At 44.7% G+C, this 132,040-nt stretch overlaps 1 protein-coding gene across 1 annotated transcript; it reads right to left on the bottom strand.

Moving 5' to 3' along the window:
* Positions 1 to 24,246: 24,246 nt before the first annotated feature.
* ADRA1D (adrenoceptor alpha 1D) lies at positions 24,247 to 73,062 on the bottom strand. The gene is made up of 2 exons (XM_065633094.1): positions 71,946 to 73,062; positions 24,247 to 28,607 (listed from the first exon to the last, which is right to left on the bottom strand). Exons 1-2 carry the CDS (start codon positions 72,910 to 72,912, stop codon positions 28,039 to 28,041), a joined length of 1,536 nt encoding a protein of 511 aa, XP_065489166.1. The 5' UTR covers positions 72,913 to 73,062; the 3' UTR covers positions 24,247 to 28,038.
* Between the last annotated feature and the right edge of the window lie 58,978 nt (positions 73,063 to 132,040).

The raw sequence follows: 132,040 nt of genomic DNA, 5'->3' as shown, positions 1-132,040 counted from the left end.
TACGTTTGGTCTCGAACAGTATCTTGGTTTTGAGAGAAGTGTCCCAGTCATTCCCACTTCTCAAAATTTGATTTGATTCTCAAAATGGTTTTGATGCGACCAAATTAGGCTTCTCGATAATGAAATTAAAGCAGGAGCATCTCTCCAGGAGCTGCCCAGGTATGGTGCAGCATGTAAAGGGAACGTCAAAGTTTAACCTATCACTTGTCCTTCAAAAGTTCTTGAACAACATTGTGGAAGGAGCTTTCATGCTTGTGCACCAGACTAAAGTGCAAAGTAGAACTCTGAAACTATCTTGGTAATGCAGATAGAGCTCGCGTTTAGAGCTGTAACTGAGGCAGCTAGTCCCAGTGGAAAAAACATGCGGACTTATGTAGGAGTGTAGGCAAGAAGGAGAATGGTGGGAAGCAGCATTTTTTAACTACTCTGTGATGAAACTCCATCTTTGGTTGGACATCAGTATCCAAAACAGGTGAGGGTTTCACCCCCTAACCCCAGAAAAAAAGGCCCCAAAGTCTGAATGACAACATTGATGTTGGAGAGTTTTCTCAGGGAGGTCAAGGCCGTTCCCTCCAGCTTGGCTCAGTCATGTTACATCTGGATTAAAAAGGTATTTTCTGTGGAGTCCACGTGTATTATAGTACCTGACATGGGCTTCAATTAAAACTTGTTAAATGCAATTATCCCAGATTTATGCTTAGTCCAAATAAAAGCTGGGCAGCCTTGGGTCATCTCTGAAGAGCTGAGACCGTAGGATACAGCTTGGAAAGCTGAATTTTCCCTGCGGGGATGCTGTGTCTTACACTAAAATGATTTTTTCTTTTTCTGAGAGGAGGTGGCACCTCAGCGCCTCTGATGCAGCATGAGTATCCCCATGTCCCTTCATGTACAGATCGTGCCCAGTTGTGTATAAATGTGTTTGGTTTATCAGCAAGATTCACTCTTGCGTTAAACTATTTCTGCAGTAAAACAAAAGACACTGTTTTAGGGGACTGCCAGCCAGGGTTTGAAGGTGGATTGAATAGGTGTCCATCCTTCTTTTCCTTCAGTGGAAGCGTTTTTTTCCCTCACTTTTTGGGCAGAGAGGGCGATGCTGATGAACCAGGAGAAGACTCAACACCAGTGCCAAGGGTAAGGAACGCTGGCAGTGACACCTCTTGCAGTGATGGGGTAGAACCGCTTAGAAATTCATTCAAATGTGCTTGAAAAAAGAAAATGGATACAAATTAAAATGGTGAAAACGGGGAAGTTAACAAGAAAAAGCTTTGAAGATCAACTTGGAGTGAGTGAATAAAGAAAATGCAACAAGCTTGTCCTAAGGTACACCACACAAACCTTTGGGCAGGCGTCCAAGATTAAACTTTCCTTCTGGGTAGAGACAAACTGGTTCTCAGTGGAGCTGTGAGGTAATTGCCTATAGATGTCCGTGTGGAAATCAGGGATTCTGATAGCGCACTGTCAGAAATACGTCCCATAAATGGTGTTTATATGGAAGAATCAGAACTGGGGTTTTCCTTTTCAGGAGTGTAATCTGGAGTGAAGTGGTGTGGTAGCGTGGAGCTGACAGGACTGTGGTAAGTAGGACAAGGGGAGATGGTTTTGAACTGAAGGAAGGGAGATTCAGGGTGGACATGGGGAAGAAATTGTTGGCCCTGAGGGTGGTGAGAGCCTGGCCCAGGTTGGCCAGAGAGGTGGTGGCTGAACCATCCCTGGAGACATCCCAGGCCAGGCTGGACGGGGCTCTGAGCAACCTGAGCTGGTGCAGATGTCCCTGCTCATGGCAGGGGGGCACTGGATGGGCTTGGAGGGTCCCTTCCCACCCAAACTCTTCTGTGATTCTAAGTGAAGAACCATCTGCGTGCTGTGTTCAAGCTGCCCCTTGGTTTAGTGAGAGGATTCTCTGTTGACCCAAAGAGGCTTCCTGCTAAAAAACTTATTTTTAAAACGGATTCTAGTTTTAATCACTGAAGTGTATGTGTGTGTTTTTGTGTGCGTGCTTTGTTTCCTTCGGAGAATTCTCTTCTTGTGTAGGCAAGTATTTGCTCGGACATATGTTTCTTTGATCAACCATAAGCCCAAGGGCAGCAATGCCAACTTCCAGTATGTCCTGACGAGCAGTTGGGTGCAGTCAGGAAGCTTGGAGACTTCACAGATCATTGGGGTTTGTGATCCCTGGAACCGTGTGGGTGTAGGATTCTCACTTGAATCCTCAGAGGATATTTTCTTGCTGGGAGGCTTCGTAGCATGAGGGTCTGAAGCTCAGCTTTTTGCTTTTGGAGCGTACTTCAGGCTGTCCTCGCTGCCGGGGTCAGTGTTTAACCGGTGTAATGTTTCTTCCCCGGGTTAACAGCTTCCATGAGGACTTGTACACAGCGTACCCCTCTGTTAATTACTCCATTTCATAGAATCTTAGAATAGTTTGGGTTGAAGGGCCCTTCCCAGCTCCCCCAGTGCCCCCCTGCCATGAGCAGGGACATCTGCACCAGCTCAGGTTGCTCAGAGCCCCGTCCAGCCTGGCCTGGGATGTCTCCAGGGATGGTTCAGCCACCACCTCTCTGGCCAACCTGGGCCAGGCTCTCACCACCCTTTTTGCCAAATAGGGACCTATGTCAGTGCTCACTCAATTGATACGTCTCAAGGCATGTTCGGAATTGAATGTCCCAGGACCCCAGCTTTTAGTAAAGGGTCTTCTCTCCACAGCTCGTTTCTCTGTGTGCCTTGGGTCCTGGTGTTCACCCCACAAGCAAGGGGCGTTGTGCTGCTCTTACAGTTCCACAGACTTGCCTTTGCCTGGAGAGGTTGAGCATTTCTCGGCGAAACCCGAAGTGTTCCTCCTGTCGGCGCAACATGCTGCGGTGTTGCAATCTCTTGTGCAATCCAAGAGTGGACACAAACAGCTGGACATGCAAACAGGCACCTCCTGATGAAGAGGAGTGTGCAGGCAGAAGTTTGGGAGCCCTCCAAGGCATGGGAAGGGATGGTCATGCTGCAAGTTGGGGCACGATTCCCCTTTTTGCTGGGGTTTTGCTTTGCCTGTGAACTGCAAACCTGTGCGTGGGCTGGTGGGTGAAGGAGGAGAGGTGAGGAGCAGCAATGATGGATGGATTGAGTCATAGAATCATTTTGGTTGGAAAAGACCCTCAAGATCATCGAGTCCAACCATTACGCCACCCCTGGCACTGCCCCATGTCCTGAGAACCTCATCTCCATCTGTCCAACCCCTGCAGGGATGGTGACTCCAGCACTGTCCTGGGCAGCCTGTTCCAATGCCCCACAGCCCTTTGGGGAAGAAATTGTTCCCCAGATCCAACCTCAGCCTCCCCTGGCGCAACTTGAGGCCGTTTCCTCTGGTCCTGGCGCTTGTTCCTGGGGAGCAGAGCCCGACCCCCCCTGGCTCCAAGCTCCTTTCAGGCAGGTCAGAGATCAGAAGGTCTCCCCTCAGCTCCTGTTCTCCAGCTGAACCCCCAGCTCCCTCAGCCGCTCCCATCACACTTGTGCTCCAGCCCCTCACCAGCTCCGTTCCCTTCTCTGAACTTGCTTCTTGGTGGTGGTTTTCATCCTCCCTTCCTGTGGGGGCTTGAAGTTCACGTCTCTCCCACCAGAACAACCTTGCAGGACAGTCCCACTTCAGCCCTTCACTCCTCTGTGTCTGTCACCAGCAATCCAGCCTTTCACACAAGGCTCATGTTGCTCTCAGACGCACTAAATTTAGCAATTGTATACTTAGAAGTGCTTAAAATTAGCAGCCTCCACAGCAGCAAAGGCCACCCTGAGCATGTGATGAGGCGAGGTGGCCCTGGCATCACCACGGAGCTCTGTGGCCGCCTGTGTGACCCCCCAACCCTGTTCTCCCTTCTCCAAAACCTCAATGTCCTCACTCCTGCTGTGTCCACTGTGCGCTCATGGGTGGGACGAAGGTTGGTCGAAAGTGGACACGGCTGATGTAATGGTAAGAGGCACCCAATTACCCAGAAGTAATTAGACAGAGCATCTCCTGGCTGGCTGGGTTGGGAAATCGGTGGGTGGGGAAGACAGGGTGCTGGCACGGGTGGGTCTCCAAAGCTCCATGTGTGATGGTGCCACGGGGACACCATGCACGTCTGACTCTGGCTGCCTCGTTCCTGGCTGATCCTTGAACTCAGTGGCAAGAAATGGTTTAAAAATGGGGTGATTTGAACAAGTTGGGAGTGCTCGAAGCTTCTCTGGCACCAGGAGCATGGTGGTATTGCAGGCCAGGTCCCAGCTTTTAGCTTCACATCCCTCCTTGCACAAATTGTTATGGACTTGCGGGGAGTAGAGAACCCCTTCAGTGTCACCCTGTGGTTAAGCCTGAGCTGGTGGCACTAGGTGGTCACTGCATGACCCAGAGACAGAGGGGACCATCCGGTCTGCATCTGCATCAGGCTGAGAGAGTTGGGGGGTTCAGCTGGAGAAGAGAAGCTCCAGAGAGACCTTATTGCAGCCTTTCTGGACTTAAAAGGGGTCGATAAGAAAGATGGGGACAGACTTTTCAGCAGGGCCTGTTGTGATAGGACAAGGGGTGATGGTTTTAAACTAAAGGAGGGAGATTCAGGCTGGACATGAGGAAGGAATTGTTGGCCCTGAGGGTGGTGAGAGCCTGGCCCAGGTTGGCCAGAGAGGTGGTGGCTGAACCATCCCTGGAGACATCCCAGGCCAGGCTGGACGGGGCTCTGAGCAACCTGAGCTGGTGCAGATGTCCCTGCGCATGGCAGGGGGGGCACTGGGGGAGCTGGGAAGGTCCTTTCCAACCCGAACTGTTCTGTGATTCTGTGATTCTGTGTTTAATGCTCCAAGCACGATTTTTTGGCACAGGGCTGTGGATATTTGCAGCATTTACCTGTTTCCCCCTTGCCCTGCGGGAACAGTCCAGGACCCACACTGGTTTCTAATCTGTACTAGTGGGCACAAGCCAGGCTCTACCAGGGAATGCTCATTATGCACCACTGCAGATGGAGTTTGGTGCCCAGGAAATTTCCCTGGAGCTGATTTATTTGCCACGGCGAACACGGAAAAGTGGAAAAGGAGACTGTGATCCTCTGGGAGACACCAAGGACACGGGGAATTAGGAGAGGGGACAGGAGGGAACAGCAGCAGCGTGCGCTGAACCTCTGTGTCTGCCCATGTAATATCATGGCCTTGGCTTGTGCATATTCCTCTGATTTTACTGCTGCTCAGAGCTCCCTGCAGCCTTCGTCTCCTCGTTCTCAGCCCAAACATCCCCTCTTACATGGCTTTTTCTTGTGTGGAGATACAAAGCTGGGAAAAAAAAAAAGAAGAAAAATATAGCTCAGTGCTGTCAGGTGAAGCAAGAGGCTCCAGGTGTCCGAACCAGGCTTAGAGTCACCTTGGAGTTATTAGATGAGTGTCTGAAAGATGGACCAACTCAGCAAAACAAAAGTGCTTGCAACGGGTGGATGTTGAAACCGTGCATGGTTAAGCGATGGGAAAAGTGGATCCTGGCTCTGCACTTGGTGGGGTTGGATTTTTTGTCCTCCTGTGGTCACCCTTGGGGTGAGACCACTGAATTCTTTCATGTAACAGAGTCTGGGGAACCTTGTGCAAAAGCAACACAAACCCGGGAATGGTGATTTTATGCTGCCATCTTGTGGCATAAAAAATCTTGCCTAGAAATACTAAAAATGATGTGCTCTAAGAAATCTGTGCATACACACACACACGTGTGAGTGATGTAAAAGAGGTGGGAGCCCAGAGGGGTGCGTGCAGATACGGTCCAGGGAGCTGGTGGTTTGTCGGTGGGTTTTATTTCTAGTCAATGGGGTCGAAGAGCTCAGTAACCTGAGATGTCCTGGGCTGTCTGGGACCTTATTGTGGCTTTTCTGTACTTAAAATGGGACTATAAGAAGGACGAGGACAGACTTTTTAGCAGGGCCCATTGTGACAGGACAAGGGGTGATGGTTTTAAACTCAAGGAGGGAGATTCAGGCTGGACATGAAGAAGGAATTGTTGGCCCTGAGGGTGGTGAGAGCCTGGCCCAGGTTGGCCAGAGAGGTGGTGGCTGAACCATCCCTGGAGACATCCCAGGCCAGGCTGGACGGGGCTCTGAGCAACCTGAGCTGGTGCAGATGTCCCTGCTCGTGGCAGGGGGGGCACTGGGGGAGCTGGGAAGGTTCCTTCAACCCAAATTCTTCTGTGATTCTGTGATTTCCTGACCCCTGTTACCCTGGTGGCTTCATGATAGAGTGGTTTGCTTTGCCTGTCTGTAAGATAAGTGATTTGAGTGTGAGAGCAGCAATAAAATGAGCAATTATGTTCGGAGGAGAAGTGACTGTCAGTTTTCTCACAGGCAGCATGGCCCTGACCAGTGCGTCTGCCAGAGGGTGATTTGCAAGATTTTTGGCAAATGAGCATCACCTAATGGAAAGGCAACATCACAGACAGTGATTCAGGGGCCGGAGAAGTCAATTTATAAGAGGAGACATCTTAAAAAAGTAAATTAGCAGAGCAAAATATGTGTTTGGCTGGGCAGGGGGCGAGGGCTGAGCTGGTGGGATGCCAGGAACATGGGAGGGTTTGGCGGAGGCTCAGGGGAGGATTTTGTGGCCGTCATGGGTGACATGGTTGGGTGCAGGGGGTGACAGCAGAGCAAGGAGAGAGGGCACGAAACCATCCTGCCCATGGGAACGTGGGTGTGCTGGTGTTGGCAGTGGTGCTGTGCTAAGACTCGCCGCCTGAGGGCCTTAAATCTCCAGGAAACTTGGGAACAGGGACATCGGTGCAAACCCTTCCCCGTCCTGCCTCGCTTCTTTCAAAACTAAGGTGGAAACTGTAAATTTATCTGCTTACAGGTAAGCAAGATTCAAAGGCCAAACTGCTATTTTTCCCTGACCTGGTGATTTTCAAACCATCTTGATAACACTTGAACTTGTTTGTGCTCATAAATATGCCCAGAAATTATTGCTTATTTCTGGTCGTACTGCTGTTTTCTGGAAGAATTGATTGAATTTTTACCCACTTTTGCAACAACAACTATTCAGCTTCTGTGCGATAAGAAGAGACGAGACTTCCACAAGCCAGGACAGTTATAGAATCACAGAAGGGTTTGGGTTGAAGGGCCCTTCCCAGCTCCCCCAGTGCCCCCCCTGCCATGAGCAGGGACATCTGCACCAGCTCAGGTTGCTCAGAGCCCCGTCCAGCCTGGCCTGGGATGTCTCCAGGGATGGTTCAGCCACCACCTCTCTGGCCAACCTGGGCCAGGCTCTCACCACCCTCAGGGCCAACAATTTCTTCCTCATGTCTAGTCTGAATCTCCCCTCCTTTACTTTAAAACCATCACCCCTTGTCCTATCGCAACAGGCCCTGCTCAAAAGTCTGTCCCCATCTTTCTTATTGGCCCCTTTATAGTCCGGAAAGGCCACACTAAGGTCTCCCCGGAGCTTCTCTTCTCCAGCTGAACACCCAACTCTCTCAGCCTGTCCCCCCAGCAGAGCTGTTCCAGCCTCGGGTCAGCCCTCTCACCTGTCTCCTGTCCCGGCCCACCCCTCTTCCCTCTCTGATCTGGACCTGTCTGCTCCTTGCTAACCTGAGCCTATATGAACCTTTCAGCAGCCACAGAGGGACATCTCCTAGTTGAGTCAGTGACCTTGTGGTGCCTCGCTTGTGTTTCTGGACACTGCCGAGCTCAAGGGCAATATAGCAGCTGACCCTCACAGCTGTCGTGTAGGATCATACAAGGGGTGTTTTGGCCTCACAGCAGAGATATGGCTGCACTGGATCTTGATTCAATTTGCAGTCAGGAAAAGAACCTTGAGCAAGGACCTTGTTTTGAACTGACCTCCTTCTTTATTGCTGGTTTCCATCCGTTTGTTGGGTGCCAGCACTCATGACTGAGCAGGAGAATCCACTTCATCCTGGGATCTCTCGTCCTGGATCACGTTCTGCTCTCAGCGGAGTTTCTGCTGAGCGCCTGTGGTCCAGGAGTTTGTTTCTTAGCTTGGCAGTGAATTTCTATTGATGCGTCCCCAAGATGGTCTATGGATCCTTGGATTGTTCTGCAGGCAGAGACAGAGTCTGAACTGGACCTGTTGGTGTAAGGACGGACCCAGGCCTCTGTTCTGAGGATGTCCATTTTGGGGTGGCCACCCCAGAGGCTGATTTTGGCCTGTCAGAGCAATTACCTGGTGCACACCTCATTCCCTGGCACCATCTCTCCTGAGGACCCTCCAGTGTATAGAGGGAAGGAGCTGTAGCCTACAGGAGTTGTACTCAGGGCATCTTTTAGAAATGTCCCATCACCTGTCTGCATGTGACACGTGGCTGTCATTGTCACAAGCTGGACACATGCTCATGCATGTTGGTCCCTGTGCATGAGGCTGGAGCATCCTGCTCGTCCATCACACTTTGGGTCTCTGTTGGATCCTGATACCTTCCTTCTTTGATCAAGATTAGGGAAAACCTGCTGGAAAGGTTCAGGTCTGTTGTGTTTTGAAAAGAAACCTACCACTGCACCCTTTTTTGTCTCATTTCATCTGAAAAATGCAACAGCTCCTCTGCCGAGGGTGTATTTGTCCATCATCTTCACTACGGGAGGACTCTGGGACTCATCTGTACACAAACAAGAATATTTGGTGCACCGCCTCCCCACGTCCCAAGCAGAGCATCCCTTTTGGATCTTAAAAATGTCCCCCTGTCCCGGCATCAAACTAAGGTTTGATCCTCTAATTTCTGCTGCCCTTTCAATTAAAACACCAATTTAATTCCCATGTAGCAGCCTTCTGATGGCACTGCTGGGAAGGGCTGGGTGATTTTCCACGGCCATTTCTGAAAGCACAGAAACCATTCTGCTATGACTTTTAAACAGCAAAAAAACCTACCTATCCCTAAAGAATAAGAATATCAAGCTGCCTGCTGACACAATCGGCTCTAAATGGGCCAGGCTTTCAGCACAATCAGGGTGGAGGAACGACAGCTTTTTACTGTAATGGATTTACAAGGATTAGTTTTAGGCTGACCTGTCTGCTGCCTGAATCAGGTCTGGAGACGATGCAGCTGATCTATTGTGTGTGTCCTTCTTTGCAAGGCACGGCTCTTCTGGCAAAGCCCACTTCTGTCCTGCACCTCGTAGGACCACATTTTCAGATGGAAAAGCTGTATCTGAAATATTGCATAAAGCCTCACTTCATTAAAAGAAGTGCTAAGGTATCTCCGTTGTCAGATAACTTGTCCCCTCAGAAAATCTCCACACAAATGAGAAGCAGCGGGGTAGGGAAAGAGCCAGAATAGATAGTAATGGGTCAGAGGTGGGTGGAAAGGGTGAATTTGGATAAAACGCCCTTTAAATTATCAGGACCTGTATGCAGTTGTCACTGCAGCTGAGTCATGGTTTTATTTACTTGAACTGAAAACTCTTGGTAAACATATATGTGTATTAAAAATTTATATATTTTAAAATATGTTTATATTTTTAAATATTTATTTATTTAGGTATAAAATTGCAACGACCCTCAGTCCCAGAGCTCTCCTAAGTGGAGGCTGCCCATGCCGTGGACTTCATAAAGTGTCTGCATGACCTTGAACTCATCAGACGAACTCTGAACTTGTTTTCCAGCAGGATCCCTTTCCAAAACCAGCTCCAACCCTGCACCCTCCACCCTCCTCCCTGTTCCCTTCAGCCTCTGCACAGTGTCATGTCCTTGCTATGCAGTAGCATCACTGCGGCCACGCCTGTTGCTCCAGGACAAATATTTCCACTGGGAAATGCAAAAGTGGGAGAGAAGGAGCTTTGCTGAGCCAAGCAAGGCTCATCACCACTCATTCCTGCTCTTTGGGCAGCTGAAACACATTCTTCTCGACCTAAACTAATCCTGGGTTGGAGTAGGTTTCTTTTTGCTGGAGGACTTGGGTCAGGATGGATGTGGCCAATCCATTGACTAGTCCTTCCAAGGGACACAGAAACAAGCCCCTCAGCAGGTAAAAAGAGCTAATAAAAATCTAGTTGAAGATGTTCCTGTTCATGGCAGGGGGTTGGACTAGATGACCTTGGAAGGTCCCTTCCAACCCAAACTATTCTACGATTCTGCGACTCTAACAAGATAATATAGAGAGAAAGGGGAAAAGATGTGATTTTGGAATAGAGATCTCCAAGAGACAGGTGGTTGGAAGACAGTGCCAAGCACGCTAGTTCATAGAATGTCCCAAGTTGTAAGGGACCCACAAGGATCATCGAGTCCAACTCCTGTCCCTGCACAGGACAACCCCACAGGTCACACCGTGTGTCCGAGGGTGTTGTCCAGTCTCTTTTTGAACACTGTGTGTGCTGGAGGTGGGGGAGGTATCAAACTACCAGGGACTGTGACTCCTCTGTCCCTCCCTGGGCTTCAGTAGAGAGGGAGGAGGCTGAGAAGGAAGATGACTCAAAATGGTGCCCACAGGCTCGTTTTGATCTCCCTTTGAGACATTATTAGCCAAAGCATCACCTCGTACTAATATTTTAGCATGGTTTCCAGACATAAGCTGGCTCACACTCGGGTCTCTCTGCTTGATAGACCTTTCATCAGAGAGAAACTCAACCATGAACCTCAAAGGTCCCACAGCTCGTCTCAGGAGGCCTTTCCTGTGGGTCCAGATTGTCTGGGCAGGCATTTTTTAAGCAATTTAAATAGGACTTGATAGACTTACTAAGGAAAAGAAGCAATGACTGGGATGTAGAGAAGGTTACGTTTGTGTTTGAAAAGCCTTAAAGTGAGATTGGGGGAATTACAAGTCATCCCTCCTTATGTGTGTCCTGGGGAAATAAGTTTGAAATGATATTTAAAAGCAGGATAATGATAACTCATAAAGAGAGGGCATGGACCCAGCAGCTTGAGGAGAAGAAAGGTCTCACAGAGGGATTGCAACTCAATGACCATGTCAGGGAAACGGTGGATGAAGTAGACTTGGTAGACATGGTGCATTTGGGTACTCAGAAGGTCTTTAACAAGGTCAGACTAAAAATCCTCCTGAGGGAGCTCAGGGGTCAAAGGATGAGTGGGAAACTACTGTTGCGGGTCTGCAGGTGTCCTAGGAGAAAACAAAGAGGAGGATTAAATGGTCAATTATGGCAGAAGGTCACAGCTCGGTGCTTAGTCCCAGGCGTGCCGTGCTGGTTAATGTGCTGATACATGACTTGGAAATAGAGGCAGATGAAGCCACTGATGACACAGAACTAATTCAGGTACTCAAAAGCAGGAAGGAACTTCAGAGGCATCTAAACAAGCCAAGGGAATTAGCATCACCATAGCAGAGGAAGTTAAGTACCAGTAAAATGCAAAGTAACACAGAAGAGAGGAGAAATGAAGCAAATCATGAGCTGGAGAGGATTTTCGGATAACCTGTGCCTGGTCGAGAGTGACACCTTTGTATCAGGACAGACAGTTCAATACAAACCTCTTTTCACTCTACAATTGCATTCAAGAAAGCAAACAAAACACAATGTTTTATAAATACAGAGATGCTGACTAATACTGATGGCACTTTCACATAAAAATGAATGTGAAGTCCTCAAAAAATAATGGCAAAGTCACTCAGACGGTGGAAACTGGGATCCAGGACCAAGAGAGAACTGTGTCCCTGGGATAGACTAGAAAACATTTGCATTATTTGCAACACAAGTAAGGAGGTTATTTTGCAAAACCGTATGAAATAATACATTGAATACATTAAATAATTGGATGTCACGGGATGCAGAAAACCACAGGTGTGCTGGGACTTGCTGTCCTGCAGATTCAAAATGAAAACAACTCCTGGGGCTGGGTTATCTGGCCAGTTCTCCGTCCAGAGAAGGCTAATGAGCATCAACAAGGACCATCAGTACAGCACCTCACTGGGCCATGGCATGGCAGGACTTGCTCCCACTATCAAGAAGTATCAAAAAGAGTATTTTTTTTTTTTTTAGTGTCACGTCCTTTCCCCTCAGCACCTGTCATCTGAAAATGGACATTGACGGTGGCAGCCCCTCCGGAGACCCGTGTCTCTCTGGTGCAGACTGTTTGCTTCTGAGAGCTGCAAAGCCATTGAAGTGTTGCTGCTCTGACCAAATGCAATTTTCAAATGCTTGATTGCAAGCACTGGCCCTTTTCCAGAAAGTCAAAACCTCTGGTAGCAACAGCCATATGAAAAAATTGACAGCTTCTCTGCATATTTTGAGTCATTCGCGGAGGGGCAAAGCCACACGTTGCTGGCTCTTTTTTTTTCTGATGTGGGCAGTTACTGGTGGATCTGCTGTCCATTTCGGCCCTTCATGTATGATTATTTAACCCTCTTCATTGATGAGTTTGGGCAGGGAGTTGGACTTGATGATCCTTATGGGTCCTTTCACCTTGAGATACTCTGTGATTCTGTGATTCTATGATTCCACATGGGTACAATCAAAATGTTGAAACCCCTCTCATGCTTGGCAGAGAACTCAACCCACTGGTTGAGTTCTCTGGCTTAATCTGGTGGACTTTTGTGTTGTCCGTGTCACATCAGGTCTTCAGCAGGTACTGTGCCTGTCCAGTAGAGACAAAAGACATCTTTCCAGATTCTGGCACTGCTTTATCCTCTGGCCTCATCCCATCTCTGTGTCAGGGAGCTCTGTCACCTTCGCTCTTGAGCTGGAGAAAAATGTAGTGTGGAGATGATGAGGAGCAAGGACCGGGGATCACATCATCAAGATCAATGCCCATGTTATGAAAGTCCCTAATTAGGCAGGAGGGCTCACTGGCCTCACCAGTCCCGGTGTGATCACGCCCACCAGGATGTCACACACCCCTCTTGTGATTTGGTAGGGTGGTTGTCTCCACGCTTGCTCACTCTAGTTTTCCATGGGTTGTTGCTTGGGCTGTGGTGCAAGGAGACTCTAAATCTTGCAAAACTTGAAGAATCCAAGGTCATTAATGTGGGTATGATGAAGGAATGGTGGCTTGGAGCAGACGTCCTTGCTATGGTGGAGGTGAGGGTTAAATTGCGTGCTGGGGTGGAGGGGCTGGGAATGGGGAGGTTTTCTCAATCCCTGTATGAGTGAAGAGTATTCTGATCATGATCGAGATGCTTAAAGATGGTAGAGAGAGGAGAAGAGATGCTGATGTGGTTCATAACACATCTGGTTAAAAGAGATCTGAGCCAGCCACAACTGAGAGATGCAAGTCAATAGGAGAGATCAGCTGCAAGATCTGTGGAATTTAATAGGGGAATGCCTGCAGGCATTTTTTTGAACTACAACTATTTTAGATTAGAGCAACAGCCTTTCAGGAATTGCAACGATTCTCTTCTTCTTATCTCAGAGTCATTAGAGGGAGGATGAAGAGAAGGTGAAGGCCATGAGAAATGAAGCTGTGCACCTCAGCAGCCAGAGGCAATCGGTGTCACACCAGTCGCAGGTGACCAGGGATGAAGAAGATGGAGGTGAGGTACCCAAGTGAGCCAACCTCTGCCTTCATACAGCTGAGCAGATATCTCTGCTTCCTTTGCTTGAAAGCAACACTTCCCAAAGAGAAAAGAATGGGGGGAGCTATGGAGAATGAAAAAAGGAGAGAAAAATATGTTTTTCTGACTAGCTGTGTACATGAACAGAGAATATGAAAGCGCTTTTATCATAAACTTAAATTACAATAAATAGACCATTTTACATATTCACTGGGGAGGTCTGATGAAGACATATTAGCATAAAAGTGACTCAGTCTCTCTACTTCTAGATTCTTCTGAGTATATCCCATTTATTTTCCACTTTTAATGACAAATTTCACTTTCAGTCATCAGCAATTTTTTTTCTAGATGATGGCTTCTACACGCCTTTTGTTTCAGAATGAGTTGAGAAAAATCCAAGCGAGACTGGCATTCTTGGTTAACCTTCTGCATTATCTGGGCAAATGCTGCTTGTGCCCCAAAACGACTCCCAGACCCTGCTGAGCTTGGAAACACGAGCTCTGGGAGATGTTGGTTGTCACCCATGTGGGGTGTCCTGCAGAAATGGGTCACAACCAGCTCCTGCTGTGCAGCGCTGACTCCTCTCCTCTCTCCTGGTACCCACCTTGATGACACTCGGACAGTAAATATTGGGGTGTCAGGCTGGGAAGGTCTGTCCCTTGGAAGTACATCACTTGACCTCGATGCTCTTTTTGTCACCGACCCTTCTGATGACAGGACAGATGTAATGAAGAGCTATAATCAGTCAGAACAAAGTTGAGTGATGAAAACTTAGGTCATTAATGATTTATGAACAACGACAGGGTGCAGGGTGTGCCGACCTTAAGAGCACATCTAAAATGAAACAACAGGGACTGTGTTTTCCCCTTGATATAAACAAATCAAAACCAGCGGGGAAGAAGAGCATTTTTACTTTTTATTATTATTATTATTATGTTTTTAATGTTCTGGACAGCAGCCAATGTTTCTCTATGAAGTGTCTTTTAAAAAATGTGTCCAGCCAACTCCGTGGCTGTTTGAGGACGTGTGACTCTGCAGGCTGAAAAAAGCTGTTTCTTCTAAAACTATTCAGAGCCTCTAACCATGTCCTTCTGTTGCTTCTCTCCAGAACAAAATGACCTCTCTAAAACTCTGTGCTTTGCATGTCATGGAAAAAAAAGGATGGCATTTCTCATTGCATCCTCAGAGGAATTTAGCCCGACACAAATGGTAGCCTACAAAAAAAAACATCTAAAGGGATGAGCTGGAAGCCTTATACATGTGATCTATTTTCCACATAACTGTAGGCTTGAGGAATAAACGAGGCTGTAAGTCTCTATTTCAGACCCTTGCTCAATATTGGGCCAACCTCAAGGTTGCTCAGAGTCTTGTTCGGTCTAGTTTCAAGTATCTCCAAGGATGGAGGCTGCACAACCTTTCTTGGATGCCTGGTCCAGGGCTGTACTGTACTCAGAGGAAATATTTTTTTCTTTGTATCTAAGAGGAGTTTCCCTTGTTGAATGTTGAGGCCATCACCTCCGAGGAGAGCCCGGCTCTGTCTTCTGTGAAACCTCATTAGAGCAGATGCCCACCTAAACCCTTCCAACCCTTCCAACCATCAACCAGATGCTGACCTGAAACCTTATTTTCTCTAGGCCGTATGAACCCAGCTCCCTCGGCATCTCCTTGTGTGCGTGCTCGAAACTCCTGACCACCACTGTGGCCTTCTCTGGGCTCACTTGTCCATGTCCCTTTGCATGGCAGCCCGGTCTTCCAGCATATCGACAACCACCCCCAAGCCTGTGAATCCCAGGGGCATTGCCTAAAGATCTACCGATGCATCAGGACCGATGCCCAGATGTCTCCTCTAGATAGGGAAGCAGAATACTTGTTTAACTTTTCCTTGGTTAATTATTTATGGCCTATGCAAATGCAAAGGTCAATTTTTAAAAATTTTTTTTCCTTTCTTTTCAACTAATGCTGATATTCTGGCTGGTCTGTTTGATCTAAGACTCTCAAAGCAGCCAGCTCCTGTTTCAGCCTCTCTCAAAGTGAGCTGCTGGCAGGAACCGTTTTCCTCCTTTGTTCTGCACTCAGCTGAGAGATTCCAATTTCATTTGAAGATATTTCCAACTCCTTTCTCAGTTATTTTTGTATCTGATCCCTCTGTTAGGTATTACGTCTTGAAGAGCTCTAAGGGTTGGAATATTTTTAAGCTATGCTAGGTATTTCTAACCTAGTGCAATTATGGATTTTATTTTTTCATGCTTACCTAAATTATTGATGGGAACAAGCTAATTCTTGCAAAGCCTGAGCTCTACCTGTTCCCTTCCCATTACTTTTTTTTTTTTTCCTGTGCTGCTAACAGTATCTTTAGGTATACATTGACACAAGCACCATTTTCTTGTTTGAAATAAATACATGGCCCTTTTGCTTTGCAGTTGCCTGTCACATTGACTTTTGCTGTTGTATTTGATCTACTGAAGTTGGCATGTGACACATCCTGTACACAGTATCGATACATTAGCAGACTTTGCAAATTCCTCTCAAGTGATATCATCCATTACTCTTCCTCTTCTCTTTCCCATATAATCAATATTGCCTTTTATGAAGGTTTCATAGTGTTTACAGTCTTGTGTGTAATATTAATCTTTCTATCCTGAAACACTTCCTAGCTCTCTCTAAGCTATCATGGGACAAATCAAAAGGTCTTCTGGTTTAATAACTGGCGGAACAGAGAAGAAGCAAAAAAGTGTGATTTAACAGTCATTTCTCACAGTGGAGGAAGACTGTTAGAAATTTTCCTAAGGCAGTTCTGGGTCCCATAATATTCAGTGTATTCCAAAAAGATCTGGGACAAGATGTAAGTAGGTTGGTGACAGTTTGCTGACAATCCTTCATTATTCAGGGTAGTCAACGCTAATGCTAAATGTGAATATTTGTGGAAGAGATGTCATGATGTTGGATTAGCAGGTGGTGGATTTAATACTGATGAATGCAAAATAATGTAGATGAGGAAAAAACTATGCATAGGTGGTTGTGCACTCAAAACTAGTCATTAACATTCAGGAAAGAGATGCTGAATCTTTTCAAATAGCTGAAATGGGAACCTCAGCTCTTTGCTCAACGGTGGCAGAAAGGCCGATAAAATGTTGGGAATTACTAGGATAATAATGGAGAATAAAGAAAAGTATCATTATGCCATGTGCATGATGGTGTTGTTCAGTTGATGATATCCCTGGTGGAACCACAAATGAAACAGGTTAATTTTGGCCACATACTCACAAAAAGGATATAACAGACCTAGAAAAAGTCAAGGGACGGAGAGGAATTAAGAGGTCTGGGAAAACTTCATATTCAGATAGGCTAAACAGGATAGGACTCTTTCACTGGAAAGGAGATGGTGAGGGTGGACATGGTGGTCTATAAACTGTGAATTAATTATACCCATCTACAGATAACAGGGAACAGTTATTTATCTCATGTCAGAGTTCAAAAGGAGGAAGCACTGGGCAGATTATCTGCAACAGACAGGAGTTATTGCCACAGGGTAGACTGGAGGCTGAAAGTAGACGTGGGATGAAAAGGGATTAGAAAAATTCACCAATGAGGTCCATTGGTGACCAACCACTTCTTTACTTGCCCTGAGTGTCAAAAACCAATTCCTTGGCTTAAAGAGAGGGCAGAGGGAGACAGAGTCCTCTCAAGCTGTCAGTCAGATTCCTTTCTCTGCTGATAAATCCCTCCAAAATAAATACCTAAATGAAAAGAGTGAAAAAAAACCCCCAACTTGTATGGCCAGTTTCCACCAGCTAAAAATAGCTGCAGGGGCCCTCGATGAAAAAAATGTAATGCAAAGAAAATAGATGCTAAAAATAAAGTAAGAAAGAAACAAGTTACTGAGGGAGAGGAGAAGTTTTCACCCAAATTCCTTTGGGTCAGCAGCAGATGCCTCAGCACAGTGTATTTTCTCCTTTCAGCAAAACAGGTTCGATCTTTGGGCAATACTTTAAGCTCAGCAAGGCTTGCCAATTCACGCAGAAAACCACTTATTTTTAAGGTCAGCCAGCATATTTTGATAATTGGTAATACAGCTTGGCCTCCTGTATAAGCAGGGCAGGAGAACAAATTTTTACATCAAGCCCTTTACTTCTCCCTGAGCCAGAGCCTGAATTATAAAATAATTTTCTCTTTTCTTCTCTCCCAAGTTTTGCTTTTCAAGAACCTCTCACATTTTCAAGAAAATTTGCTTCAGTTGTTAATTACTCCCTGTGCTCGCTATGTTTTTAATCTTAATTTCCCTAACCTCAGCTGCCTGCCAGTGGATTTACTAGTATTTTGCTTGTTGAATGAAAGCATCTTGCTTATCCAGATCCCAAGGTCTCACTGCTGGAGATGTGGTCTGAAGAGAAGAGCTAGGCTAAAATGTGTGCGATTCTCAGGATTAACGCCATGCCAGACGAAGCATGGTCGTTTAGAGGCTAATAAAAGAAAGTGGTGACTGGAAAGAAAAGCTAAACCATGTCTACTGGTAAATAAATCAGCAGGGGGATGATTATTCCTTTTAACAGGCCGTTTGTTAGCGCGGTGCCTTGCTCAGTTTGAGGAGCTGGAGGTGGGGTTAATAACAATGGTGCGATCAGCAATAGGTGGCCAATTGACAAAACTTCATAAAACCCCTTTTTTCTATTTCCTCAAGGGTGGGTTAAGGGGGACAACATATGGAACAGAATAGAATATGGAATAATATAGCTTATAAGAACTCCAAAAGGCTTAGATTGCCCCATCACCTGCATCAGGACATGTCCTATCTAAAATGCTACTTAAGACAAATATTTGTTTGAACTCCAGTGATGGAGAATTCACATCCTTTCTGGGCAACTGATTTCGGTAATGGAATATTAGGAAAATCATTACTGATTTCTGTGTCACCCACATGGTGGTTCAGGAGCTGCGCTCAACATGATGACTTCTGGGTAGTACCTTCGGGCCTGGGTATGAAGTTGGCCACAGACAGACAAATCCTTTTGCCAAAAGAATATAAAAAAGTATTTGAAGGATAAAATCTACACATATTTATATAGGCATCTCTGCATATCTATGTAGACATATCTATTTATACACATATACTAATATATATATCTATATAAAAACATATTTATACACTGTCAAAACCCCCATACTCTAAAGCTTTGAGAAGCAACCTTTAAACTCAAAAGCTTAAAACAGGTTAGAAATGAAAGTGCCACAGAAATCAAAGTTAAATTGGATTTGTACTCTGAATCATCTGCTTAAAGACTGTAGTAATAAACATACATAAAACAAAGGCAGCTTGCTCACAGATTAGCATTAGGGCTGTCAGTAGCAAGCCTTTTAAACCCATACAACGTACCTTGCTGTGATAAAAACAGGGTTACTGTCACAGATGGGTGGAATTAATCTCACTCAAAAGAGAGAAGCAGCAATATGTTTTATTGAGGTAAAATAATAATTTGACAGAACTCAATTAATTCGATGGACTTTAACAAAGCTTAACAGGTGTTTACTAAGGTTCAGTAAGTTTGATGGCAAGGTTCTGCTTATTAATCACTTCATGGAAGAAGCATACAAAGGAAAAATGAGTTAGAATTATTCACACGTAGACTGGAGTTGCAAAAGGGTGAGGAAGAGTCTCCCATTGAGTCACAAGGTTCAGGGTGGACCTTTTTACTTTCTAACCTCCTTAGAGACATTGGTGTGGCTAGGTCCAAACTTAGTCCCAGACTTGGTCAATGGTTTATGTCTAATGGAATTATCTAGACAAAGTTTATAATAATTAATACTGAGTGGCTACGTGGACTGGTAATGTTTTGTTAGCACCAATTCAGCATGCAACCAAACTTACTAGGGCAAAATCAAAGTTACCATTCTACAAGGTTATGTGTGATATTGGTTGGTTACCAAAGATCTGCCATTGGTAAAAGATCTCTCTGCCTCGAGGAGCAACATTGAGAGGTGTCCCAACTCAAGTGGAGATCATTGCTATGGAGCCATGCTGCCCAGCAAGGAGAGCTCCAAGAAGGCTCACCCAGGCTCTCATATTTATGGAATGAAGTGGTTGGCTTGTCGTCAAATCACATGTAATGGAAAGGTGGGCATGAGACTCCTTGTACCTACAGTTTTCTTTGTTCCTTGACAAATGTGACTTCATCTTCTGACTGTGTCACCTGAAGCCTCCTGGCCACGGGCAGGGCTAGTCTTTGGGACCTTCTCTTTCCAAAAACACCCTCCTGCCACAATATAACTCAATTTTCTGATCCATGTGTTATTCTATCAGGCTTTACAGTAACCACAGATCTGCTAGGAGGCAGCAGTGGGATTTGAACAAGCAATGATGTATCTCTGAGTAGAGCTGCTGCTACATGATTATGGTCAGATTTCAATGAGATTTCAGAATCAACTATAGCCTTTAGGTAGATGTTTTTTCCCATCCAGAAAGCAGCAGTTGTGGAAGAGAGGAGAATAAATATTCACCACAGGAGCTGGAATGGGCCTTGACTTTTTGTGAAATAATGTATCCTAATGTATTCTCTAAGGTCTAAGTGAGATTGTAAGCGCTGGTCAGATGGACCTATCATAGGCAGAGTTCCTGCCTTGCTTCAGTATTTTGAAGGTAAAGAAGAGAAATGCAGGAAGTTCAGCAATTTCCAAACTATGTGAAATGTCCTACTTGAGCCTTTTTTGAAAATTAAATTGGAAAGCTGGGCATAATAAATGCAAAATAATCTTTCCAGAAAATGCATAAAAAATATTTTTGATGTCTGCACCCTACCCTCCAAACCCCAAGACATCTTTTATCCACCAATATTGCACATGGGAAAACCTTAAAGTTGGGTAAGTTCAGTTTATGGAACTGAACAGAACTAAACATTTTGTTATAAACCCGTCTTTTCTGGCCTCATGGGACTTCAAGATAGGTTACCATCTCTGACTACTTGTCCTTCCCACCCTCTTAGCAGGACTGTCTCCCAAGATGCCATAGGGACTGGGCGGTGGGGTCCATCCTGCGAATCAAGTGTTGATCTGCCTTTAGACGATACGTTAAACCACAGTAATTACTCTGTTCCCTGGGGAAAAACTGGGGACCATAACTTCAGTTTCTGCCTGTTCTTTACCCAACATTTACTTCTCCTCCCACTTTACCAATCAGGTTCTTCTGCCGTGTTCCTGAGTCAATTTTGCACAACATGCTTTTTGTCCTGTTTCCTGGCCATGTACAGATATCTTGGATAGCCTAGGATGCTTCAAATGGCATAAGCCACTTATATTCAGGCAACAATACTTTCTAGATCTCCATGATGGAGTTTAAACATCTGGCTCATACACGGACACCTGATTGGAGTGGAAATGTCTTAATGCGCGAGCTGAATCCCACCGAAGGTACCTAGGAAAAGCCAACCTACCTGTCAGTGGCCTCAATGACACTACGTATGATGTGTGTCTCCATGGAGGGACATTTGGAGGCCTGAGAGTGGAAAAAAAATTTAAACCTTTCCACAAGAAGGCTGAAGTTTCTTGGGAAATCTCCAGGCAACTCGCCACCCCAGCTACAAACCTGTCCTTTGTGGAAAGGTCTTAAAAGTCAGCCTATTCAGGAGATGGTTTTCAATTTCTGAGTGGTGCTCAGGGATGGAAACTTCCCTCTGGGAAGTGGCACACGGCAATGGCAAAATGGTGTGACCTTGTTGATCTAGTGTGCATTGGTGACTAACCTTGAGATTTCTGTATATTTTCTCATTTTTAGTCCACTGACAGAGGAATGAACGATATAACTGTGGCACTGATGGCTACCCAGCATCTTGATGAAAGGGACCTACAAATGGCTGGACCAGTTTGGAGCCTGGGTCTTTCTAGCTGAGCTCTCTGCTGATGGAAACTTTGGGAGGGATAGAGGGAAAAAGCCTACAGTGAAATATCCTTTGAAATGTTCTCCCAGATGACAACAATCTTTGCCTCAGGGGCTTAGCTCAGAGATTATATAAATGTTTCCAACAGCCCTTGATGGACTTTTCTGTCATGAAGTCACCTAATTGCTATTCTAACCCCTATAGACTTTTGGCAGATGCAATATCTCATGGTGATGAGCTCCACCATTTATGTATGTGCCATGTGAAGAATGACATCGCTTTGCTCATTTTCATAATTGGGTTTGATATCATTTAGTTATTGTATTATGAGAAGCAGTGAACAATCATCCACTATTTGTCTTCTCCCTGACACTCTATATTTTATAGACTTTCATTATGTTCTTTGTTGGTCTTCTCTATTTTCCATGAAAGGGCCCTTTGATTTAATTGTTCTTTGGATGAAAACTATCCCATATCTTCGGTCACCTTTGTCAGACTTTTCGGAACCCTTTCTAAGTCTATTCTATCCTTTCTGAGCTGAGCTAATCAGAGAAGCAGACAGCAGTCAAATTGCAGGTACATCATAGATTTATTCAGAGATGCAAAGACAATTTCAAGGTTATTCTCCATGTCTTCCATTCTTCATCTCTTTTCCAAAATTCCCTATCATGCAGTTTTCTTCTGTGACTGCTGTCAAGTATTGATCCAATGCTTTCATGTTATATCCCCTTTTGATTTTCCCTTTGCCTTTCCTGTCTCAGGTATCTATCACATATTTATGTCTCGCATATCTGAACATCTGATCCTCTACAAAGTCTCATTTTTGTTAAATTCTTGCAAGTTCTGTGCTGTCCCTGGCAGGTTTTCCAGGTGAAGTTCCCATCTTGCAAGGTGTCACTCTCAGGGTTTGCAGAAAGTCCCATGGGAGGGTGTTGGGACAGGACCACCTGGGTTTGACCAGCAGTGTGGCAACCCTGGGGTCAATGCTTCCTAGATGGGGTCAGGGCAACGGAGCTGTAGGACTTAAATAGGCAAAACAGCTGGGCAGGATAGAGAAAAGAAAGCACTGGCTTCATCCGGAGAGATGACTTGTTGACTGTGAGGTCAGCCAGGTCCAAAGAAAGCAACTGGAGAAAGCAAAGAGAGACTGAGATGAAGTGAGATAACATGACATGACATGATGTGACATGATGAGATGAGAAAGCAGAAGCTGCCTAGGAATTTCCAAACATCCCCCAAAATAGGGATGCAGAAACAGAATAATTGAATTTATACAGGTGCTACCGATGTCCTTTGCTTTCTAAAGGAGTGGTTGGTTTTTTGCTATGTCTCTGGGCTATCTTCTTTAGATACCAAAACAGCACTGGGAGTTGTACAGGTCACATACAATCTCCTCAGACACATGGTGTGAATTTTGGAATTGTCCTGTGCAGGGACATGAGTTGGACCCGATGATCCTTGTGGGTCCCTTCCAACTCAGGACATTCTATGATTCTATGATCTGTGTGAGGCTGCATTAGTAGATGTATCTGCTGTGAGATGAGATTGTTGAGTCAGACCAGCATCACCCCCAGCTCTGACAGATACCAGGGCTGTGTAGCCCTGGACCCTGACACTGTCTGCATAGCTCAGGCCACACAAAGTTCTCAGTGGGTTAAACTTGAGGCAAGGAAGGATGACAAAAGCAACATGCCCAGCCCTGCCTTGTGGCTCCAAAGGCTCATTCAGTCCTTGTGGCCATGGCAAGGGTCTTTCTTATCACACCCTCAGAGAAAGTCAACAGCAAAGCACCTAATACTTTCTTCCTGGCACCCGAGCAGGGCAGCACCCTGGTTTGACAGTCACACAGAAGGGAAACAAGTCCCTTTAAAAAAAAATATTAGCACTCTCAGTCAAGAGCATCCTTTGCTGTGGGTTCACCAGGGGACACAGCAACCGTCCCCCTTCCTCATCATCAGTCGGACTCAACCACACACGAGCATCAGCAAAACGCACAGTGAAGTCATGAAGTCATGACAGTCCTTCCCTGGAGCTGTTGAGTTGCATTTGGTAGATGCTCGCTTTGTCTCTGCCCGGAGCCATCCCTGAAGGACAGAGGGTCTTGGGCCGTGTTTGGTCATTTGCACTCATAGAATCATAGAATCTTAGAATCTGGAAGAAACCCTCTTCTTCTGGAAAAAATATTTCTGGAATACTTGTTGGAAGATTTCAGAGCTTTCTTTGTCCCATCACCACATTTCAGACTCTGCTATGTGATGTTGCTTTATCATCCTAGAAGTAGGGCAGATATTTTGTCCTTTTTTTGCTGTTTTCCTCTTTGGCGTCTCCAGCTCAGAGTCCTTCCCACGGCACCCAGCCCTGAGACACCAGTACCCAGTATCTAGAGGTGCCATCGTGCTGCATTTTGTGAAATGGAATACCTGAAGTTAGAGGAGAGCATAAGAAATGCTATTTCCACTTCACTACAGGTAGTGCTTTTGTGAGTGTCACTTGAATTTTAACTTCAGAGGAAAAACGAGAATTTTCCAGAGAAATCGTCAATAAGCTGAAATTTCAGTTTTTGTTAAAAATCCCTAATCTGATGGAAATTCTTCCACCAGACCTTGTTGCTAAACACCAACTACACAACATCCTTCCCTGCCCTGCCCTCCTCCACTCCCATGGATCATGGCTGCATTCAGATTCCTCTTGCTTCTTGAAGAAGACACAGCTGATGCAACCCCGTCATCCTTGCACGGCACAAAGCTGAGAGAGTTGTCTTCAGACTGGTTTTTGTCATAAATTCTTGCATGTGGGAGCAATTATCCTTGTGAAATTATGAAAAAGTATTTGGAAAAAAAACCAACAGTGGATAATTTGCAGGTTTTTTTCCTCCCTCCCTCATCCCTTACAACCCCTGTTTTAAAATCACACACAACTATTTACAGTGATGTTTTAGACAGGTTTGTGCATGTATTTGGTACAAACAAAAATATGTGCATTCTGTTTCATAGAGCTTACACCAATCCGACAGAACTTGAATCACAAAACAGAAATACTCCGGCTAATAAATACATCTGGGGATGAAAAATAAACATCTATACATAAAAAATTTCCATGTCTGCTAAAGAAAATGTACACTTATATACACACTGTAAACAATAGTAATGCAACCCAACTGTAGTCCAGCTCAGGCTGACAGGGACCTTCCTTCTCCCTTAAATAGGACTTGTGTGAGTCGACTGATGTCAAAGCTGCTGTTCACCATCCTGCACTGGGTTTGTGGAAGCAGCAAAGTCTGATGGTGCAATAGTGAAACGAAGCCAGTGCAAAGAGGTGAGAGCTGCTGCTTAACCAAGGTATGTGTGCTCTGGGGAATGGCCTGCTTGGCAAATTTGGAGAAAGGGGACCATACCCTTAGCTGGTCACACCATTGTGGGTCCAGAGAAGTCATGGGGATCAGACCAAATTTACCTCCTGAAGGTCTTGAGCCCATTTTTCCAGACTTGGGAGAGCTTGGAGATTAAAGGCATCAAAGAGAAATGCAAAGTTTTAGACACTCAGGTCATATTTCATACATTATCCTTCCTCCCCTGCTAGCAAAGGCAGCCCTGTCCACTCTAAATGATGCTCTACATGTAGGTCTTCAGAGACCAGGCTTGGCATTGCCTCTTCTGATGCAAGATGCTAAATGAAAGAGGGGCCTTCACTTAGGTGAGAAGCAAATATTTTGCCTGAATGCAGCACAGCAGAGCTCAAGACTTCCCTTCAGCCCCTTGTAGGGTATTTCTCAGGGCCTGATGAAACACAGGCACAGCTGCAATGGAGGAAAGTAAATGAGCCAGAATTCGCGAATTTCTCTGTATGCATATGCTTAATGCTTAAACAGACTTTATCCTAATTTTCTTCCCCACAGGTCTGTAAAGAATTGGGATAGAGAGGCAGTAAACCCCCAGATTAACCTTTTTTCCCCTTCTGGATTCTTTCAAGGGGCTGGAGGCTGCAAATATTTCAAAATTGGAATTAAGGTGGTGGGGCACAGGAACAGGTTGCCCAAAGAATTTGTGGATGCCCCATACCTGGAAGCGTTCAAGGCCAGGTTGGACAGGGCTTTGAGAAACCTGGTCTGGTGGAAGATGTTCCTGCCCATGGCAGGGAGTTGGAACTAGATGATCTTCAAGGTCCCTTCTATTCCAAACCATTCTATGATTCTGTGATCAGGGGAAAGTGTGAGCAATAATGTCTACTCATTCATGGAAATTAACTGCTTGCCAGTAATTGCTAAAAGCCCCTGCAAAGTCTCCATTTATAGAAGAATGTCTGCCATTTCGGAGAGGAAATTCATATAGATAAATGTAGTAAGATGTGTATTTGTGTCTGCATGGTCATGGATGCACACGTTACCATGTGTTATAAGCCTCTGGCTGTGGAGAGACATGAGATAAATCTGCTCCTGAGCACCAGCAAATATTTAATGGCAGATGTCCATCTTCTCCCTTGACTAGACTTTCACTTCTGATGATAAGCATACAAGCTCATCCCAAACTGTGTCCCCTAATTGCTTAAATTATGCGCTTGCATGTGTTAGACCTGCAAAGCAACGTCACCATAACAGGGGCCAAAAATGCAGAACTGGGTGCATTTACTCCCTTTGCCAGTGGCATGTGTGCACACTCATCCTGAGAGGTGGGTGGAAGGCAGGAGGAGTAATGCTTTCACCTTGACCTTCTGGACACTTTACTTCTTCAGTGACTGCCCTCTCCGTGATGCCTTCTCTGCTACGTCCCCAGTGCCATCAGTGTGCTCTCCCATTGGGATCCCAAAACCACCTAGGAAACCAGTGGCAGCTGCAGTCCTTAAAATGACTTTCTGTGTCACCCCATCATCACTGTAGGGTCTCACTTCCCTTCAAGGCCAAGAAATGGGGAAAAAAAAGGTGTATTTCCCCACAGAGATTCCCATGGGGTATTGGACCCTTGCTTTGGTAGGGATGAACTTCTCAGGCTGGCAATGTCTGGCTGATTTTGCAGACAGTAATGAGTCTGGGTTCAATGCAAGTGCAATGCTGCCCCTGTGCCTTGGTGGGGTTTGCTGCTGGTGGAAAAATATTTGGACAAAATCTGGAGGTCTTTGTGCAGTAATTCATCCAGTTCAGAGTCCTGCATTGAGTAAAGGGCAGAAGGGTCTTAAGCGTGTTGAGACAGGACAACTCCAGAAATCGTGTCTCAGTATGCACTGTACAAAAAAAGTAAAAAATAAAAGAAGTCCAACTTCTCCTCTGTTTTGATTTCCTTTCAAGCAAATGAACAGCAGAAAGAAAGGTGACATTTTCTTTGCTATGCCCAGGAGCCTTTAATCTCCTTTGATAGCCACCCTTTAGAGGACAAGTTGGATGTGCTGGAGGTACATTCATGAAAGGCTCCTAATGGGTTTGAGGGACAGTGCTAATGTGGATGAGTTTCCATCCAGCACATATTCAGTGTCATGTCTCCACCCCTCGATTTCATGTTCCTGTTCTTCACCCACCTGGCTTAAGATACTGCATCTGAGATCCAGACTTTGCCTCTATCGTTTACATGTGTCCTGGATCTGTCCGGTAACTGATCTAATGATATCTCTCTGTGTCTCATTCTCTGTCCGAAATTTGATAAACCAGTGTCTGAAAAACATGGCCAAGCAGAGCCCGGGTGACCATTTTTCTGAGTTGCAAAGCACAGTTTGTGTGATCCTGGCTGAGGTGGGCCTGTCATGGCTCCAACCTCCCTGCAGTCCCCAGAGGAGGCCACAGTGCCCTCCTGAGAGGAGCCCACATTCTGGGGCGGTGAGAAGTTGACTGCGAACCTGAGCAAAGCTCCTAGGATGCGTCTTTATTCCATGTCGTTTGAGAGAGACAACAAGAGCAAGAAGGGGACAGAAAAGGCTGGGGATCACTGACACCAAAAGGAGCTGCTTTCTCTATCATGGAGGGTTGCACACTAGAGCAAGGCGGGTTGTGACTGTTTCACTGGAAAGTGAAATGAGAAATGCATCACAGGTTGGAATTAAAGAAGAGAGACCTGCACACCCATTGGCATCAGCATATACATCTGGACTGCTTCTCTGGCCTAAAACTGGGTTATGTGGAAGGGGCAAAGCTGTGGTCACTGCAGACATGGTGGCTGAGAGCCAGGATCCCACCACCCTGCTTGAGAATACCGCAGTCGCTTGCCCTCCAAAGCAAAGGCCTCGTCTGGAGGTCCCAGCCAGCCCTGTGGACCTACAAGCTCCCAACCCATTATCTGAAGGATAAGCTGCCAGTTACTGCTCAGCAACATCCTTTCTGGGTGCTGCCTCTGGATGGAAACATGATCACATGGACTAAGGCAGGGTTGGCATCTTTTGGGGTTTGATCTTTCCATTAGATTTTGCGGTGGTGTTTTTAAGGCAAAGGAGACATGCTGGTTTCCCTTAATTGCACACATTTTTCCAAAGTCAAAGATAACCATCCACTGGAGGAAACAACTCTTTTCACTAGGCCATATCCACCCCACATCTTCCCCTCCTGCTGCAGCTCATTGAAGTGGGATACGCCATTGGCTCTTTTTTGAGGAACCCATGATCCCGGAGAAGGGGCTGACCTCTGCATGGAGGATGCTTGTATAACCTTTGGGCAACTGCATTTTATACCTGATTGCTGCTTCCAGTCTGCCTGACAGACCCACAGATAGTATCCCTTCATGTTTCTGCTAGATGATACCTCTAAAGAAACCATCAACAGCTGTCCCAATGGCTTCAAATATCTGTTTCTCGCAGCCCGCAGCAGTCTGTTAAGTCATGGGTTTGATAGTCAATGGTTTCCACGAAGTCATGAGGGATCCCGATAGAAACAGACTCCACCTCTGTTTTGTAGGTGGCTGTGGCCCCCGCTTTGCTGGAGCCACCCCGGATTTTATTAGAAAGGCTGTTCATCTTCTCCTTCAGCTGGGTGGATGCTGGTTTCTGAAAAGGAGTGAGCATTTTCCAGCCCTTGAAGCTGAGTGTTCGCCTCTTACTGGCCCTCTCCTGCAAGGAGGAGTTAAATATGAACGAGCTGTTCAGGGTGTTAATCCTGGGCCTCAGGTCTGTCTCAGAGTCTTGCATCGAGCTGTTCACGGAGGCCCCTCGCCAGTGGTGGTCGTAGACGCGCCAGATGGGCCGTCTTCTCCGGTGGCATTGGCACTTGAGCAGCCTGATGAAAGCTCGCTTGAACTCTTTGCTGGAGCATGGGTAGATGATGGGGTTCACGCAGCTGTTGAAGTATCCCAGCCAGAAGATGACCTTGAAGACCATTTCGGAGGGCTTCAGAGATGGGAAGAAAGAACCTTGGAAGAGATTAAAAGAAATATGGTTAGAGGAAGGGGAAGGGTATGGCAGCACAGGGTAGCAAGCGTGGTGGTCGGCTCAGTCTGGAAGAAGTGATACCTGCAGAAAGGTGTGATTCTTCTATCAGGTCCTCGGCTAGCAATGCCACTGCCACCAGAGTGAAGATCTGACCACTGCAGGACTGCAAGGCATCAACCCTAAAGTGATAACGATGGATAATACCATGTCTTTGGCAGGAACCTCATATTCCACTGCAAAAGGGCTCCCAGCACCCTCAAATGCAGCTGTGAGCCATCAAGTCAAGCCCTTACAGCTTGGAAGGAGGCTGTTAATTTTTGCAGCTGCTACACAAGCATGAGGGTTTGGGGGCTGGGGGATTTTTCTCACACGTGTCTCCAGACCACCATCCAGCTAAACCCCTGAAGTCCAGCATGCACTTCAGAGGAGAAAATCCTGGTGCAGGATCCAACAGCCATGTGGCCGAACCCGTTTCGCTCACTGTGGGTTCAGCCATCCTGCTCTGAATTGATGCAGGAGATTTGCACCCAAGAGTTATCTCCCACACCTGGGGACCTGGCTGCTTCCTGAGATCCTGTAGTGGGGTTGAGGGCATCATTTTGGGGAATAGGTTCAGTGGTCTCCATGCCTCCCTGGTTTATCAGCCAAGGCAGCCAGGCCCTGTTCCATTCCAGATCAGATGGAGAAAACTGTTGCTTGGATGTTCTGCAGGGATCGGTTCTTGGTGCCTGCCTCTTCCTACGTGTGGCACTGCACGTAAAAGGATGGATACAGCCCTGTCACCTGCACTGATGGAAGAGCAACATCCCTTCACCTCCTACACTCGTGTATTTTGGGTCATCAGTGTTACACACCCGCTGTTCAAATTTTGCGGTGATGTTAATGTGGACTCTTAAAGTGGGCTCAGATAATATCCACCACTCCAAGCTTGTATCTGCTACTTGAAAAAGCTCTTTTGTTCACCCCACCCCTATTTATGCTTTTATGCTGGAGATTCCCAGTGGTTTTCTTGGTGAAAAAGCTGGAGATTTTTTTTGCAGCCAGAAGATGTCAGTGTTGCACCCACATGGCCCTGTCACTTCTCGTTCCCCACTCAGATCCGAAATAACTTTCTGACTCAGCCTTAATTTCTTTTAATTTTAGCTCTGGATGACAAATGGTGCCACCATGTGACTGAGTGCTAATTTGTATTTTAGTAAATAACATTAGCTCTGGATATCATTATTATTTTCCCTGTGCTCAAAAGCCTGGTGTCAAAACAGTAAAACAGGTGCCAGGAGACAGAAATTTGGGACTGACAACACATAAAATCTCTGCAAGCTGTTTGCTGGAGAAAAAAGCCATCAGCCAGGAAACCCAGAACACTGGTTCCAGCAAAGCTTTCTTACACTCATCCCTAAAAAGTGCAGAAATCACAGCCAGACTCAGCGTTAGTTATGTGGGCTACTCCATCACAGGGACTTGGGAGAAGACAGATCTCAGCATTTTCTGATGGTTAGGCAGGGAAAGCAGAGATGAGGCCGTGCAACTTAAATCTGCCGAAGGCCAACACAAGTCTTAGGGCTGGAGTAAACATTGGCTGTCGATACGTGCTGAAGGAGTCATTGAATGGGGACAGTAAGGTCACTATGCTGGAAAGACCTGGGCCTTTCATGGAAATGAGTGGTATTTGCAGTTTAATGAGCAGCCACTGGTGTCATAGCCTGTGGTTTTGAACAGAGCAATAACACCGGGGTTGGGTTTTGTAGAAGCAATGACCCCTCCTTAGTTGTTTTTGATTAAAAGGGTGAGGCACTGGAACAGGCTGCCCAGAGAAGTTGTGGATGCCTCATCCCTGGAAGTGGTCAAGGCCAGGTTGGATGCGGCTTTGAGCAACCTGGTCTGGTGGAAGGTGTCCCTGCCCATTGCACGGGGGGTTGGAATTAGATGAACTTTAAAGTCCCTGTCAGCCCAAACCATTCTATAATCCTATGATTCTATGATTCCTTCTGGGACAGCGGTGAACTTCACAGGTTGCTTGTAGGCTGCTTGAATCACCACATTCAATTCTAACCACAGCAGAAACACCACCCCCAAGTGTTTAGCCAGGAGGTTCTAAACATCCCAGTGGTGCTGGGAGCCATCCCTCTTTGCACTGCATGTAGCATCTCCTCTGTTCTCCATCCGATGATGGCTTTGAGCCTTCCCCCTTCTCACACTGACCCCAACCCACCACCCTGGACTTACGGGCACCATCTGAATCTTTGGGCAATGTGGTCCAGCGGTAGCTTTCCAAGCCCAGCATCAATTTCTCTCCTTAGTATCAGGTTTTGGCAGTAGGGGGTGGGTCTGTGTTCCTGCCCAGGCTCCCCCTCTCTCCATCCTGCCTATGGACCAGCCTCTAACCACAGCCCTACCCTCTCAGCAAGGCAATCCCTGGCTTTCAGCCTAAAGACATTGCGTTGTCCCAGCTTGACCCTGCCATAGCTTAGTGTGAGTGTTTGGGGCCATGTAAGGTGAAGGACTTCATTAAGCATGTAATCTTGCTCATTCCCTTGTCAGGGAGACATGTCATGCCTCAGTTTCCCCTCTGAAGAAAGAGGCTAATTACCATAAACTCTTTCACAGCGTTGCTGTGAAACCTGTTTGTGGTGCGCACTGGGTTCTCAGAAGAGATTTATGTAGCATTTTTTTAACTTTGAGAGGAAAAGAAAATGAAAAGCTATGGTAACAAAGCAAATAAAAGAAGGGTCTCTTTAGAAATGAGACTCATAATTACGCTTGAGCCACGCTACTTAAGAGATTGGCACTTGCTTAAACAGCCTCGTGGCTGTTAAAATAATAACTTATATCTAGTATTTAGCAGTTCATTGCACAACACAGTTTCTGTACTATGTGCTTTGCCCTTTTCATCCAGATAAAAAAATACAAACTGAAAAGAAAATTAAAAAAGCTATAAATTCTCTGAATTTCAACTTTGGCTGTGTTTCATCTGCTAGAACCTTGTGTACATCTGAAGACAAGGGGCTCATTACCATGCAAATAAGAGTGCCCCTTGGAAGAGACGTGTACTGACTACACCCATAGTTTCCTCATTTGATCACACTGGGGTGAATAGAACTAGGCAGGGAGTCCTCAGAGCAGGTCTTTGGCTGGTAACTTTGTACATGCTGGACCATCAGATTCTCTTGATAGGCACTGGGAGGTTGCACATAAGGAAGAGTTGCAGGGTCTTATTTAGGGAATGAGTAAATAATGGAAGAAATTATCTCTCGCTTTCATACACGTAAAAATGCAACAACATTTTGAGAGAGGGAGGTTTTTTGCACTAGGCTTTCTAACAGTTACTATACAGTTATTATACAGTTACTACACTGTTACTATAGTCCTTTCAGTACTTAAAAGGGGCCGATAAAAAAGATGGGGACAGACTTTTCAGCAGGGCCTGTTGTGATAGGACAAGGGGTGATGGTTTTAAACTAAAGGAGGAGAGATTCAGGCTGGACATGAGGAAGGAATTGTTGTCCCTGAGGGTGGCGAGAGCCTGGCCCAGGTTGGCCAGAGAGGCGGTGGCTGAACCATCCCTGGAGACATCCCAGGCCAGGCTGGACGGGGCTCTGAGCAACCTGAGCTGGTGCAGATGTCTCTGCTCATGGCAGGGGGGGCACTGGAGGACCTGAGAAGGGCCCTTCCAACCCAAACTATCCTATGATTCTATGATTCTATGATTCTATGATTCTGTGATTCTGTGATTCTGTGACTCTATTCTACATAGGAGCATAGACGTTGTTAGGATGTGTGGAAGACAGTACTGAGTAACAGACACTTGAAGAGCTCAGGAAACACACTCAGATGTGTCCAATGTCCAGAAATAGAAAATGGGAATAAAACATCAGGTAAAACAACAGAGGATTATGCACCACCACCTTAGCCTGACATCGCAGTGTAAGAGCACTTTTTGATAATTTGCTCCCCAAAGCACCAAAGCCAGAACAGGGCAATATCAAGGAAAGAACAGGGAGGCCAAATGTTGTAATACTTGTGTCACAATACAAGTCTGTGAAACCTGGTCGTGTTTCAAAGCAGAGCTGCTCCTATTCACTCAAAATCAGCCTGCCGGACACCTCTATTGGGCATTCAGCTCAACGCATCATGGCAAAGTTTGCTGTAGTTTCCAAAGGAGGAGGTGCTGACACCCACCTTGGGGACATCCACCCACAGGGTGGTCTTGGTGTGGTGTGCAGTAACACTGTGTATGTCCTGGGATCCAAGAACCCCCTGTTGTGCTGGAGCATCTGAGACCTCAGAGCCCTCACAGGGAGAAAACAAAGGAGATTTGGCTTGCCCGTGGATGGAGGATCCTGGTTGTATCTCAGTGTAGGACGCTCCCAGCTAGGGTTGGATGTAGAGCCTCATCCTTCATATTTGCTACTGTCTTGTTGAGAAGGATCTATGTTGGCTTATAGAGATCCTGCTGAGGATTTCGTCTTCTCTTAATAAATAAAGATTTTATAATAATACTGCTGGAGGGCTTGAAATTCCTTTCAGGGCTTTATTGCTTTCAGCATTTTATAAAAGGTCATTCCACAGCTTGCAGAGTCTACATCCTAGTGATAGAGCACTGGGTCTGAGCAAGGACTGCAAGTCCTGTTTTAGCCATAGAGAATTATCTTCAGGATCAGAAATTAAGAAAACTGCAGGTGACATCAGGAAAAGCTACTGCCACCATGCAGAGTGACTGGACTCGGTCTAAACATGATGTGAAGGTTGAATTTCACTTTTTTTTGGTGTTGCAACATTGAGCCAATAAGATATGTGCTCTGCAGTAAAAGCAAAAGAGTAATTTATTTGGTGTTCTTACAGAATGTGTGTGTCTGTATTTGTGTGTGCAGGATATGCATGTGTGTTTGTATGCTGTGTGTGTGACTATATTTTTTCTTAGGTAATGTCACTCTGCTCATATCTGGGGAAAAAACGGCCAAGTACAAATCTCTCAAGCCATGGGCATGCTTGCCAACACTGTGACATGCTGCATTGGGTCGCTAGTGGATGCAATCTTCTCTTTACATATCCAAACACATATCCCATTTTTTTTTTAGGTTGTTTGAGCACAATCTCATGATCTTTCCTTGTCTGCACTTCTCCACCCTGCCCTCCCCATGACTCACTCGAAGGTGATATCACTGGATTGTTTGGAGAGCGGCTGGTCCCAGCACTCAGGGCTCAAAAAAATAAAGCAAAACAAGAAAAAAGACAAATGCAAAAATGAAAATGGACCCAGTCCAATCTAAATTCTGGCCCTGGCTCCCAGTATGCAGCCAGAATCTGTGAGCAGGTTTGCTTTCTGCCGCAGTTGGCAAGGGCATCTTTTTTTTAAAAGGTCCCCCCTTTACAGCATGTCCTGAATAGTCCACGGCACAAAAGTGCTGCAGATGTAATAGCAGGTGGGAAAAACAAAGTGCCAAAGTCGTGCCCCAATGCCATCCTGCCATGAATGGGAAATGTGAGCACCAGCAGGGTTGTTCACACTGACAAGGGGCCTCACAGTTGCTTGGTGTGAGCTTTGTAAGAAGAATGATCCTGGACCCAAATGGTTTATGAAGAATTGGACTTTGCGAGTGTTGGTGGAATGCCATGGGAAAACTAAATAGTGAGCTATTATTCACTGACTTTTCCACAACAAGGGATGTTACCGGAGATGGAGAATAGTGGGTGGTAGGTTAAAAACAAAGATGAGGAGATGGTTCACCTCACAGCATGTTGCTCAGCTGTGGATGTCCCCACAGCAGGAGATTGCATATACTAAAAAATGATTGGCCAAACTCATGGAATAGAAGAAGTCTATCAAGGTGCAAACCACTCTGTTCCTGAGTTAGAAAGCTCCAGAAATCCATATATAGGATTAGGTTATGGTGGGCACATGGGCCTGATCACGAGAGCTTCTCCTGAATGTGTCCTCACTGGTCAGGAGGGTTCTGAGGAGTCCCTCTGGATGTGTCAGAGCAGCAAGTCAAGAGAATCACAGAATCGTAGGATTGGGTTGGATCATTGGATTGGAAGGCACTTTCCAAGCTCATCCAGCCCAACTCCTGCCATGAGCAGGGACATCTGCACCAGCTCAGGTTGCTCAGAGCCCCGTCCAGCCTGGCCTGGGATGTCTCCAGGGATGGTTCATCCACCACCTCTCTGGCCAACCTGGGCCAGGCTCTCACCACCCTCAGGGGCAATAATTTCTTCCTTATGTCCAGCCTGAATCTCCTCTCCTTTAGTTTAAAACCATCACCCCTTGTCCTATCACAACAGGCCCTACTGAAAAGTCTGTCCCCATCTTTCTTATCAGCCCCTTTTAAATATGGAAAGGCCCTTCTTGGGCCCCCATGGTAGAAAACCTCCCTGGTGCAGCTGCCAAGCTCTGGGAGAACGAGCTACATATCAGCAAGGATTTCTGCCTCTGTGTGAGACTGGGAGCCTCAGCTTCTGATGAGTCTTTCTCGACCTTCTCTGCTATTTACCACTTCTGCTGGGCATCTGTAGGCATTTCAGGGTCCCTAGAGGGTTAACACCTCCTTGCAGCTGGTGGCGTATCTTAAAGTGATGGAGGAGTTCACTGCCCTTCTAGGACAGATCCAAGAGCTGCTTGGCGTAGGGAGGAGGACAACATGTTCACAGTGGCTCCAGCATTCTCCCTGGGGGACGATAGCATGGGGATATCAAGTGGAATTCCTCAGGCCTGTGAGCCTTCCAGTTGACCCCATAAACAACGTCACAGATAAGCGACAGCTTCCGTCACGCCAATGAAAGCCCCGACGAGCTGCCTGCATGTCTCTCTGCGCGTAGGTATGCCTGCTTGCTCCAACTTCTGCACCCTGATCCGGCTGAAAAGAAAAGCAGGAGAAGCCACTGCTCCCCTACCCATTTCTGACCTTCTAGGCAAATCTTGTCCCGAGTTGATGGCTGGAGAAGGCCTCTTGGAGGCTCTTTGGCCATGCCAAAGCCTATGGTGGGGTGTGCATATCTGACACGCGGTGTCCTTGTAGGAAGGGAGGGCAGCCTGCAGTGTGGTGGGGCTCAGGGAAGCATGGTGTAGGCTGGGGGTGGTGGGGAGGTTTCGAAGGTAGGAGAGATCAACTTGGGGGTCTCAGAGCTCTGAAAAACATGAATGCTCTCAAGCAGCATCTAAAATTTAAGCACTGAGTGTGGTTTGCCTGTCACCAAGAGAAGGATAATGCAGCAGACCCTTGTCTTGATAATTTGTCTAATTCACAGTGGCCAAGCCTGTCTCCTAATCTCTAGGCAGCATGGTCCTCATGATATCTCTGTAGATTTCCTCTAAATTGCAGGACTTTGACTGAAATTGCCCTCCATTCACTTCAAATCTCATATTGGTGTTTTTCTCAAAGCAACCCCATGATCTGGACTACTGATAGGAGTCATTGACATGAGGATGTTTCCAAGGCATCGAATTTCCCAAAAATTTTGGGTATCTGCTGTGAGTCATCTAACTGAATTTAGGTACCTGAGCAGGTCCCTAGACTCCTCTTAGAGTCAATGGTTTAGTCAGTAGACTCTGTGGAGAGGAGGGAGTGGTCCCTCTTGTCCTAAAGTAGGAGGCTGTACTGGGCAGACGGATCACACTAGTTCTCAGATATGGACCCAGACTCCTGGCTCATGGGCATCCACATCATAGACATCCAAGGTTACTCCTGATGGATTTCACCCTTAATGTCATCAGTATCTGGTGGTCTTCTCCTCTCTTGGGAGGTGTTGCCCAAACTTCCTATGCATCAATTTCTCTCCTGTGCAGGACAGGACTTCCATCACTGGAAGAATTTCACCAGTGAGCCTTCCACAGTGGTGAAGGATGACACAGTGAAGAGCCCCATGGGTACATCTACATTGTTACCTAACAGAAAGCTAACAAATAATTTCAAGTTTTGGGTTCTGCACAGTGCTAATTTGCTTAACATGGTCCAGCTAGACCTCTCCAGATAAATTTGGTCCAGGGAACAGTTCACTCCAGAGGCTGTTCCCAAAAGGCCATAAGGACTTGACTGTGCACTCCTCCAACATCGTCCCTGCAGGCTCTGCAGCCTTAATTACCTCCATATGCCCTCATGCCACATCACAGGGCATGCATCTGCCTCAGACTGAAGATCCACTCTGGTGGGCTTCCACACAACACTCTCTGCTTTTCCAGAGATTCACAGCTCCCACCAGAGAGTAATTATGTTGTAGGACCACTGGGGCACTGTGTGAGGCCCGAGAGGGCTTTTGGCCAGGTACCGTAAAGTACTTAGTGTGCTCTAGTCCACTCTACAGCCCTTGCTCTGTAGGCTTGCAACCATAATCTGGCTAAAAAATATAATAATTAAAAAATACATATATGTATTAGCAGTATAGCTGACCCCTAGTAGTTAGCTTGGCTCCTGAGCAAGTCGCAGCTAAACTTGTGATTTGCTGGGTACCCCTGGGAATGTGTGCAACGGGACCCAAAGAAAATTCAACGTGCCAAGTTACTTGGGAGGCCACTGACCCTTCATTTGGGGATAGACAGCTGAAAGCAGCAGCACAAATCCCCAGAAATTCATTGCATTCATTGCATTTTCCTTCCAAGATCCTGGACGTACCACAGTAACACCATGCACAAAGCTGCATTGCATAAACTGCTTTCTATCTTTCATTATGGATCTATAAAGAAGAAAGTATTGCCCGAGATAATAAAAGCAAAATCAATTTATCCCTAGGGATTGTGACCTGCCACTGCACAGAGGTTGATCTAAAGATGCGTAGAGCTCTGGGTCTGCAGAAGGGCCAAGAAGGGATTCTCTTGTTTTCCAACTCTGTAGCCCTGTGGCATGATGACAAAACCATCCTTTTGAAGTATATATGCCAGCAGGATGAGGACTGAGGTTTTTCCCTGCTTCTTGGTTATTAAGAGGAGCTCTGTAGACCCTACTCAGGAAGGACTAGGCAGAGAAAAGGAAGAGAGATTTTGAAATCATACCTAGACTTGGACACTGCAAGCAAAGCTCACTTTATAAAAAAGCTTTTAAAATGGTTAAGGCAATCCTTTCATGAGGGAATGAAGATCAGGACCAACTATCTCCTTTGCATGTTGTAGAAGGCAATGTTGGCCCATCGACTTTCTCATGCCTGTGACGAAGCCAGGACCTGGGTTCTGAGGACATTAATCCTGGGCCACCTGATGAGCTCATCGTCATGAGTGCTTTGCTTGCTCTGTGGTGAAGAGTGTGGATGGTTCAGTGTTGAAAAGGGACTGTACAGAGGGTAACCCCAAGCTTGATGTTAGACATTGTCCTCCCCATGCCCTGAAACCAAGCTGTCCCTTAACTCACCTCAACACTGCCCTGCCCAGGAGAATCCTTTTCAGCTTCTTGGTTGATCCTCCAAGAAGGGCTGGGTAACAGATTCAGGGACACAGACAGTGTTGAACATGGCAGGGTCAGCAGGAAGATGGACTTTGAAAATGGGCCACAAGATTAAAAAGAAGACAAAGATGAAAGCTTTTTTCATCTCTCTTCTAGTACAGACTCCCTTAATGGTAATATTTTTTGCAATGTTTCTTATGCTTGGGAAAGATATATGTGTATTCAACTTCCTATTCTTTAACTATTCACAGTTAATAGTCTGACTTCAGCCCCAAAGGGGACCCTAAACCAAAACTTAAAATCATGAGACTCAGCAAAAAGATGTAAATAAAATTAGGAAAAAAAAAAAAGTCGGGAAGATTGGCCAATCTGGCAAATCCGAAGGGAAATATCAGGAAGGTTCTTATTTGCCAGATGCAAATGAAGAAAAAAAATAATATGTCTCCAGAGAGAAGGAAAAAGTCAGGGCACTTGAGTCACATGTCAAGAGCTCTTGTCTTGCTGTCTGAGCAGGAAGAACACTGGAATCTGTGTGCTGATGTTAGAGTGAGCTCAGCAGAGACCACAGTGAGATTCTTGCCTGGATGGTTAAACAGAGGAAACACGCTCGGGGCAGCCTTCGAAAAGAAAATTTCCATCTGGCTGGGGATGTGAATGAACAAGCGGCCGTGCGGGGTTGCTAGGTTCCCTCCGGGGCAATGCAAAAAACAGCGTGTCATTCAGAGAGGAGCGCTCCCGGGGCTCTCCATTCTGCAAACGTGGGAGCATCCTGAGCATTGGTGTCCTGCTGCATCTGCTCCTGGGCATCCCTTCTCTGCACGATGGCATCTCGAGGACACTTCTGGGTGATGCAGCCAGTATGACCTGCCCTTGGGAAAGGGGAGCATTTATGGACAAGGTGACTGGCTGCCATCTGCAGCAGGAGTAAGCCTTAGGTAGAACATCTCATGGGCAAAAACCCAACTATAGGCATAGGTTGCAAATAATAATAAGCAAAGATGCCGCTTATTCAAGCCCCGTGACTCAAACAGTATGATGGCACACTGTTCTCTGCCATGGATAACTTTGTCCTTAACTAATGGCTTGCATAATGCTCTCTCTCAGTGGACCGTAACTCTTTGCAGTAGGAGGTCATGTCCTTTGCTTCCTGATGCTTGCACTGATGTCTCACTGGTGTGACTCAGTTGGTTAAACATAGGAGGGCAGAACCAATTTAGACACCCCAATGTACCTCACTCTACTGCTAATGTTTAAAAAGGGTTTGAGTCCTCTGCAAATTGCCTCGTATCAGCCTGATCTGTGCAGGTGCCTCAGAGACCCTCGGGTGGTTCATGTCACACTAGAGACTGATGTTTAGGCTACTGAATTGAGCCCTAGATGTCTGGCTTTTGATCAGGCACCAAGTCCAGCTCAGTGAAATGAATCTCATACAACCGGTGACAAACTACCCTGGGCTTTGACCTATCCGTTCCCCAACCAAACCTGTGCTGTGCCAAGTCAGTGTCAGGACCACAAAGACCTTTAATCTGGTGCTTTTGTGCATGGAGAAGCAAGAGAGGTTGGCTACCGTAACTCCTTGCTTTGGAGTCTTGTGCAAAAAGGTTTGGAAATGCAGTAGGTCAGCTCTGCCACAACCCAAAAGTTTTCCTCTCCTCTCTCTGTGACATGAAAAATTGCCTCAAGTGATCCCTTCTTAGGAGGTGTAATCAGAAGGTATCCAGCAACACAGGGCATCGCTATGATCAATATCTGCTGTGGGTTTCTGCTCCCTTCATGACGAGCTGTAGGATTAGTCTGGAATGTAAATTCTTACATGGGATTTCTTGGGAGTGGAGGCGAAGTTCAACATAGGGTTGGTTAAGAATATAGCCTTCATGTTCCTGTTTGCCCAAAGCCTCCTGTAAAAGGAGGTGCATGGTTTATGAGGAAATTTTTACTTCTTTGAGGTCCCAACCATCTTCCGTTGGCAATCCAGTGGGTCTGTGCTTCAGTTTTTTGCCAAGGCACCTCAATGACTGATGATCCAGCTGAGACACTATCCTGATATACCTTGAAACCATCTTACAAGGTTTAACTTTCAAAACTTGTGATAAACAGAGGGAAGAATTGATGCTGTCAGTTACTGAGTGGAGGTTGTAGACTGTGGAAGGGACAAATATTGAAGAGGTTCCCAATAGACCTCACACTAATGTAACATCTAATGGATATTAGGAAATATTGCATGACCTTCATTGTTAAGACAATGTTTATTTCATGGACTACTCTAAAACATCAATGAGATGTTCATGATCACCAGCATTGTTATTTAGAGAGATGAAAATATTGTATATAGAGGGCAGAGAACTTAATTAAATACATACTGAACTAAGAATAATCCCCAATTACCAAGGAAAAGAGATGCCAGAAAGGGCCCTGGGAGGTCAACTGAGGCTTCACTACAACAATGTACTTGAGAAAACTCTGGGTATTTTAATGAGAGGAGCAATGAAAACTTCTCAGCAAGATGGGCAAGTTAGTGGAGGCACTACTGTGACTTAGCCCTGTGATAACTCCTTTGACACATGTCTCAAGGAATGTCATCAAAACTTTTTTTGATTTTTTTGCAAGGAAATTGCAAAAATGTTTCTTCACCCCTTGCAACAAAGAGCTCTCTGCTTCTAGCAAATGGACATAGTACAGGGATTTAGACCAGCTGTTCTCAAACTTTCCTGAACCTAAACCTGTTAATCCTCATAATGTTTTTTTGCAGACTGACTGGCTCCCTTATACACTGGTTTTCCATTAACTGTTTACTAAGCCTTCATGGACCATCAAGATTTGAGGACCACAGTTTGGGAACCACTGTTGTAAACTACTGGTTCTTGCGTTTATTGGCAGACACAATGGCACTTTGTGATGAGCACTCCAGCTGTTTTTTCTGTGCAACTCCAATTAATACCTTCCTTAAAGCTCCCTTTGCAAGTAAGTGCTGTTCCTCTGTGGCTACTGCAAACAGAAGCCTGGCTTCAAGTCATCTCCAAGATAAAACGTTCCTTTCTATCAAGCTGTCTCCTCTGCTCTGGTCAGAAACATTGAGAACGTGTATTTTTTCCAACTTAAGAACAAGCTTGGGAAATCCTGCAGAAAAGGAGCGGAGGAGAAAGATTCTCAAGCAAGTCACCCAAGTCTTGGAAAACCCACTGTGTTTGCTGGGTCAAACCCAAGACTACTCTTTGTTTTTCCAACTCAGAAGTTCTTTTCTCTGCACTTGGTTTTCTAAGAATGTGAACTCACCCACCCTGTCCTGTTTACAAGCTTGTAAATATGTAGATCAGATTTGGCTGCAGGGTAGGCCTTGGAAGGGCTGAATCCTGCTGGGAACACATGGCATTTTATGTACAGAGAGGCCAGATCTAAGCTGCGCAAAGGAAAAGGCAATTTTTCATTGGGCCCAACCCAGGAAAAAAGTCTCCCCCAGGGCAAAATGACTGACTTTAATTTACAGCGCGGAGTGAGCAGAACTCACCTTGGGTGGGTAGACATCATGAAGACCCAAACAAAGATAAGACCATTGATCTAGAAGGATGCTACAGTGGAAGGTTTACTTAAGCTGATTGCTGGCAACTTTGGTGGCCCCAAGTCTGAAGAACTTGCTAGTGGCGGGACGCCAGCGTTTGGAAAATACGCTATCAAGGGAGGTGTGGGAGCTTCCTCAGCGCGTTTCCACCGTGCCGGGTCCCAAGTACATTCTGTTTATATCAGAATTGGGCAGACAGCACGTCATCGGTCGTGGAGCCTGGCACCAGCAGCCTGTGCCCCGCTCCTGGCATCTCCAGCTGTGAAGGATGCTGAACAGCATCCTCCAGAGAGCTGGTCCATGGGGCCTGGGCACTGTGACGCTGAGGAGGAAAGGGTGGGGAAGAAACGCTGGGGGAGGTTGATATTTTCAGCTCTGATGAAAAACCGGGACTAGCCGTGCAGGATCAGGAGGGGCTATTCAAGACCAGCCAGCCAATTTCTTGTTTCTTTTCAGGCTTGAAGGGGAAAATCCTCCAACGCCTGCCGTGTTTCCGCACCCAGCTCCAAGGCACAGCCCTTCTTGTGTTAGCTTGCACGGAAAAATCTGCAGAGTTTCTCATCACTCGCCTGCTCTTTCTTTTTTTTTTTTTTCCCCAGCAAAAAGGGGAACTTAAAAAAAAAATCATATTTCCTTCTTTTTCCCCGACCTGCAATTATTTAGAGTAGATAGGAGAGAGTTGCTCTGTCTCTCCACAGCCCTGAAAGACAACTTTCAGCTGATATCAAGCTCTAAAAACATTGCACTTCAAAAAGAGACTTTTACCCCTTCTCAGAAAACAATGCTTCAGTGTAGCAAGGCTCCAAAAATATAACAGGAACGGTGAGATAAGAACATCCTCATCACTCCCGACAGTTCCTGAAGCCTTTACCTCAAAGGGATAAAGTCTTCTGTTCAATGCCACATCGATTGCCTGCAAAAGATCCCTCCTGCTCAGTCCTTTCCCCCATCTCCACAGGAAGGGTCATGACATCTGTCTGATGTGACCAGCTGTACATCTCTTATCTAGTTATTTGACAGTGATGCACTTAAGCCATATCTCTATGGGTACAGCGAACAGGGACAGGATAAGGGACTGTATTTAGACTGAGGGGCAGCCAGGCTGTTAGCACAGACCCTTGCGTTACTTTGGCATGGACATGGTGCAGTGGGTAGCAGAGCCAAGGAGTGTACCTGCATGCAGATCCCTGTTTGGGAGGGTTTAATTGTGGCAATGGCAAGCACGTGGCCAACAAATTGACCTTGTTGCCTTTTATTTGCTAATGTTGAAGTGATGGGGGGACCACACTTTGTGCTAAGTGCTGTATGAACACAGAGTGGTGCAAAACCAGTCCCTAAATGTGATGTTTGCCACCCAATGCTGAGCAGGGGTTTCCTGCATGCCTCCAACACACACGAGGTTTGTACCCCAGGATTTGTGATCCAGAATTAGAACCATAGTATTACATAAGAGTTTGGGTTGGAAACCTTCAAAGCTCCCCCAGTGCCCCCCCTGCCATGAGCAGGGACATCTGCACCAGCTCAGGTTGCTCAGAGCCCCGTCCAGCCTGGCCTGGGATGTCTCCAGGGATGGTTCAGCCACCACCTCTCTGGCCAACCTGGGCCAGTGTTTCACCACTCTGTGTCAAAAATTTCTTCCTCATGTCCGGCCTGAATCTGCTCTCTTTTAGTTCAAAACCATCACCCCTTGTCCTTCCATAACACGGTCTTCTAAAAAGTCTGTCCCCAAATATGTCTGGCAGTGTAGATGGGAGAGACTGCACAGTTTGCACCACGTCAGGGGAAGAGATATCTTGCAATATCTGGACCAGAGCAGTCTCCAGCAGAGCCAGTGACATGATATAACCATGTACAATGGTGTCAGGACCTGTCAGTGGGAAGGAGTGACAAGCCCAGAAAATCCAGACTGTTGGTATTTTTTGTTACCCAAGAAATCCACCTGAATATCATGGCTGAATAGAAAAATAAAATGACAGAAAAGGCAAAAAACATCTGCCCGGTTGTCTTAACCACAGGAGCTGACCTGGGACAGGCATGAAGATGTGCTAGGAAGGACCAAGGAATACAGCAGCAGACCAACCATCATATCACAGTGGTTTGTTTAAGCTTTACAGACACATGGATTTTTAAGGACACATTTCAGAATGCCAGAAATTTGCTGCATTGCCTGGTTTAAATGCCTGCACAGGGCAATGGGATCTGTGCTGAGAAAAGTGTCTCAAAGTGCCTCATTACAGTGATGAGGCTCATTCTCCACTGACACGCTTCCTGCTCCAGCTCTGCCCTATATCTATTTATTTTTTAATCTCTGATTCTGAAGGGAAAGGATGGAAATTTGCATTCAATTTTCGTGGCAATTTGAGTACATCCCAGGAGATATCTGCCTGCCTGTCTCTCGCCTTTTCATTAGATAAACAAGCCTTTTTGCCTCCTGTGCTCTTCACTCACTGCTCAGAAGCAACAGCCATAGGATCTGGGGTGCACTCCCTGTCTTGATGTGGCCTTGACTCCTCATTAACTTTTGGATATGCTAATTTTGCATATTCACTTCTTGTTCCAGGGAAGTGACCCTAAGTGGACTTTCCACCCCTTCTTAGGAAAGTGCTGCTTTTATGGACAGCCCTTGTCAAGACTTGTGCTATCCCAGGTACTTATTATCTCCTCTTCCATCATCATCAAATAGTTTCTGACTTGCCACTTCCCTCTTAGGAGACTTTGATGGTTCCTCATGTCAAGAGAACAAAATACATGCCATGTATAACTTGCTTTGCTTGTACACTTCCACCAGCAGTGTTGTCTAAAGCTGGGGACTCTGGGGGTACAACGGGGGCTCCCAGTGAGTCCCCAGGACATCCTGGTGTGCAAACAGAGGTGTTCAGTCTTGTGTAACAAATCTATGGCCAAGTAAAGAGAGTCTACATTTGCTGTGAGATAGAAACCAACTTCCCTACAAGGCAAATCCCCTACAAATTGCCCCCAGATATTCAACATGTTAAAAGGAGCAGTCTCCCTGGCAATTGAAACCATCTGTCTCAGACAACACCAGTGATATGCTTTCTTCAAGACTATCAACTTACTTGCACCTAAACATCTTGTAATACTGGGTTAAGCTAAGCCATCTGATGATCCCTAACACGAATGTTATGGCACAGATTTTAAAGGTAGCTACACATTGAACTCTTGTTAAAGTCATGTATATTAAGCATGAATATATATTCTGGACATGAGAGTTCCCAGTATCAATCCCAGTATTGCATACATTAGCAATACTGTCAGTTCTGGATTGGTATTCGTGCCCATCCTGAATAGTTGCATGTGGGAACATTTTGGTGAAATGATTCTCTAGAGGAATATCATAGAACCGTAGAATCATTTAGGTTGGAAAAGACCCTTAAGATCATAAAATCCAACTGTTAACCTAACACTGCCAAGTCCACTATGAAACCATATCCTAGGTGCCACATCTATACATCTTTTAAATACCTGCAGAGATGTCTTTCCTTCCAGTAACAGTTGATGACTTGCTCTTACAGCTACCTCTCTCACAGAAAGACTGTCAAGGTTGTTGACGAAAAGGCATGTGTGAGCCATGTAGTAGTAGCATTTCACAGATCCTTAGTAATAATAACGCAAGCTCGGATCATAAAAAGAACTGGAACAGATGAACCAGACCAAGGAAGACTGAAAAATGGAGATTGCTCATATGGAAAATCACGTTCCATTTCTGTGCCCACAGTGCAGAAAAGAAGCCAAGGAGATGGAAAATGTTCTGAGGAGCTCTACAAGACAATGCAATGATCTGGAAAACTCGACTGAGACCATGAGATTAAAGATCCCGATCTATTGTCATTATCCAAGAGAAATTGGAGGGACTTGCTCATGCATTGCAGTGAAACACAGGGGAAAGTGTTTCTGATAATGAATGTATCTTTAATCTAGCCAAGAATGGTAGAAAAATTTAATGTCTTGAAGTTATAGCTAGATAAATTTACCCTGGAAAGAAAACAGTCATTTTTAGTAGTAAAGATATAAAGCAACTGGAAAAAACACAACTAGAGACATGGGTTCTCCATTATTTGCAGTCCTGAGTTAATGCTGAGTGTCTTTCAAAGGAAAAAAATCCTGGTTTTGAGTAATGAGGGAGTCAGAGAAATTATTGAATGAGGCACTTAGGGTTGCAGTTGTCTGTAAATCACAGTAGACAGTCAGAGTAATCCCTTCTAGCTGTGCAAACTATGACTATGATTAGCAAATTATATTCCAAAATTTGGTAGGTCCTGAATATAGAAGAGTTGTAAAAGTCTTCATGTCACAGAGGATCTGCAGACATGATAATTACAAGAAGTGTTTGAGAAACGGTTGATCTGTTCAAGAAACTGCTATAATTGGGAATAGCAGTGGACCTTTGTTCCCTGCTGGAAGATCTTTCCTCGGGTTTGACACATGTATGCTGCAATGTCTACATTTCTATGCACAGGCTCTTAATTAGAGGAACTGACAATGAGTCAAGCATCTGTGTCAAGGGGTTTAATTGAGTATAATGAAGGTTTTGCTTGTTGAGGATCATGTCAACATTTAATTAATTACAATGAGCTACAACGTTGGTATTTGAAACCAGTTAGCTTCTCCACATGCTCACGTCTAGAGCTAATCTAATCCAGTGTGCTAGGAATTAACTAGAGCAAACAAAGCTAGAGAGAAATACGCATCACAGAGCACTTTCTGGGTCCTTCCTCTCAACATGAGCTGCTACCTCTTGCTGGAACTAATGGCAAGGTCTGCCTGGACCTGTGGATGCCACGAATAGAGCCCTTAGCCAACTTTGAACAGTTGTTCAGGTCCCAGCAGCATTAAAGATGCAATTTTTTGCACTGCTGAAAAAATCAATGTGTGGCATGGTAATACGGCTTTGCAGTGTTGGGGACTCGAGACAGGTGGTGGAAGCAGTCTGCAGTGTCCTCGTGTGTGCTGTTTGGTGCCTGACCATCTGCCCTGCCTTGTATTTATGTGACCCACAGCCCACCTAGGGGTGGTTCTGAGGACCCCCAAAGGAGCTGGAAGAGCAGATGTGTTAATGTAAAACTCCACAAAAAAAAGCTTTTCTAATAATATCCCTCTATCCTGACTAGTCCCGCAGAAAATGTATAAGCAAGATCAAGAGAAGAAAAAAAAAATCTCAATCACCTAAAATGGCTTATTAAAAAAAATATTTCCCTTTCCCTTCCTACACCTTTCTCTCTGGAGACTGTGCTAAGGCCTCCATCAAAATTCCCCTGTTCCATGTCAGGGCAAACAAACAGCCTCGGGCAGTGACTGTCCTCCATGCTTTCCTTTCTGTGGTTGCATCTCACTCTCGCGGGGACAGGTGCCAAAGGACACACGTTCGTCCCTGGCCATGCCCAAATGAGGAAAATCAAACCCAGGGCAGCCCTGCCCGCAAGCACTTGGCAAAGCCAGTTACTCGGTGGCACTGGAGTCCTTGCACAGCATCAGTGCCAGGACTGGGGGGGTTTGTATCCTGGTGCTCTCATCATCCTGCATCGCTGCTCCTCTTGGTGATGGGTAGGTGATTGCCTTCTTTCTCTATTTCCTCTGCCTGATTGCTGAAGCTGTCAAGGAGATCACCTTGTTTCCTTGGCCTTTTATATGCTGTTCAGTGCTGGCTGCCTGTGGCCTTTTCCTTTGCCATGGCCCTGTCACCTTTAAGGAGTGAGGTTGACGTCTTCTGAGAGCCACAGAAATGGAGTTAACTATGCCAGAAACCAGCCTAATCTTCCAGGTATGCCACAGGGACAAAAGCAAGTGGTGGGATGGCACCACAGCTGGTTTCGTATTTTTTTTCCAGGAATATACTAGTTTTCGCTCAGTGAGAATGTCTCAGCCCCGTGAAAGTAGGTCAGAGAGAAAGCAAGGAAGGTGTCCTCAGATGTCCCTCAGATTGAGTGCATCTGTCCCTTGACTGCCTCCCCATGTAAATCCATGCAAAAAAAAGGTTGTTACTGTGGCTTTTTTTCACTTTAGCTGAGCCCTTTGTCTCCAGGTAGGAGATATGGGCTCTGCCATAAAAAGATCTCAAATTCCATGACTGTAGCACAGGAGCATCATCTGGGATATTATTTTCTCCTCCCTGCAGGTGTGAGATCTGAGACTTCAGTAATCACCACCTTGCTACTGTCCCTTGGAGAGGTCCCTTTCCCTCCCAGAGGAGGTGGGGCTGCTCTCCTCAGTGTCTTGGCTGAGGTGAATGTCACCTGGACCACTTGCTGCAAGATGCTGAGGGAAATCCTTGAGAGATGGTCCTTTCAGAACCCAACAACTCTCCTGGGTCAGACTGGGCAGCTAGAGCTGGTCCACTTTTTGAAATGAAATGAACATTAATAGAATTTAAAATAAAATAAATAAATAAAACAAACAAACCCAAAACCCAGACCAAAACTAAAAAAAAAAAAAAAAAAATCTGATGGATTTCCCAGGATGCTTTTTGGGGTACAGAAGAGACAGGCTTAAAGCCTGAGTGTGAATGTGGAAGAGCATTGTCTGGGATGTGAGGATCTCATGTCCCTGGGAAGAATGTCAGCAGAAAGCTAGGAGAGAAGGGGGTAACTTTTTTTCAGTGAATTTTTTGAAAAGCACTGCAGGCCAACAAACACATTTTCCTCACTGTTACATCTCCAGCTGAAGCTGCAGTGCTGGACTTGTCCCAGATGGCTAGAAAGGGGGGTATGTGAGGCTATAAAAAAATCATACCCACGTCTCAAAGCTCCTCAGATCTCTTTCTCTTATCCCTGTGCCCCTTTTCTGGGAGGAGCAGACTGTTGTGCTGAGGATCCAGCTGCAGCTCTAAGAGGCTTTGCAGAGCCTGGCCTGGCTTTGTGTCTCTACTGCCTGCCAAGCAATCACTGCTGATGAGTGCCTTAATAAATGCAGTTTATTCCAAGTGTACCTTGGATGCTGAGCTCTCTGCTGGGCTAAGCCTGGTGACATGTAGAGTGACCTCCTGGCATTTGTCTCTAGAGGAAAGCAGATGAATCCCCTGATCCCAGCTCTTCCAGTGCTGTGTATGCCGATGGATGCTATCTTCTAATTATGCATCAGGCCACGTAGTATCACTTGGATACCCTGGTCTTTTCAGTATATGCATCTGGCTTGCAGAGTGCATGACCCAAGATAGTGGGAAATGGGGCAGTAATTACATTTTGCAGCCAGACAACTCCATTGCTGTTCAGAAAAAAAAAATGCTTTTCTAACTGAACCAAACTCTTACTTAAAACCCTGGAGTGTGTGTGTGTGTTTGTGTTGGGGTGTATGCATGAAGAAAAACGTGTTTGAGCTGTTGTTCCTGTAGATGTGGCCCAAAGCACAGAGAGTATATGAGGCTTGGCACTTCTGCCTTCAACTTTGAATATCTGGAGGTGATGCCTTCCCTAGCACCCCTAAGCATTTTTGCATCTTCCCATTGTATTTGGAAGACCCAAGTCACTCCACTCCATTGATCATTTTACACTAACGTAGGGCTTATTTGGTCTCAAAACTGCACACAATCATGTGGCTGCCCAGTGTCTAATTTTGAGGGCTGAGCCTTTTTCAAGTGTATTTTGGTTTTTTCTGCTGTCCTCCAGGCTTGAGAGCTCAGATTAGCTCAGCTGTGCTTGCCCTGGTCTGACAACCTCTTTAATACCTCTTAGAAGTAGCTACAAAACATCAATACACCGCTATTACTAGTACCATTAAGTCCATGTCTGAGCAGAAAAGAAAGAACTCCCTGCCAGGCATGGAGTTAAGCCTGGGCTGACCCTGGGTCCAAGCAAACACTTTTCATAGAATCATAAAATAGTTTGAGTTGGAAGGGAAAAGCAACAAAGAGTATGGCATTGATGCCCATCTCTTCCACTGGGCTCCAAGTGTCTGGTCAGAAATTTTGAGATTTTTCCGAGTCACTAAATCAACCAAGACACGGTGGGGGATGCCATGGCTGGGCATCACATGAAGGATGGTATATTTTTAACAAGTTCACAATATTCACCAGTTGTATAAAAAATATTATTAAGTCAGGCTTTAATCTGTTTTAGAGATAAAGAATTACTTCTGAATAACAGATAACATGTTTTCATGCATTTAAGCTCCACATGAAATAATCTGCACTTCTTTGAAAGTTCTGCTGCTTGGAAACACCTTCTGGTAAACCATCCTCTCAGCCAACTCACACCATAAGACAAGCAGCTCAACTTTAGGGAACAGGTGCCGATATATATGTTGTGTGTAGGGGAGTCCTAGGATAAAGAAAACCAGTTACAAGAGACTGAGCCAACAGACCCATCAGAAAAGAATAGGCAAGTTTTGCAAAGGCTGAAGCTGTTAATCAGGAGTTGGATTTAGGGTCAATTTATGTCACACAGTATAACTTGCACTGCTGTTGGATGGTAGGGCTTTTTCCTCAATGTTAACCCACACAAAACAGGCTTGTAGAGATGCAGATACTGTTTAAAATACATGAAACAGCAAAATCAAACTTGCATGCTGGAACCAGTTTCATAGCATAAGGGCAACTGGTAATTTCATGTAACGTAAAGACTCTACTACATACTCATAACACAGGTCAGATGCAGTTTCTCTGATGTGGGGTCAAGTGATGGACCAGATCATCTCTTAAGACAATTTCCAGCCTGAACAATTTATATTTCTACAAAGCCAGTGGCACAAATGCCAATGATTTTAATATGACAAGATGGAATTTTTAAGATTCAGTTTTTGCAAAGTGTGTCAATCTGTGGCTGGGAACAAAGCTATCTGGAAATCCAGATGCCTAGTTTGTGGGAAATTCCAGTGTTTGATATTTATTTTATTTCAAAAAAACCCCGAATGCAATAAAAAAAAAATTCCGATGAACTATAAATTTAAAAAAACAAATTCTGAGAACCTCCGGTGCACACTGTTGTCTAACAGGTGTGTATCCCTGGAAACCTGACAACTACTAGCTAAGGTGGAAACACTCGTTAATCTATGGGGCAGCCATGCCAACAGTCAACCATCACTAGACAGATTTGCACTGTGGGGATGTCTCCCTCTTCTCCTCCTTCTCAAGCCTTCCCAGCCTCAGGGTACAGAAGATGAAAAGTCCTTGGCCATCTACATTCTCTGGGCTTTCCTTGGCTTGAGCAACACAGAGGATCAGGCAACGAGTCCTTGGAATTTATGAATTTGGGAATCTGAAGTGTCTTAAGGTCCTCCAAATTAACATACTTGTAGCATGAAGCCTTGAAGCATGAGAAAATGCTTTCTAGAGCCAGGAGGCTCAAGGCTTCCAGATTACTTGTTTTGGATGCAGGAGTCAACCCCGGGTTAGCACAGAGCTGCCAAGGTTTTCACTCTGCTCGTTGCATGGTAAGAGAACCATGGAAACTTGGCATGAATGGGCTGCCCTGGAGCTATGAGTAGTGATTGAAGTAGAGGTTGTTAAACCTGCGACATTTCCGCTTGGTTTTCCAGTTGGCTTTTTCCAATGAAATCCTCCTTCACTGGCCAGTGTCCAGACCTGCTACTTGGGAAACTCCTGTGTTCAGCATCTGCTTAAATGTTTCACTTTGCACCCAGGAGAAATGACAAGTGCTTTGCAGATGTTCATGAGGCTGAATCCATGCTCCAAATATTGCAATGAGGAGGTCGAATGAAATTGATTTGGATTTGCTTCTGACTCTGGACTGACACTGGAGAGCACAGGGACTTCTGGCATGGCTAAGGGAGGAAGGGAGATGCTGCAGAGACAGATCTTATCTCCATCCCCCTTTCATCCTCTGCCTAATGGTTTATTTTCTTCTTTCTAACTCCTCCTTCCTCACTCATGTACCACACCATTTTCCAACTTTGATGCAAAAGATGCCAATCAATCACCTGTAAGCAGTTTAACTGCCAATTTTGTATCTAGAATAATAATATTCGGGTTTGCAAATGCAAGTATGCAGGTCTGTAACACATTGCTTTTGCTTTGCAGCAACGTGGATGCCATCAGACATTCCAGCCCTGCACACTTGACTGCTGTAAAAGCCAACACTTTCATCCCCAGCCATGCTGGATTTAGCAGAATTTGGAAGTACAGAAGTGATGTAAGCTATGAGAAATGGAGGTCTCCTATTCTTTTGATCGCTGATGACAAGGGAGGACAAAAAGCTTCCGCTCAGACAATTTCACTTTCTCTTTGAAGAAAGTCATTCCAGTTATTGGAGAAGATCAAAACATGCTGTGACAAATGGACACTGACTTTCAGATTGTCCAGGGGGGAGATTTCCCATTTCAGCTCTCTAATAAGGTAACTTTTGCTTCTCTGCAAAATCAAAGCACAAAGATGTTCTGCTGAGCTGCAGAATATCCTACACCGACCCTGCAGAGGAGACAGGGAAGGGAGCATGGCTGCCCCACAGCCACAGTCTCCAGATGACTCCTGGTCACTGAATTGACATAGAATCACAGGATCACAGAATAGTTTGAGTGGGAAGGGACCTTAAATGTCATCTAGTCCAACCCCTGCCATGAGCAGGGACAGCTTCCACTAGATCATGTTGCTCAAAGCCTCATCCAACCTGGCCTTGAACACTTCCAGTGATGGGGCATCCACAGCTTCTCTGGGCAGCCTGTTCCAGTGCCTCACCACCCTCATCATAAAATATTTTGTCTTTAGGTCCAATCTCAACCTAACCTCTTTTAGTTTAAAACCATTGCCCCTTAGCCAGTCACTACAAGCCCTGGTAAAAAGTCTTCATCTTTCTTATCAGCCCCTTTTAAGTACAGAAAGGCTTCAATAAGGTCTCCCCAGAGCTTCTCTTCTCCAGCTGAACCCCCCAATTCTCTCAGCCTGTCCTCCCAGCAGAGCTGTTCCAGCCTCGCATCATTTCTGGGGCTCCTCTGGCCCCTCTCCAGCAGCTCCATGTGTGTCCTGTGCTGAGGACCCAGCGCTGGCCCAGCACTGCAGGGGGGTCTCACCAGAGCGGAGCAGAGGGGCAGAATCCCCTCCCTGCACCTGCTGCCCACGCTGCTGGGGATGCAGCCCAAGGTACGATTTGGCTTCTGGGCCGCAAGTGCACATTGTGGCTCATGTCCCATCTTTCACCCCCCAACACCCCCAAGTCCTTCTCTGCAGCGCTGCTCAATCCCTTCATCCTCTTGCCTGTACTGACATCCTCTCCTGCCCTTGCACTAGGCTGTTTAAATGAGAAGAGGAAGAAGTTGGGTGACATGAGACATTCCCCTGGATGCTGGGTGACAAATCAATCCAGATTCCATTAATGGGGAAGAGGTGGGGTCTTGCACTGGCTGGGGGATTGCTCCCCCCAGGGAGACCCTGGAATGAAGGTGGTCTCTGCCCTCCTCACGCTCTGGGACATCCATGCTCCTTTGCTCATTCCTTTTGACCTCCCTTGGCTTAGTTCCCTCAGACACCTCCCTGAGGAATAAAGAGCCCTGGTATCAATTAGGTATCAATCTATGAGATAGATGGTTTTAACCTCCTCTTTGACATCCTGGCATGGAGAAGTCCCTGGGCGCTCCCTTTGAGAGAGAGGAAACAGTCCATTTTATGGACTGGCTCTGCAGACTGTCAGGGCTCCCTTGGTACTTTGCCTGGGAACCTCCATAGTTACAAATCTGCCCTTGTTCCTCACCTCCTGCGGCCCAGGTGTCCCAGCTGTGGACAATATGAGGAGGTATGGGTGATATCTTCTGTGCCCAGAGCCTCCAAAATAATTTTGAGGTAACACTGGGAAGAATTTGGCTCCATGTCTCTTCCTGATCTGGTGCCTGGTCCTTGGTACTGCTCCCATGGCCAAGTGCACTGACAGCTTTCAGGCCAACAATGTCGAACTGACCCCTCTTGCCTGGATTTTGGATAGCTTAAGGGTGATTTGAGAGATGGGTGACATCCTTTGAAAGAGGCCACTTTCTCCCCTAAAATGGCTTTTGGGATATACAGAACAAAAAGGTGCATTTCAGTCTGAGACTTGTTCTGCAAAGGGGAACTGAAACATAAAAAGAAATAGGACACTATGGGTCAATTTACAAAACAGTGCTTCATTTTCTTTTGTTGACCCAACAACTCTATCTCTTCCTTCACTAGACCCTAAATGTCCTGATAAAGGACCATTATCACCCTTCTGGATCTCCCTTGGGTCATTCAACAACCTCATAATCCAACTTTTCACTGAAAACATACACATTTTAATGCTTGATATTCTTCTGTGCATCTGCTGTAGACCCCTTGTGATAGTCCCACAACCTAATGGTGGCCAGAGGTCAACAATTTGCTAAGCTCACAACAGTTTGTTAAGCTCACAAAACCAAGACAATAAAGTGAGTGAGGAATTACCATGTTGCTGTGGGAGTCCCAGCTCCTACACACATGGTCCTGGATGTAGCTGCAGTATGAATAGATTTAATTAGAAGGAATAACAAATAATGAATTGCTCCCAAATGATCCCATTCTTGCACTCTGTGTGTGTGTGGTTTTTTTGTTCATTTTCCTTCCTTTTGCTAAGGACAACAAACAGCTCAGTTTGCTTTTCATTTGTGGGCCTTTTCTGCATGGTTTTGCAGGCATTCCCAAATTTAATGGAAACATCTGTCTAGTGGGATGTTTTTTGCTCCTTACCTCTGTTTGGGGTAATAGAGGCACAGCTACTGCTTAGCACTGATGTCAGCCTTGATGGTTTCTGCCAAAATCTGCAGGACCCGGACTTCAGTTTACCTGTCAAACCTGCAATGGTGTTTCTGTTTTGTGTAGGTGGAGCACTGGAACAGGCTCCCCAGGGAGGTGTCACTGCCCCAAGCCAGACAGTGTTCAAGAAGAGACTGGACAACGTCCTCAGACACACGGTGTGAACTGTGGGGTTGTCCCATGCAGGGACAAGTGTTGGACTCCTGTGATGATCCTTGTGGGTCTCTTCCAACTCAGGACATAGAATCATTTTGGCTGGAAGAGACCATCAAGATCATCGAGTCCAATTGTTAACTCAACCCTGGCACTAACCCATGTCCCTGAGAACCTCATCTCCGTGTCTGTCCAACCCCTCCAGGGATGGTGACTCCACCAATACCCTGGGCAGCCTGTTCCGATGGCCAACAGCCCTTTGGGGAAGAAATTGTTCCCAAGATCCAACCTCAACCTCCCTTGGTGCAACTTGAGGCCGTTTCCTCTGGTCCTGGCGCTTGTTCCTTGGGAGCAGAGCCCGACCCAACCTGGCTCCAAGCTCCTTTCAGGCAGTTCAGAGATCAGAAGGTCTCCTCTCAGCTCCTGTTCTCCAGGCTGAACACCCCAGCTCCCTCAGCTGCTCCAATGCAATGGAGCAACGTGCAATAATGATAACCCAGGACAGGAAGAAATCAAGGGAAAACTTGCTAATGCTGAAACTTTTATAAATAACCAGCAGAGTTGGTTAAAAAAGGCGTTCAGATTGGGATGGAGACCAACAGCCACTAAATGAGGAAGGATTTAACCTTGCGAAGGAAGGAAAGAGGCCCTGGGTACAAGGATCTGTGCAAGTATCAGAGTGTCAGCTGTGGTGACTCCAGTGGTGATGGAGTATTTGATGAGAAAAGAGTGGTGGAACCAGATCTTGATACCACCAATGGTTGGCCCACTCCATCTGTCTCTCTCTTCACAAGCAAAGCGATTTCTCACAGACTGTGACACCTTTTTCAAATGCGTGTGGTAGAATTGCCTCCTTGATGGTCACAGTTTGGAATAAAATGAAGTCTCCTTGGTTCCCTGGGAGCTGCTTTATCCTTGAAATGCAGGTCACTTGTGGGCTGGAGAAGGAGAAGGGTGAGAGGCAAGCACTTGGAAGTAATAAGAAAGAAATAGGGAGGAAGAAAAATGGATTTTCCCAGATCATTTTTCTTAGGTGCTTGACCCAGTCACCATGGTGACCATCAGCAAGTGTTCGAGAGGCAAGATGACTCATATCTGGCAGTGGAGCAGCATTTCTTAATCCACATTTCAGCACTGGCTGACGGAGACGTCATGTCTTCAAGATGTGTCCCCTTCAATGACCTGAGGTGCTTTTCCAGCTGTGTTTGGAAGGAGGGTCCTTTGGACAGTTCCCTACAGAGCAAAACAGCAGCAAAAAAGATGGGCTTATGAAATAAACCCTCTGGCACAATCCTGAGCATGCACTTGGACATGGCAAGTAGCATCCATCTATTTTTTTAGACACTCTTCCTTGGAGATCTCTGTGGAATGACTCCGAAAAGTCCAAACCCAGTGCTGATTTAATAGCTAGAGCACCAAGCTGCATGTATTGCATAGTGGCAATCACAGGAGACATCCACCAACACAGTGCAAGTGGTTGCCTTGTCTGTCTCTTCTCTAGGTGGGAGGGGTTATCTGCTACTACCATTGCTAACAGGGACATCAGGATTACCACAAGACTGCTTGCCCAGACACCCACTTGTCTGGCGCATCTTCAAGAGTCTGAGTGTAAAGTGCAAGGTTGTCCTCCCAAAGCATCCAAACCATCAGTGACCTTCTCCTAAAGGGGAGTAAATCCAGATGGACCAGTGGAGGAATATGGATGATAAAGGCAAAAGGAAATAATCAGATGGGATGAATTTTCACTTGTTCAATGCAGCAAAAAGAGGCTATTGGGGAAGAAGACAACTGACCACTCATCTTCCAGAAGGGTGAAAGCCAAAGAGATAATGTAACTGCATAAGGAAGAAGATGATATGGATACAAAACTAAATGATTGCAAGTGAGGAAAGGGTATGTTCCCACTATGAACAAAGTTTCCAAGAGTTGTATGCAATAAGATCCAGAATAGCCTCCCGAAAGGCACAGGCAGCAGACAGTCAAGCACTGGGACACAGATGAAGCTCAAGTGACTTTGAATGGAATCGTGCAACATGGCAATCTGCAGTGTCAGCCATGCCTTTCTCAAGATGGTGACAGCTGCCTGGGGTATTTGTACAACAGAGCCGCAGATGGGTACAGGTAGGTGGGGGAACAGGGAGAGGAAGAAGATGAAGAGTGGTGAAGGAAAAAGGCATTTGAGAGATTGCTAATGCACTTGGTGGGATGGCAGATGTGATCACATTTCTGGTTAGGTTGCTCTCCAATGGTTTGTCTGAATTCTGCTGTGAGTCACCCGGTTCCACTATGAGCGATAAATACCTGTTTTTGGAGCAAATTATTTTTGTTCCATACATTAGGCTGCTAATTTAATCACCTGCGGTTTCTCTAAGTGCATGCTGATGGGTGTGCAGCGAGAGTACCCGGAGAGAAGGAACAGACCTTTTCCAGCTGAACGTGGGAATAAATCCTGACAGGCTGATGGTCACATTCGACGCAAACAATCTCCACTCAGCCCCTACCCTCACTGCTTTTGACTCAAACAGCCTCAGACACTAGAGAAGTTCTGTTTTGAATGTAAATACTTTCCCTTGCCCTGTCATTGCAGCAGGAAAATGAAACCGCCCACGTCCTGGTTCCCCTGACCTTTGGGAAAAGTTCATGGATCCATCCTATAGGAAAGCAGCAGCCACGGTTCCCGCTGGGGTCATCAAGGGATGCTAATGAAGCCCAGAAAGAGTCTGTGCATCACACGTGTCATGTTGTTTATTTCTGAGCTGGTTTGCACATCTCAGCTTTAGCAGATGGGCGAAGACTTAAAGCTGTGATGGGACAAGCTTCGTGTGCACCAGCACTCTCTCCAACAGCCTTACTATCCCTGCATGTCTTAAATCATAGAATAGTTTGGGTTGAAAGGGACCTTCCCAGATCCCTCAGTGCCCCCCCTGCCATGAGCAGGGACATCTGCACCAGCTCAGTTGCTCAGAGCCCTGTCCAGCCTGGCCTGGGATGTTTCCAGGGATGGTTCATCCACCACCTCTCTGGGCAACCTGGAGAGACCAAACACACCACTGGCAGGTAGCTCCATGTTTTTCATCTGTTTGGCCAGATGGGTCCAGGGAAGTGAACACCTGGAGGTGTTTAAAAGATGTGTAGATGAGGTTCTCAGGGACATGGTTTAGTGCCAGAGTTAGGTTAACGGTTGGACTCGATGATCTTGAGAGTCTCTTCCAACCAAAACGAGTCTATGAATCTATGATAATCATACCAAGTGATAGAGCCTACAGAACAAACAGCCAGGTCAGACCAGTAAAGTCACTTAGATGAGTTTTCTTCTCTATTTCTGCCCGTCAGCAAAGATTAAGCCCTTCCTTCCAAAACTTTACTATGTATTTCCTACTATTCCTACATTGAAGCATCATGTTTTTTAATGCTTGACAATGATGTAAAGGGAGCCAGATTGACTTCGATATAGGCCATCTGAGAAAGAATCAGAGACCTCTTTATTTTTATTTTCAGGACACAGCTTCAGAAGTAGTCTGCAGAAGGGTGCATCTGAGGGAAAGGTACTGACCTACCAAAATACCGAGCTTCAAGGCACAACCTACACTCCAATTTATGGGACAGAGTAAGAAATGTTTGTGTAGGCAGGTTACCAGAAGTATTTTCCATGAGGGTGCCTGGTTTTCTTTTTAATTTGTTAGGAAATCAATCCAGGGCACAATCCAAATCATCCTAAAGTAGACACATAGGTTGCCTACATGTCTTGTACCACTGGAGATAAATGCACTGGGATGTCCCTCCTGGTCTCTGGAAGAGCACAGGGCTTCTCTAGGTTCTGTCTTGCAATTAAAAACCCCACATGGTTGCTTCATCTACCTTAGGGGATCTTGGACAGCACTGGGCATATTTAAGGGAAGTAAGTCACAATCCAAATTTGGCTAGCACTCTAGCTCTCTAGACATGGACAATAATGGGAGCTGAGACATCAAGCTCACATGCAGACACCTGCCCATAGACAGCTATACATAGAAGTCTTCACCTGTGAGTCTGGTCCTACCTCTAATCTCTTTGTCTACCGCAAACCAGAAAGAATTATGTACCTTGTTAATCAGAGGTATGGATAGATCACAGTTTATATAGTTACAGTGAACACTGGTACCACCTCTGAGTTTGTCCTGTTGTGTATCCTGACAACAGTTAATCGTGAATTAGTTGTTAATCTTTTAAGGGCACAGTAATTTTAGCAAACAAGCTTGTAGACCAAATCCCAACTACTGGTTTTAGTGGAATCATATTCCCTACACAATAACTGTGAATCACAGATGCAGATTTTGTACCACAATGAAATGAAATTAAATCACTGTGCTTTAATAGTACAATAAATTAATATAATAATTAATTAAATGATTTTTTTTTTTAAGACAAGTATATGTGGTGCTTAGGGAGATGGTTTACTGGTGGCCTTGGCAGTGTTATGCTAACAGTTGAACCAGATGATCTTAAAGGTCTTTTCCAACCTAAATGATTCTATGATTCTATGGATGAGAGGGGAAACACCGGTATGGTGGAACTCCGGGAAGGGGACCCAAGGATGGAAGGTGGTGGCCAAGGAGGTGATCAGATCCAATGGGAATTGGTCCCTTCTCCTCGGTTGCTTTCCTAGGATAGCAGAAACTATCTGCCAATACCTACACCACTATCTCCTAGTCCTTTGCTAGAATGCTGGCAAAACTGCAGTCTGCCTGCACCACCGGGTACTCTCCTGCCTCCATCTGGATCCACTACTTCGAGTTCCTCTGGGCTAGAAATAATATTACTGCTTGTACAGCACCTGAGACATAAGAGGCTGAAGCACATGACAAATGGGCTTGTGCATCGTTAAGGATCTCAGACAGATCAGTCTGCAGAGAGGCCTGAAGTGCTGTAACCGTGTGGTGGCACTGGAAATGAAGCACGATGTGGCTAATCCCAAATAACTCTGCTTTTGCGAGGCAGAGTAAAGAGAGCAATGTAATATTTGGAAAACTCTGAACTTTTCTCCTTCATCCTCTGTCTCTGCATGTTTGTCTCTGAGCAAGGAAAGAAAACCCTGTGACATGAAGTTTTTTTTTTGTATTTCCCCAAGCCTGAGTGCAATACTGAGGGAGGCAGACAAGCCCGTGGCTGGCTGCCAGCTCGACTTCACAACACATCCTCACAGCTTTCCAGATAATTCCTATGGCAGGGACCCTGGGAACAGAAATAGCCCATGGCTGAAAAACTTTTCTGGTGCAGTTTGACAAGTGTCTCTGAGAGAACTTGGCTTTAAAGGCAGAGGTTCAAGAACTGGCAGCTGCTTTGAACCCATGTTCTCTGCGCTCAAACTAGGTCAGTGAGCAGCTGATGGTGTCTCCACTGTTTATTGTCCATGTGTGTGTACCCCATGCCCTGCCAAATTGCATTTCTGAAAACACATCTGGGGTGGGAAGACACATTTCACCTCCCCTGCCTGGGACTGAGGTAAAGGAGTTTTCACCTAGGGCAAGAAATAACACCATTGCCAGCTTCATCTGGTGACCTAGGGGTTCAGAAGTAGCTCTGAGTCCCTGCATTTTTGGGCCAGTGCCCTCCACAATCCCTATTGTTAGCCACGGGCTGTTTCTCAGTGATCTGTGAGGCTGTTCTGAGGAAATCATAGACTCATAGAATAGTCTGAGTTGGAAGGGACCTTCAAAGTTCCCCCAGTGCCCCCCTGCCATGAGCAGGGACATCTGCACCAGCTCAGGTTGCTCAGAGCCCCGTCCAGCCTGGCCTGGGATGTCTCCAGGGATGGTTCATCCACCACCTCTCTGGCCAACCTGGGACAGGCTCTCACCACCCTCAGGGCCAACAATTTCTGCCTCATGTCCAGCCTGATTGACCCTTGCATGGGAGATCTCTTGCAGGGCTTCCTTATATTTTTTCTTCTTTTTCTTCCCATCATGGACATCTTATTTCTGTCTACAACTACCTGAACAGAGGTTGTAGCATGGAGGGTGTTGGTCTCTTCTCCTAAGTAGCAAGTGATAGGACTAGAGGAAATGGACTCAAGCTGCGCCAGGGGAGGTTTAGGTTGGATATTAGGAAAAAATTATTCATGGAAAGGATTGTCAGGCATTGGAACAGGCTGCCCAGGGCAGTGGTAGAGTCGCCATCCCTGGAGGGGTTTAAAAAGCATTTAGATGAGGTTCTTACGGACATGGTATAGTGCTAGAGTTAGGTTATGGTTGGACTCGATGATTCTGAGGGTCTCTTCCAACCGAAAATGATTCTACGATGTTTTGGAGGATTTGCAGCCTGGCTCTTGTCTTAGGCTTCTTAGCTTTTGTAACTTCACATTGCAACAGTCTTGCAGTGCAATGCAGCCAGGAGTTCTTTAATTCAGGAGAAAACCCCTGTGATTTGCTCTTTGGCCTTTATCTCTCTGGGGGAAATGCAGATCTCATTACCAGGATAATTAAGCAAACTGGTGAACAGAAGAAGGGCAGGTCTCATTCCAGGTCCTGGACTCGAATGGCACCAACCACCTCACGTTCATATTGCTCCAGGCACACTTCTTGGGCAGATTTGTGTTGGAGAGAGCTGGCTGGGGCCAGTCCAGTACTTGCCATCTCCTGCCAGTCCTGATTTACAGAGTGCCATCAGTGTATCCATCAGTGATGAGCAATGGGAAAACAGCTCAGACTTGTCTAGGGCAGGGATTTCTTCCAGCAGAAATCCCTTGCCATTTTAATTTTATTATTTTATTTTATTTTTTATTTTATGTTACTGGAGGGGGTAAAAATAAAAGTTGCATTTCACAAGCCTTAATGACTGAGTTGTGAATTGCCTCGGGTTGGAAACTTCCCAGGAGGAGGAAATGCCCTCTTTTAGCAAGCTGGCAGTTGGTTTTCTGCCACCAGACTTGGTGGTTCTCTGGCTTGGCTCCAAATGCATTAGCTAAGGAGCCCTTTTAGAGAAAGGCTATTCATTAGAAGTAACCGAAAAAACTATGTCCTGTTCCAGCCACCCCAGTAAATCCATCCTTGGGCTAATCGCACCCATAAATTGTGGTGCAGGGAGAAGTGCAGTTTTCTGTTTCCATGTGAAAGTTTTATACAGCACTGAAACAGAGAAAGCAGGACAGGCACAGTTGATGTGTTAGCAATAAAGAAGATTAGCCAAGCAACCACAGGCATGTAACAGTGCCTCAGTTTCCTTCACCAAAAATGGCGATGAATAGTGTTGAAACAGATGGGTTGTCTCCCTTCCTGATGACATTTGCGTGTGTTCCCCTTTTTCCTATTTAGTCCTTTGAACTATGGGGATGGCACCTCTGGGATAAGTCTGTCCCCAGCACACGTTGTGTGAGAAGATGCTCATTGCAGGGCGGTTGGACCAGATGAGCTTTGAAGGTCCCTTCCAACCCAAACTATTCTATAATTTTATGATTCTATGTGAATGTCACCTCTGCCACTCTGGCAGGTTTCCTCACCAGCTCAGACAGCAGATAGTTGATGCAACAAATAAATACCCACCAGAGACTTCATTTTTGTGTTGCAGTGGCTGGAATTTGCTTTGGAGGAAGGAGGAGGATATTTGGGGTTGTGTGTTCAGGTGCAGGTGCGAAGGGCTGAGAGATTGCTGGATGGAAAGTGCTTGTAAAGGCAAAGCCCTCAGAAGGAAGATCTCATCACTCAGTGTTCCTAATGACATTTTAAAGGAAATATTTACAGCTAACAAGAATGGCAATTAACCGCCAAATCAGAAAGCAGCTCTCCTGTGAAAGCAGCCAGCTGCTGAACTTTAATACTGAAGCTGCTTCTCATGAATTATCCTCATTCCCAAATCCCCAAAACCTTTCAGCCACAACCAAATTAAGAGCAGGTGGGTAAACAAAAACAAGACCATAAAACACATAATCATAGAATCATTTTGTTTGGAAGAGCCCCTCAAGATCATCGAGTCCAACTGTTCCCCCATCCCTGGCACTGCCCCATGTCCTGAGAACCTCATGTCCGTCTGTCCAACCCCTCCAGGGATGGTGACTCCAGCACTGCCCTGGGCAGCCTGTTCCAATGCCCCACAGCCCTTTGGGGAAGAAATTGTTCCCCAGATCCAACCTCAACCTCCCCTGGTGCAACTTGAGGCCGTTTCCTCTGGTCCTGGCACTTGTTCCTGGGGAGCAGAGCCCGACCCCCCCCTGGCTCCAAGCTCCTTTCAGGCAGGTCAGAGATCAGAAGGTCTCCCCTCAGCTCCTGTTCTCCAGCTGAACCCCCAGCTCCCTCAGCCGCTCCCATCACACTTGTGCTCCAGCCCCTCACCAGCTCCGTTCCCTTCTCTCAACTCGCTCCAGCACCTCAAGGCCTTTCTTGGCGTGAGGGGCCCAAAACTGACCCCAGGATTTGAAGTGCGGCCTCACCAGTGCCAAGTGCAGGGGGACATGTTTGGCCCTTGGAAACACTGTTTTGACTTTCAATATTAGGTGAGTGAGGGCATAGTTCTTGTGTGGCGCTCAGCAAACCACCTCTTGTGGGGTCATCTCAAGGAATCTCAAAGCCCCGTCACCGCAGGGCTGCTGGAGACAAGAAGGGCTCCCAGCCCAGCCTTCCCAGCACCTTGCTAGACTCACCGCACTCCAAGCCTCCTGCTCTTCCTCCTCATCTCCTACTGTGCCTTCCAAATCTCCAAATCCTTTCCTTGCCTCCTGTCACAGATGTTGCATAGAAACAAATCACAATGGATGAGAAGTTCCATCACAGCTGCAGGCAGTTGGCTGTCTCCAGCCTCACGGTCACACTCAGGAGTTCCTTGTGAGGAAGAGATGAATGCTCTCATGCACTCCACAGAGAAGACCTTGCCCACAGGGAGTTACCACCCCACAGGTGCTACATGTTAACCTGATGGGACAGAGGGTTAAATGGGTCTCATTTGTAGAGATCCTCCTGAAAGATAAGGCACTTGGATTACCTAAATCCTTCTTTAACAGGTTGCCAACAACTGGTATATCTTGCTTTAAAAATGGCTCAAAATATTAATTAAGTCTTAGACACACTGCGATACCTTGTGAAATCTGGAGAAGACCCTGTGTCACTGTGGGTGTGCAAGTCTCCTCCAGGAAGGGCTAGCCCTGAGTAATATGAATGTGAGTCACACTGTACTACTTTTCTGGAAAAAGTGCAGGGTTTGCTTCATGGAATGGGTGTATTTAGCTAGTGGTTATAGCCATAGTGATAATCCCGATGTAGCATCTGTTGTGAAGAAACTAAAAACACCTCCTTGAACTTTACAGTAGCCATGCTCATCTAGGGCCTGGCCCAGCAGGAAAAGTCACCGATGCCCACACCGTCATTTAACAGCCAATGCACAGAAGAATAAAACACTGGCTGTCTTCAGAAGAGCTATTTTGGGTTGACGCATGCAACTGATCTGCCTTGATAACAATCCAAGAGAAAGCGAATGACAATCTCAGGGTTACGAGACCACAGTTAGCCTTGGCTCGTTATGACATGACAAGGAAAGGAGGTAATTAGTTCACAACATAGAGCAGAAAACCACATTTGCAAAATGTAGTTAGTACTAGGCTTTCCTGGGAAAAGATCTGCTCAGAACAAAGCTGATTCACAACCTCCAAAGAATCCCCTCAACACAAGAAGAGTCAAGTTATCTTGCAGGAATGACAGACGAAAAAACCTGCTTTGTACCCTCAAGGCTAGATGCCTTAGGAGGACTTCGAAATTTTGTATGTAAAAAGAATAAGGAGATGGAACAACTTAGGTTGCCAAAAAAAGTCTAAACATCAATCAATTGGAAAACTGGATTTTTCACTTAGTACCTTTCATGCCAGAAGATCTTTACAGCCTTGTTCTGCCCAAACAAACAAATCCTGAAATATTTTCTATTGTAAATGACAATGTCGTTCTTCTGAGAGTTGCAGTTCAGTTGCTCTGCCTTTGCTACTTGTCTGGAAGATGGTATAACCCATGATGCAAGATGGGCTAACACTTGTATCTTGGTTAAGTGGCAGACAGTGAGGTTTACCAGGAAAAAATAAACTGGTTAGGAGGATCACCATGAAAAAGGCAATAAGGATAAGAGACAGGCAAAATATATACCCAATGGTGCCATGCACCATATAGAAATATCCAGAGGTAGAACTGTATATTCCTGAAGTGAATTTATGTGGAAAGAGAAATTTCAAATAAAAACTCTCATTTCTCAGCTCCTGTCCTTATCAGCCACCTGAATTTAGGAGTTTATGTTAAAAGTGGATGTTGCTGCAGGCATCACTCAAAATCCCAACAGTGTCCATACAAAAGTGACTACTGAAAAGATAGTGCATAAACCACAGCCTTTGCATCTCCTGATTCTGGGTTTCAGCTTTGTAAAGATGTTTTCTCTTATACAGGGAGCAAATATTTTAAGATATTTTAACATTATTTGCTTTGCAATTGGGTTATGTGTTAAAATTTGCCTTGTTTACCACTCTGTTGAACACTGTTTTTTACTGAACACACAAAGCAATAGCTTGCAGACAAGTTATACTGTATTCTAAATAATAAAACTGATAAATGAGCACTAAGGAAATTCAAAGTTAAGGACTCAAAAGATTGACAAGGTCAAACTGAAAAATCACGTATGGAAAACTTTGGTTTCTTACATTTAAATAATTTAATTTCAGTATCATGCTCTGTTGTCTCTGCAGTGTCCCTGCCATACCAGTGGCAAGGTAAGGTGGGTGCTCAATTAAATAATAGCTTGGCTGAGCTCCTCACTGGTCAGTATGTGGCTCCACACTTCAAAAACTTCTCCTGCTCACCTCCACTCTGATGACAGAACTATTTGTTTGCCAAGGACAGTTGGACCAGATGGTCCTTCTGGTCCCTTCCAAGCCGGTATTCTATGATATCTGAAGGCTCTTAGTTCAGTTATGGCCAAACATTTTGCAAATATCTATATGTTGCTTTTCACAGCTCTCCAAGGAGAAAAAGATGCTTTAGAAATATTTTACCATCCCATGTACACAGCAATGCCAAGATATGTCTATATTTTTGAGTGTGGATTCCTGAGCCCTTGGTGTTATGGACACTTCATATCCTTAAAGCAGAATGTCTATCAGCTCCAGCTCCAGCTGAAAGTATGTCAGACTTTGGCAAAACTGGTCCCATGTTTGGTTTTACAGTGAGATTCATCTCAGCTGGTTTAGATGTGTACTGTGCACCTTGGAGCTTGGGATCTTCAGCCTCCGTCAGAGGCACTGAGGAGCCACCAGTGCTTTTGGGGTATGATTCAGATGACCCATTTTCATAGCAATATCAGGATGAGATGAACTGCAGCTTCAAAACACCTATTTTTTATTGTTGGTTATGTAGAAAGCTGAAGAACTATTGGCTGAAGATGGTATACTCTTGACATCTGATGCTAGGGACTGTCTTGACATCGGAGCAGATGGGAACAATGTAGAAATGACCAGTACAAGGGACTGCAGAGGAGCCCATCAGACACCATCAGGTCATTGATTTTAAACGTTGCTCCTTGGCAAACTCCAGTTTTGCTAAATTGCCCATCCTTGCCAACACCTCAGAAACGTGCATTTTTTTTCACAGAAGTTGGCCGTATTGGGCCAGCTTTGTCTAATTCCTGCCCTGTCCTGACGTAAATCACCCCCCAAACCTGATGGAATAAAATGTCCCATTTCTGCTCTAACATATGGTACTGCCAGAACTTTTTAAACTCAAGGCTGTCCCTGTAAAACTTCTTATAGGAAGAGAAAGTTGTGTGTTTTTCCTGTCATCTTTGTCAGATATGACTACCTCATTTTGTCTGACACTTGGCAAAACAAATTCACCCTGTTACAAAGATGTGGAGTGGAAAACTTCACCTAGCAGATAATGTTCAGCACCAGGAACCAGGACTTTATTCCAGAAGAGTTCCATGATTTTAATAGGAACTACCAGGACTACCTAGAACACAGCACAGCAAAAGTCTTGACTGATCAACTGGAAGATAATTCATGTTGCTTTCCCAAGGAAATATATTCATTTTCTGAAGAGCCTTGAGCACAATTGCTGTATATACACACTAAAGTGAGTTGCTAGCACCCAGTCCATGCTGTTTGTTGTGGCAAAACCCTTTAAAAACAAGCTGGTCACAAGAGATTAAATGCCCACCTTGCATAATCATACCAGAGAGCATCCCCACCCTTCTGCTCAATCTTTGTTGTATCTCATTAACCAGTTTATCAGAATTAATGAGCAAATATTTACCCACACATGAATTAATGAAGATAGATCAAGCTAATTACAAACTCCTTCTCAGAATATCCAGGACAAAGTTTTGTGTGTGCAATTGTAATAAAACCATCAGACCCAGCTTAACATAGATGCATTTAATTTTATATGGTGTATTTTAGTTTTGGTTCCAAAACTCCTGTTAAGAGATTTTATAACATTTCATCTATTGAATCACAGTAGGTTTAAATTTTTCAAGATCAATTTTTTTCCTGTTTATGGTACATCCATTATAGCAACTGCCTCCGGATGTGTCATGACACTGCGGTAAAAAAACAGATATTTGGCTTTAAATAGTTTCGTTTGGTGGTGTGGTGAGTGGACTGGAAGCAGAGTAATTCCATACATAGGTCGTGGGAGATCTGGGTCCTATTCTCAGTCACTTCAATGAATCACTTCGGTCAGGCAGAGGCAAAGCATATGCTCAGGCTTGGGTGCCCAAATCGTTATTTGAGGCCCAGAATGCTTCATCTCTTGCACCAGCAAAAACTGTACTAAAACCTCTCTATCTGTCTCTGGCCTTCTACGCAGGGGAATGGGTAGGAAGGGAGTTTTTTTTCCGGATATTTCTAAACACACGTTCACTGTTTCCTTGTTGTTCTGCACTCTAGTGGTTTCTGCAGGAAGACACAAGGAGTGTATCAACACTGTAAAATGGTTCAGCTAAATAATTTACTTGCAGGCTCGTTATCCATGTGCCTACTTATAATTCTCTCCTGCGCCCTTCTGCAGGATGTCAAAATGTTCTCCCTGGAGAGAAACTCATCTCACAGGTTGCTTTTCCACAGTATTATTTCAGGCTAGACATGAGGAAGAAATTGTTGGCCCTGAGGGTGGTGAGAGCCTGTCCCAGGTTGGCCAGAGAGGTGGTGGCTGAACCATCCCTGGAGACATCCCAGGCCAGGCTGGACGGGGCTCTGAGCAACCTGAGCTGGTGCAGATGTCCCTGCTCATGGCAGGGGGGGCACTGGATGAGATCCGAAGCTCCTTTCCAACCCAAACTGTTCCATGATTCTCTGATTATCTCTAGATAGACACAATTGACACAGGTGACTCCCAGCCAGGTCCCCTGTGCCTGGACTATCCCTCCAGTGCCATCCCAGAGGGCTGTACACACCCATGCCCACCACAGGCATCCCTCCTGTCGTGCCCCAGGAAAAATAGAAGCAGAAATCACATTTGAGGGCTGCTTAAGCAACAGTATATGATTTGCCTGATAAAAAAAGGCATTTGGCCTCGCTGTAGTGCTTTAAGAATAGTCTTGAAAAATGAGTCAGGAATGGCTTAGGGTCAAGTGATCTGTCCCTGAGAAAGGGAGATGGGCTGGAAAACCCATCCGTCCCCTATGATTTAATGAAATATGCTGATTTGGCATGAGCCCATTTGATGGAAGCATCCTGTGGTGCAAAGCAGACAAGAAGAATCTTGCCTCTTGCCTGGATGATGCCAAATAAATCAAACTGGAGACTAGTAAATAGCAGCTTTTGAGGCTGTATGTCTTTGCTGGCATTTTTAATGAATGTATGGTTCCTGTGGACCAGGATCAATGAGGGATGTGTGGCAGATGGAACAGTTCATTTCAATTGCTCTTGTTCCAGTTTGATTTGACCCTCTGGGCCATAGCAAATTATTCCAAAGCAGTTGCCCATTCCTTTTTCCACGCCAATTCTGCCACTTCCACCATGACTCAGAAAATTTCAGGATATACAAGAGAAGTTCCTTCCAACTAGCATCTCCATGATGCTGTGCCTAGCTGAGGTGAAGGCACAAGATGTCTGAGACAACCAAGGGAGGTGAATCCTACACTACAAACTGGCCCAGATCTCTGAGGAGACTCTTACGTTCTCTTGACAGGTCTTTGCTAAAGGAAGAAGGACCCTGGCATAAAACACACAACTTCCACCCAGGATCCCCAGACAAAGCAGCTCAGTAGAGCTCTACTACACACCCAGCAAAATATTCAACCCACACAAGACTTGTGTGGGTAATTACGGTTTCATCTCATCAAAAAACCAGCTGCCTAAAGAGCCTCGTTAGCCATGGAAACTGTTAATTGTGTTAAAACTCCTGGTGATGGCATCCCGTGCTTAGGGACATATATCACAAACCCAAGGGTGAGCTAAATTACTTAGCTGATAAATAGACTGTGTAAATAGACTATTGGGGAGTTTGAGACAATTTAAAGCAGAACCTTTGTAGATTATTCAAGCATGGAGAAATGGCTGACAACGTTTGGCACATACATCGATCCTGTTACTTAAAATTATTGGTTATTTCAGCTGTCCAACACTGACGGGATAAATGTTACTCATTTTTAACGAACACGGAAACAGTTCTACAGAAAGATGCAAAGATGTGTGCAGACTCACACAGACAATGGTGACAGAGATGACACAGAAGTTTCTTGTTGCTAAATCCATGCTAAGTAGAGACGGGAGTCTTTCTTTTAGTTGAAAAAAAATCTGCTTATGTCTTAAAAGTATAATCAGTCAGTCAACACTTTAAGTCACTCAATGACAACTTCTTGCAAATTCATGTCAAATAAAAGAAAAAGTCAAAACATTTCAAAATTTTCATAAGAAAATCTATGGCTTATTAATTTCATTTTAATATGACAGTTCATGTTGAAATGTATCTAAGTACTCATTTTTAATAAACTTCCATTCACCTTTTTCTTAAATTGAAACAACACGTTTCACTTCAATTGAAAGTGACTTTTGTTTCTCACCAGTACTTCAATTCATCTAAAATATGTATCAATACCATTTCCAGTTGGACTCAAATTCTTTCATGTAAGTTTGTCTAACAAGCAAATAAAACAGCCATTCTGCTTAATCACTTAGAATCTTCTTTTCAAGGGAATTGCCCCCAGCATGTTGCAGCTTGTGGATTTAAAGTGAACTTTGCTGATTTCTCTGAGTTTCAGATCTGCCTCCTGAGCTGTGAAATCAGAGATTAGACCTTGCAGAAGTTTCTGTTCTCCTTCTAGATAGCATTGAATGATTCTTAGGCTTGAATAGGAAATTGCAATTAATAAAAAGGGGGTGAAATCAAAGGCAGCATATTTTGCTGTCATAAATTAAATGAACTTTTGCTGTGTTTATATTATATGTATAATACAGCAGGAAGTAAAGACCAAAACTGTGTTTATAAAGAACTTGGCAAGTTTTGTGCTTGGAGGAAGCAAATGGGTTCACAGGGGGTAATTAAAGAATGAAGTTTTGATTTTTAGCTGGTGTAAATCAGTGTCTCCTTTGACTTCAGTGCAATGGTAGTGATTTACATCAGTGAGAAGCTGGTTCAAGGGTTTCGAGGGTGGACAGATATGGTAAAACAAAATAAAATATTTTTTTCTACTGAAAGGTATTTGCCTGATGTTTGTTCTCTATTTCCAAGCGCAGGGAATAACTCAGAGGAACAGGATGCTGATTCCCAGTTCATTAGCTGTAGGGTGTAAATGTTTGGAGCTGGTTCCTGCCCTTCTGATCAGCCAAGGAGGCAAATGTCAAACTGGGGCTGCCCGTAGAGCTCAGCCGTCAAGTACTGGAATCTCCCTGAGCCCCACAATTTCCAAACTGTTTATTTGCAGGCTACAAAAATCCACCAATGCACCTGATCAATGAAAGGGAAACTGAGGCACGGACAGATGTGATAATTCATCTTGGGCGTTGCAGTGAAACAAGTTCACTGCATGCTTTCTGCTCCCTGCCTGAGTTATACCATGAACCCTCATGCTCACATAGGGTGAAAACTCTTCACAGCAGCAATTTCACCTACAGAGAGCTGAGATAAACTCACCAAATGCCACCCTCACCCAGGGAGAGAAACCGAAGCAGGGAGGTACAAGAGAGCAGCATGGTGAGACCAGGCACCCACAACCCTCATCCATCACCCTGGGGACACCGCAGGTCCTGAAGCACCACTGGTCCTGGTGAATTATCCCACTGGAGGGCAGGTGGGGATCGAGTGTCCTCAATAAAGTGCCCAACAGCCTTGGGCTCCAGCTGTCCCCAGGGGGACAGTCACAATGCTGGAGGGAGATCAAAACCTTAGAGGGTCAAAAGGAGTCCTGTGGTCACCATGCTCTGTGTCCATTGACTTGAGAGGCAGCCTCCAGCAAGAGGATTTGAAAAATCCTGAGAAAAAGTGTGGAACTAGCTATAACATTTCTCTGGCTGCAGGGTTACTTGGAGACAAGTCCCTGCTGGGCTGTGGGACACATGAGTCCCACCCAGCAGCTGCAGTGAGAGACCTCTCTGCTTTGCTGAGCTCTGTGCAAAGGCCATCATCAATATTCAGAAGTTATTCTATTTTATTTTGTTTTAATTTTTTTCCCCTGGGTTTAGCTACACCACTCCAGAAGGTTAATCTGGTCCCCTGAACTGGGTCCCTGTTGTTAGATGAGGTGGAGACAAAGAGCTCTGGCTTTCCTGCACTGTATAGGTCATGGGTAGCACTGGTGCTGGAGGGGAACGTTGCCTTGGACATCGTGTGCCCCCCTGCCCAGTGGGCTCTGTGCCCACTCAGCCTCCTCTGCATGCAGGGAGCTGCATCCTCTTCACTCAGGCAAACACTTGCCAAAACTTTAGAGCACAACCCATCAGACAACCCCAAATGAGGCCCTGGTGACATGGGCACCATGGCAAGGCCAGGAGTTGAGGGCAATACTCCTATGGGAGGTGGATCAGTCACCCAGGACCATCAGCCTTGGAGGTAAGACCTGCTCCTGCTCCAGGTCCCTGCACAACATTGGCATCCCAGAAAGTTGGTGGGACTTGTTTCAGACCCTGACACTAACCTTGGAGGGATCAAACCCCGCTCATCTCCAGTGTCATCACCAGTTCACAGCAGGAGTGGGAGCCCTGGGCACACAGAGGCAGATCTGGGTAGCCTCACCCAAACTGGGAGGGAGGCTGGGAGCAGGGACAGCAAAGCTTTTTGGGGACCACTGTGCCATAATTACAGCCTGTTTGAAACAGAGCTGCTTCCTCCTCAGCATGAACTTCATTAATTAAAGTGCTGAACGCAGAATGAATTAATTAAACCAATTATTATGCTGCTATTTTATTCATTTGCTATTTACCTTGATTGTATGACTCTGGTTAATAAATATTGAATAAGTGTTAATTAATTGAATTAATTCATTGCTTATTTATTCACCTATCAGTTACCTGTCCCTACCCTCCGTGCATGAGTTGTGCCTTGGAAGTTTGTCCCAAAGAGCAGTTCCCCAGGGACTCAGTGGAGCTGGGATGGAGTACAAGGTCACTTACCAAAAGGCAGGACGAAGAAGAAGGGGAACCAGCAGAGGATGAAAACACCCACAACGATGGCGAGAGTCTTGGCTGCTTTTTTCTCACGGGAGAACTTGAGGAGCCTCACGGAGAGGGAGCTCCTGAAGTTGTGTCCCTTGCTCCGGGTGCTGGAGAGAGGGTCCTCCAGCACACTGCGGCAGTGGATGCGCAGTACCACTTCCATGGATTTATTCCTCTCCTTCTTGACCCCTGCCTCCAAGCTCTGGGTGGTCCGTCTGGCCACCACGTAGATCCTGAAGTACATGACCAGGATGACCATGAGGGGCAAATAGAAGGAGAAGAGGGAGGAGAACAGGGCATAGCCTGGCTCCTCTGTGATGCTACAGATGCTCTCATCTGGCGGCGGTGGTTCTTTCCATCCCAGCAGTGGCCCGATGGAGATGACCATGGACGAGAGCCAGACCACCACAAGGATGACCCCCGCCTTCCTCTCAGTCATGATTGTGGGGTACTTGATGGAGTACTTGACACCGATGTATCTGTCCACAGAGATGATACAGAGGCTCATGATGGAGGCAGAGCAGCACAGCACATCCACTGCTGCCCAGATGTTGCAGAAGATGCGCCCAAACACCCAGAAGCCCAACACCTCCAAAGTGGCCGAGAAGGGCAGCACGGTGGTGCTGAGCAGCAGGTCGGCGATGGCCAGGTTGACGATGAAGTAGTTGGTGACTGTCTGCAGGTGCCGGTTGCAAGCCACCGAGAGGATGACGAGGATGTTCCCCACAATGGCTGAGAGGATGAAGATGGCCAGGAAGACCCCGACGCCCACCGCCTGCACGTCTAAGGCGAAAGTCAGCGTGGTGCCATTGCCCTCGGGGGTCTCCTCACCTTGCAGCCCCCAGGACCGGTTAACACCGCTCTGGCTTCCCTGCCCCGTCCGGTTCTCACTCAAGCTGCCATTGCTCAGCTCAGAGAAAGTCATTGTAGAAAAGGTCCGGGCTCCATGGAGGGCGAGGAGAAAGCGATGCCGAGGCACAGCCCCCTCGGCATGATCCCCGCAGCCCCCTCCAAAACTCGCTCAGCACCTCGTTCTCCCCCACGCACCACCGCCCCGGGGAGCGGCTCGGTCCTCCCAGCCGGGATGGAGGGATGGAGGATGCGCTGCTCCTCGCCCCCCACCCGCCTCCAGCCCGCTTCACGCTGTCCGGTCGCTCTGCCCCCCTCCCCACCACCGGCTCTCGCCGCCGCTCAGCCCCGGGGGGGCAGCGAGGTCGGCGCCCCCCCGCTGCCCTCGCATGCTCCGGGGGGCTGCGCTGGGCAGCCCCGGCAGCGCTCGGCGGCTCCGCTCGTCTTCCCGCTCGCACGGGAGAGCTCCGGGAGAGGCGAGAGGAGGGAGGGAGGGGAGGGCCGGGCCGGGGGGGGATGTCGGGAGCCCCGCGCGTCAGGTGCCGGCCGGAGGAGGAGGAGGAGGAGGAGGAGGAGGAGGAGGAGGGGGAGGCGGAGGCGGCAGCGCTGCTCTGCGGGACGAGGCGAGCCCGGGGCAGGGTGAAGGCGGCAGCAGCGCCGGGCGCTTGCAAACCCAGCGTGGGGAGGCGAGACGATATGGGGAGGCGGGGACAAGCGCACACTTGCGGGGGCAGAGACCCCCTGACGGGGGGCAGGCACCGCTGGTGGGCTCAGGAACAGACGGAGGGGGCAGGCACGCACTTGGGGGGTAGGCACCCGCTCCCTGGGAGAAAGCACTCCAGGGTCATGCAGGTGCCCACTCGTGGCGGGGCACGCAGCAGTGGGGTGCAGACACCCCGAGGGGGTGGCAGGTACCCCGGGGGTGCAGCCGTCCCGCCGCCGCGCCGACCGCCGCCGCCAGGGGGCAGCAGAGCTCAGGGTTTGCCCGGAGGGTCCGTTCCAACCCCCCGCGGGGGTCCTGTCGCTGCGCTGGTCGGGGGGCCGCACCTCCTCACCGAACACCGGACCCCGCATCTCGCCAGGAGAGATGCTCTGCAAGGCCGGCAGGTTCTTCCAGCCCCTGCATCCCGCCAGGAAGCTGCCCTGCAAGGCTGGCAGGTCCCCCCCCAGTCACTGCAACGCAGCAGGAGGGATGCTCTTCAAGGCTGGCGGGTGTCCCCCTCCGGCCCAGTGCCCACATCCCACCGCAGCCTGGAGAAGAGAAGGCTCCATGGAGACCTTATTGCGGCCTTTCAGTACTTCAGAGGTGCTGAGCAGAAAGATGGGGACAGACTTTTCAGCGGGGCCTGTTGTGATAGGACAAAGCGTGATAGTTTTAAACTAAAGGAGGGGAAATTCAGGTTGGACATGAGGAAGGAATTGTTGGCCCTGAGGGTGGTGAGAGCCTGTCCCAGGTTGGCCAGAGAGGTGGTGGCTGAACCATCCCTGGAGACATCCCAGGCCAGGCTGGACGGGGCTCTGAGCAACCTGAGCTGGTGCAGATGTCCCTGCTCATGGCAGGGGGGGCACTGGGGGAGCTGGGAAGGTCCCTCCCAACCCAAACTATTCTATGATTCTGTGATTCTGTGCTCTGCAAGGCTGGCAGGTATCCTTTCTTGTCCCACACCCAGGGCTTCCAGCAAACATCCTTCCCATGCTAACCCTGGTCCTCCTCCTTTCAGCTCCATCCCAGGAGTCCTGCTCAGGCTTCAAGCACGGGCTGTCCCTCATTAGTTCCATCCCCAAAGCAGAAGGGACAATCAGTGTCTTGCATTCAGGGACAGCCTGTGATCAGCAGCTCTGTGTCTGTGACTTAACCCTGCTGCAAGACTTGGAAACGGCAGCTTGTGATTAAAACATATAGGCACATATTTCTGGCTAATTTAAACAGGGTTGTTTTTGTTTCCCACTGATAAAAGCAGATCCTGTTTACAGTGGTTTCCTCCCAGTGACCCTACTCTCCTGCCTCCATACATTGCGATGGGGACTAACCCCAGTGTCAAACAGGGGCTCTCCCTCAGCTCCTTTCTTCTGTACACAGGAAATATTTCCTTGGAGTGTGTTTATTAATGATTTTTCAACTTTTCTTTCTTAAAAAGATGACTCTAAAAGGGCAGTCCAAGTGAAGTGATTTAACTGCTAGTCTGTCAGAGCACGGGAGATCTGTCGATTCACTGGATATGACAGTGGACAAAAAAATATAATAGCATATTTATTCCCTTATTTTCCTTGACAGTGATTACAGGAAATGACACATTTTTGGTCTTCCTTATTTCGCTCATGCACTTTTCTCTTTCTTAAGATTTTGTCTTCCTTCCTAGGGTTTTTGACTCTGCTGGGAAAAAGCAAAGTAGAGCAACTGGAAAACATAAGCGAGCAGGAGCAAATGCTGTACAAGGAAAATGTTCAAAAGGGTGGTTTTACTTAAAAAACCCCCACTCAACAAATTCTTTAATTTTAAAAAATGTGAATTAAAAAAAAAGCCCAAACACCCAACACTTGAGGTCAAATTAATCATTTTCCTTATGTTTTGATGAAAACATGTCAACCACCAAAATGAAGCAGCGTTTCTTACTGGGATGCTAAACTCAGTTTGGGATGATCTCAGCCCATGGAGTTTTGTAGCTGTGTCTTTGCAGCTACACAGATTGCTGACTAGATAAATATATCTCATCTAATCTATCCAGTGACATACAGAGATAAAGAAAACATGTGCCTTTCTCCAAAGTGAAGGCTGGACTGAGCTTCTCATGTACAGTGGGATTTTAACCGCCTTTTTGATCAGAAAAGAAAGGCTTCTCCCAAATGACATGATAGGAAATGCCATTAGGGTGAAGGCTGGAGCTGGCATGGACCGCGGGGTTCAAATGGGTTGCAGGGATGCTGAGATGAAGGTGAACATTTTTGGGGGTAAGGCTGGGGCTGCCACCCCGTGTGCTGCTCAGGGCTGATGGACCTGCCCCAAACGTGAATAAAACCTTTGGGGTTGCACTGATGCCTTTCTCCTCCTGAACAGGGCAGGGGGAGAACATGTTCCGTGCCGTCACCGCAAGTCAGCTAGTGAACATCAACTCATTAAGATCTAGTTATCTCATTGCTTTCCATCTGTCTCCTTATTTCAGTCTAAACCAGGGCTATTACACCTAATTTAAAGTCACGAGGAACAGGTTTATTACTAATGCATTTAAACCCAAATAAAAGTGTTCGGGTAGGTCTGCATGGAAGAAGTTGAAGTAAACACACATGGAGATCTTCGAGTGCCTGGGATGTTGCCAATCTGTTGGGCTTGAGCTGGAAGGAGGTACAGCTCCTTCCCTTCTTGATGTGTTACATCTCTTTCCTTCATCTTTTTTACCCTTTTGGGGCAGAGTTTGTCCTAGGAATCGGGTAGTGCCGTATAGTGGTGTGAACTGGGTTTTTTAAATAAAAAGAGACATACACTTGATGAACAGCGTTTGTCACACTGTACTTACATGTTATACTTGAGTCTTGAAAAGGAAAGGCAATTTTCCAGTGCAAAAGACCACGGCTTAAGTGATTTTGATCAGTATTTGCATGTAGTCCAGGTTTGCACAAGGCACACCAGGAGGGTCATGCCCTGGGTTCACCTTTGTGATGCAGCTGCCTGCAGCATCTCCTGGGCCCAGAGCTGGGAGAGGTGGATCCTGCTCACATTCAGTGCAAAATAGTTCTGCAATGATAATATTTAAGTGATTATAAATATGGGCTTGCCTTACCAGGGGCAAGCAATTCAACAGTCCTTTGGGAAGTTGGGATCGGTCCCTGCTGCACGTTCCTGCTCTGCTGGCTCCTGTGTCCAGCTGACCCCAGGTCTTCAAACATATTAAAATTGGGCCAGAAGTGATTGCAAGAGAGGATTCAAAGCTGTGCTGCTGTCCTTTGCAGTGCCCAGCATGGGGCTCTTGAGAAATTCAAGAAAAAGACGGTAACTGGGAGAGGTAACAGGCAAAACACAGACTGGACATTGCCAGAAAGCATTACAATTGTGGGGAATTTTTCTTTTAATCATGATCAAGAGACAGAGTGTGCATAAATTTGTCCATGTTGCGATAATGTTATTTTGACTTTTGTATAGTTTTTTTTTTGATGTATGCGAAATTTGTGAAGATTGCATGATGAACGTATATTTTAATTCTGTTGTTGTATTGTTGCAATTTTATTTGAAGTCTAGGAAAAATCAGGATACACTTTGCATGTTAATGTCTTAATTAATGAGGCAAGACATATAAGGACAGTAAATAGCTTATATCAGCTGACCGATAAAGGCGGGGGGGGGAAGAAAATCAGACAATCCTCTTGTGACACCTGCCCAAAATTATCCAAACATGTATTATACCTTCACTTTCCCCTTGCCTTCTCACCCCGTCGAACCATCCCAACCACTACCACGTCATGACCGTTGCTACATTTGCTATATTTGCTAATTTTCTCCTGTGCATGTGACTGTGTCTGCTTTGAGTTTGGTTCGGTTTTTAACTGTTCGCTACCCTGCTGCAGATCTGGTGGCCATCAGTGGTCCCCAAACCACACGTGGTGGGGACAGCGGTGATCTGGTCCAAGCCCTTTTACTGAAGATGGAGTTTCTTCTTCCAAACCCACCCTTCATGGTGTCTTTCTCCTCCTGCAGTGGACGCCAATGCCTCTCTGTCCTCTTGGTTAGAAAGTCTCCTCTGGTCTAGCCAAAACTTTCTTTCATGGCTTGTTACCAGCTGGTGCAGAGAGTAATGCATTACCTTCCTCTTACAGACTTTAATTTAATTTTGGGGCAACTGAATTACAAAAAAATGTAAAATAAACGGAAAAATTAAAAAAGAAAGGAAAGGAAAAGGGTTACCAAGCACATTGTCTCCTTATTTCTGACTGTCCTACTGCAATGAAGGTGCTTTAACAGAGCCTGGCTGTGGATACTCTTGGAAGTAGAAATTATTTTGGCTTCCTGGGTGCAAGAGCTGACCCAGAAAGTGGGGGAGAAAGGCAGAAGCTAAGAGGGGCCACTTGAAACTCAAAAGAAGAGGTGGAATAAAACGACGTGGCAAAGCAATCAGTGCCCATTGACATGTGTGGGCTACAGGCATTTCTAGAGAAGCAAATCCCTACCCCACATCTCAGACAAAGCCCAATGCAGTGGGCAGGAGCCAAGGAAAGAGGCCAGATTTTTATTTTTTTTTTTCAGTGTGCAAGGAGAACAGCTCTGAGTGCCATGCTGATATCTGGGCAGCCAACGCTGGTGGGATGGGTGGATAGAACAAGCAGATAATTGTGGTTTATAGGGCTGGTTGGACATGTTTATTATTTCAGGGGGAATGTTGATGTGTTCAAAATGAAGCATTCCTCAGAGATGTTCTTTTAATTATTTTTTTTTGTCTTTTGCTCTGTTAAGGGGCATATAATAAAATACTTCAAGACCAAACAGAACATTTTAGATCCATGTTTCAAAACACTTTTTTTTCTATTTTTCTGGGGGAGAATGAGCAAAACATAAGGCAAATTACTTCAGAAAATACTAACAGAATTAACAATTAACAGAAAAATTGCTAACGATGATGTAAAAAGAGCAGTCGATGTGTAGGATAGAATAAAATAAATAATAGCATAAAAGATAAATCACAGCATGAGAAAATATTTAAATAAAAATGTTACAAAAGGTCAAAATTGCAATGAAGGGCTTCTTCATTATCACAGAAAAATATTTTAGTTGGCTGTTTTGTTTCTTTGAGAAATTTCTCTTCCTACAAATGTTAGCGTTTATTTACCATTACTGCCTCAAATGGCAGGTCTGGTTATAGACCTGAACCAAAGATCCTTTGATTTGTGAAAGCCTGTCTTTCAAGGTTGACTCTTTTACTCATAAATAAAAGTCCTGAAAAACAGCTTTTGGAAAAGGATGCCAAACTATAATAGGACTCAGCCCACATAGAAAAGTTGTCATGACGTCGTTCCATCCCAGCAACTGTAAGATAACCATAAAACTTCAGAAAGTCGTTGTCTCAACAGCTGCTGTTTAAATAAACAGGGGATATAGGCACTGGGTAGAGAAATGGAGATGTCAGGAGCACGAGGAGGAGTGGAGGGTTAGAAAAGAGGATCCTGGGTGTTTGGCTTGAGGGCTTCCCTTTGGTAATGAGGAGCAGGGGACACTTGTAAAGCATGAGGGTCTTTGGGCTTGAAGACCACATGGTGTCCAGCATGGTGCATGCATGTGAAGGTACCACCAAGCTTGGTCCTGCTATACACCTTTCTGCCATAGACTGTTTCTTCATGGAAAGGGCTGTCGGGCACTGGAATAGGCTGCCCAGGGATGTGGTGGAGTCACCATCCCTGGAGGGTTTTAAAAGATGCGTAGATGAGGTTCTTAGGGACATGGTTTAGTGACAGTGTTGGGTTAATGGTTGGACTTGATGATCTTAAAGGTATTTTCCAATCAAAATTGTTCTAAGATTCTATTCTATGTCCATGTGTCATCTTGGACACTAGGGCAAGGATATGGAAAAAGGGGACAGCAGAGAAAGAAGAGGGTGAAAGTGATGTGGCCACAAGGACAAAAGCATATGGGGCAGAGGGTGGCACTAGGTGGCCATGGGGCTGCTCTGTTGGCAGAGGTGAGAAAAAAAGGTGAGTTGACCGATGTGTGTTAGTCCAGGCCAGGGGTGTGCTTTGGAAGCAAGGTCATGATCTTGATTCCAGTAAAGCCCAATAGCCTAAAACCTTTTGGTAATTCACTTTGCATGATTCATAAATACAAATACATATATATGTAAGTATACATATACATGTACCTATAAATACAAATATAAATATAAATAAATCTATACTGTTTCTATAAATTGAAGTTCTATTGCCATTTCTCCCAGTAGCTTGTTTGCTTTCTTAAGTGAACAGAGGGAGTTCTCAGGCTTCCACCCTCTAATTTAGCACAAGTAAATATGAATAAATAGAAATATATGGCATGAAGTGAGTGGCATAGGCTCAGACTAAAATTAGTCTCTGCAAACTATGTGCTGTACCTCAACTTTGCCTTCAGCTAGAAATAAGCAGAGTTACTTTAGCAGTTACCTTGTGACAGATTAAAAAGATCTGGTTTCAATGAGTGTGATTTTTTTTTTTAATTTTTTTTTATAAGCAACCAAAAAAATTAGAGGATGAGGAATAAATGTCGGGCAAATTTATTTCTGTGGCACTAAGCAAGTTGACCCCCTGACTGGCTTCCTCACCTCATGACCACCTTGAGGTAGGAGTCTATAAAATATAATATGTGCTTGAAGCTGGCTGTCTGTGGGACGTGGACACGTGGTGTAGGTACAGCTCACTGTGAAAACATCACCTGGAGGAAAATCTCTCTTGCATTAGCATCTTCAGACACTGGATTTGTTTGTCTCCTATTTGCTGTTGGTGTTTTTTTCCATTTCCTTTCCAGTTGAATGCCGTGCATATTACAGATGCCAGATTTTAAGCAGTGGAAGTTGAGATTGTATTTAGATAAAAGCACATGAGCGTCTCATCTCCATGAAATGTTTTCAAAGTAAAGGAGGTTTGGGGATAAAAAATTCAATGCATCATTCTTTTTCTTGCTTTTAATGCCAACAGCAAGTGGAAATGCCTGATGGAGGCTTGTTCCTGTAGTCTCTCGCAGTACAAATAAGGGCATTTAACAGCCCTCTGGTAACAAATTCTGACACCTTTCCCCCCATTGAAATAATGGCTCCATCCTGGTTTACACCTTCTGAGAAGCCTGGCGCAATATACCAAGATGCTGCCCAGCTGACAGCACTGAGAGCAGCAGGGGGACGTCTCCTTATCCCTGTTTCAACACCTTGATCATCTCAGCCTTCCCTGACCTTCCCATGAAAGGTCAGAAATGCATTTCTGGGTCTTTTTGGTCCCACCCTCACATGGTTGAGCTTGGCTTCTGCAAATCCCTCCATTAAACCAAAAAAAAGTGTCTCCATGAGTGATATTAACCTGACAGTGCCCCAGCCTGGGAATATTATTTCCAATAAAGAGGTTGCACATTTATAAATATCCAAAGTTATTAAAAGGACTATGATATCTTAAGCTGTTGGTCCAAATATTGCAACCTGATGCAACCTACAGAGTTAAAAGTGGTAATGAATTTAACAATGGACATATAAAAGCATTATCCTGGTGTTTGCTTTTAGCATGGCACATGTAGGATAAGCTTGTTCTCTTCCTCCTGCCTCTAAAGTGACTGCATGACTGCATTCTGACTTAGAGGCCAGAAGGGAAAATCAGCTTCATCTTGGCTAGTAAAAGCGAGAAAACATTGCTGATAGCTCTCTAGTTTGGAGGTGAATCAGCTCCAGGTAGCCCCCTTAAGACAGGTTTTGCTAAAGGAAAGACCTTACTGCAAGAGCTGGGCTATTTGGATGGCAGCATCAGTTCATTATTAGTTGTTCCCAAGTGATTTTGTGTTGCTTTGTCATTGCAGTCAATGAACTTGGCCTATCAGGACAGGGCCTTCTGTAATTAAGAGCAAGCAGAGCCAGGGAGGAGAATGGGCAGTGAGAGATGAACATAAGCCTGGGACTCCAGAGCTTGAAAGAGCAGCTGCTCTGGGAGCCAGTGAAAATATGCAGATGTATTTACCAGGTTAATGCCCGTCCAGCGGTGTAGCATGTATGATACCCTTGCAAGGCTTAAATGAGATGCCTTGAATCAGACTTCCCGGTTGTCCACTCTAAGGATGGCTCTTCAGATGGGAAATATTATGGAGCTGCAGTTGCCAAATTTCTTCACTCATGACTTTGTACCTCAGTACAACCCTTGTTTCTGAAAATGAACTTCCATGGGGTTTGGATTCCCAAAGTCCGTGGAAGTTCAACAGTTTACTGGTGGCTGTGACACCTGGCTGCTGTAGGCAAGGGGAGGTAGTCGTCTCTTCTTCCTCTGTGCTGCTCCAAGGTGCTTTGGACGACACTGTTGGGTGAATGTTTCACCAATGTATTTGTGAAACTGAAACTTTTTAAGAAACCACCTGGTAACTGAAGCATAAACCTAACTTCCTGATCTCTCAGGGAGCGGGGTAGGAGATCCAAACCCCAAACGTGGGATCAGATTCTGTTCCCACTGGCGAAGGGCTAGCCTCATTTACTGAGTATGGCTTTCAAATTATATATCCCAATTGGAAGGAAGGTGTTAGAAATAAATTTCAGAAATATTTTACATATTATCCCCCAGTTAAAGACAAAGAAACAAAGGTATTAACCAAGATCCTTCAGGGAAAGGAGCCAAATTTTCTTTCTCCACTGTTAGATTTCCTGGATCACCACGGTCCCTGCTGAGCAGGGCTCAGTTGCCCCACAAGGTTGCAGGTTGCAAAAGCTGAGAGAGTTGAACTTCAATCTGAGGATGTCTTGGCAACGTTCAACGTGCAAACATTTTCTGCAGAATGTCTTTGCTTGGGGTTATCCCACATACCTGCCCCCTTTTTCCTTTTTGAGCATTTCCTTGGAAGTCAGAGAGTCCTTGTGGTGGGGACACTGGCCAGTGACACACCAGGTGTCAAAAAAATATCTCAGGGCAATTGGTGGGGTTTTGCTTTCTTCTGGTGATGAATCTGCACAGTCTGTAAAAGTTACTTTTAATACATCTCAAGAGAAATCCAGGTCTGACATGCAAGTCAGGAGCAAACTCCCAGAAGGTACTATCCAAATCAATCTTTCTGATCTTGGCTATTAGGGATCTTGAAATCTAATGAGTCAATCAGACAGAAGACATGACTCCCAAAGACTCAGGGAAATTACTTTGGTGAAGACAATGAATAATTTTCTTGCGTCAGCTAGCTAAAGAGCTAAATCGGGTCAAGGCAGATCAGTCATTATTAAAACTACCGTTATCATTTTTAGTAGGGACTAGAATATAAATATAGAGAAAGGAAAAGAAGCAAAATACATTTCCAGAAAAGTGTGTGTTATGAGCAGCTCGACAGTCAGTAGGAGAAAATCGTACAGATAATAGACGGCAGACTGGAAAGTGAGGCAGAGAGAAATTAGTAAGGCCACATTAAAACATGGTAGGAACCCAACACAGATATTTTCTAGTTCTATTCCAGGAAGGCGTTTTCTGTTTGCCGTACAGTGTTTGGGTAAAGTAGCATCCACAAAATCCAAAAAAGATGTCCTGCTATAGAAGTTATATTGCAACACTGTTGGATAGGGGAAGCCTGGAAAGGTTTTGGAGTCTGCAACTGCTTCCAGCTTCTGGTTTGGAGCAGCGGCTGATTGCGGGCTATGATGCAGGAGCAAAAAGTAAACTACAGTAATCTAATACAGATGTTTCAACAGTGAGTGAATCCTTGGTTTTGACAGCAGTTCTCTGGCATCCAGGAAATTACTGTGGTTAGAGATTAATGTGTTCTACTGCTCTGCTTTCCTTCCAGGATGAGGGAAAATAAAACATGAAAACTGAATACAGAAGTTATTGAAAGTTGAGAGGCGGTTTACAGTTTGTTTTTCCCCCTATGCTTAAAGCCATATTTGTTAGAGAAAGTGTGAGAAGCAAATGTTTGCCTTAGGTTACATTTGTTTATGATGAATAAAACAGCCAATTGCTAGAGCCAACAAAGACCAGATCTCAGGTCCTCACCATCCAGGGATACCTTCTAAATCCAAATAGAATCATAGAATCATTTAGATTGGAAAAGACCTTTAAGATCATTGAGTCCAACTGTAAACCTAGCTTTGCCAAGTCCACCTCTAAACCATCTCCCTAAGAATCTCATCTCCGTCTGTCCAGCCCCTCCAGGGATGGTGACTCCAGCACTGCCCTGGGCAGCCTGTTCCAATGCCCCACAGCCCTTTGGGGAAGAAATTGTTCCCCAGATCCAACCTCAGCCTCCCCTGGCGCAACTTGAGGCCGTTTCCTCTGGTCCTGGCGCTTGTTCCTGGGGAGCAGAGCCCGACCCCCCCTGGCTCCAAGCTCCTTTCAGGCAGGTCAGAGATCAGAAGGTCTCCCCTCAGCTCCTGTTCTCCAGCTGAACCCCCAGCTCCCTCAGCCGCTCCCATCACACTTGTGCTCCAGCCCCTCACCAGCTCCGTTCCCTTCTCTCAACTCGCTCCAGCACCTCAAGGCCTTTCTTGGCATGAGGGGCCCAAACTGCCCCCAGGATTGGAGGTTTGGCCTCCCCAGTGCCCGGCACAGGACGGTCACTGCCCTGGGCCTGCTGGCCACACCAGTGCTGGTACCAGCCAGGATGCTGGTGGCCTTTGTGACCACTTGGGCACTCTGCTGGCTTGTATTCAGCTGAATAATAATTCCATGTAATGGGTGTACCATAGCACAGCAGTGAGGGTCAGGGGAGAGGGTGAACATGAGCAAAATTAGCATGAATGCTCATAGCTTGTTGAATGCTAGAAAAAATTGCCCAGGAGAGCTCTCAGCATCCATTCCTGTATTTTCAGCACAACAATATATGAAAATCCCTTTGTACAACAGTGACTCACCCCTGATCACTTCTTAATTTCTGAAATACCATACTAGTGAGAAATCCTGGATTTTCCTGCACAACTGCTACATCTTGACAGTGATGACTGTGGCACAACTGCCAAATCGTGAGTATCCGAGGATAGATATCCTCTTGGCTGCAGATTAGCTGTTAAAGCAAAATGCAGCCAATTTATAAGAAATGAGCTAGAGGAAGGAAAAAGGGCTGTTAAGGGTATCAAACACAGAGGCAGCAACTCTGCCTCTGGTTGGAGGAAGGTTAATACACCTATATACTCTAGACAGTCCATAGGTGTATTAGTACCTATCTGCTCTGCTGTTATGCTCTTTCTTAGGCATGTTGCTCCTTTCAGAGAAAAGACTTGAGCTCTTTCTCTTCCCCCAGCAAGACTACTTCTTGTGTTCATAGTGGGGAAAGAGAAGGAGTGAGGTTACTGAATGAGAAGATATGCCAACCTCTTCCCCCAAGGATTTCCCATGAAAACAGAATCAAGAAATAGTTGGAGAGAAACAAGAGATACAATAACTTGCCACAGGTCAGGCACCAGGACTCTGGTAACACTTAGATCAGACTTCTGGTCTCCTGAGTTTCCAACAGACTTCATCTTCTTTTCATTATATTGATGAAGTGAAACTTAAAACATATGAGACCGACAAAGAAGGGAGCTGATGGCAGAATTTAGTGTAAAAAAACCCCAACCCTTTGTGTTCATAGTCTGTGTAACTGTTTTTCGAATACTTCCAAGTAACTAGCTGGATTCAAATTAAGAAAATCTCCTTGGCTTCATGGAGGCAAAACTAATTTTGAGAGTTTTTACAACATGCTGGAAGAGCTGAAGCCGAATGTGGTGAGAATAGTGCCATACATTCAGCTGAAGCAATGTCTTCAGGTGTCTGCTGCAGGGAGTAGAGAAATTATCTCATTTTATACCGGACACCTAAAAATGCAGTGAGCTCTTGGGGTTAGGATAAATACTTCCATAAATACCTAGAATTTTTATAAAACAGTCCACAGCTCAATAGAGTAAAACAAAAAACACCACGAAAGTTAACAGTGGAAAAGAATACACAACATTATGACACTACATAAATCATTAATATTTGGATTTTCCCACATCTTGCATACCATGTGTAAGTTTCGTACTCTTATCTCAAAGGAGATACAGGAGAATGACTGAGGAGTGGAACAAATCCAAGCAGCTGTTAGCAACAATTTTTCTACAAAGTCTGATTAAGTAGGTTAGGATGCTTCAGTCTGGGAAAGAGATTCTTAAAGGTGAGGTTCAAAAATCCAGGGGAATGGAGGTGTGGAGAAGAATGAACAATTCCTGTTCTTCCCAAAGTAAGAACTAGGGGCCATTGTATGAAACTGGTACATGTCAGATTAAAAAACCAAACCAAACTAAACCAAAAACAAGACAAGGTGGTCATTTATGTTCCTGGGAGAGTTTGCATGAATATTTGAAGAAGTAGACTACAAAATGAGAAAATTGCATCAGATTCAGGAAATCTGAGCTAGAAGTAATGGTAGACAGGGGGGATGTGCAAGGGAAGTGTCATGTTTTTGTGACATATTCTGACTCTCCCTGACTCTGTACAAGGCTGATAGAGAAAATGGGCTACTTTGGCAATTTTAAAGCTAGATCCAGGAATGTGACCAACAAAGAATCCTTCCCAACCAGAGGCACACCTTTGATGTCTCTCTGTCACAGTGGAGAACCGTGTCGTTACCCTCAGCAATGCCCTGTTTGGGTTGTTGTGTCTCACCAACCTGTGCTGCCCCATCCATCCCCTGATCTACGCTGAAGAACGGTCTTGGGCTCCGTGCTCTGAGGCTTTGGGTGCCAGCACCAGCAGGAAGAGAGGCGGACCTGCCTCATACTGGTACCTCTCATGATCCCATGATAGGTTCAGTGGGTGCTCAGCTCTACGTGCCAAGCTGAAGGATGTGCGGAGGATCTGGGACACTCTGCTGGTAAGCGGCCTTCAAGATCTGTCACAAGACTAAGATAAAAGGTCTAAAGGTCTTATCTGAAATCTGCCTTGGTCGTTTTCCCTTTTCTGGTTTTAAGTGTTGTATTTTCCCATAATGACTGGTTCAGGATCATCAGACTGGTTAATGAACTGGAACAATTTCATAAGACATGAACCCTAACTGGAATTCAGCCAAGAAACATAAGTGGTTCAACTACCTGATTAGGAGATGAGCTTAAGCCAATTTGCAAGGAAAAACAACGTCTGTGGGATTGAAGTCAATTCTTATCATGTTCATCATTTCAGGACATGAAATGTAAGAGAGATGAATCTCCATGTGGTTGGCAAAGATTAGAAAATGTGTTGTTTCCTTCTCATATGATATACTTAATTCCTAAGTATCTGTGGGACAGCTTGAGTAGATTCTTTGCAGTGCTGACTTTCCCAAAGCAATGTTATATCCTTCCAAACAATGTACTCAAAGCAACATGTTCCTATTAAGAAAAACTACACAGCTGAGACATTTGCTTAATTGGAGCTTCTCTCCAGAAACTAGGTCAGCTCCACAGTAGCAAATCACAGTGATGGTCATTTAATTGAGATGTGTAGCCAAAGCAGAGAATGCCAAGAAGTCCTGTGCAAGGGCAATGCATATTCAGGTTTCTGGGACATACATCCAAATGATATTGAACAAGCTGACCAGCCCAATACTTGCTAATTTATTTCGTACATTTGCATTGTATTCTTGCCTTGAACTCTTGGTAATCACAACCACAAATCACCATAAACACCCCACTCAAACTACTTTTTTCCACTAGATACATTGAAATCAAGGAAAAGAGATGAGCATGGCTCACCTAACGAACTCATAAAGCTGCAAGATTTTAACAAAATTCACAGACAGCAACAATTTGCCTAACAGAAAGTGAACTGGAAACTTCAAAAGGAGGTTTATGTTTATTGTTAATTATATCATACAAAAGGGTAATAAGTGATCAGATTCTGAGATGAAGAAGGATTCGTTCTGAAATATGTAGGGGATCAACAATATCCATCAAATGAAAATTCTGGGTGGTGATTTCACTCTTCTGATACAATGAACTTTCCTTGAACTGGATAAAGCTCCTCTTGTTCATAGCAAAAATCTGCTAGTCAGGCTGTTGAGCTAAGGACCATCTTTCTTTTCCTTGATCCTGACTTTTAAAATATGAATACATAGCAATATGTCTCATACAAATGGTGTATTTACTAAGTAAGTTTTAAAAAATCAGGAAAAGACTCCAGGCATATGGTAGAAGGGGAAAGAACAGCAATGACCATACAAATAATGTGCATCAGTCACATAGCTTAATGCATTACCAGAAGTGCTCAGACACAATGGCAATGTGCATTATATAGATGACCATACAGAATAGAAGAAGAAATCAAAGAGATAACCCATGCAATTGGTAATGTTCACCTTTTAAAACTATCAAAATAGCAGGATCCAAGCAATTTTCATTTTATTGTTCCTCTGTCAGTTGAATGCAGAGCCCTAAATTAAAATAAGCTAAGTGTGAGAAAGCTTCTAATTGAAGCATTATAATATATTTCCTAGAGGATATTAAAATACTCTAGAATCAGCTTCTAGAGGAAATACATGGCAGAGATTCAAGCACTAATGAAGCGAACAAAAAAACCCCACAAGGAATATAAATAATCCAGCCACTAAACTGGGAAAAAGCTCGTCTTGGTGGAGCTTGGCCACAGTCTAAGCAAAACTGTGTATCCAAGAACCGCAATCAGAGTTGATGCCCGCAGTTGGAACAGCCTTTGGGTTTCCTATCACAATCTAGGATGAGAACGACCTCAACACTAGATCAGTGGTCCCCTGCTGTGTGCACCAGTTGGCTTTATTTGAGGCTTGATTTGGTTTTAGTGCTTCTGAGAGATGCCAGAACTGATATGCTTATAGCAAAGTCTCTTGTGTAGCAACAATTCACTCCTTTGTTAAACACGGATTATATCTTGTTCATGTGCCACAAGTATCTTCCAGCTCTCAGTGTGAAAGATTCACTTTACAGCTTTGAATCCGTTTCTGGAAAATTAACAGAATTAGTCACAGCGATACCCATTGGTAGCAGATGGGGGATGTGAGAAAGGAATTCCTTGACCCAGACATGTCTGGAAAGAAGAGGACAGCAGGGTATATAAAGAACCCACAAAACTCCGGACATTAATAAGTAAAAATTTTTGATGAACAACTGAAAAAAAAAACCAACCCACGCAACTAAAAAGAAAAGGAGCTATTAGGAGTTTTGATAGAATAGGTCGGAACGGACTGAGAACATGAAGGTAGAAGGAATCTTGGATCAAACTGAAATCATATGGATAAGCCTTAGGAAAAGAAGACAACTTTTTATAAATTTTTCGACAAAGCAATAGGCCTTGAGGATAGGAAAGAAACCATACATTTCAAACATTGTGACTCAAGGTATGGACATTGGTTCACTACATAGTCTCCTAAGCAACTTTGGGAAACAAGTATTAGAGAATGCTACTATTCACTGTACTGGAATTTGACTGGAAAACAGCAAAGCATTCTCAATTCTCTGACAATTTTCAGACCAGAATGGTGGCTTAAGAAACAAAAGCATAAGTCTGAGTAGGACTGGTACCAGTCAACACATTTTTATTAATGACTTTGAGATTCTACAGACTGATGGCATTTGCAATCCATGTGAACAAGCAAGAGGACAAGACTGAAATCCAAAACTGACTTGACATATCAGAAAATTTGTCTGGAAAAATAAAGTCCTATTTGATAAGGCCAAATGTAAAATTCTAGCCCTCAGAAGAAATAATCAGCTGTGTGATACGGAAGAGTGGATGAGCGGCAGCAGCCAGCAGAAGAGAATTGGGGCCACTGCAGGCACACAAGGAACATTTGTCAGGAATTCACATTGCTATAGAAAAGGAAACTGCCCTGCAGAGATGGGAATACACCAGGTGATATGTAAGTAAAAATCAATCAAGTTCACAGCAACTCTTTTTCTCACTTAAACCATTCTAATAAGTCATAATGATCCTAAAGCGCATGGAATCATATACCTGTAAATTTAGTAGAAACTAATATAATTTTTACCTAAGATTTTCTTCAAGATTTGGAATATTCTTATTATTTCTTATTACACTGTTAATTTGGATACTGACTAAAAAAGGATCCAAGAGAGACAATGGGAAGGTCGTCTAATGATATGGTCATGGTTAAGACTGATTTTGGCACAGAAATTCTGGTAAATTTGGTCTACAGAAAGTTTGTGGCTTGTGTTGAGCTCTACTGTTAATTCAGAAAGGAGATGGCGTAGAACTTCTGATGGTAATGGGTGATACACGGGCTGTCTTTAGTTCAGTTGTGTCAGCTGGTCTCCTAAATTCCAGATAGTGCCACATTTCCATGAAGGAAGCCACAAATATTATAGCTCAAGGTGAACAGGGATTTATAATAAAATTTAGATACTGTGCCACACTCACACAAATACATTCCTTGCGTCCCAGTCACTCTACTGGGAATGAAGTTGTCTGGCCCATATACTGAGAGTTGCCATCATGGGAAATGTAGTTTGGCTGGAATTTCATAGAACTGTAGCACCAAATTTTAGGTTGGAAGGGGCATCCAGAGGTCATTTAGACCAACGAAGCTCAAACCTGTTTTCACTAGATCAGGTTGCTCAGGACTGTGCCCAGTTTACTCTGGAACATCTTCAAAGACAGAAGATTGCTTTTGTCACCTCTACCTCTGGGTTTTCAGTGTTTCTTAGAGGGACTGAAGGGGTGAAAATGAAGGTAGCTTCAATTCTATGATAATCCTGAAAGCCAAAATTTAAATACTACAAGCTGAAGATGCTGAAAATAATCAATTGCAAGTGTAAAATTATTTAAGCAAAAAAAGAAAAAGTATGGGAGAGAAGATGGAAAGAGTTAGTTCCCCTTCGTATGCATTGCAAATATGTACAGACAAAGAGATAACGGGGTGCTAATGTCTCAAGTACTTTAACATTTTGATTGGCACGAACAATGTAAATAAGCCAGGGCTTGTTCTTAAATGTCCAGACAGCTCTGTAAAAACGTAGAAATTCAAGGAACGGTGAATCTCGCCAGTGCTTACCCAAACATGTTAAACTGCTGAGTTCAACATCACTACTTTGGTGAAGAAAAGTTTTCAAGACAGCATGCCAGACATGTCCCTTAAACAGATTCGTCTGTGATCCTTGGCCAACACTCTTTCAAAAGTATATCTGATTCCCAGGCCCTTTGGAAACCTTACCTGGCATTAATTCCATTTGTATTTACGAACATTGTAAATTCTAGGTGCCACATAGACTAATATCTGCAAAAAAAAGTTGTTATTTTTCATACTTCATGGTGAGGAATAACAAGTCTGCTTATGGGCCAGAAAGCATGATTTCCCATTTGAAAGAATTCAAAGAATTAATTATTTGGCAGAACAAATGTACTTGTGAAATTAAACGTCAGAACACATTTTGCCCTTTGATTCCCTCTAAAATTCTCAGATAAACCAGCTTACCCTGGATACACAAATCATATACATCAGCTGTCTAACAGGAAAAAGGAATGCTATGTGTAAATGAATAAAAACTCTCTGGATTTTTAAAAAGAAGTAACCTGAGTCGCCCAAAATGTTTTTTGGTCCACAAACGATTTAAAAGTATCTGAAATACTTTTTTTTTCTTGCTGTTGTACATGTTTTTCCATGGTTATCAAAAACTTTGTGGTTGGAATACACGAAAGCTGTTCAGAAAGAACTTGTCAAGAATGGCGTACAAACAACCACTTCTAATCCAGAAATCCAAAAGGTATCACAATAATTTGCAGAACCTGAATTCAGTAAAAACTATTCCTGCTCTTCACCACCATGTTGAAAATCCCTGTAAAGCATATAAGGAAGATTTATGTACATACCTACATATATTTACATATGTATGGATTGCAAAAATATTTTTTTCTTTGGATTGATTTACAATAGATTGCATCAAGCAAAATAATTTTTTTTTTGTGAAACTGGGGAAAAAAGACAGAACAACAACTGGAATTCACTGCAGCCAAGAACTGTGGCATCCACATTGCATTTTGGAAACACTAAAGATTCCCAAGACAAAGAGCAGCTTATTTCTGGGACATGTTTCCCAGCTTACAGTTGCAGCAGATATATCTAATAGAAGTGGAAAGCTTCCTTCCAGATAACAACAGTGATAAAAACAGGTATCTTAGGCCATTTGCTTTGTGATATATCTCTAAGCTGGCTAATGCTGCAGGAGATGACATGCTGCCTTTTTCTTCTACTTACCAAAATAATTGTTTGAACTGGGTGGTTTCAACATTGGACTGCCAAAATTATGACTATATTTAGATGTAGATCAATGCATTGTTACCCAGAGGGTTTTCTCACAGCTCATACTAATCAGAGTGATTAATAAGGTAGTGATCGATGAATCAGGTGCTAATAGTATTTGCACTGTGATTACAATTTGGTAATTATGGATTATATTTGCATAATCACCCAATACAAGCTGCACTGCTCTGACATTGATAGAAGTTACAATAGCACCAGGAATAACCAGCTGATTGAGTTACTGCAGCAAAACGCTTCTGTTTGGTAAAATGCCTTCCAGACACGGGTCACGCTGAAACACTTTACAGCATTAAAGTCAGAGCAAACAAGAAAGTGAAATGCAGCTTCCCTTGAAGATTTCATGCATTGCCTCATATCTGGCCATGGGGGCAACTTTTAGTGCTGGTTGCAGAAGATATTGTCTTTGTTTCAGCTGAAAACAGAAAGTAGGATGGTGGTGTAGAAGCTGAAGCCAAGGAGAAAAATAAAAGGTGACAGTCTAGATTTCTATACTGGCAATAAGGCTTTTAGAACATGAGGAGTTAAAAGAAGGAACTCTGAAAGCATCAAGAAATTTTAGCACCTCTTTGCCCATAGTCTGCATAGAGAGTGTCAGGGAAAGGCAGAGGATATGAAAAACAAACACAGGAGAATTTAATTCTGTGGTTGCATTGGTATAGCTAAAGAGATGGGAGGAAGGAGGAGATGAGAGCAACTTCTTGCTTTGCTGGGGAAGGAAAAGGGGAAGGCAGTCACAGAGTCTCTCTCTTATACCTGGCCTCCCATTTTTGTACAATTTAGGATGTTTTCTGTGAGAACAAAAATGTCTTTGGACATGCAAAAGGAGTTATAGTAGTTTTTTTATAAAAAAGTTACATGATGCACTCAGGAAATACAGTTGTGGGCAGTTAAAGTCTCGAAAATTCAAAAGAGCTGCAAAAACTTGTTTGATCCTGTGCCACACAAAAGGATGGAGAATAAAAAGGAGAGAACAAGCTTCTTCCTTTAGTATAGTCTGTCTTATGCTGTTGGGTCCCTTCTAAGTTATATATAAAATGATCATCTTTGCAGACATAATTATGTGTAACTGAAAACCGGGAGAGATGGAAAGGGAGACACATCATTTGAATCATCCCTTACAGCTGTAGGAATGAGACCTGCAATGGTCAGGATGCAAAAGGTCTGGAGCACCGGAGCTGTGTTTTATGAACTTGACCATCGGAAACTATATATAAGACCATACATAGCAGAAGTGTCTATGAAGTGCCAGTGCATGAGGTTATGTTCACAAATTCCTTTCAGTTCATAAATTGGGGTCAGTAACATCACAGTGTAAACTGAGGCACAGGTTGCTGCAAAGGCTTTTGGTCAGAATCAAATCTCTGGCTATTTCTTGTATTGCCACTAAACTTTGTTGCCACTGCCCTGAGAAATTATACACTAAATTTATTTAACTTGTGTTTTTTTAAGTAGAATAGCACTGCAGAGGACATCTGGAGAACAGGAGGCTGAGGGGAGACCTTCTCACTCTCTACAACCACCTGAAAGGAGGTTATAACATGGAGGGCATTGGTCTCTTCTCCCAAGTAACAAGTGATAGGACAAGGGTAAATGGCCTCAAGTTGCTCCAGGGGAGGTTTAGGTTGGATGTTGGGAAAAGAATTCTCCACAAAAAGGTTGTCAGGCATTGGAATAGGCTGCTCAGGAAAGTGGTGGAGTCACCATCCCTGGAGGGGTTGAGCAGACATGTAGATGAGATTCTCAGGGACGTGGGGTAGTGCCAGTGTTGGGTTAACGGTTGGACTCAATGATCTTAAAGGTTTTTTTCCAGCCTAAATGATTCTGTGATTCTATGATCTACCCAAGATGATGAGGTTTCACCCAGTGTCTGGCACATCGAGAGCTCTGCCAGCAGCCTGCTCCTTGCCAGAGAGTGATCAATTCCTGTACCGATGTGGTGACTTTGGCACAGACCAGCAGGAGGGATGTCAACATCACTTATCTGTTAAACCTCACCAAAACTACATGACCTGGAGGGAGAACAGCCTTCCAGAACAGACAGGTTGTAGCAGGTAGAAGCAAGTCACCAAGATTTTATATGTCTGTCTCATTTGCGAAGAAGTTTCCTGTGGTTCTGGTTTTACTTCATGGGCACCTAGTTTAATTTGCTGAACTGTAATTATGCCAATATCAGTTATCTATAATGAGTCAGTCATGCAAAGTAAAACCTGACCACTGGGGAGACATTAGAGGAGATGTGCTTATTTTTTATGTGCATGTTAAGCTGGTAACTTTAAATCTAAAGAACATTGTTAGACTAAAAAGGCAATCATTATTAAAATTAGGCTGAAACTTATAAGGCAGAAAAGATGCTGAATGATTTCATGTGGCAACAGTGATTTGCAAGTATTCATTTTTAAAACCAGAGAGAGGTTGTGTTTCAAGACTTTAGTTATTCTGTAAACAGTATCCGATTAACTTGTATTAATCTTATGTTTGTTTGTTTTCTTGACCTGCGTGAAAGGCACGGGAATTTGCTAGCATTTGTCATTTATATCCATTTAGCAAGTATGTCAAGGTGATAGAGTAACTGAGGTTACAGTGTTGGGAGGGGAAGAAATGACAACCAATGTCTACTTGGCAGATTGTATTTAAACTAAGCAAATGACTGTGAACCGCAACCACGCAATGTTTTTCAATTAATGTTAAACTTGTCTGAAAACGCAGCGTTTCTCAGCCTTCAGTGTGACATCAAGTGGATGACTCTACCAGTACTGAAAAGACGTTTGTTATATCAAAGAGTAATTATTCTAAGTAAACTATATATTTGTTGACTTTGAGATACGTAAAGTTCCCCCAAAGACAAATGAGATAAGGGTATAATCTGAAGTATTTTAGGAATCTTGTGGCATCGTGCTTAGGTTAGTGCAAAGGGATAACCATGTTTGTTTTTTGAGCATCTTTTCCTGAGCAGATTTGAGATAACCCTCATGACTCCGTCCTCCAAAGAGAGTGCTACGTCTAATCCATGGCAAAGCTGTCTGTGCCTTTTACTAATAACCTAACAGAGGGAGCCCAGCTCTGATATTTGGAGTGTCATTGATATTGAACCATGCATTTATGGCTATTAACATAATACAAAACAGTGCCATTTCACAGTGGCTGATGAGCTGGAGAGCGGAGAGTGTCACAGCCCAGCCAAGAACAGTAGACGACTTATAAGAGCACTTCAGTGTACAGCCAATAACTATTAAATAGTCAAATACATAGGAACAATTCGAAGAAAAAAAAAATCTTATGTATATTATTGAGGGTCTCAACACATACGAGGTGAAGCTGCAGATAGTTGTGAAAGGCGTCAGGCCAGAGACCACTTAGAGAGCTCAATGTCAAGGCTGAGATGGAAAAAGCATCATCTATTAATCAGATTGAGATAGAAAAACTGTAAGAAAAAGGGCACATGAGCAATGCAGAGCCACAGCAAGCTGCTAACCAGCATAATAGTAGTACCATTATAACAGGATTCTTGCTCAAACACTTTGAAAGTCTATCAGGTTTAAAAAGACGTAAAGGGCTTGTGGCAAAGCCATATGCCTAAGAGATGGGTTGTTGACTTGTAACTTCACCTCAAACAATTCTTCAAGCAGCCCTTTAAAGGATGCACAACAGAATGAGTTCAGCAGAAGGTGTAGCAACCTGTTTGGAGAAATTTTGTCTACATGCGTGTGGTTAAAACACAGGTAAGAATTCCAGTATCTCTCATGTGCTCTTATAGTGAAGAGAGAGTCCTCTCACTGCAGAGAAGACAGGAGGAGGCAGGGATCTTTCTGGGCTTCCAGCTGGGGACACATGTAGCAGAAGGAGAAATCTCATGTTCTCCCTGTACAACCCATGGAAGATACTACCATAATTAAGACTTGCTTTCCTCTGTTCATGAGTTATCTGGTTGCTAATAAGCCTAGCAACCATTATAATTAGCAATCCTGAAGATGAGCTTTGAATAAATCAGTTCCTGGTCTTTGAGAAGCTTTGGAGTCAATGTTGGAGCTTTCTGACTTTGGAGCGGAGTGTAATATCTTGGATAAACGGATGAATGTATTGGTGAAAAGATCAGTTCACAAATCTAGTTTTAATTTATAAATATTCACATCTTTCTGGGTACACCACTTTTTAATCCTCAAATCCTGTGTTTCAGCATTCAACATATGGCAAGAAACACATAAATGATGGTGACCAAATCCTCCTGTGAAGAGTCTCAGCTTCCTATTTACCTAGCTGCAGGTGACCTGAGTGTTTATGGAAGCAGTGGGGAACCTGGAAAGGCCCGAGAACTCACACGTGATTTACAAGTCCTTGGCACTTCGGGCACATGGGTAAAACTCAACTTGAGACACACTGCCAGACTCCGAACTAGAGAAAGAGACTTTGGTTCCCTGGGATGCGGACCATCTTTGAGTTGTCTGAGACCATGAAGCTGAATTATGACTGAATTAGGTCAAATCTTCAAGTTCAAGCATTTCATGAAAGAGCAATCCCTTCGTGCTCTACATTTTTGGAGGATAATGTCTCCAGCTCCATCCCTGTCAATGAAAATGCTGTTGTCCTAGCAAAAATACACTTCAAAAGCCAACACAGCACACAGCACTCACTTGGCTGTTTTAAACTTTTTACACATTCAACATCATAAAGCAGCTGGACATCAGAACATGGTATTCACACTGGAATGTGTTTCAGAGAGGTTCACCCATGCAGCACTTGAGAGGAGTCCAGAGCAGTGAGGTTTGATCCAATTATCTGGGCTGCAGGACAGTTCTGAGCAGACCCCTGAAGGGTTAATGATAGGTTACATTAAACAGCTAGAAAAATGGCTATGTGCCACAAAGCACCAAGCTGTAGTTAGTAGCTGTTATCTGCTGGAAAATTAGACTAATTATTCAGATATGCTGATAATGATTACCTCTGAAATAGTTCTGATCAGCTGGTCCTCTGAAAGTTTTGATGTGCATCCAAAGCGCTTTGTCCCTTCCATCAGCCATCCAACCAGCAACCACGACTGTCCTTTCAGCAGCTTAATCTTTCACAGAAAATGGCAAAATGGCCAGTCAACAAAAGTTCCCCCAAAATGGTACCTGAACTAAGCACAGGCTCAGAAGGTTGTTTCATTAAATTTTATTTAAGCATAGTCAGAACAGTCTTTTATTATCCATTTGGGTAAGACTCTGAAATGAAAAAAAAAAAAAGACAAAACCTGCAGGAAACCAATTTGAAAGCTGAGCTGCATCATTCCAGAGAAAGAAACTAATGAGTTCGTGTAAGTCTGTGCTGGGACTTGTACACATGATGGGATCTACAGTTTCAGGTTCCAGTGTTCCCACGCAAGTTCAAGTCCAGCATTTCCTGGTGGGTAAGAGCCTCCTTACTGATGTTGATTAGTGTAGAGCCTTCCGGGTGGATTTCTAAAGGACAAAAAGAAGGAGAAAAAAACCCAAAAAACAACACAAGTCCAGGAGCTTAATTGCCTCAGCTTTTTCATATCTACTCTTCTACAGGAAAGTGGCTCTATCACAGCACGTTTTTTCTGATGTCTGAATTATAATACCCCCCTAGGTTAAGGTAGCTGAGCATGACATGGAGCTTATTGGGTTGACTATGGGGTCTAGAGGATGTAGTGGGATGTGAAACCCAGGATGAGGCTCCATGACCCCAGAGGTCCCTTCCTACCTCGAGTTCCTATGAGAACATCCTGACCTCCCTCTTCTGCTTCCCCACCATCCCCTTCTCGCTCCATCACAGTCTACACAGGCAGAATTGCCAAAATTCAGCCCAGTCCGAGTTTACCATCGCTTGAAGATGCAGCCATGGGTCCTACCATGGGTCCTACCTCTTCCTAAGCTGTGTTTCTCCTGCCTCGAGCATATCTCTTGTTTTGTAGAAAATTGGAGAGAGATCCCTCTTCATGTATTTACTGTTTGATCCTCCCCAAAAGCCTTGTGTTTTCTTTTCCAAAAGTCAGAGCAATTCTTGTCCCTAGTTTCAAATAAATATACGTGCTTGTGAGCAAAGTCACAACTTGGGAATTTTCTGTGGGAAAAGAAGAAACTTAGGAGAGGTCTGAGTAAGAAAAGCAGGCAAAAAGCTAGAGATGGCATTTACGTGATTTTTAAAGCTGTCACTGCCTCTTTTGCTCTTTCTTGCTGCCTCTGAGGGGCATTCATCTGCAGAATGCTTTAAAGCGGCTTGCGTTAGTAATACTATTGGGTATTTTATGTTGATCTATTTTTTTTTAATCAGTAGATCACAAAGCGTTTTTTTAAAGTAAGTAAACCAAGATCCCTTGCCTCATTTAACAGTAGGTGAAGTGAATTGCCTCCAGTCATGTATTTTATGCTACTGTCAGAGCTGGAAATAGAACTGCATCTCTTGCACAATGCACTGCCCACTCTGCTCCACTGTGTGAGAAAGCAAAAAATATTCCCCCAGAATATTTCATAAATAGATGCTCCGTAACACATTGGCATAAAAATGGTCATTTGCCAGACTGTAAAGTCTTTTCTGGCACTTGGAGATTAGCAGTCCCATAGTCGCATCCAAAAAACCTTTGTGTCATCATGGTGCAACGACCTCCATCTCCTGCCAGATTCTGCCCATGAGCAGGTACTCATCAAGGAGAGTTGCAACTCTGGAAATAGCAGAATTTGGGCAAGGTAAGCTGAAATTTAGTTTTCTTTTGCACATATGCACAGACCCTGGAGGAGATGACTGCTTGCCCGAAGTAGCCATGATGAATATTTCATGAACCATAAAGATTTTGAGTGGCCATTGCACATTTCTCCCACAAGTTCCTCTGCAACACAGGGCAAAGAATAATTTTGGCATTTGGATGCTAACTACTTTTTGGCTGTATGGCATAATAGTACAGTTGTCTACTTTGTTTTATTTGTAATCTACTGCTGACAGATACCTGAGGGGGTCTTTTCTGCTTGTTTCACACCATGGCAATGCTTGCCCAACTTAGCTGCCATGGAGGATGCAGTAAAGAAAATCAAACTTAAATTAGGCACACAAGGTCACTTTGTTTAACTTCACAGAAGCATTCCAGGGCATTTAAAGCTGAGCATGGGGAACAACACATCCCTCTCTTAAACACACTTTTGTTTGCTTTAAAACTCCATTTGTCACTTCTGTGCTTCCCATTTAATTTGCCTCCAACTTCCCTGTATTGTCGATGGTTAAAAATAGAGAGGGGCAGCTCAAACAAAACGACACTTTCAATGCTCCCAGTTATCTGTCAACAGCTTCTTACAAATGCAGAAGATTTTCTCCCAGAAGAGACATTTGGTTTACTGGTGATTTGCATTATTCCCCCTCTCTTGTGCATGACAAGAAAATAAAAACAATATGTGTTTTTGATTTGCCTTTTATTTCCCTTACTTCAGTAGCATCTAGAGGTAGAAATGAGATGTATAAAATTCCCAAGGCAAGTTCTGGTCCCTGACAGGGTATTGTTAATCCTAAATGGCAAACGCTGCCTTTGTGATTTTCAGCTGGTCACCTTTTCATGTCAGAGGTTTTGGGGCCAAATGTGGAGCTAATGAAAATCTCCTTGTTGAAGAGTCCATCACCAGTGCAGGCTGAAGACTGCTGTGCATCACTGCAGACAGCCAGGATGTGTTCCAGCCCCCAGGACACAGCTTGTCCATGTCCGTGCATCCCTGCACTGTGCAAAGAGCTGGTTTAGGAGTGCGATCCTGCACTAGTGGATTATCACAGAATCATAGAATAATTTTGGTTGGAAGAGACCCTCAAGATCATCAAGTCCAACCATTAACCCAAAACTGGCACTGCCCCATGTCCTTGGGAACCTCATCTCCACATCTGCTCAACCCCTCCAGGGATGGTGACTCCAGTACTGCCCTGGGCAGCCTGTTCCAATGCCCCACAGCCCTTTGGGGAAGAAATTGTTCCCCAGATCCAACCTCAACCTCCCCTGGAGCAACTTGAGGCTGTTTCCTCTGGTCCTGGCGCTTGTTCCTGGGGAGCAGAGCCCGACCCCCCCTGGCTCCAAGCTCCTTTCAGGCAGGTCAGAGATCAGAAGGTCTCCCCTCAGCTCCTGTTCTCCAGGCTGAACCCCCAGCTCCCTCAGCTGCTCCTTGTCACATTTCTGGTCCACTGCCTTCCCCAGCTCCATTCCCTTCTCTGAACTCTTATATGTGTCTGAGACCCTAAACTGTCCCAGGGCACAGCCTGTAGCCCTGGCTCACCATCCTGTACACCTTGGTGGAATTTTACTCTGTGCTGGTGCACAATTTCAGGAGATGACATCTGCTAAGAACCATTCCCAAAAGGCAGGGTAAAAAAGGCAATCCTATCTGGAGATGAAAAAATATGTGAACAGACCCTGGCTCCTTTACTCTCCAATGTACACGTTGAAAATATAGAAATAATATGTAAAAATTGTGTTTATTCCTTCTTTACCACTGCTGCAGCAATTGACACCTGTGCCTATGAGGGTGCTCAGCTGTGATTGATCACCTTCGGGTTGGGAGTTTATTTGATTGCACGGCTCATTGGCAGGTGCCTCCCAGGAAAGCTCCATGGCATCTCCAAGCAGAGGTGTGCAGGACAGCATCTAACAAGGGAAGGAAGTATTGCAGCTCAGCTCCGAAAAAGGGTAGACCAGCCATCAGGGCAGTTACAGCTACATTTCCTATTATGGGAGTATTGGTTTGTTCTGCAAAAAAATCACAGACCACTTCTGCACCTCAGTTTAGCCAGAAGCAAAGCAGAGACAGTCCCAGGGTGCAAGGACTGTGCATGCTGACCTGGCCATTAGCAGAATTGTTCTGCTTTGGGGATGTTCCAAAATGGCATTATTGATTTTCTGCATCATGTGGCAAATGTTTAGCGCAGCTTTTGAATGTTTGAAGTCCTTTCATGCTTGGAAGAAAGCATGACTGTAGGAGTCCCATCCGCAGCAGAACTGAAAGAGCTTGAAAACCATTTACAATAAAAAAGGAACTTTTGGGAATGAAACCTTTTATTTTATCTCCTTATGTTTTTAATTTGCCAGACAAGTGGGACAGAAGTGCTGAGAAAGACAGTAGCATGAATAACAAGGCAAAGATAAAAGCCACACTCTCCTTCTGCTTATGCTTTAATTTTTATTAGCCTTTAGCTCACACTATAGTGTGTGTAGCATTTTGCCATTCTGGGCTAAAAAAGATCAGCAGAAAATAAAAGCTCTTTTTCCTTAAAGAACAATAGTGATCACATAGTTAGAGAGCATCTTGCTCAGATGGAAGAGAGACATAAAGAGGGAGCCCAGATATTGTCCGACTCTTCTGAATGGAAAATATCTGATATAAAACAAGATATGGACTCCCTCAGTCACAGCACAGAGGCACTGGAGATCATTTCCACCTAGTACTTTTATGAAAATTTTATCTCCAGTATGACATAATATCTTTCAGACTTTAGCCTGTTTGTCAAATTTGGTTAACACTGTTAAAACTGTTTTAAGGCTGACACAGGAAAACAGGTAACATACACAGTGTGACTGTGCAGCCTTATTTCCTTAGGACAGTAGGATAAAAACCAAGAGATCTGGCTCATAGTACTTTATTCCTCAGTTTCCTTACTTTAAGGGGATACTATAAGATTTCCATTCTTTTCTAGAGCAACAAATAGAACCTCCCCAGCTACCACAAATCAATAGCCTTAAAATGAAGCTCAATTTATTTGTTCCTTTGGAAAATGAACGATACCCTCACTGGAGCTATTCTGATTCATACGTCTGCGAGACATCGTTATAATTACTGAACATCTGGCCTTCCACAGGTCTGGGGACTGCACAGAGCGCTGCAAAAGTTTCATCACAATACCTGTCTCCAAGACATCACTTCAAGTACACCATTCCTTTAACCTCAGGATTGCTTTCAGCATTTCTTTTAAGGCTCTGGTCCTTACCATTTCTGGAGTCATCACAGTAAGTGACTGGATCACTGGTGTGATGAACACAACAAGTCTTATATGCTCAGTTTTCTCAGTATCTCAGAACCGTTTGTGTCTTTCTTTCCATTTTGTCTATAGAAAGTCATCTGCCCCTTGTGTGCTGTCAGCCAGAGAATCATAGAATAGAATCATATAATCATTTAGGCTAGAAAAGACCTTTAAGATCATTGAGTTCAACTGTTAACCCAACACTGCCAAGGTCACCATTTGGGAAGCTCTGGTTAACGGTTGGACTCAATGATCTTGAGGGTCTCTTCCAACCAAAATGATTCTATGATTCTCACTTTACTGTCCCCAGACGATTTCTATCTGCTTTTTATGAATGGAGAATATTTTAATATCTTACAGACTCCCCAGGCCTGCACGAGTGAAAGAAACCTATGGGAGGTGGCAGTGGAGGGAAATTCACTGCTCCAGCAGCAAAACGGCTGATGCACAAGGGAGCAAGAAAACCACTTCTGCATGAAAGGGGGTGACATTTCAATTACATTGTAAAGACAAAACAGTAACAGGGAGAGCAAGAAGCAAACACATGTCTGATAGCAGGTGGCCCATGAAAATCAGCACAGGCTGTAAATGACATTGAAAAACACTCAACGGCTCTATCATTTCTTCTGGGAAGTTTTCATGTCACCAAGGGAAAAACAAAGTGCTCAGTGTTTTTCACAGAATGTCACAGCGGTAAAAACCAGATCTTGTCCATCGATGGTAAGAGTTGCAGGAGTACAGCTGTCCTGTGGGGGCTGTGGGGCTCTAGGAGGAAGAAGGGTACCATGCCCTGAAATATTCTGATTAAGTGAAGATACTTGATTGACATCTCAACATAGGGTAATGCTGATTTTTGTAAATTTTGCACTTTCCTTAGCGCAGAAGTTCTCAACATATTTTTGGTTTGCAGGTATCTCAGTGTTTTCTGCTGAGTAGTAGATCCCTGAAGAGCAAATTTAACCTTGCCGACAATAGTTTTGATTTCTTAATTACTTTTCATGGTCTCAGAGGCAGTCGGGAGACTACATTTCCCCCTGGGATTTGTAGGCAACAGCCTGAAGGCAACTGATAAGTTTATTAAAGTATCCGCTGTTACTTCGAAGCCCTGGAGTTCCTATTAACAGCCTAATGATACTGCATATGTGCTTAGGGGGAGGAAATTGTCCCCCCCACCCCCCATCATCTATTCTTGAATAAAGCTGATGGGACTCTGAGGCTGTTCATGTGTGTCTGTGGAGGATGGGGCATCGCGGCGCGAGCAACATTTCATGCTAGTGCAGCTGAACAGCTTGGGGAAGGTAGACAATCAATTCCTCATCAGCCTGGGCTGCTGGCAGAGCAAGTATGTGGCTGTTCACCCCAAACATTACAGGCAATTTCGCAGTATTTAATCACAAGAGGCAACACCGTGTCCAGCTGAGCCTCTAGCTAACAGCAGAGAAAGGACTTCCTCTGCTGGCTTTTGAACTGAGTCCAGGGATTTGTTTTCTTAAGAAAGTATTTTCAGACACAACAGTCAGATGTGATAGTAAGACTTCAGGAATAGAGAGGCTATTTGCCACAGCCCTTGAAAGCTTGCCCTTAACTCCTGCTTTTATAAAAAAGAAACCAAGCCTTGGTCCTCATTCAAAAGCTCTTGTTTTGACTTCAGCACCTAATTATGCATCTTCAGAGAGCTAAAGGGTAAGGTCAGTGTCTTCTCTCTGCTAAGAGATGTGAAGGAACATGTTGAACGTTCTCGTTTTGAACTTCATCGGACTAAGAAGTACTTTCAGATCCAGGGGGTGAATTACTCAGACCCTGCAATGAAGCGAATAATTTGCTCTATTGCAAAGGAGCTCTGTTCTCTCAGGAGCACCTGATGCATGCTTTTTCTCCTCCACTTTTGTTTTTGTGCCTTACGGCATAAATCAGCGCTGACCTCAGTGTGTCAGAGTAATGAGCAACGAATAAGGAGGAAGAGAGGGGACGTATGTCCCTGGCTCTGCTCTTTGGGTCTTATTCTCCAGTGTTTTGCACCTGGAGCAAATCCTAATCTCATTTACACCCCTGAAAACCAGCTGCATTTGTGGGGCTGACATTACTCTGGCCTTTTCCAAAGAGGCTGTGAGCAGAAGCTGGTCCAGATGTAGCAGCATCCCTTGCTTTGCTCGCACAAGCGTAAACAACCACGGAACAAGTACAGAAGGAACCAAGCATGGTGAGTCCGGATCCTAGGATTTCAGTGATCAGTGCCTCTACCGGGACAATCTTCAGCCAGTCTCACTAATTGCAAAGCAATATATTTACTTGGGGATTTCTGCCCCAATTAAGTTTCATAACAGAATTTAATAAATGAAGGGTACAGGGGACTGTAGTTGAAAGGAGGTCAGATTATCAAGTCCTAAACAAAGAATCTTATTTCCTTAGGCTGTGGCTTGTGTAAGAGATAACATCTTTCCCCAGTCTCAGATATTAGTGGAGAGTTTAATGAGAAAGAACCTTTCAGGACCTGGAAAATGGACTATTGGCCACAAAGACGGGGCTGGATTTTTCTTTCTCAGCAGCACTAGATGACCTAATTAAAAACATGACAACACTTACAAACCTTGCCTTTCTGTGTCCTGTGGCTGTTGCCTGCACTTCTACCATCACTTTTCCAAATATACCATCTCCACCACGCTATGGTGGACCACCAAGCAGTGCCTAGCATACGAATCTCTCAGCTGGGACTTTGCCAGCAAGTGCGAGAAGGAAACATATCCCTGTCCTTGTAGTATTTCAGACTGTGCTCATTAAGACGCCTTTTGCCCAAGAAGCAGGATGCTGTTTCTTGTCTCGTCTTTCGCCGCACAGATTGAAACCATGAGCCTTTGTCTAACGCGGAAATGGATTCTCGAAAATGTGTTGCTGAGAGCAATTTTGCAGTGCTGGGCAGGGGGAATATCAATAAGAGATCAGCTCTTTCCCATCTATATATTCTATTATTCAGCATCACAGGCTTGATTTTTCTAAAGCTCTCAGCCAAACGCTCACCTTCTTGTCACCTACCATCAAAGCAAGATTTTCAGAAAAGTTCAGCTGCCATTTAGACTCTGAAACAAATTTCAAGAAAAACTCCTCTTTGACTCCCTACTTCCAAGCCAACCCCTTTGAAAACCAGCATTAGTGCTGAACGGGAGACAGGACTCTCTGAAGAGTCTCCTGGAAACCAAGGCAGGCAAACTTTTGGGTATACATCAGAAAATGCTCAGGGATGGATTTTCAATGAAATGTCTCACGGCTTCCCTACAGCTAGAGTGGCAGTGTTTCTATTTCATCAGCCCTCTTCATTTTTCTCCAATAGGTACCACTTCCATTCATATTTGGGGTGGCAGCTGTAGAAAGAAGGAGGTTTTAGGGTGAGCAAATCTCAGGTTTCCTAATAGTGTAGGAGTCCTGAGGACTCCACCTATGACCCAAAACCTTCCTCTGTCACCTCAGAATAAACTTCTACTTGTAAGATTTCCAACTGAAAAGGAAAACTGGTCTGTTACTCATGAAAGAGGAACAAAAGTGCTTGGTTTTCAGGAGAGATGAAATGGTAGAAAGCATTTCTGGATCATTGATAAGCCCACATCTGTTTGCAGCTAACAGGTTCCAAAACACACAACAGCACAATCAGCAGTAAAAAATCCCCCCAAAAAACACCAGTTCCTAAACCCTACTGCAATTACAGGCAGATGTAGTGCTGCTTTGTCCACTGACCATGTCTTTCCCAGTCTGAGGGGAAAATACTAATTTCTTGTAAATTTTTCAAGAAATACGTAGTGATTCCCAGAACAAGGCCAGGATTATGTTTCCTGGGCTCATTTTTTTGCTTTACCTGGGATGCAGTATCACCAGAGGTAATCTCCCCCACCACTTACATCTGCTCTTGAATACACGCTGCAGAGGGAGATCAAGCAAGAATGTCAACAGCCTGGTGTTTCCAATTTCCAAAGAAATCCTTAATCATCCTTGGTGATTTGAGTTTGGCCTGGACCCTTTGAACTCTGAGCTTTAAACTTCAAGGCAGCTTTTATTTTTCAAAGGAAAATGCTTGTGTATGGACTAAAATTGTTGTCATTTTCTTTGCTGTTTTGTTGATCTCCTATCTCTGTGTTTTCTCTGCTTAGGCCAAATAGAAAAGAGGAGCTGAGTATCATCATGAGGTTGCTTGTTGCTGGGATACTACAGTCTTCAAGCTATCCTGAATCAAAACATTTTGGTTTATATCATGGTGAATAATTTTGTTTTGGTGGCTTCCATGGCCTTCTGTATCCACCCAAACTGTTCCAGTTCCTCCCAGGAGCCATTATTTGCTAGCTCCTGTCTGAATTCCTTGATGTTTTCTGGCTGTCACAATCAGACTGCATCTCCCATGATGTTCTATAGCCTCAAGAGCAGAAAGTCTTCCCTTTTGGTAAGGGGAGGCAAAGAAAGAGGGATGTTTTGGAAAGCAAAGGGCCTTGCCTATAGAGAATAATATATATATGAGGTGTTCAAATGCAAGTCTTGGGTGCATTTGCCAAGTGTTTAAAAATAAAGTGAAGAGTCATTTCCTACTAAAACTTGTCAGATTTTTATACACAGGATATCCCTTGTGTGATCATTAGGAGTTGGTTCAACCTAGAGTTGAAATCAAGCTTGTATACAAGCTGGCATTACCCTGAAAGTGCATACGATCACAAGAACCTGTCACTTCTGTCTGCTAAAAGACATCCTTCATCTGCTGCTTCCCTTTCCCTGAGCTAGAAGGGTTCCTATTGTAATCCTTTCCTAAAAGAGGGGCTGCAATGAACCCTGATCATCCAAGGGTAATCCTGATAATAGCAGCTGTCATTCTTTGCGGAGAGAAAACTTTGTCACCACTTGCTTTGTTTTTTGTTTGTTTTCCTGGTCACCGCTTCTATTTGTGTTGCTGATTATATCCTACAACTACATAAATTAAATTTTTTATGCATTCCTTGTATCGTTGGTGTAGATTTGGTTTTCAGATGGAGGAAAAAATAAAACAAACCACAATCCACAATCCACAAACAAACAACTTAGTAATTAATTCCTAAAGACATCTGGATTTAAACGCAAAGGCCAGACCAGCCTTAATACCTGCAGTGGCTGTCCCCGGGGATAAGGAATAGCTCTGATTTCCGCTCCACCCTTCCGAAACCAGTCAGAATACTCACCCAAAATCAAAGGGACATTGAAAATGAGAGAAGATGTGAAGAATAGCCTTCCCACAAAGCCAGTCCTCTGCCCAGCAATATTCACTCTCTCATCTGGCCCAGGCACGTAGAATCACAGGATCATAGAATGTCCTGGTTTGGAAGGGACGCACAAGGATCATCGAGTCCAACTCCTGTCCCTGCACAGGACACCCCACAGGTCACACCGTGTGTCTGAGGCCGTTGTCCAGTCTCTTCTTGAACACTGTCAGGTTGGGGCCGTGACACCTCCCTGGGGAGCCTGTTCCAGTGTCCAGCACCCTCTAGGGGAAGAACCTTTTCCTAATGTCCAACCTAAACTTCCCCGGCACATCTTCCAGCCATTCCCTCGGGTTCTGTCGTTGGTCACCAAAGACAAGAGATCAACACCTGCCCTTCCTCCTCCCCTTGTGAAGAAGCCGTAACTGCAATGAGGTCTCCCCTCAGTCTCCTCTTCTCTAGGCTGAACAAACCAAGTGACTTTAGCTATTCCTTATACACCTTCTTCTCCAAACCTTTCACCTGCGATCTATGATCTGGCCAACAACTGGAGCATGTGGTTGGGAGCTGATGAGTAGAGATGCTTCTCTGAATGGGATGCTTAGACTACAGAGACAGAGTGGTATCCAGCAAGCAAGTGGGAGGAATCGGTCCAAAGCTTTGTGAATAAATGCTGAGGGTGCATTGCCTGTTCCTGGAGAGAGCACACAGAATCATAGAATCACAGAATGGTTTGGGTTGGAAGGGATCTTCAAAGCTCATCTAGTCCAACCCCTCTGCCATGAGCAGGGACATCTTCAATAACACATAAGAATGAAGGGATGACATGAAGTTTTAATCTATCTAATCTGTAAAAGCTGGCTGGTAATGGGTGCTTTTATGGTGGTTCTACAGAGAGAAATGGTGATTATCGCATGACAAAGGCAGAGGAGGTGAGTGTGTACACGCTGGTATCTCCACCACAAATAGCACTTCCCTGGAGATCTCCAGAGTATGGGTATTTACAAAAATGCTGCAAGGCAACGTGAATTCTGTTGAAGAACATGGTAGTGCGCCTGAATATTCTCTGCCTCCTCTGGTCGAAGTACATGAGACATGAGGGTAGGTGAGAATACAAGCTGCCACAATCCATCTGTGCCCAAGAGGAGTGCACGCCCTGTGATGGGTGAGAAATCTGCATGCATAATTTTCCACCCGCTTGTCTGTTTGTATCAACTATCCACAATGTAGTTTGCTTCTGACACAAGTAGCTGCAAAAGTAACCACCAAACCCAGGATTTTTTACCCTGGTATCTGAATTACCTACAAGAATCCTTAGAAATACTTTTCCTTTTGATTTTAAGTATCTATCTTATCTTCACTTTCATTTTGTGCCCATGCACATTTCATGACAGCATAGTATATGTATTGGCCCTGTTATAGTTTTATTGCATTGTTATTTTATTTATTTTTGCATTGTGAAATATCTTATTTCTTAGGGTGGAAGCCTAATCTCTGGTAGGTGTCCCTTGAGCTCTCCTTGTTCACAAACACTGCCTGGGATTCAATAAATCTGACCATCAAAGTTAATGGAACTGCAAAGATCATCACACTGTTTCTAGTCTCACATCCCATACACTGAGTTATCACTAGTTTGTTTTCAGGGTTTGTTTAGTTGTTGTGGTTTTTTTTTTTTGTAAGCTAAGTTTTTCAAGAGTTGTAGGTTGAGACAGTGCAGTGTGGTGTTAAACAAGTTAGAACAGTGTGAAAGCATTTATAAATGGTGGTTCACGTAAGAAAAAATGGGTTGCTTTCTTGGATCCTTCAGTAGATCAATAAGGTACTGCAGTTTCTGAAGACAGCAGTTACAAACATGCTGCGTATGGAGGAACCCCTGAGCATTGCATGTTTATCGACACAGGTACCAGTCTGCAAAAGCTGTGTGTTAGAAGTGGGGTATTTTCACTTGGGAGTGAAAATGTGTACATGTGAAGATATTGAGGAATCATTTTTAATCACACGACTTCATTTTGTGCTAATTTTCAAATCTATACAAGCCATTAGTAATTGGGAAACCAGATGGACATTGTCTGTGTTGATTTCCTACTTCTCTGTTTTACCCATGCTGAATCTTCTCTGTGTTGTCTGTGTTACATTCTTTTGGTCATATTACAGATCAGGTATTTTATCAATGTTTTGCTACTTTTTTTTTTTTTTCTTTCCTGAATTTCGCAGTGCTTGGTCTTCACAAGAAAATATAAATCTTGGAAAGGCAGTACTGAAAATCTCTTGCTCTTTGGGGTGTGCTCAGTTAGGAAGTACCCATGATCCTGGGGAGAGGATTGCTGGTTCTGTGCTCAGCCTTGGGCTGGGCTCTGGATTGGAGTCCCACTGTTTGAACACCAATGGGTGCATTTCAGATGTAATAAGAGCAGTTCTGCTATAACAAAAAGGACTTATTGGATCCCAGAGCAGCCCTGAAACAACTCTGAGAAAGTGCTGATCTCATTCCTCAATCCAACATTGAAGACATCCACGTTTATGGAGAACCTTCACCCTTTGGCATGCAGATATGGACTGCCATAAACATATTTACAAAGTAACCTTGTTCATCAGGATGTCAAGCAGTTTTGAGGAGGTTTGCACAACCTCCATGGGAAACAAGGCCAAAACCTTGGATATCTGCACACAGCACAGGACAGTGGATGTGACGTTGCTTCGGTGACCACCAACCCATCTGGCTCCATCAGAGAGACATTAGCAGTGGATTCCCAGATCAAAACAGCCTCTGAAGCTGTATTGCCACTTCTCTACCTCTGCAAGCATTTGGTAACCTTGTGTGGCTGCCAGAGATCAACCTGTTCCCCAAATACTGGTGAGACAAGCCAGGTATTCTTGCCTGGAGTTTAATTTCCCCACATGGAATAGACCCTTAGGAAGTGTTCCTCTTATTTTCAGCCCTGATTCCTTAGAGGAGGCTGCTTAAGGAGAAATTTCCTATTCAAAGTGAGGAACAGAACAGAATCTGACCATTTGGCATTTTCTTCTATAGAGGAAAAAAGGTGCAATTTTGAACACATTATGTGGTGATGCTGAATTGCAGAGCAGATAGTTATAAAAAGATATGGAAAAGTTCTCCATGCATGGGGAATTAGACCCTGCAGAGGATGTGGGAGCAAGGAACAAGGGTTTTCTTGCTTCCATATGAGAAAAGAAAAGGAGTGAGGATGTGGATCAGCTGGGCAGCCAAGAAAGTGAGGAAAAAAAAAGGTGTTCTCACAAATGTTGGTAACACTTGGTGAATGATATGGCTAAAAGTTTCAGCAAAGCCCAATGTGAGCACAAGGAGGAAGCAGGCTGGTGAAAGAGAATGAAATAGTCGAAAGAGAGGCCAAGCTCAGGGATTTTACTGGTCACCAAGGGATCATTCCAGAGATGATCTCTGAGACGATTGTGATCCTAGAGGTCATTATCCCAGAGATGTGGAAGGACTGTCACAGTGAACTGTAAATTAAAAGGTACCATAAACCCAAGCCTGACTTCTGTAGCATAGGACAGATTTGGCAGGAAATGGCACCTCTGACTGTGATGCTGCTTGTATCATCCTGCCTTTCTCTGCAATGTCTCCTGACAGCTTCTCCCAGTGCGTCAGGTTCTTCCATGCAGCAAACGCTTCTGAATGTCCTACCCCAGCGTGATGTTGTTATTGACGTTCCAGTAATTCATGGTCACATCAAGACACCTGTGTTTAGCACAGTGCAAACATGGGAAAAATGAACACTCATCCTCAGGAGACAGATGTCCAAAAAAAGGGTGCAAGAAGGGAGAAGATAAGACTGTTAGTAGCAGAGAGAATTACACCATGCTCTGAGGGATGCCCTCACATGATATATGTTGCTTTGAGGTGTTAAAAGCCTGAGACATCCAGGGGCAAAGAAGACAGGTACCATTGCCTTCACTTTGTTGATGTGGACTGGGAAGGCAGAGGATTAAGAAAACTATCTGTCCTCAGCTGATGGCTGAGTTTGCTCTGAAACTGCTCTCCGCAAGTCATTTTGGTGACAAAAAGAGCTGATCTTTTTAGTGTGCACAGAGAAAACCAGAAACTCTCACATCATCCTGTGGCTGCATCTCCAGTAATAAAGTAAATGGAGCCAGGACATGGCCTATGATTGACTAAACTGTTTGATTTTTAATATGCTTCCTTGCACATCTTCAGCCTATGCCAACAAGGAGTTTTCCATATAAAACTGGGAAAAAGTATAAACCTGAGCTGTTTTGAGGCAGTAGGTTTTCAGACTAGTTTTTCCCTTATTTTATTTATTATAAAAGGTGAAATACCAAGGGCTTTGCAAAGGGCTTGTGGTCACTTAGCTATTCTGGTGTGATGCTGCTGAAAGCAGCTGTATGAAATCTAAGCCACACATAGTTTAGCATTTCAGGAGAGACTGCTGATCCTGGGAAGATAATGATCTGCAGCAGTAGGAGCTGCTATTGTCCTGGAGAACTGGAAGTATGTATAATTCTTCCTTTCCTTTCCTTTCCTTTCCTTTCCTTTCCTTTCCTTTCCTTTCCTTTCCTTTCCTTTCCTTTCCTTTCCTTTCCCTTCTCTTCCCTTCTTCTTTCCTTCGCCTTGAAAACCTCTAAGGAAGTTGTTATAATAGGTACAGAAAATAAGAACCTAAAGTTCCATCCATGCCTAGCAAGGTTGTGAGACCTTGTTTTCTTAAGCAAGAAAATGTACAAGGATCATACAGTTAAGAGTTGTCCTTAAGGACATTCCTCACCACCTGACCTGCCATGCAGATTTATGTTTATAAATAGACCACACACAAAATCAAAATATAAAATTGTCAGTTTAATGGTGTCTGACCATTTCACGTTCCTTCTTAAACGAGGAAATTCCTTCAAGTGGAATGTTCAGCAAGAGCACCCAAAATAGGACCACTTTTTTTTCCCTAACCAGCCTTGGCTTCGAGCTTCAGACTCCTCTCAAGCATATTTCATGTAAGGCTCCAGGCAGTCTCACCCCAGTAACTGGGCACTTGATTGTTTTGCTGACTTGTCTTATCCCAGGCTTCTTTGGAAAGACAACAGGTAGACAGACAAGCAGAGGACTGCAGTCTAGAGTCGCTTGCAAAACACAAGGGAGCTTTTTCCTCAGCCAATGTGTGGTCTAGTGACATAAATTAATTGCATTATGCTCAGTGAAATGAAAACTAGTTTTGTTTAGCCACAGTATCAAGAGATTAGCTCATGGGGTGATTGAAAGTGCTGAGCGTGAGTCATCAAGGTCTCACGCAGTCCTTTGCATAATGACTACATAACTAGAATCACAAGCTCATATGTGCCGAAACAAATAGTTATGCCAAGGCCAGCTTGCTGGGTACAACTGTTCTCTGACCCTGTTTATGGAGCCATCTTTGTTGGACACAATTTTCACCAGTCCCGTCAGAGGCTGAATAAAAAATTTTTGCAATTTCTTTTGCCTGAAGCCATGGGAAACTTTTGCAGTTCTGGAGGGATGGGAACAGCAGGTGCAAAAAAGAAAACCACAGAAGCTGAGGAACACCAAAACCTGTGGAAAGGACAGAAGTGGAGAGCTTCTGCAGAAGAAAGGTTTGCAGCATCTGCAAATATGGAGAACTGAAGAAAGGAGTAAGAATATGTGAGAGGAACAGCTCTGCAGACACCAAGGTCAGTGGAGAAGGAGGAGGAGTTCCAGGCACCAGGGCAGAAATTCCCTCGCAGCCCATTGTGAAGACCATGGTGAGGCAGGTTGACCCCACGTAGCCCATGAAGGTTAATGGCGGAGCAGATAGCCACCTGCAGCCCACGGAGGTTAATGGTGAACAGATACCCACCTGCAGCCCATGGAGTCTAATTGTGGAGAAGATACCCACCTGCAGTTCATGGAGGTTAATGGTGGAGCAGATATCTACCTGCAGCCTACAGAGAGCCCTATGCCTGAACAGGTAGATGCCTGAAGGAGGCTGTGACCCCATGGGAAGCCCATGCTGGAGTAGACTCCTGGCAAGACCTGTGGCCCCATGAAGAGGGGAGCCCAGGATGGAGCAGAATTGTTGGTAGGACTTGTGACCCCATGGGGGACCCTGGCTGGAGCAATCTGTTCTTGAGAGACTGCACCCTCTGGAAAGGACCCACATAGGTGCAGTTGGTGAAGAACTGCAGCCCATGGGAAGGACTCACATTGAAGAAGCTTGTGGAGAACTCTCTCCCATGGGAGAAACCCCATGCTGGAGGAGGAGAAGAAGAATGTGAGGAGTCCTCCCCTGAAGAGGAAGGAGTGGCAGAAACAATGTATGATAAACTGATCACAACCCCCATTCCCCACACCTCTCTGCTGCTGGGAGGGAGGAGGTGGAGAAAGTTGGGAGTGAAGTTAAGCCCAGGAAAAAGGGAGGGGTGGGGGGGGAAGGTGTTTTAAGATTTAGTTTTTATTTCTCGTTATCCTACTCTGATATGATTTGTAATAATTTAAATTAATTTCCCCCAGCTGAGTCTGTTTCACTGATGACGGTATTTGCTAAATAATCTCTCCCTGTCCTTATCTCAGCCCATGAGCCTTTCATTATACTTTCTCTCCCCTGTTCAGCTGAGGAGGAGGAGGAGTGATAGACTAGCTTTGGTGGGCCAGAGTCAACCCACCACACATGTCTACCCCTTTTTCTGTGGGTATAGATTGAGATTGTCACAGAAGAATCAAAAGCAACTGTGCCAAGTTCAGGAGTTCTTGATACTCACATCCATCAGCATGGCAGCTAATGTGGAACTACTTAGAGCCAGGGAACTCCAAAACTCAAATCTGGCCCTAATCCAGGGCCTGTGTCCCAAATATATTTGGGGAAAAAGGAGGGGCAAAAGGGAACTGTGTGGTTGTATTTTCATGTTCGTGTTGGAAAAGAACATCCTCTGAGAAGGATGTTGGTCTACATCTGTATGACACTACTACGCTTCCATTGCACAGACAGCCCATGCAGCTGGTGGGAAAATCCACTCTTGCTCTTGGGACAGAGGAACTGGGGGAAGTCACCGAACTGCATGTGTGTATCTGCAAATAACAAAAATGCTGGGTTTACAGTGTGTGTAAGCATTTGAGGATGGTTGTATATTAGTTGCATGCACAAACCTGAACTACTTCCCGGGAGAAGGGGCGGGATGAACAAATCTGCATCTTCCTACAAGTTGATCTTTCTGTAGAAGTCATCCCACTTTTGTGGCTCATTGCAGAGAAGAGCTATGAGTTTTATGAAGATCTTACAGGTCTTTAGAAGCCCTTAGCCACTTATTCCAGCCTTTATTTCCTGGATGTGAGGACATGCTGCAAAGCCCAATCTGAAACTAAACCTTGGAGACTTCAAAGGTGTTTCAGCCTGCTGGGTTAGAGATTTATCGACAGATAATTCTTTGGGTTGAAGGTTACCAGGAAGAGCTGGTTCATATGAATATTTTGAAATGTGTCCTAGAATGCCCTTTGAGCAGAGAAAAGCTGAGGTGCTGTCTTGAATAAGGATGTATGACAAAAGTAAAAGAGGGTTATCAAAAAAGGACACAACTGGCTGCAGCTATCTTGGATGGCAAAGGTGGGTTGTCCTCACTGTCTGACAAAAATCAGATGCAGGAGTACAGCAAGGTCCTTTATTTATCTGGTTGACAGTATTTTATACACCTGTTCTCAGATTAAGAGCAGACTTTCATTGCTTCATAGATATCAAGGCCCCAGTCTCTAGTGGGATTTCAGAGCACTGCTGCGCTCCTGATAGATGAGGTTTGTTTATAGGCAACAACAAAGGAACGATCCTCATCTGTCATCATGGAGGAAAGCATCATTTTGAAATTTCCACCTCTTATTGTCTCAGCTGGCCATTTCTACATATTTTGTCTCCAGTGAACAAGCTGAGCATCCTGACAGCAGTTGAGATGTGAGCTACGAAAAAAAATATATCTCTTGGGATTTTAATCATCCTTGGGACATTTGCTTGCAAACATCTGTGTGTTTGTGCAATCTGGCTTCTTGCAGGAGAAAAGCTGTTCTTCAGAAACATTTTGATGAACGCTGGGACTAGCTTGCCTCTGGCATGGGTGGTTTGTCTGTCCCCAGAGCAGGGGGAGGGATGGGAAAGGGGGAGTGACTCTGGCAGATGCAGGGGAACTAGCTCTGGCCTTCCCATCACTTCAGGGTAGGACAATGAGCAGAGGGTTTCCCTTGGGCTTCATCCACGCCATCCCTGCCTCTCTGAATTGACAACGGCGTAAACAAGAATGGCTCTAAAGTCAGAAAACTTGCAGCTGCATCCTCCAAGGGTTAGTGAAGTCACCTTGCAGGTGGTCGAGGGCAGAAGGAGTTGAAGCAAGACGGGTCTGGCCAAGAGCAGGGTTGTCTCCTTGTCTCACTGCAACTCAGCTTCAGTAGGTCCTGCAAGCTCCACTCTGCTTCCCAGACAAAATGCACCAAATAATACAGCATATTCAGTGCTCTCTAGCCGAGGGGCAGAAACACCTGGTAGCAACAGGAGTAGGTGAGCAGACTGGTGAAGGCGCAGGTGGGCTTCTGTGGTTGTCCTCCACCAGTTCAAGATCGGAGGCTGATGTTCCTACAAGGGCGGACTGCATGCTGAGTTATCTCCTGAATCAAGGTCATAATTAAAGAAGGACTTGAAGACTTCTCTCAAGACAGGCTCCAGGGAGCAGTGGCAGCAGAAGTAGGGACTGGATGGAGAAGACTGGCTTTGCAAGTTCCCTGATTCATTGGACAACAGGTTTCTGTCCCTCTGAACGACACACCACAGCATGATTGTTCAGCAGTCCTGCTCCCTGCAGTCCCGAGTATCTTGCTTTGCAAATCTACTGATGAAGATCAAATCTCATGAACAAAGGTTTACCTGGCTTTATTGAAATGTGGGGTGACATACATCATTATCAAGAATTTCACATTCTGCCATGAGACTTTCTTAGTGCCTTCAAGGATTCACTGCTGAATCTTCCCTGAGTTGCACAGAATCATTATTCTCATTTTACAGATAAGGCACTAAGAAGAGGTTACATGGCAGTATTCATCTCCCTTAACTCTTAGAAATCTAAAATGAGATGTCTCACTCTAAGCTAGTCACTATGACCTTCCATTAGAGTGAAAAAGCAGAAACTGTCACCTCCAGGGGAAAATTCACCTGATAGACTGATGATAACCCAGTTTAGGAGACTTATCACCCTCTACCGTGTATATATAGTTTTTCATGTCTGCTAAAGCAATTTGAGAGTGAGAAACTTGCACCATGTAAATTGATGATTCTCACCCAGACTCATCTGCTGAGTCTGGAACAGACCTAAGAGCCCCCAGATCCTCATTTTATTTTTCAAGATTGCTCAGCTTCATCTCAGCACTTAGCAGCATGCTTGAGGGTTTGAGACAGGCTCTGCTCCAGGATGACTCAAGTCAATGGCTATCTTTTATCTTGTTAATAGAAACCAGACTGAACACAATACTGGAAATATGGAGAAATAAGGATTTCTGTAAAGTGTTGTGTCAAACTGCAACAAACACAACCTATTTCAACAGAAAATTCCTGCTACTACATGGCTGAGCACTTACGTGTTCTGTTGGTGCAACACTGCGTTAGAGCTACATTGGTTTTACGGGTGCTCCACTGGCATTATTCTGCTTTACTTTGAGATTTGACACAGCTTCTCATTTTAAATCAAAACCTAGGAACTGTTAGCTTTGACAATATACTCACTTGGTTCACTGCAGGGATTTAGTCACCATGGAAGGAGAAACAAGGAACATGCTTCCCTTATGTTTTCTGTTTTCTGCTTGGTGGGATGTGTTGGCCTGACAGATGCAGACATGGAGGTTCTTCTTCCTCCCGCCAAGCACAGGGCATAGTTGTACTTGTGCCAGGGTCTTCCGAATGGCTACATCACCCCTGTGGCCTCAGGGACGCCTTCTTACAAGAGCATGAAAAAGACACAAACAGGCAGATGTAGCAAAATGAGAGACAGATTTTGTCTGCTTTGGTCACAATCACAGCCAGTTCCTAAATAACTTCACTGTTTACAACCTTCCTCCAGCTTCTGGTCTGTCTTCCTGAAGTTACCATTGATTCTCACCAGATCTTTCTATTCCACTAGCTTGGACTTCACATCAGAAGTCTTTATGTCCCTCCGTATCCATACACAGGGGTGGGAGATGTCCATACTGCTGTGTCTGCTTGGTCCCTGCCTTGGCATTTAGACCTGGATCATTTGAAAATAGAGACAATTTTATCCTTGCTATGGGCACCTTGCACCTTCTTTCCAGTTAGAACAGCTCGAGAGAGGAAATAAAGTGAATGAAGACACAGAGACCACACAACTAAATAGGCAGAGGTTGCATGGTCCAAAGATGACAAATCATGTGAAAATTTAAATAACTAACATCTATTCCTCCTTAATAGTTCCCACTCACTCCATCTGCATTTAAATGAAGTCTATTGGGAGTCACTGCAAAGAGGAACTTGAGGACAATTTAACAGCACAAGGCAATGCCCTTAAAGCTTGAGTCAGGTCTGGGACATCACCAAGCCCAGTAAAGACATTTTTATTTGCTGGGAAGTCTTTGGTGGCAAAGAGTTGAAATGAAAGAAGTGCTGAAATCCAAGCGTGGATGACTGAGGCTCTGGGCACAGTGGCTGAGTAGTGTATCTGGAAAAGTGAACTGATAAGCAAGTTTTCCCACCATCTTTCCAGCTGCAGAAATGTTTCATAGGCCTGCCCTACTTTTGCATGTTTCAAACAGAAATGCTGAAAACATCAAAATACAGATTAACCTGGAGAGACTTGGGAATAAAACTCTTGATTATTAAGAAGTTAGCTTTTGAGTTTAATTTTCACTTTCAGCCAGGTTTCCTCTTTTATGCTGTTTACTTTTACTATTTCTAAAAATTCTACAGGTTTTTTAAAAATTTGTTTTCTATTTGGGAAAAAAAGGAATGTCTGTAATTTACAAATCCAAGTTGCAGTAAACCAAGTTCAAGAGGACTCATTAATCTTTTCAACAGATGTGGACAAAATGTGTACTTTCAGTAGATGGAGAAGTATTTTATTATTTTTTTCTTTTCTACACTGCAGAAAAACAACTGGCATACATGAGGGCATACAAATCCTGGTCTTACATAAGGATCTGGCAAGTAGACTTGACATTAGTGCACAGGGTCTAACTTGATTAGCAGTAATTAAAACTGAGTGAAGATTTCAATGTTAATATGCCAACACCGGCTTGGAATGAAAATCAAGGACCCAGACTATTCCTCTCATACCACATGAGTGTAATGGTTCCCACCAGTTGCTAGGTTCGAGCTAGGGACAAGTTGTCCAAGCCTGGCAAGAGAAGATCAGCTTTGTCAGTTAAGCTCCCTAGGACACCGTGCATCAGTCAGGGATGAAATCAAGTTTTTTCTTCTGACTGGTACTCCCAGGTTTCCCTGCTCTTTTCTGCCCAGGTAGATTGCGAGGTCTTTGAAACACAGTCCTTCCTGCCCTTTCTAGAGGTTTGTGGGATGAGACCTTCGTACATTTGGGGTCATTTTCTGGTAGTAGTGTGCCATTGGTGTGGTTTCAGGAAAGAACCAAAGCACTCTAAGGAGCTGGAGGCTGAATGTATAATAGTGAAGACCTTCTCAGAACTGGAAGAAGGAGTAACTGGGACAAGATAATAAATTTGCTCACTCCTACCCTTATGTCCTTTCCCTTAGTTCCCCTTACAGCAGAGCAAAACTCATCACAGTGATGGTTCTGTGTTGGGTGACTCAGGGCTTTTGTGGCAGAGAGGGAGAGACACAGAGCTTTCCTTTTTCTGCTCCCACAAAGAGTTTTCAGTAGCCCTTTCCCTTCCTTGACAAAGAGATACTTACCCTGCCCTTCCTTACTAAAGTCTGGCTCTTATGGCTCTGTGCTGCTTGATATTATTTTTCAAGCCAAAACCAAATCAGAAACAGCCTTAACCAACTTTACCCACTCATACATTGAAGCTTTTGCTAATGTGCACCAAAGCTTTGTATCTAAAAGGTCTTGCAATATCTCTGTGTTTCTGACAGCATGGTACTTTCTGCTCTGTCTGGACATAAATATGATGGTCCCCTTTACAAGGAACCAGCATCAAATGCTGGCTCAGGTCCAGTTTTTATGGTGGGTTTTCATTCTCCGATAATGACAAATTGCATAAACAATGAATAGTCACTGTTTGACCTATAAGCAGCACCTCCACCTACAGGTAACATAGAAATTCAGAGGTGAACCAGGGGCACCATTCTCATCAGATAGCATTTCTCATTGACAGACAAATGGTAAGGTGAGCAGTTGCTCTAGAAGCTGGGCTTCAGCTAGTCTGCTGAGAGTCTGTGAGGTGGGCTGGAGACTTTCATGCCTGATCCCCATCTCCTTTATGGGACAATCCCAAGTTGGTGAGGAGGGAAGGTTTATGAAAGAGGCAGCCTTCATGGTGCTTTTCTCAGAAACATAGAATCACAGAATCATCTAGGTTGAAAAAGATGCTTAAGATCATCAAGTCCAGCCATTAACCTAACACTACAAATTCCACCACTAAACCGTGTCCTTAAGTGTCATGTCTACATGTCTTTTAAACACCTCCAGGGATGGTGACACAACCACTTCCCTGGGCAGCCTGTTCCAGTGCTTGACAACACTTTTGGTTCAACTAGGTTCCAAAGCTCTAATTATCCTATGTCATTCCTACATCTTCTTGGGGACAGTAGCCAGTTTGGGTGGGTCCCAGGGTCCCTGCTGTATCAGGGTGGAGGACTGGAGTGTCCTCACAATCTCCTATCCAAACACAATGCCTGATTTGACATCTTCCCTTTCACAAGCTCTTTCCTCCCCAGGATGACTGTCCCTGAGCTTTCTGTGCAGCAAATCTTCTAGTGAGGTTCTAGCCCAAGAAGACTGCAGTATTGTTTGCAGTGCAAGGAGACCTTTTTGGAGGTATGTGTCCCTGCCCACAAACTCCAAAGGATGTGAGAAAGGGTATTTGAATGTCAGTAGGTACTGGGATGATGCAACCTGAACTAAGGTGGATGTTGATGCAGGAACTGATCCACTGGCTATGGCCTCACCCAGTGTAAGGTGAGTAAGGTGAGCATTGCTCAGCCAATTACAACACACTTGGGATGTAACCTTGTCTCTCCTCTGTAACTTGTACTTTGATCATTTTTCTTCTGTATTGGTTCATACTTTAAAGAATGAAGCCAGTTGTGCACAGGATTGGAGATCATATTTTGTTTTGTGGCACCCCAATACCTGTGGGTTGCTTCGTGTGAGGTTTATAATTGGGAGACTGACTTTCTTTGGAGAGGGCTTGAAGGGCTGCAGGTGGTGATTCAGGGCAGATGAATCAGACACTATGATCCTCTCAAATTCTTCATTCAGAGGAACAAAGGACCCACTATCTGCAGTCATTAACTGCCTACAGTGGGCTCTGCAGAATATCTCCAAGAAGGGGGTTTATTCACCAGAAATAAATTTTCTGGGGAAAAAGAAAGTTCTGACAAAAAAATAATTGACTAAACCCCACTTTTCTGTTGTAGAAGCCCCTGTGGCAGAAGCAACAATGCAATGTGTCAGAGGCACAGTAGTCTGGCTGGTTCAGATCAGGGTTGTTCATTTGTTCAGTCTGTGCTTCAGGGTAGCCTAAGGGAGAAATCCTCAAACACCCTCCAGCTTCCTTCTCACACACTTTTTGTCCAAAAAAAAAAAAAAATGGCAGAGCATTTGGCTTCATGTCACACTTTTTGTATTCAGCCCTTTGGATATATGAACACTGAAGGGTACACAAATCTATGGACTTCACTGGTACTGTGAGAATCATACCTGACAACTTTACCACCTGATTTATTGACCATTGCCCAGGGAACATTGACCCTAGATGCACTGTAGGTCTGCAGCAGAGTCTTGTCTACCTGGCAGATGTGGATTCTTGATTAAACATGTTGTGTTGAATAGCCGTGAGTACAAAGAACTACACGAAGGCAAATGATGAGATCTTTCCTGATACAGCCAAAGAGAGGCAGCCAAGTCTGCTGACGTATAAATGGAGTACTATCAACTTCCATCAGCTGAGCATCTGGACCTTGTGATTGCCAACCTTCCCCAGCTTGCACAGCTGTAAAATTACAAAAGTGGAGTTAGAAGCATCTGTGTTATGAATTTCAGCTGACTTACAATAGAGAAGGATCTTTCCCACACCCACCGGAGAGGTCCATGGAAAACCACTGATGAGTCAAGACTAGTGGTTCTCTCCTTTCGTTGACAATAATACTAATCCAAACAAATGGAGAAGTTCCAATTTCTCCCAGTGTAAACAAAGGGAGACACCAAACACCATTATTTTCTATGGCTCTTTGTTCACAGAGTATTTTTAGTCCAGTTGATGATCTTTTTATGTATCTAGAATGTTTAATTAAATACATTTGTCAAAGTGAGGACTCCAAAGAAATTTTCGTAGTCATTACTCCATCTAACATGTCACCTCCTTGCAATGCCAATTTTACATGTCACTCTGGGAGTCCAGACATGGTTTTATTACCTGCTGCTGGCTAGTGGGCTAAAGTATGCTTAATATTCTGCAATAAATCTATAACTAAATGTTTATAAAGAGATGAAGAGCAGACATTATGTGATATGACCACAACCACAGATGATGTCTGTGGTAGAGCTTTTAATGTCCTCAATCCCAAATTTTTAACATATTCCAACTTGGAAATTCACTGAACCAGATGTGGCAAGTGTCACATGTCAGATCCAGGGGGATTTTTCCCCCATGGTCTGACTTCATCAAATCCCAGAATGAAGGGCAAGGAACATGCCCTGTTAGGCAGTAGAGCTGCCCATATGTTATTGCCACTGCTGTTGCCAGGTTTGAGCTTGGAGAGGAACACTGGATAAAGTGAGAGGGTTATGTTCAAACAGCTTAAACTCCACCTAGATTATCTTACTGCCATTCATGGGCTCTTCACCAAAATGGCCTGAGGCTTTAGCATCTCAGAGTAGCCTATGACATTTTTTTAAAAAGTCCTTTTTTTTCCCTTTGGAATCACTTGAAAATTCTTTTTTAAAGCTCTAAATCATGCAGACTCTTCTTATTCCTTGAGATTGCGCTGCTTCTGAAGCCGTGGTGTATGAACTACGGCAGCGGAGGGAGTGGAAGTCTTCACTTAAACATGAGCATGATCTTACTGATTGCATTGGAACCATGGAGCAATCAAATTTAAATGTTCCCCTCTCCTTTTTCCCTCCCCGCCCCCCGCCAAAGGAAGCCAGAAAGTCAGGCAACAGCATTAGCATTCGTTTGGGGGTAAGCGGGGAAGTGTGTAAGCACAAGATTTACTCTCTCCCGAGCTTAACCCCCAGGCTGTTTGTAGTTCTGAAATCACAGCCTGGCGAAGGGCCAGCTCTAAATAATAGCTCATCTCTTCGGCTTGTTTCAAAAGAGAAAAACAAGAAGACAAAAAAAATAAAGAATGCTCCACCCATTCTCTCTGTAATTCCAGGCATTGAAATTTTCAGGGCTGGCTTCTTCTCCAGACTTTCTAGCTGACGTTAAAATACAGCCGATACATACCCAGGGGACAGCAATACTCTTTGCTTTTCCGTGTTTTCCAGTAAGTTTATATATAAGGTGTAATGGGCTCTCTCTTAGCTTCACGTGGAGTTCAGTAGGTGGATAACAAAAACACAGCATAAAGCCCACCTCCAGGAAAGTGGTCATTTTCAGCTCATTAAACTGATATCTCTGAGGTATCTGGAAGGGAATAAGACCACTTGCCCTTCTCCATACTGGAGCACATCATCAGAAGGTTAAAACTCCCCTGAGCTCCTCATTTCCCTGGTTCTTGCAGAGCTCCGACCATCAGCCGGGATCAGATGCTTATACAGCCCTGCCACCTGAGCCCACCACATCTTTACTGTTGGATTAGCATTGCCTTTTCATGAACAACATCTTTGCCTTCACTGGTGAGCATGGCATGAAGGGCCTAGAGAGACAGGGCAGGCAGGAAAGACTGTGGAGTTGGACATTATGCTTTTTACCCTGAAGGCTGCTGAATTGTTTTGCAAGCTATAAACAGTGCAGAAATGCAGCTGCCCTAGGGCTAGGAACTCTAGAGAAGAAAATGACAAAAAACCCCCACAATCCAGGTAAATTCTAAAATCTAGGATGAAAGAACAAAATATCGCATAGTACAGTGACTTTTGTTTTCATGTCAGATTAAGGTTGCTAGCGAAGGTGGGTGCTGAATGGGTCTGCTAGGGGTTTACTGATGCAACTCTCTGCATAGAGGTCAAAGCTGTTAATCAACTTTGCAAATCATAGGCGAGCTGCAAAAAAGGAGGAAAGATGGCTCTGTTTATTCCTGTTTCAACCTTTAAAAGTAGATACTTGTATGAATTGGCAGCTGTTTTATCATGAATGTTCGCTCCATACGAAAAAAACACCAGTTTTTCTTATGGAAGTGTCAAAGATGGAATGCATAACATCACACAGTTTTCCTCCTGTTTTGTCACTATTTTTCTGTTTAAAAAACAGGCAATTCACTGAAATCAGGTGCTTCCTGTAAACAGTTTTGATTGCACAAAATTGGTGTACTCCTGAAAAGAAATCCAAAATAGCCTTACTTTCATGCAGTGGGATTGTTGGCCTTGGTAAAGATTGATCAACCGAAACGTGGAATAAAGGATCAAAAAAAAAAATCTAGTCAGTTTTGTGTAGAACAAAATCCCACTTTAGCAAGAAATGACCAATCTGAATGATTTTATACAATGTTTTAGTTCAGCTCTTATGCTTATTTTTTGTCCTTATCTTTACAGATTTACAACATCATCCATTTATGCTTTTTTTACATGGCTTTGTGGTGTAATATGGGTGTCTGGCCTTTGCGGAGGCCTCTTAGTAAGATGTGTTTCGAGGTAAACTGAGATATTGTCTGGCAGCCAAGGAGTAGCCTGTGGCATGGAGGTTGGCATAGGTTGTAGAAGAGGAATGGTCCATGCAAGGACATGAGTGGGACAAGAAGTACCACAACGAGCTTGAGGAAGTTGGTTAGGTGTACCAGACTCCATGGGATGAGGTGTGATGGCAGGGGGAAAAAGAAGCAGAAGGTATGTATGAAAAAGGAAGAACATGTCTAGGACCACAGCAAAGGTGAGTCAAAAGGTTATGGCAGAAATAGGTTAACAGTCTTGTGATAGTGAGACCACCGGTCATCAGAGCCAAGGGTTTGCATTAATGAACCCAAGAAGTGCCCTCAGAAAAATGGAAAGGGCACATGACAGGGATTTAGAAAGTCTGTGTAGAGATGAATTTATGTACTTGCATCTCTATACCTGGTAAGGGCAGGAATTGTAGGTCAGAAAGTACAAGTTACATAGAGGTCAGTGTGGGCCAAATGGGAAAAAAACCCAAACAGCCTTATTTTGTTCATAAAAATTATTGCCGATTGCTAAAGCTGCTGCCTGCTTCCAAATCCTCTCCAGCCTTCAGGGAAGATGGCTCTCTCCCTTCTGCTTGCTTTGCTGCAAATCATAGTATCTCTTGATTTCCCAAGATCCCATCAGGAGACCCAGATGCTTCTTCTGGTGATAGCAGAAGTACTAATGCTAATAATTACAAGCCTCAGCTTTTTCCTCTGAGCAGTTCACCGGGCCCATTGCGTCTACAAGCACAAAAGTGTATCACCAGCTTTTGTTTTTCCACTGCAACGTGAGGGAATGAAGAAAAGTCAGTTGTTGAGTCAGTTAACTGAAGACTCCTGCACCTGGAGAGGATCTACTCCAGCTGGAAACAACTTCGCAGTAAAGGATCTGGGGGTCCTCAGGGACACCAAGTTGACCATGAGTCAGCAATGTACTCTTGTGGCAAAGAGAGCCAGTAGTGTCCTGGCCTGCATTAGACAAAGTATTGCCAGCAGGTCAAGAGAGTTGAACCTTCCTGGAGTAGCGTGTTCGGTTCTGGGATCCAGTACAAGCCAGACTTGGACATATTGGATAGAGTCCAGTGAAGGGCCACAAAGCTGATTCAGGGCCCTCTTCTGTGAGGAGAGGCTGAGAGACCTGGGACTGTTCAGCCTGGAGAAAAGAAGGCTCAAGGGGTCTTATCAATGTCCATAAACACCTGATGGGAGGGTGCAGAGAGGACAGAGCCTCTTTCCAGTGGTGCCCAGTGACAGGACAAGGGGCAATGGGCACAAAATGAGGCACAGGAGGGTCCTCATGAACATCAGGAAACACTTTTTGACTGTGAGGGTAACCAAGCTCTGGCACAGGTTGACCCAAGAGGTTGTGGAGTCTCCATCCTTGGAGATCTTCAAAAGTCATCTGGACACAGTCCTGGGCAACCAGCTCTGGATGGCCCTGATGGAGCAGAGGCGATGGACCAGGTGACTTCCAGAGACCCCTTCCAACCTCAAACATTCTGCGATTCCATGACTTAGTTTCACACAGCCTCCCCAACCTTGATTCTTCAGGCTTATTCATGTCCATGCATTGACACCTGCGGAGCGCACAATGAAATAATAAGATATTAACACAGAAAATGCTAGTCTTGTTCTGATCTCAGCTCCACTGGCACAATATGGAATCGTACCACTGAAAACTGTACAGAAAATAACTGAGGCGAGAACCGAATCTAGCCCATTCAACTAATGCCCACCTGGTGCTAAAAAGACAGTTTTATTTTTTTCTTTCCAAATCTGAATGCTATTTTCCTTTCTTTTCTTCTCCGTGTTCTTTCTCCCACATCATCCCCTGAATTTCTGGAGTAGAGCTAAGACAGTTCAGAGGGACAGCTGAGTGCTGTGGGTGGTAGTGTGGGTGTGATATATGCATACCACGCAGGCAAATAAGTATACAAAAATAGTATAAATAAAACACTGACAGACTCATTTTGTAGCCTGCTTCATCATCGCATCTTACAACTTGGTAAGATTATTTCACAGAATGTTTGACATCAGTTTGGTACACGTTACCATGGCAACAGGTGTTTCTCACACTTTTTGTTTTGGTTATTTCTTGAAATATCTTATTCTTCTTCAGGAACTAACATTGTCTCAGGGATGTTTACCCCCTCCCCGTCTTTGCAAAAGAATTAAGCTAATTAGAGAGAACCTCTTAGCCTAAATTATATTACATTCTCTCATCATTTCACAGTGTTTTTCTGTTTTGATTTGACAACACAAAGTATAAAGACAAAAAAAAAAACCAAAGCCAAAAAACCCCACAACAATGGAGAAGAAAAAAAAGGCTGCTAATCTTAGTGTATTGAGGGCAAGAGCTCACTGAACTCTATGTGCAAAGGCAATATAGTGTGTTGTGCTATGGACTGGGATTTGTGCCATCTCTCATCTGCCGCTGATGGAAAACAGAAGCAATGCCTTGTTTACCACCAGGATTCTGGATGTCAACCCCTTGGGCAGGGCAGGTACATCGCTGCTCTGGTTTATCACGTTCTGACCATGCAAAGCTTTCTCCTTAAATGATATCGCATGATACCACCCTTGCACACTTCATCCCCTTGTTGTTGTTAAAAACAAATCCTGCTCTTCAGCAACAGTGTAGACTGAATGGAATTGTGGAGAATGTATAAGGAATTTTATATCATGTTGCACTAGGAAAGGTTTAGATTGGATATTGGGAAAATTTCCTTCCTGGAAAGGGTTGTCAAACCCTGGAACTGACTGCCCAGGGTAGTGGTGGTCACCATCTCTGGAGGGGTTTAAAAGATGTGTAGATGAGGTTCTTAGAGACATGGTTTAGTGACAGTGTTGGGTTAATGGTTGGACTCAATGATTTTAAAGGTCTTTTCCAACCAGAACAATTCTATGATTCTATGTCTTTTGATAGGTCCACTCTGCCTTCCTTCTCTGTCTCTCATGGTATTGCGTCAGAAGGGAAAAATACAGCTATGGGACTCTTATGTTTCTGTGAGGAGAAAAATACACAGCTCAGAAACGCAGAATTTAGTGGTAGGGTATGTGACTGCGTCTGTCAGGAGGAACTTTCATCACAGCACCATCACAAAGCAAAAGGTTTTTTTGTTTAATGAACTAGAAGTGAACTTAGGACCCATCCTTCCAAAACTGCGAATGGCATAAACATGTCACCAAACGGCCGGGCCTGAGGATGCCTAGGGACCTACCTGAAGCGTGTGAAGGGGGCAGATACCAGAAGGAAAGGAAATGGTGAGGGTGTCCCCTTGGGGACAAACACGCAGTGTTTCAGGAAATGTTCCATAGCAGTGAAAGCTATTTGGCTGCAGAGCCGGCTCCCAGAGGAAGTCCTCCTGGAGGGTCTCCAAACTATTCCATGGAGCTGCACAAGCTGCGCAGGAACGTACTTTGGATAACGATATTTTTTTATTATGTTTGTCATGGTGGCACTAACCAAACCAAACCAGCATCCAGTGCAGAAAAGGCCCTCTATGAATGTAAGGGCTAGAAAGAGCCATAGCCACAGAAAGTGGCTGTGCAGCAGCACAACCCTCCTTCACTTACGCTTTGCTAGAGTTGTAAATACACTTCCCATAGGACATCACCAAACAGATCAACAGTCACATCGCTGCCACCCCAAAAAAAACAGGTTGAAGAAGTCTGGTGAGGTTTGGAGAGCCTTCTCCTGGCACTCATAAAGTTCCCTTCAGATAACAAGAACCAGCTGCGTGTAGGAACTGGGTGAAACATTTAGGAAGAAAAAAAAGATGGAAAAGAACAGGAGTGTTTTCAAGGTGAGAGCAATACCCTTGCTGCAGTAACTGTCCTCTTGGGCAGCTGGAAACCTCTTCAGCATATGTCTTATGACACCTTTTTCTTTGCATGTTAGGCATCTTTCCACAGTGGTGACTGTGATTATAACCTGATCTCCAAACTCCTCAGCACATGGGCAGTGTTACTCTCAGACGGTCAAATATATCTAGAAGGTCCCTTACTCTCACTAAGCAGCTGTAGTATGGGTAATGATTAGAGGCTGTAGAAAAAGTACTGTTAACAAAAGATACTTAAAAAACCTAGAACTTCTGCACATAGTAAGTTTTGTGCTTTTGCAAACTCATTATTCTCCTCATATCCTCCTCCCCTACTATTTGTGGAAAGTGATGAAATCAGCTGCTTCATTCAACCCCAGAATGAGGATTACTATATAATTTTTGGAAGCTCATGGAGCAGTCATAAGACAAGAAAAAAGGCAAAAACCGAAAAAGATCTCACGGTAATCTCAAGTAAAAATGCCTTTCCAGTTGCAATAGTTTTATAATGAACTTTAGTCTGGATGAGGTTTGACTTCTGGGCATCAAGTGAAGTACTCCCCAGCACACACACACTACACACAAAACATCTCCTGACAGTCTCTGCTCATGTAATAGGTCTTCCAGGCCCTGTCCCATCATGAAGCCTTCACCTGAAGAGAGGGAAATGCCCAATTTGGTGGAATGATTTTGTGCAGCAAGTGAGGCATAAGCAGGCAAGCAAGGCTATGAATGGACAGGAGTTCTTTATTCAACAACTTGATTTTTTTTTGCTTCTTCTCCAACTTCAGGCACTTTCATAATGTATTACAAACAATGGCTCAAAGTTGGTATATTGTCTGCCACTTTTTATTTTTTATTTTTTTCCCCATAAAAATGAGAAAGATGAACTTTGACACTAGCTGGATTTCAACCTTTAAGTGTGGTTGCTTAAATGCCTCAGGTTGAATCATTTTAATGGTTTTTCTTAACACTAGAAATTCAATTTGTGTCCTTATGCCTTCCCAAAATGGAAAGTTTGTCAAAAGCGAAACTTAACAGAAGACATGCTTTGTAAGACTTGTTCTTTCATGTCTCCAGGGCTTGCTTCAAAAGGCATTCACCCATCCTTGGTATCGACAGGGTCCTCTTAATGGACTGGATCGTTGATCTGAGGCCAATAGTCTGAGGTTCAGCAAGGCCAAGTGCCGGTTCCTACACTTGGGTCACAACAACCCCAGGCAGCGCTACAGGCTCGGGGAAGAGTGGCTGGAAAGTGCCTGGGGGAAAAGGATCTGGGGGTGTGTGCTGGTTTGACTGAAAATGAGTTAATTTCCTTCATGCAGTTAGAAATCTTCCTTATTCATAGCTAGCACGGTCAGTATTTGGACTTAGTTTGAGAACAAGAAGATAACACCCCAGAACAGAGTTAAAGTTTTTAATTGCTCTGGTCTGAGAGCCAAGGACATTCTGAGCTCTGCCCACAGGTGTGAGGCATTGAGGAAGGGGGCCATGGACGGAGCAGAGCTTGACTGACATCCAGACTGATCAATAAGACTATTCCATCCCATTAGCATCATGTTTCATATTTAAGGAGAATCAGGATCTTCTGGTCTCTCTCTCTCTGGTTGTTCTCTTCACTCTCGGAGACCTGTTCAGGAGAGTTCTGTTTGGGACTTCTGTTAGTTCGGCCTTAAGCCATCCCGCCATTTTGCAGAGGCCTCTGGGCCTTTTCAATCTTTTTCCTCTTTTCTCTCTCCAGGTTCAGCTGTTGCGACCAGGTCCTGCTTCCTGGGACTGGCTGCTTGGTGTGGACGGAGTTCGTGACAAATTGCATCGAGTATCTTGTATTTTATATTCTATTTGTATTATATATCTGTATATATATATATTTACTAGTAGTGTATTAGTATTTTGGTATTTTATTAAACTGTGTTTATCTCAATCCAAGTTTCTCCCTTCCCTTTCCATTCTCTCCCCTACTTGGTGGGTGAGGAGAGGGGTGAGTGAGCGGCTATCATGGTTGTATTGCTTGCTCAGGTTAAACCATGAAAGGATGTTGAACAGGGGCTGAACATGAGCCAGCAGTGTGCCCAGGTGGCCAAAAAGGCCACCAGCATCCTGGCTTGTGACTGTCCCATTGTACTCGGCACTGGTGAGGCTGCACCTCGATTCCTGTGTTCAGTTTTGGGCACCTCACCATAGGAAAGACATTGAGGTGCCGGAGTGAGTTCAGAGGAGGGTGATGAAGCTGGTGAAGGGTCTGGAAACCAAATCTTATGAGGAATGGCTGAGGAACCTGGGCAGGTTCATCTTGCAGAAAAGGAGGCCGAGGGGAAACCTTCTTGCTCTCTGTAACTGCCTGAAAGGAGGTGGTAGCGTGGAGGGTATTGGTCTCTTCTCCCAAATAACAAGTGATAGGACAAGAGGAAATAGCCTGAAGTTGTGCCAGGGAAGGTTCATATTGTATATTAGGAAAAATTTCTTCATTGAAAGGGTTCCGAAGCAGTGGAACAGGCTGCCCATGGAAGTGGTGGAGTCACCATCCCTGGAGGTGTTTAAAAGATGTATAGATGAGGTTCTTAGGGACATGGTTTAGTGCTAGAGTTAGGTTATGGTTGGACTTGATGACCTTGAGGGTCTCCTCCAACCAAAATGATTCTATGACTATGATTCTATGATGGGCATGACCAGCACTCAAGTGTCCTGTATCCTTGCAACAATCCTGTAAGGCAGGGCAGAGCAAGAACTGCAGCAGAGGTATCACTAATCACTGCAGAAAGCAAGGAGAAAGCTCCTGGCTCCCAAAGGTAGCCCAAATTTTGCCTTTGCATTTTTAGGCAATGGAGAGGCCACAGGGAGCTTTATTTTTTTTTTTTTTCTCTTCTCAGAAAACCTTCAACGAGTTAAATTCTGCTTCTCAGCCTAGTTGGAGATGTGATCAAGGAACTCCATGAAACTATATAAAGACAAAAAAATCCTGGAATTCACAGAGAAGATCTTTCTGCCTAGGCTGCCCCATAGATGTGATCAAATCACATGTACAGACTGAAAGCACGAAGCGGAGCAAAGAGCAGTAGCCACAATCCCTCTCCTTCAAGCCATACTCAAGAGTAAAGGCACTGGTCCTGTTTTTGTAAGCAGTGGTTTTGGTGTTGGAGCTCTCCCCTGTCTGGGAATGTTCTCCTTAACCTTCAACTTTTACTCTCCATCTCCAAAAATAGTGTGCAGGACACTGGATGGCAAAAAGCTGCAATGTCATTGTGATCCTTTCTGTCTATTGGAGTGGGCCACCAGCCATGGGAGACTGAAGAGGAGAGAAAAGCTGCAGGAACAAGACCTCTTCCTGGCTTACCAGCACAACATAGTGAGCCATGAGAACCTTTGACAAAAAATGAATATGTTTTATCATCAATTCATTGACAACTGCACCTTATCACAGACATTGTTCATCATCTAGTTCTGGTGAGGATGGAGGGATGGGGAAACTTTAGGAGAAAAAGAACCAGGAGAGGAAAAAATATTAAAAAAAGCCCCACAGCTTGTTAATATATCCAGGATTTCTGAATATAGAGTGCTGAGTAGGAGCTCCTTTCAGTCTGTTCCTGCCTGTGAGTTACCAGCCTTGCTTTCAACAGCCCAGCACAGTTTTAGCTAGCAAACCTCCTCTACGTGCCCACATTTACTGGGAAGAGTTTTTTAGCAACATGGAGAATAGAAGTTTTGCTGCCCCCTCCAGATTACATCTGCCATGGTTCACGGTGTCACAGAATGCTTGGGGTGGGAAGAGACCCTATGGAAACATTTTCTGTGCAATTAAATAGAAATAGCTTCCGGTCCAAGTGGGCTGGTTCAATTCAACAGTGCAACATGAACACCACCAGCAAGCCTATCTTAGAGCTAGTGATGTGTCCTGGCACTCCTCCTTCCCTAATTTCTGTTCACAGATAGTCTACATTATAAAATTTACCCAAATCACCCTGTGCCACATTGAAATAGCTGAGCATTTGCTCTTCCCAGGTCCTTTAGGGCTGAGCAGCATTTTGGAGGGGCTGGCACAAAAGGATTAGAGGTGCTGCTATTGCAAGGTATTAGAAAAGAAGAAAACATTGGTCTTTTATCAGGACAAAGAATATTAGCAGTTTATTAAGACATATACAACCTGGGCTTTTGCTAACCCATCACATAGGTATGAAAATAATCTCATGATACAGGACACCGCAAGTAGGTGTGACTCATTCTAGGTTTTTATCTTCCTTTGAAGCAGATAGCAGAGAATGAAGCTTAACAACAGTGGTAGGAGTCTGGAGGGGAGACAAGAAGGAGTTTTCTGAGAGCCTCCACAGATTAATTACAC

This window comes from Caloenas nicobarica, chromosome 4 (assembly GCF_036013445.1).
Source record: "Caloenas nicobarica isolate bCalNic1 chromosome 4, bCalNic1.hap1, whole genome shotgun sequence".
In the NCBI taxonomy this organism is placed as follows: Eukaryota; Metazoa; Chordata; class Aves; order Columbiformes; family Columbidae; genus Caloenas; species Caloenas nicobarica.
This window is presented reverse-complemented; position numbering and strand designations above follow the sequence as displayed.

Coding starts and splice junctions, on each gene's coding strand:
- ADRA1D (XM_065633094.1), bottom strand. CDS start 72,912: ATGACTTTCTCTGAGCTGAGCAATGGCAGCTTGAGTGAGAACCGGACG. Junction 28,608..71,945: donor CTTCTTCGTCCTGCCTTTTG/GTAAGTGACCTT, acceptor ATCTCTTCCAAG/GTTCTTTCTTCCCATCTCTG.